At 40.7% G+C, this 144179-nt stretch overlaps 2 protein-coding genes across 15 annotated transcripts; both read right to left on the reverse strand.

The window, feature by feature from the left end:
- Positions 1–37009: 37009 nt before the first annotated feature.
- On the reverse strand, positions 37010–71056 carry kif23 (kinesin family member 23). 9 transcript variants are annotated; one of them, XM_051920372.1, is made up of 24 exons: positions 70284–71054; positions 59209–59278; positions 59000–59128; positions 58616–58721; positions 56967–57103; positions 56776–56882; positions 56526–56696; positions 56077–56118; positions 55587–55699; positions 53822–53943; positions 53064–53166; positions 52478–52557; positions 51791–51910; positions 51489–51648; positions 50132–50293; positions 49397–49563; positions 49041–49214; positions 48655–48846; positions 41033–41305; positions 38960–39193; positions 38388–38476; positions 38218–38296; positions 37931–38001; positions 37010–37806 (listed from the first exon to the last, which is right to left on the reverse strand). In XM_051920372.1, the coding sequence occupies exons 1-24, from the start codon at positions 70295–70297 to the stop codon at positions 37791–37793; spliced, it is 2931 nt and encodes a 976-aa protein (XP_051776332.1). In that variant the 5' UTR covers positions 70298–71054; the 3' UTR covers positions 37010–37790. The 9 variants fall into 9 exon arrangements, with proteins under 9 accessions (XP_051776332.1, XP_051776331.1, XP_051776339.1 ...); XM_051920371.1 differs by having other exon boundaries at positions 38218–38299; positions 70284–71049; XM_051920379.1 differs by lacking the exon at positions 56077–56118 and having other exon boundaries at positions 70284–71050.
- A 21040-nt stretch (positions 71057–92096) lies between these two features.
- LOC114667205 (membrane progestin receptor gamma-B-like) lies at positions 92097–108179 on the reverse strand. Of its 6 annotated transcripts, XM_051920369.1 has the most exons (10): positions 107340–107530; positions 103788–104008; positions 101913–102377; positions 101218–101345; positions 98466–98671; positions 97494–97537; positions 94924–94968; positions 94004–94100; positions 93588–93732; positions 92097–93369 (listed from the first exon to the last, which is right to left on the reverse strand). In XM_051920369.1, exons 4-10 carry the CDS (start codon positions 101255–101257, stop codon positions 93128–93130), a joined length of 819 nt encoding a protein of 272 aa, XP_051776329.1. In that variant the 5' UTR covers positions 101258–101345; positions 101913–102377; positions 103788–104008; positions 107340–107530; the 3' UTR covers positions 92097–93127. The 6 variants fall into 6 exon arrangements, with proteins under 6 accessions (XP_051776329.1, XP_028678236.1, XP_028678234.1 ...); XM_028822403.2 differs by lacking the exons at positions 101913–102377; positions 107340–107530 and adding an exon at positions 108156–108179 and having other exon boundaries at positions 97411–97537; XM_028822401.2 differs by lacking the exon at positions 101913–102377 and having other exon boundaries at positions 97411–97537; positions 107340–107532.
- Between the last annotated feature and the right edge of the window lie 36000 nt (positions 108180–144179).

Genomic DNA, 144179 nt, shown 5'->3' on the forward strand with positions numbered 1-144179 from the left:
TTACTACAGAATACAGAAGTCTGTGTAGTGGTAGGGTAACTGAATATTTACCTTAACTGTTAGTGAATGTAAGATAGTTAATTATAAAATGTAAGTGCTTTCTTTTTAATTACTTTTTTTTATAGGGTAAAAAGCATTGAGATGGGAGAGACACAGAGACATGGGCGCGTTTCTTGTTTTACACAATAAACATTGCAGGTTGCTGGTCCTACCCAATCGATAAGTACTTTGTTCTTCTAGCCACAATACCAGCAATGATTTTACTATATACTGTTTTCAAGAGTTTGAGTGGTAAAGTCAATTTTAATTTAAAAATTAAGATTTATTTTTTTATTAAGAACTAGCTGTGCTATCCATCTAAGACAGGCTGAAATCTAAGCAGTCAACTTGGACCCCAGCATTAAGGTTTACAGTGCACTATGTAATGAATATGTCTCTGTTCTATACCATTTGGTATGGGATTTGTAAAAGCAGGGTTGATGTTTGTGAATTGGCATCTGTTGGAATGACAAACACAATGCGTTTTATTTTTTTAATACTAAAAATGTTTATGATGAGCCATCTTTTGGAATGGCAGAGACATAGCAACCAGATGGACACACAGGCACGTGTCCTTTTATTAAGCTGGATTCTTTTTGAGAACTAAAGACATCTAGTTGCTAGTTCAGATGTTTGAGAAGATATCACGACAGTGAGCTGTAGCTTTCAAGGCTGTCAGTAAACACAGCAATCAAACAGTATTAGGAACAGAGGCCTAAGACAACACATAGAAAAGACAAACAATGGCAGAAAAGAACCTCCTGTACAGTCAAATGACGCTCAGTATTCAGAAGCCTAAGAACACAACCTCACACCACTACGCTGGCATCTCCAGATTGCCCAAGTCTGGGCATTCTTCCCTGGCCTCTTTCATTCACAAGGTGTTTCGACCACAGCAATGGAGTTCACTGGATCTTTGATGTCTGTCGCAACATTCTTTATAAGCTCTGTAGACAGGAGGGCATGAAACCCAAAGACAGCTGCTGCAATTCTAATGCCGGAGATGCCACTCTGACATCAACAGTCGTGTGATGGTCCCAGTCACTCATGTCATGCTGCTGGCCCACTCCAATGTTTGGATGAGCAACAACTAAGCTTCTTGACCACATCTGTATACACAGCAACAAGAATGGCTATTTGCATGAATGAACAGGAGGATCTAAGTAACTGGCCACAGACTTTGTGACATTATTATTTGACTATTTGTGGTTTTGATCATTTTCATTCTGCTTTGCATTTGACAAATGTAGCCGCCCTCTGGGCAAAGGTGCTCAATGAAAATGAACACATTAGTTTGGATTGACTTTTTCATCATGCACTGTAACCTTTTCGGCACTGTAATTTATAGTTACGAATGGCAGTTAACAAATACTTGAATTACATGGGAATCTTGGTGGCAAGGCTCACATCTTTGTTTTGCTTCCAGGACAGGGTGCCTTTACTGTGGAGTTTATGTGCCCTTCTCGTGTGGCTCTTTCCTGCACACTAGTTTCCTCTCTAAAGTCAATTGAGCTGCAATGATGCCATTTTTACACTAGGGGGCATGCTATTCTCACCCACTGTGGTGGATTAGGTGTATCTGTTAGGTACAGAATTAGTGTGATAATAGTGTCTGAACTTTGTGTCTTCGTTCATACTCATTTTCTGCATGAGTGACAATTTGGCAGTGTTTAGTCACTGGGATAATCTCTCAATAAAAGAGTCGCTGTCTATGTGGAGTTGGAATGTTCTCCTTGTGTTGGTCTGGATTTCCACCAAATCTTCCAGAGTACAAAGAGCTGTAGTAATTTTGACTGGTGATGCAGACTACCCAGTCTGAGTGCACTGCCTGTGTCACTTGTTGTAGTCTAGATCCAGTGTTGCACGATATTTTATCTGGCTGTTTCATCAAGAGGACCCCCATGGTGTTCTACCTGTGCTCATTTCACTAAGAAGGGCTCCATCGTTTTCAGTTTCTCTCAGTTTGTTCCCAGTGAACTTACAAAAGTAGAACTGCATCCTGAGGCAATAAAGGCTGAGAAGCACTGATCTAGATGGCACCAGTCTCTGCAGGGTTTATAGAGTCATTATTACCACATGTTTAGAGTACAGCAAAATAATTACTTTCATATGCTAATCAACATTTAATATGTCACCATGATTAGCAAGTATAACAACTTTACCTCAGTATGGAGGGTATTATAGTCTACTTTCCTATCCATCCATCTATGGGTGTCCAATGGAAATGAATATCTTACTGAAAGTCTATGGCCTCATCCATTTATAAAAATGTTTGCCGTGTGATAGCCTAGTCTGTATCCAGCTGTCTCTATTAATGCCCTAGGAAATGTAACATGACCCATCTATCCATCCATCAGCATGTCTAATAGCAATATTTCTCTCTTCAATGTTCTCATGTAAATGAACAGTGACATTTAATGATAACATGCTTTACTATATAATTATAAACAACCGCTTTATGGTGTAATAAAGTTGTGCTTTAGGTACAAAACTAGTGTGTTGCTACTCTTTGGCCTAAACTACATGCTGCATGAGTGATTGGCAGGTTTTACCCACCTTTACAATTGCTGTTGAGAGGAACCTCCCACCACAAATTAAAGCAACTAAGACCATAACTGTATATTCTCCTGGTGTCGCACTGGGTTTTCAGTGAACACTCCGATCTAATCCCGTCTGTTCATTTTCTAAACCTGCATCTCTGGAGCAGATCATCTAATACTTGGTGGGATGGTTGAAGCATATCCCAGCAAGCATCAGGCACAAGGCAGGAACAATCCTTGGAAAGCGTGCCAGCCCACTGCAGGGTGAATACAATCACACACAAATATCTGGGGCCAAATTAGTACTGCCAATAAGCTGCATGTCTTTGGACTGTAGGAGGGAACTAGAGCACCAGGAGGAAATCCACATGGAGAACTTACAAACTCCATGCAGAGACTCCTGGGTCTTGAAACCAATTCTCCTTGTTGTACCAACATCCCAATGCAATCTAATTCCACAGTACAAAAAATTCAGAGCTTTGATTAATGATGCAAACTACCCAAGTTTGCCATGTTGTTGTTTATCCATTAGATGGTGGTAATGTTTGTATTCACACCCTGTTTGGGGTCTTTCTTAGGTTTGAGATCAATGCCCTGCTAGTCTCTACACATCACATCTTTGTTCCTCACCACTTGCTGCTTGAGTCACAGACTGGCAGATCCATTGTTCATAACCATAAAGAGAAGAGAGAATAGGATCAATTTGGAAGTGGAGTTTGTTTTTTCAAAATACTCTGATTTCCTTCCACATTTCAAAGTAGATTGCCCTGATGTGACCAAGGATCAGTGTTGTGGGTGTGTAGATGGATAAATGGCTAAAATTAAGCAGGGCAGAAGCTGCTAACCTCTAAATGTAGCCTTCAAAGTCAAACCAGCTAAACATTAAAATGCACAAAACTGGCAAACTCCCTTCAAAGCAGCTGTTAACTGGAGAAATGCAATTCGGACCAGAGAGTGAGGAGTCTCTACATCAAGTCACCAATCAAACAGACGTACCTTGAATCCACTTCAACTCAGCCGATGACCCATTGTTGAGCTCATCTGCCTGACCCATTCCAGACAGTACCCTCTGTTTCTTGTGGTTCATGGTGCCTTGTTGAGTAAAAAATTAAACAAAATTCAGAACCATTTCCACCTGGAAAAGGAGATTAGAGAGTAAATACATACATACATACAGTTAGGTCCATAAATATTTGGAGAGAGACAACTTTTTTCTAATTTTGGTTCTGTACATTACCACAATGAATTTTAAATGAAACAACTCAGATGCAGTTGAAGTGCAGACTTTCAGTTTTAATTCAGTTACTTTTGAGCCCCTGAAATGATGGGATTGTGTTAAAAAATGCTTTAGTTGCCTCACATTTTTATGCAATCGTTTTGTTCACCCCACTGAATTAAAGCTGAAAGTCTGCACTTCAACTGCATCTGAGTTGTTTCATTTAAAATTCATTGTGGTAATGTACAGAACCAAAATTAGAAAAAAGTTGTCTCGGTTCAAATATGTACATACACACATACACATACACACACACATATATTCATTCTGAGGATGGATGAGATCCCCAGATTCTACAGATAACCTTGCACTTTTTTTATTCTTAACAGTGCTGATGTTTATGTTGATCTAGTGGGGGATACAGGTGGGCTCCAGACAGAAGGAGGCATATAGACAGTATACACGAGTTGGACGTCCACACCCTGAGGCCCTTTCAAATGTCACCACATACCTTCCCTGTAACTTCCACCAGAGGCTCCAGAAAGGCTGCCTTCAAATCCATTCCACGTCTTGGTCTCAGAGACAAGGAGATACTAATGCTTGTCAGCTTTCCAACATCCAGACTTCCAGCATCTCATTATACCATCCCAGAACCCTGCCTAATGCCCACACGCACCCTCCATGGCTTCTCATTCAACATTTTTTGAGAAACATAGTTTCTTGAGATAAAGCCTGAGGATTTTCTGTTCCATCAGCCACATTTCTACACATTCAGTCTCAGTGTGGAGTGACAGGTTTATGTCGTGGTGCTCCCTCTCTGTAAGTGCTTTGTCTCCAGGCACCATTGGCTCACAAGGTGTCTGTCTTGGTGATCCTGGACTAATTAACAGGCCATACGGTGAAGCTGCGGGCCACAGATGGTGTTCCTGATCAGATGCCAGGCTTCAGGCCTCATAGATGTGGCAGTATCAGAATAAACTATGAGTGGCACAGCCACATGGGCATTATGCATGGGCTCTTGTTCTAGTGCATGTAGATGCCCATTCTACATGGCCACATGTCCAGCCATGCTGAGGCAAACAATTAATGTGAAGCCTGCTGAAATCTTTGACTTGGAGGCCCCGATCTTACCACTACAACACACTTGGAGCCGGTATCATGAACAAAGGCTGCACTGTTCTTCATTGAAAGATTTGCCTTGCTTTTTTGCTTATCTTTTTTTGCTGTAGTTCCAATGGCTTGTGCTAACGCAAGCTGGGATAAACACTGCATGAGACCAGCTGGCAGAGCGTGCCAGCCTGCTGACAGCCAGAAGTACCTGACTGTTTGGAAAGGCCAGACCTCCGTTGTATTCACTGAGGTGTTTCTACAAACAGAGCTAATACTAGATAAACAAACGGATTGTGAGCTGAGTAGACACAAGTCTACAGAAAGAGGCGTAAAGAATGCTGCCGCCTCCGCATAACCTTTCGTGTACCTATTGATCCTGAGCTCTGGACAAACTGCATGGGATTAGCCGCTGCCCTGCAAGGTGAAATGTAAATGCTGTGGCTAAGCTTCTACTGTGACTCAGTTGAATAATAAAGTCTATTAAAATCTGATAGGATTGGACTGTGCAGGGATGCACTTCATAACTCTACCACCAGTGAAGAAGCAAAGCTGTAGGCCTCTCAAGTCTGACTGGGTCAGGCATCAAGTGAATAAATTGGAGATGGTATAAGTCTGATAAGAAGTCAAAGGGAGACGCAGTAATCCACATTGTCCTATCCTTATCAGCCTCTAATAAGAAAGATATGTAGGTTCAGGCCCTGACAGGACAAGACATTATCTGGATAAAGCTAAAGTCTTCATAGACCAGACTGAATTAAGCTCTAAGATATAAATCTGGAGAAATGCCATGAGGGTACACTTTCCTGTCCAGATTCATGTAAAGTGAAGTAAACTGAATAAGACAAATATTGGACAGGTTCAGTCCACCTGAAAGGACAAGTCTGCATGTGTTAAGGCTACAGTCTTCATAGACCTGACAGGATCAGGCTCCAAGATGGTACAAATCTAGAGAAATGCCATAGGCATAGGCACAAGGCTACAATGCCCTGTCCAGACCCATCTCAAGTGAACCTTAGAAGGATTTAGATGAGAACGTGCCATTTGACAAAACATAGCTTGCCATTCCTATTCACTTAATTTCTTCCAAAATAACATCAAGTCGAGTTTCAAATATCCCTAAAGTCCTACCGTCTACCACACTACTTGGTAACTTATTCCATGTGTCTATGGCTATCTGTATAAAGATAAACTTTCTATAATTTGTGTGAAATTTAAAAGTTTCAAACTGTATCCCCATGTTTTTGATGAACTCATGTGAAAGTAACAGCCTGGCTCCATTGCACTAATTCCTTTCATGCTTTTAAACACTCAGCCATGTCACCTCTTAATCTTTTTATCTTAAACTGAAAAGACTCAGCTCCTGTAATATTTAATTAAAGCTCGCACCTCTTAGCCCGGGCGGCACAGTGGCGCAGTGGTAGTGCTGCTGCCTCACAGTTAGGAGACCCGGGTTCGCTTCCCGGGTCCTCCCTGCGTGGAGTTTGCATGTTCTCCCCGTGTCTGTGTGGGTTTCCTCCCACAGTCCAAAGACAAGCAGGTGCATTGACAATTCTAAATTGTCCTTTGGTGTGTCTGTGCGCCCTGCGGTGGGCTGGCACTCTGCCCGGGGTTTGTTTCCTGCCTTGTGCTGGTATTGGCTTCAGCAGAACCCCGTGACCCTGTAGTTAGGATATAGTGGGTTGGATAATGGATGGATGGATGGACCTCTTAGTCCTGAAATTAGCATAGTTGCTCTTCTCTGGACTTTCTTTAGTTCTGCTATTACTAGTCTGAACACCAAACCTGGACTCCAGATGAGGCCTCACCAGTGTGTTATAAAGCTTGAGCATAATCTCCATAGACTTGTACTCTCCACATCAAGGTGCTATATAACCTGACATTCTGTTAGCCTTCTTAATGGCTTCTGAACACTGTCTGGCAGTTGGTAGTGTCGACACTTCTACGACTCCTAAATCTTCTCAGAAGGTGTACTTTCAATTTTCAGACCACCCATTGTGTATTCAAATCTATTACTTTTACTTACTATGTGTAATATTTTACATTTATCTAAATTAAATTTCAACTGCCACAAATCTGCTCAAGCCTGTATGTCCTCTAAGTCTCTCTATAACAATTAATCAAGTAGTTTGGTATCATCTGCAAACTTAACCAGCTTATTAATTATATTCCGATCCAGATCATTTATGTACTGTATATTAAAAATAGCAGCGGTCCGTGAGGGACACCACTCTTAAAATCACCCAGTTCTCATAAGGTTCCTCGCACCATAACCCTTTGCCTCCTTTGTTTTAGCCAATTCTGTACCCGTTTAAAAACATCACCCTGAACTCCCACTTCTTTTAGTTTGATTCTCAACCTCTCATGTGGCTTAGGACAGGTCAGGTCAAGTTGGGGAGCATGCACTGGTACAGCATGATGCTGCACCCACCAACAGCTCGGGATCCTGGTTGGCAACCCCCCTGGCAGACATGTGGCCCAGTCCCATCTATCTGCCGCAGCCAGGTGTTATGTGTCCCCTTGGCCTGTTCCAGCAACAAGGGTCCTCAAGAATGAGGATCCTGTGAGACAGATCACCCTTGAGGAATCGCACCACATGGCCGTAGTGCCGTAACTGACACTCCCTCACAATGCAGGTAATGTGCCTCATTTGGGACTCCATGAGCAAAGACTCATTCAACACAAAGTCAAACCAGTGGTACCCAAGGATTCTCTAAAGAGACACAGAATTGAAGGAGTCCAGTCTTTGTCTCAGCTCACTTGATAGCATCCATTTCTTGTACCTGTACAGTAAGACAGGAAACACCAGTGCTCTAAAGACGTAGACCTTTGTTCTTTTGCACAGATATTAGGAGAGCCTCACACCCATTTCCAGTGACCTCATGACACCCTATGCTCTCCCAATCCATCTACTGACTTCACAGGAAGAGTCACCAGAGACATGAATGGCGCTGCCGATGAAAGTAAACCTCTCGGCAAGGTCGACACTCTCTCCGCAGACAGACACACTGCTGATGGCTGTGCCCAAGAGGTCATTAAAGGCCTTGATCTTGGTTTTTATCCAGGACACTTGCAAGCTCGGACACTCAGACTCCTCGCTCAGTCTCTCAAGCGCCCGGATCAGAGCTTCCATTGACTCCGTGAAGATCATAGCATCATCAGCAAAGTCAAGATCAATGAATTTTTCCTCACGAACAGATGCTCCACAGCCGCGGGACACCAAGACCCTGCCCAACACCCAGAGTTTAATGTTCAACGCTTACTTTCTGAAAGTCAAGATAAATAATATGGTATGCTCCACTCTGACCATATCCTTTTGTTGCTTCCCCATAGAATTCCATGACCTCCCTTTTCTGAACCCAAGCTGACAATTCAGTAAAATTCCTTTTCTTATCATGTGTTGTTCAATCTTTCTCATAATAATTCCTTTACATTAATTTACCTGTGATGCATGTTAAGCTTACTGGCCATTAGGGGTAAGCTGCAGGTCTGATGGATCCACCTAGATCATAAACCAAGAAGTTAAAAGAGCAGTCTGCTGAGCCCAAATAATAAACTCTGGGATGTCCATAGATCACAGAACCAGACACCCCCCCTCACCAGCTGTACTCAATGTGAAACTAAAATAGTAAAACTTCAGGCCAGTGAGATCTATCAGAATCAGTCAGCAGCAAATTAAAAGTTTAGCTCTTACCAAGCAAATTTTGAGTGGCTTCTTTCTCTCAGCCTGTAATCCCAGAATGGATGTCAGCTCAGCAGATCCCTGCGCCTGTGATTGTGTGTCGGCAGAGATATACACGGAGCCTCTTCTAAAGCTCCTTTTCTCAGATAATAACCGGAAACAATTAATAGTCTTGGCAGATTTGTCATTTTAAATCTGCTGTAAGTACAAAAGCTCTTGCTCTTCTTGCTCCCTGTGCACAGGGTGGATTTCAGAGAAATGCTTCAGTCTTTGTGTTCTGCTGTAGCGCAGCTGCAAGGTCTGTCAATTGGGCGCTTATCTGCTAGCAGCCTGTGTGTCCTCAGCCACTGGCGAAACTGACAAGGGGCTTCAAACAAAAAACAAGATGAAATAAACACTGATCTTCAACCTCCACCCCAGGCTGGAGAGATTTGAGAAGGACCCTTTAATTGAGCACTTTGGTACAACACCTGACCGCTGAGGCCTCAGCACCAATCCCCCCTTGAGTGCTTTAAACAATGGTGAGGAGAAACAAAAGCAGGATTCAGAGGAGCCTGAAAAGGGCAAATGTGTCAAAGGCAGCCAGAAGCCAAACACTCGGACCACCTGAGGTCAACATGAAGTAGTGTCTGTAATGCCACACTATTTGTACTTCTAGAACTACAGACATATGGTGCCTTTCTTAGCCAACTAGATCCATAGAAACGTTCCCAGATTTTTATAAACCCTGAGTGGCAAAGAGGTCCACACTTAGTGTCTCGTGTCATGGCTGATTTCAAAGCTTTTACATTGCCAGAATCAGACAGATTAAGTAGAAGAAGAGGTGGCACCACTATTTTCAACAAGTGCTCAGTGGGCACTTCATCAAGAGATCAGCTGAACCCTCTCCAGTGGGTGCCCTAAGTGTGTCTTCTTCAAGAACTAGACTGAAAGTCTAGCATTTCAACATGAATCCTTTAGTAAAGTGTTAAAGGCAGGCATGTTGAAGACATAGAGGGCACCCTTGTTGTCTCATGATACTTGGAATATTCCATGGCTGTGGTGTCTTATCTGAGTGGAGACTGAAGGAGTGTTGGTGTAGGTGTGCATGCTTGTGTGCATATACCCCATGATGGCCTGTCATCTCTGCTTTGTGCCCATTGCTACTACAATATCCCTGTGAGATTCTATTGAAAAAACTGGGTCTACATCAGAAACAAGTGTCTATGGTTTGATTTGTGATGTGTAGACATGCTCTGCACCATGAAATTGTCCCCTAGTGTAGCTGTAGCACACCATAAGCATGGACTACTGGTTTTTCATCTTGATTGAAATCAACACACGTAATTTGTCAAAGACATCATGGCAGGGCAGCAGCTTTGATCAATGCAAGGCTGTTGACTTGCCACCAACATAATCGCCAATGTCCTCAAAGTCTTCAAGTGTGGTCACCATACAAACGATGACACCTTGGTGTCAATTATGAAGTAGACAAGAGTCATGGTAGCGTGTGTACGGGGCTCTAGTTTGGCAATTGGCCAATCTTAAGTAGGATGTTGTAGACAACATATTGGTGGCCTGAGGTATTGAGGAAAATGACCAGGAGAAGAACAAGTTAAAGGGCAAGGCATAAACATGGTCAGAGTGCAGGCTAGAGTCAAAACTGGATAGAAAACCAGAATGGGCAAACAAAAGCCAGAGGAAGATTCAAAAACCAAAAGACAACTAGCACTAGCCTGCATAAGTACTCTCCAAACTCATTTTAAGGTGTTTCTTCAATCTACCAAAGGATATCTGAGATGTTGTTACTACCATTTTATAGCAGAAGTACAATGATGTCACACACCTTGCCGATGTCAGTCATGGGACAGAAATGGGCCCTAGTAGTTAAAACAATATAGTGGTATCCAGAAACAATAATAACACAATATGTTCTCCAAAACATGATTGTACCAATTTTTCAAAATGCAAAAATTAAAATAAATCAGAGTAAGTTCATAAATAATAAAAACTTAGTACCAGTTTCCATCTCAAGAGCTCCACAGGTATCTGAGCAATGACTTCTATCAAAGCTTGGAAACTGGAGAGCTACAGTGTCTTTAAAGCAGTCAAGAAGACTGGCTGGAAGTTCCAGGTTGAGTGCTCCTGTCTGGGAATGTTGACATTACTGGTGGCTGAGAGGAGGTGATTCCATCAGAGAACTGCCAGGGGTCAGGCAGAAAGAATTAGACAATATAAAGGAGCTCTAAGTTTTAAAATGACCCCCAAAAGGACATCACTACATTATTAAAGGGATATCTCTGGAGCCATGCTTGGCAAGTGTCATCCTTTGGAGGATCAGCGGAGACTGGAAATGTTAGGGTAACTGCTGTACAGAGAAAAAAAATAAAATGTGAAAGAGGCACTGTATTAATAGAGAATAAATATGATCAAAAAGAGACATGAAGGTGTAGAAACGGAAGATGCCAGAGAAGATGGTAGGGAGCTATGAAAATAGAAAAAAGCATGCTGGAGAACAGAGGTAAAGAAACAGTAAGTGAGGATAAAAGGGGAGGGGCTGAAGCTGTAGGAGGAGCTTCTCAGCTTCCATTTCCAAATCAGTCTATACGTAGTCCGGGCCTTCTCAGTACCTCCTGTGGAAGGAGACCGGAGTTAAGTATAAAGGCTCCAGGAAAGTACTAATAAGTCTCTGCCCAACAAGAAGGACATAGTGGCCCATAGGGAATGAAACCCAGCTGAGGTGTTCAAACTTGATCAATTAGAATTCTCCAGTGTTTCATGTATTTGAGGACATCTAATAACAATTGAGTGGTAGTGCATTCAAAAAGCACTTCTTCACTCAAATGGTTGTGAGATTGCAAATCAAACTACCTGAATCATGCAGTTAAAGTGGATAGCCTGATATGTTTTAGAAAACATCTGGATGACATAGTGGGACAACAAAGCTCTTACCTAAGCAGACAAGCTTGATGGCCCAAATGGCCTCCCTCGATGTCATTATAAGGTGGTCAGAAACACACACTTGCTGCTCGCAGGAATGAACCTTTCAAGCAGCCCCTCATTAGCAGCACGTTTCATTTGTCTCCCCTCCCCTGCCATTACTGTAAGGAACGTTAGCGCACAAAAACAGAAGATAAAGCAAAGCAATAATTTCTCTCAACATTCAGACTCCTTAATTAACATTGTGAATCCAAGCAGAAAGGCAGGATCCCGCAGATGAGTTTAATTGCATTGATGGGAGCGGCGCAGGTTAACAGCTCCCAATAAAAATCGATGTTGCTTTGCTCCCTTTTTTTCTCAGCATAATCAACTTTTACTTTTATCAGCCCGTATTTAATTATATAATGGACTTCTATTAGTTTTCCTCCCCCAGGTTAATTAAGCCCAACCGAATTACATTTCCCAGCATCTTTCTGGCTTATTCAAAGGAAAAAAGCAAAAAGGGTGATCATTTTAGCGAGAAAAGAGTTTTTAATTAGTTATGAATACTAATGAGGACATTGGAGTGTAAATGTGTACACTCAGGTAGTGGCCAAAAATGGGGAAGGACACTGCCTTCGTGAAAGTATTACTGTTGAGCAGATGAAGCAGTTAAAATCCCAGCATGCACAGGGTCCTGTATAAAAGTGCTGGTCAGGCCCGGCTGCCTACATCTCACTGACGAAACCTCAGTGACATTGTAAAGAGGAAAGAATCTGCAGATGCCTCACGAGGAATGGCATTAAAAGTGAGGCCCAAATGGAAATCAAAAAGAAGGACATTGTTATCAGAGGTCAATAAGGCACTCACAAATGCAAGACACCATAGCGGAGATGAAGAAGAGTATTAAATGCAAAGAGAACATGTGAGTGGTATGTGGGGCGCACACAGGGCCGGATTTTCCTATAGGCTAACTAGGCTTCAGCCTAGGGCCTCAAGATCAAGAGGGGCCTACATTCAAATTGTTAGCAAAATTAAAATTACACTATTCTAAAAACAGTGAACACTAACACAGTGAACTGAAAATAAGGAGAAATTCTACGCATATGACTAATAAACAAACATAAAAATGTATTGGTTAAGATCAACGCGTATTACGTATTTTATTATCTCTCATGTAATTTACAAACTTAAAAATGGAAGGTGAAAGGGCCTCATAAGTGGAATAGCCTAGGGCCTCTTTTCATATAAATCCGGCCCTGGGCGCACATCACTGGTATGGTTTGGGGGTACTCATTCTTTTGTAATATCAGGCTTGTGTTAATCATTACTGGGTGATCACCATCTCTACTACATGAACACCAGCTTTCTGTACTGAATCAAATGACAGTGAAGCTGTTTGTTTGCCATGGTCTACTCACTCACCAGATATGGCCCCAAGTGAGAATATAGGGGAGATCCTTGAATGAATGCTTACTCCACTTAACTTTCTGAGAAGGGATAAAATAAACCTCTCAGCAGAATTCTAGATGTAGGAAGATTTTTGTGCATCATTTGCTCTAGAATTGCATTGCTTTAGCAGTGTATGTACAATGGACCTTAGGAGCAGGAGGGTCATAACCCCAGTGAGAAGACCGCCTCAGCTGGGAGCCCGCTGTGATGGAGAGACTTCTGAGCTGATACACAACTCTAGTGGGTCAGACACTGTCATCGAAAAAGATGGTGCAACACTCCAAAAGGTGAAAACGTTGGTTTGTGCACTCAAATGAAATCTGAAGTAGTAGACCAGGTATCATTGGAGATAAATGTACACATGCTAATGACTGCTAATAGAAAGCCAGACATTGGACTTATCAAAAAAGCAGTAAATGGACACTAAATTGTGGTGACTGTGGGAGAATTTAAGAGAGTTTGAAGGTGTGAAAACCTTAGCTGTATGTGAGCAGCTGTTTGGCATAACATTATTAGACACAGTTCGCGTGAATTATGTGAGTGAGACGAGGAAGATGGATTTTTATAGGGAAGGATTTGGAAGGCCCAATGGAACAGCATTACACCAGGACTGGTAGATTCTGCAACAGGCCATCTCAGCATCTCCATGGATTAGCATGTGAGGCCTGAACACAAATATATTGTATTCCATTCAAGTCTAACTAAATGCAATTGTGCATGGACTGGTGTCCGTTTTATATAGCCTTAAGTCATGGACTTCTATTAGATATTTATTCAGCAATGGGCCTTGCTTCTCACAAATATTTGATGTCAGGGTTCCAAGACAGAAAAAATGAATCTAGGTAACACTCTTGAAGTGCAGACCACCAGAACAGTGATGGCCATGTTGCCCCTGGTGCTTGTGAGGGTTCATTTGACTGCATGGCGACATGTTGAAGAGATCCTGTTAGTCATCATAAGATCTTTTACGGAAGGCCTTATCTGTGCCACATTCCAAAAAAGTGATGCCAGTTTTCATGGCCTCTGCACATTTCTCTTGTGGCCACATCCTCAGACCAGTATATCACTGGCACAGTAGTAGTGCTGCTGCTGCTTTGCAGTAAGGAGATTATGGGTTTGCTTCCCGGGTCCTCCCTGTGTGGAGAGTGCTTTGAGTAGTGAGAAAAGTGCTATATAAATGTAAAGAATTATTATTATTATTAGATCCCACACGGCCCACTGGTTACCTTTAGAGAGCACTTGCACAATGCTGATTGGGATGCGCCACAAAATACAATTCTGCATGTGTGTTGCCCTTTGCCATTAAAGATAGCCTTAAGCATTGCTATTCCTCCTTTTGCTCATTATTAAATACTTACAGATGTACTGTTATAATGAAAAAAATGCACTCCTTTGGTTTTGCGAAAATTTTCTTATTTACAGTATATTAAATGTTTCTCACGTCTTGTTTTTACCTCTCTGCTACATTCATCATATCCCTGGGATGATCCTAACTGAGAACAGGAAATTACATCCTAACATGGGGGCACTTAAAGCTCAAACAGAGACAAATCACATGGTCGCCTGATAGCCGATGGACACATTACACCCACCTAGCAGTCTCCTTTCATGCCAACAGCAGGGGATACAACCCTCTGTTGGGCTAACAACCCCCATGTGCTAGCCAGGAGCAGTAAATGCAGGGAAAGCTTTGGTGCCAATTGAAGAGGCAATGATGAAAGGTTCAGTGAAGAGGAGCTGTGAGAAGGAAAGGTTTGGGTGGTAATACGGGGGCCCCCCAGAATGCTGCTGCCCCCGATGGATAAAGACTTTGAGTATTAGGACGCAAGGTACTGCTAACGAGACCAAGGTTTACAACCCAGGTCCTACCTGGGTGGACTTTGTATGTTCTCCCCACATTTGCATGGGTTTCCTCCCATTGTCCAAAGACATGCAGGTTGGCGATACTAGATTGGTCCTAATATGTGTTTGATGTGTGTGTGTATATTCATCCTGCAATGGATAGAGAATTGTCCCTGCCTTGCACCCTATACTAGCTGGAATAGGCTCCAGAACCAATGATCCTGGCCTGGATTAAGCAGATTAGAAAGTGGCATGGCAAGGTTATTGTGATGGCACCTTCTGAAGTCCTTTGTGCAGTAGAGTGAGGATTTTTTTTTTTTACTTTTTTCTGCTATCTGCTGCCTTTCATTTCATTTAGATTATTTTATGTCTTTTACGACTCTACTGTAATGCCACCATTCTGTCTTTCTCTCCAGTGGGACAGAAGGTTCAGTTGCAGTTACCAAAGCTGTGGAAGGACCACAAGCAAAGGTATGCTACAACAAGTCTGGCACCCGGTGTTCCTGTTATTGCAAAGCCAAGCAGAACTGAAAAGACAGAGAGTTAAAGAAAAAAAGACTCAATGGAAATGCACCCTATGGAATTGTAGTGACATACACCATGGTACCATCTTCCTCAACAGAGAGTGAACAGGAGGTGTGAAATGCAGCTTGGGACAAAGCTTGGTCTTCTGCCACTTTACCATGAGCTCCAAAAAAGCTTTTCTTTATTTAAAATCACAAAAACTGAATTTTGCCGGAATTAAGGTCCTTATGAAACTGTGCTGGTGCTGGACAAATCCAGTTAAAAAAATGGTTGGATGAATTTAATATGAAAAGATGCATACTGCTGACTTGGGTTGGCACTGTCAATGACAGAAAGGACATGTCACAGGCAAGAAAAACACAGTCGTTTAGGTGATCATCGGTTTACTTATCATACGTTTACTTATCTCAAAGCACAGGTATCCTGGTCACAAAGGGGCAAGGGAATTAGTACAACAAAAGCTGAAAAGCGACCTGGGTTATTTGAGCAGACAGATGTCAGACACAGCAGCTCAGTTTGCCCTCAACTAAACTGCTACCCTCAAGCAAACACTGGGGTTGCACCATATCTTTAAAGGTGCAAATATATCTTCAAAGCTGTTTTAAATTTGTGTCATATGTATCATTAAATTAGCCAGATATTAAAGGAAATCTCTTACCGCCAAATGTCTAATATCACAGCAAAACTGGAACTTTCTGAGTTACCTGGGGATGCATAGGTGAAAAAGTGAAAGTGTAAAAATGAATTACAAATTCTACATTAAACGCAAACTTGTTGCACTTATACAAAACTGCTGTTAGTATTAAAAGGTTTCTCTATATACTGTATTATAGGTTTTGGCCTTTAGATCCAAAGAACAACAAAATCCAATAAATATCTGACCACAATATGGAGAACCTGGGATGGCTTGGGGCCATGACAATAAAAAATAAAAGGTAAAGTACCACTTCCAGTTAACGGAAATAGCCCAAAAGCTGACAGAAATCTGTGTTTTGTACCTAATAGTTGTATGCAAAATTTGGTTGACCTAAGTGAAAGTGTACTCAAGTTATCGTGTTTACACACACACACAGACAGACACACTCAGGGAGGTCTAAAACATCGGGATTCATCAAAATCTCGACATCAAATCTTTGCACGATTACAATACTTTCACTATACTTCGTACACAAGAAAGTAAAGAGGGAAATACTTGATTAAAGAATAAGTTGAACATAATGGGTAGGAATTGAACCTGGATTTCGCAGGTGATAGGCAAGCATGCTAAATATCACATCACCACCAAAACACAAATACTGTTGTTTCATTGCCTAACCCGGCACTCCCTAAAGTAGCAAAGCTAAATGTTATACAGTATTTCAAAAACCTGACTTTTTGGTGAGGAGTAGCAATGTGCCTAATTTCAAGTCTGTGGTTTGAACAACAAAGCTGTGAATAAACAGCAAACAAACAGAGATTTGATTTATAGATATGTAGTAGAGATATCTTTGTGTGCAGCAGTTTTAAACATCAACCCCCAGCTAAAGACAGAAAACCACACCAAAACACCAACTGGCCACGCCTCAAAGGCAGAAAAACACACCCTCCTATCCAAAAGACACACCCACAAATGTACATAGTATGCAAACATGCACAAAAACAGAATAAAGGACACACCCAAATAACTGAAAACCATGCCTGAAGATCACTAAGCCACACCCAAAAAAAGTAAAATCATGTCCATACAGCATTAAAGGCACAGCCATTTGATTTAAAAACTTGAAAGAAGAGCTCCCACCTAATACTTTACAAGGCATCTGTGTGTTCAGCTTAAACTATATCAGCAACCCCATCCATTTCAACATAAAGTTATACCACAGACTCAAAGCAGACAGTCCCATGCAGACATGAAACTACATTCATTGTCATCATGTGCCATACAGTGACCCACCATTCACACAAGGCCATGCTGGTCATACTGAAAGGCACTGTGCTCAGTCAATACCAATTCAATGGGTCAGCTATTCATGTATGACACACTAGTGTCTAACTGCCATGATCGTTACATCAATGAAATCCAAATAACGGATTAACCCACCATGGTTGCTAGATCCAGCCATGAAATCCACCACTTTTAACATCAGTCAGGTCCCATTGTGACATTCACTGCTCCCAAATGTCACATTTCACACAGGGATTTATTATCACTCCTCCATGAGATCAGCTACACAGCAATGTGTGTTACATCCTGGGCTCCAATACACATAAAGACCATGCTGCAGGCTGACATCCATTCTAAATCAGTTTTGGCTTAAAGTGATATTGATTCCACACCTGAATTCAACATCATGCTAGGCCTGCCCTGATGGGACTCCAAACTGGGATCTGCTGTACATAGACATACTGGGCAGCTTTATTGCAAGCAGCAGCTGCCCACATCCTTCTAGGAGATCCCCAGTTGCTCCTACTGGATGGAGTTTCTGTGGGAAAGAAAACACTAGGGAGCTTCAGCATTTCACCAGGAATTTATCTGATGTGGCTGAAGGCAGAGTGCCAAATACATTTAGTATGGATTTATAGACAAAGACGCAGCCGGCTTTTATATAATGAATATTTAATCATGCGTGGACCCGGCAAAGCAATTTCAGCAAAGTAATTGAAAGCAGACTTTGTTCATAACAAAGAGGAGCTGAACTGCTGACCCTCAGAGGTCTGAACACCTCGCGCTTCATTAAATATTTACTCGTCTGATGTGACGTTTTGTGAATGAAGTTAACCTTCTTCAGCGCTACATTTTGAGAAGGAAGGAAAGAAGGAAATGCAAGTAAGGAGTTCCATGACAAAAGCCTACTGCTGCCACCAGAGCCAACGGGACACCCAGCTCAAGACTGGATGAGGGGTAACAGGATCAATGAAGAAATGATGGTTATCACTTCTAGTGTTAGGAGATGTGTCCCACACATAATGGGGGGGTCCCCACTTAGAAATACAAAATGGGGCTCATTGTCAAGATAAGCCATCCTTGAGCTAAGATTGATGTTTAGAGTCTCAGGGGTCTCCTGTCCAGATGAAACAACTGACCACAAATGGGAGAGCCCTCCTTGAAGCAGGAGAGGCTACTGAAGCTATAAATAAAATGAGAGGATTTAGGAACCGTTCAAATACAATCTGTACCTTTTACAGCACCTGCTCTTTGTGGTACAATATGTTGCAGTTTTAGTTATTTATTTTTGAACGGACAGGCATACATATATGTAGGTACTGTAATAATATGTTACCCCCTAAAATTTCTACACACCCAAAATGATGACAAAGTTAAGTAAGGGATATTAGCACCGAAATGGAGCACACTGAAGAAAGGACATCTCAAAGTGCCAAAGTAGACAACCACCTGCTGACCCTTGGAACCTGGCTGTTAGCCGGAGTGGCTTTCCCACTTTGTAGCCACACCAAAGACTTCTTTTACTCCTCACATCAATCTCTTGTCACAATAATAGTCAAAAAACATTGAAAAAACGTTTGGGACAGCCACCCGTATATTGTGCCCTGGCTGCAAATGGGTAATTCGTTTTTTAGTTGTTTACAGGTCTGAGTTCAAAACAGAACTGAGGCAGGTTGTTAAAGGAGGTGGTGGTGACTTTATTTGCCGAGACAGGAGTTGACGTAATCGGGCCCGGAACCGGAAGTGACGCCATCGGGGTCAGAACTGGAAGCAACATCATCACAAACGCCTGAACCAGAAGTGATCTCATTATGAGCGCCGGAAGTATTATTATTAATATTATTATTCAGGACCTTTGGCTGCCTCCCATTTGCACGTATGTGACACTCTCTTGATGATGGCCTCTTTCCTCCTGCCAGCTGAGCCTCTGACATAACTCTTCTCCCCATTCCCAACTAGACAGAGGTTGGGTATAAATTCCATCATAGGGTAAATTTTAAGTGAAGCGCCATTTCCAGCTGGCTGGAGAAGATTTCTACCCTCTGGCTAGTCATTAATGGTCTGACTCTGTTATGAAGGGCCTGCAATATGGCATTCTGGGAAACGTGCAGGCTTCTTCCTAGGATGCCTCATTGTCTCTGTTTTACTCGGCTGCCTTCAGAGGTTTTACTTAAAGGGCACAACACCTAATGACAATTTATAATGCCCTCTAGTGGCCTCTGTATATCATTCTACAACTCCTTGCAAACCCTGCACACTGCTTCTAGTGACAGTATCCACTGGCCCCTGGGAAATCCTGAGTGCCAATCTTAATGATAATGTCTACCTCCATGAGTGACCCCTGTGCCTTCCTAACGACGGTGTCTATAGCCACCCACTGATCTCAATGTCTAATCCGTAATGATAGTGTCTACTGCCCCCTACTGACCCACGAGTACTGTTCCTAATGATGCTTTCTACAATGGCGTTTTTGACATAAACATTTTAGTGGGGCCAAGTGGACCTGGGAGACAGAGAAAGTGGCTCTAAAAGAAAGTCGTGTGTGTGTGTGTGTGTGTGTGCATTGCACATTTCACTGAGTGTAAGCTTAGAGCACTGTGTGTGAGAGAGTAGAGGAGGTGATCACTTGAGGAGTAAAACTTATGAGGGCTACTCCTCCGCTTAAATCCATTGACCTGGTTATGTGGCTGCTAGTGAGACTTGTGAAGAATTCTGGCTGGAATTGATGTAGATGGGGTGCCCTCTGACCGCAAGTGAGTGGTTAGACGAGGAGCTGTGAATGTGCATGCAGGGGACGTGCCCGGAAATAGATCATCTGAGCCATACAGAATGAGTTATGAAAGACACAAGTGGCAGCCAAGAAATGAGACAGTCTCTAATAAACCTCATGTACTGTAAGTCAGTGAGGGACAGACACTGCGTTTCCCAATCTATTAGGCTGCCTAGCACCAGAGATGATAAAATGTCAGCTCAAAAAGGCCATCAAAAATCACACAAAATGTAGATCTATTATCTTATCATCATCCAGTACAATCACCAAAGAACAGGACTAAAAGATATGCTAACATCAACATCAAATACTCAACACAGAAAACAGAAATGAGAATGAAAATTCAGAAATTTCTTATTTATGTTCAATGGGCAAAGTGATAAATCATATTATTGATAAGTACAGTATTTTATGTGTTTTATGATAATGATGATGAGTACACCAAGAAAAAGACGTAAAGTTTAGGCACCCTTTAAATTGCATCACAACAAAAGTCAATCAATGGGTCACTTAAAGTGCTATATCCTTCAAGCCCCAAAGTGAAACTGAAATGCTAAGGGTGTACACACCCACCCACACACACACACACACACCCCCCACACACACACACACTCACAAGAAAAGGTGTTCTAGGAACACACAGGGTCCCAGGGCCTAATCCACCAACCCAGAAACAGGCTGGTGGCACCAGGCATAAATAAAATTTCACTAAGTCCAAAACAAAATATTTTTTCTAGACAAAATTACATTAAGCACATTAAGGAAAACTGGAAAAATGTGAATATGATGACTTAGAGGTGTTTGTTATAAAAAGTTTAATAATACTTTCAATTATGTCAAGAAACACTGAAGGGGGCCCTTCATACCTACAGCAATACACCTTTACAATGCCATGAATACTCCTTTAATCTTTAGCCAAATCAGAGGCTTCCTTTCTTTTTAGTAATTCTGCTGTGTGTTGGGGGGTTGTTGTTTGTTGTAATATTTTTATTGTGCTACTGTAACAAGCTGAATATTCCACTTGAGACAAATAAAGTGCTATCTATTTGTGATGAATTACCGAGTTCACTATTTTTTAAATTTTTGCACAAGAATTCCATCTGCTGGGAGATGGGGGCACTGCCCCACTTGCCCTGAATGCAGTTATGCCACTGGAGCTCCAGTCCTAAAGATGGCATCTTCTGCCTCTTAATGATCCCTAAACAGCACTGCAACATACAAGCTTGTGTGTACCAATCTTAACAATAATGTCTACCACCACTAACTACCCCAGCGAGCACCCTAATGACAGCATCTACAAACACTAATTGATTCCTGTACCCAACTCTTAATAACAGCGTCTACTGACCCCAGTGGTCCTTGTGCTCCAATCCTAATGATATGGTATCTACCTTTGGTTTGTAACCCCTGTCTGCTGCTATTTCAATGTCTGCCATCATCAACTGATCCCTGTGCTCCAGTCCTCGTGACTATGTTTACTGCACCTTAGTGATCCTTAAGCAGCATTTGTAATGACAACTTCTACCGCTCTCCCTGTGTACTATTCCTAATAATGGCAACTACCGCCCACTAGTAACCCTTGTCCTCCTCTAAATGACAGGATCTATTACCACATGGTGGCCCGCGTGCTCTGCTCCTAATGACAGTGTCTACTGTCCCTTAGAGACCTGTCTGGCCCATTCCTAATTATGGTGTCTCCACCGACCCCCTCAACATGATGTCTGCCCGTGCTATATAGTGACCCCTGTGCCCCACTCCAAATGACAACTTTTCCTAACTCCCGGTGATCCACGTTCATCTACACTGGGGTGCAGAGATTGTCCAAGTGCTTCTTCCTTTCAGGAGGTCTCACTCCACTGTGCCATTTTGGCAACCCCTCACAGTACAGAATTATACAGTGAAGCAGCAGTAGGATTTGAAGCTGCCAGAGAGCAAGTTCTTGGACATTGGAATGCAACTTGTTATGCCCACTTTTACAGACATTTTAAGAGATGCCATCTGGCCAGGTCTTAGGGGCACTGTTAGAATCATTTTGCCTGGTTATCTTCTCATGGCACCTCACCCAAATGACTGTGCTGAGGGCCCAGGGCCTCTCTCACCCGCTTAGGAGCTGTACATCTCTGTGACACTGACCATGTAGGCTTTGCTTCAGGCTTCAGCCAGATTTTTCTTCTTTTTTGCCCAGTTTGTTCCGTTATCTTTCCTGTCTGCATCCCTTTAGCTTTTGACTGACTGGCACGCTTTACTTTCCACTTCATTTTCTACTTAATTGAGACAAACGAAAGTTACTGATCCGCAGCGAGGCACAAGCAAACAAGCAGCCGAGACCTGAAATGTAATCAAAGGGGTGCCGATAAGCACAGCGAAGTGAGCCTGTTTAATTAAGGGAGCCATATTCATTACTCGGCCCTCGCTGCTCCTCTTCAGGGACCTCTGTGTAGAAAAGAAACGGAAAGCAAAGCAAAGCGCTGAGTGGCAGTGGGCACTAAACCTAAATGGCCCCACCATCACCTTCTGAATCTTTTACACAAGCAGTTTTAAACCTTTTTGACAAGACTGAGAAAACTTTTACAAACCAGGATGTTGAAAAAGAAAATGTATTTGTTTACATTCTATCATAATTTTTCCAGCTAATAATAATTCTTTACATTTATATAATGCTTTTCTCACTACTCAAAGCACTCTCCACATAGGGCGGATCCGGGAAGCGAACCCACAATCTCCTTACTGCAAAGCAGCAGCAATACCACCGCGCCACCTGTGAGGATAGTGTATGAAGTGGAATTACATAGATGATGACACTCTTTTTAAGTCTGATTTCTTAATAGCACAGAGATTCTACCATCCAGATCTACTGTCCTTCACAATGGACCAGATGAAGAATTTCCATAGTTAACATGAAGCTGCCAGATCTGGTGGTGTTAAACTCTAAGGCACTGAAGGAGTGTGCTGGACAACTATGCATAGTTTTTTCAGCATTTCTTCAATCTGAATCGCATCCTACAAATGGTTCCAGCTGTATAAAAAACATCTGGTGTGGTAGTAGTCTCCAAGATGGTGCATCAGAAAGTCTGAGCTACCGACCAGAGGCACTGACCTCATACATTTTGAATACCTTGGAAAGGCTAAGTTTGGTTTACTTGCAACCTCTGGTCAGAACAGCACTGGACCAGGACCGCATAGGGGTGTACAGTGCTGTCGTCTATCCGGCGAAGAGAGCCTACTCCCATCTGGAGAAACAGGGTAGCGGGATGAGGGTATTGCTTTTTGACTTCTCTAGTGCATTTAACACCATGCCGTCTAAACAGTTGGGGGAGAAGCTCCGGTCGATGAGGGCTGATTTTACCCCGGTGTTCCTGGGTAATGGGCTATTTAAATGGTAGACCACAGTTTGAGAGGCTTAAGAACTGTATATCAGACATGGTCAGGAGTAGCTCAGAGATTTCAAAGGGAACTGTACTGATCTCTTCCTGTTTACCTTGTACACCTCAGACTTTAAATACAATACTGAAACATATAATCTGCAGAAAGTGATAGCGCAGCCACAGTTAGGTAGGAGAATGAATACAGGGCACTAGTGAAGGACTTTGTTGAATGGTACAATCTCTACATAAGTAAGACAAGGGAGATAATCATAGACTTGAGGAGGGTCTGTACCCAATTCTCATTGATGGTGAAGATGTGAAGGTGGTGAGGACATACAAATACCTGAATGATACTCTTGAGTATATTACTAGCACATAGGCCACCTGTATACGAGAAGAGTCTCAATCATCTCTATTTCCAGAGGAGGTTGCGGTTATTTGGTGTATGCAGGCCACTACCAGTCTGTAGTGGCCAGTCTATTGTTCTATGCGATAGTGTGCTGGTGAAATTGCATCATTGCATTTGATAGCAAGAGACTAAACAAACAAATTAAAAAGGCCGATACAATCTCGGCAGTCAGGCTGAACTCAATGGAGGAAGTGGTAGAACAGAAGTCAGGCAGGGTTCTGCTGACTGTCCTGATTCTCATGATCGTCCCTTGCATGAGGTCTTGGCTAAACAGATAAGTATCAGTAACAGACTGAGACAGTGAGGCTGTTTCTACCCTCAGCCATCAGACTCTATAATGAGTTACCCCAGAGCCAAGGTGGTCCTGTTTCCTGTGCGCTAGCATAGACATCCTTTACTGTGAAATTGTAACTGAAAAGAACACATGCAATTCTAATCACTGTACACTTAGTAAATATCTACACTTTATTAATTTACTTACACATAATTCTTGAATATGTGTTTTTGTGCCTTGTTAGCATACTTAACATGATGATAATTCATGCTGCATGTAAATTTGCTCCTTTTTGTCTCCTGCTGGAAACGTACCGTTTCCTTGAGGATTACCACATTTTCTATCTACTAACATTAGATTGGAAAGCAGAGGAAGTGCCTTTTATACAGTTGGTGAGACCTTAAGCTAAATAAAGCCTGGGGCCCCCATGTTAAAAAAGTCTTACAACAGCAAGGGTTTCAGTAGGGTTCGTCCCCCTTGGAGTTATCAGCATGATTAAAGAGTAGGGGTAGCGCATCCACCTTGCATCTTTGCTGTGTTGAATGGAATCCCAGAGTGGGTGGCCTGGGGTGGTGGATGCTCCCCTTAGAGAGACGATTGCAATTGAAGAGTTTTCCCCTTTGGAGTGTTCAATGCAAACAAAAAGTGTGCTCAACCAAACCTACTAGTCACTTGTCAAATTTCCTGTTCCCGTTTTCTGTTACAGGCTGGTGGCCACCAGGGCTGGATTAAGACGAAATTGGGCCTGATGCTGCAGCGCAAAAAAGCCTATTTTTTTTCTCGGTGTTGGTGCATGTGCATTCAACACTCACCATGCATGCGCACTCAGACCGACCAAGGAGCCTTAATTGCTTGTGACGCAACCCGCCAGCCTTTATTGAACATGAATAATAATAACGACGTAGTATCGTAACAACCCGAGATTAACATCAAACTATGTAACATCAACATTCAATAGCAATTGTCTGAAAAGTGCACTTAATGCAGAAAACCTAACAATGAAATACACAAAATTTCGCAATTCTCTTACGAAACAGAGTAAGAAAAAATGAATTTGCAGAGACATTGGGTCAAAGTGACTCAGTTCAGGCTCTTGAGGGTAAAAATTTGTCCACGATTTAAATTTCATAAAAGACCAGAATCCTGTCGAGGATTTTAAAAATTCTAAGCATCCACGCCGGGCCCACAGGCCGGCTTTTAGTTTTACCTTTACAGATAACCATTTAAATAGCCATATCGATTTTTACTGTACAACTAACTTTCAAGGTGAAAAATCTACTACGTGGCACTTACCGAACAATAATAAAGTGGCAAGAATCCACAAGATATTGCAAAAAACGCAGCTAAATTACTAAGTAAGCTGTTTAACGTAAAATTGATAGCATTAACTTCAAATCTTCGGTTAACAATAAACACAACGTTATTGTTAGGTCACAGCGTAAAGAACAATAGTAACTGTATAATAAGTAACGCTGTGTCTAGGCGTCCGAAAAGTCGGACTCCAAATTTCATGCTAAGAATTATTTTGAGGTTAATACAGCAAAGGAAAACTGTTCAGCTTCCGGAAAATTCTCGTCTGTTTTCATCTGGGCCTATTTCAGGAATGGGCTTAATGCTGCAGCATCAATAGCACCCACCTTAATCCGGCCATGGTGGCCACAGTGCCCTATACAGCCCCTTTAGTTTGCTTACATCTTTGGCAGGACCAGAACCCACACTGTTGAGGTTTTGGTAGTTTGGCTGCTTCCCTCCTAGAGTTTCAAAATCAGAATTTTCTAACATTAAGTCAGAGATCAGGGGTGAGTGTTCCCTCTTGAAGTTTCAAACATCCAGACAGAGCATGATGTAATTTCTGGCTTGAAATGTTGCAGTATCTAAAACGTTTTCACATTGGCCAAAACACATGACATGGGAATTCACTGATTTTCACAGTCAGCCAAAAATGTTTGAGGGACTGGTGATCGGCAAGCACTTACCTACACAGTGGGTCATCATGGTCACACACTGGAGAACATACTTCTGCCACGTGAACCTGGATCAGTCTGGTCATTTTGGGACACAGGAGAGGGAAGTCCACCCCATTCTGGTTGGCTCCAGGAGGCCTGTAATGTTTGCATTGGTTTTTCACTTTTGACAGCCATCGACTCCTCCAGCTTGACTCTATTCAAGTGTGTGGGGGCAGAAGCCTCCTCCTACAGGATCAGGTCATCCATCAGATGGTACACTCACATGTATAGACCCATAATGAAGAGTGATTAGACATTATTGGACTTGCAACACTGGCTGCCATGACTTCTTACATTTTATGGCAGATTATACAGCACCTGCCCGGTGGCTGATACCAGAAGCTCTGCCAATTTTACGGGATCTTTTAAAGTGAATCCAAACTCAGAGAGGACTTTGACACAAAGCCAGTCGGGCAGCAGCTTGCCAGAAGAAAACCACGAGTAGATGAGACAAATGTTATCACCCAAAGTGAAGAAATCTCACCCAAAAAAATCAGCAAACCCCCCCCCAACCAGAGAAGATTTAAGGTCCAAAGATAGAGGGGCAAACTTGGGAGATACATGGCTCACTGCAGAATACACAGAATACAAATGGCGGCCTTTGTTTGAAGTTGCCGGCCTCTTGTGTTTGTGCAATCTAATCAGCGTTCATTAATTGCTAATGTGAACACAAGCGCTCATCAACTGAAGTGTTCTTCACAACAGTGCGACGCTTAACAGGAGAGGCCTTTAATTATTCAATTATTTGCATTCTCTGGGGTCTTTGGGAAGTCCCAATATAAAGTGGCAGTGCCCACCTGTGCAGCCCTTGCTAACCAAGTGGGCGGCCTCTGCGGTGACGTCACGGCCCCAACTTTAGACCTGCAGGTCAGGGCTGTGGCCTGCCCGGATTTTGCCTCTCCCATAGAGGGGGTGGAGTGGGCGTCCCAAGTGAACATTATTTTCCTTGCCATTACCAGCTTTCTGTTGACTCTGCAAACAGTTCCCTCTCTGCCTGTTTACTCAGCTAATGTTGACACTTTGTCTCCGGCGTATAAAGACAACTTGATAAAATTAATTACTGATTAAACTGAAAGTCGTTTTCACAGCGGCTCGGTGCCCATCCCGTTAGCTGAATATGTTTGTTTAGTCAGAGATGAATGGGGGAGAAAAGAAAAAAACAAGGACAGACTGAGATTTTCTTTTAGGACTGAAAAATGGATAGCAGTCGCCATCCCCAACAGCTCACAGGGCAACGGAAGCAGCAGGAAGCGGCGGCAGCGGGCACGAAGAACAAAAATGTTAGCTCACGTCAATCACGGCAATAAATCCTGCCCATATTAATGGCAGCATGTCCACTCGGAATGATGACTTGATGGAGGCCGTCTGCTCGGTACTCAGGAGTCACTCATTTAAGACACGCCGGGCCGAGACTCGGCTTTGAGCTCCGCTCCGCTTCGCGCGCTTTACTGTCTGAAGGGCTCTGCTGACACCTGCTGGCGGTAAAACGAAAAGCAGCTGCGGCTGCGGCTGCAGGGATTATTGGGACTCAGCCGTTCGGTATAACGGGGTCATTACAGTACAGAGAAGGGCCGCTGTGTGTCCCCATTTTTTATTTCTTTAAATATCCTCTGCTTTCATTAATTGGTAGTTTTAGGACGTTTACACACCCTGCCCATATCCTGCTTTGATATCTGACAACTTTTGAGAGAATGGTGTTAGCTCATCACCACTCCCCTGCTGGATTTCTTTCAGGTTGCCGATCGAGCAAATAGGCTAGGGGACGATATGGTCTATAAAGGTCTACACAACATCCTGCAACAGCTTGAAAATCCAAGAAACTATGCAAGAATTCTGTTTGTGGACCTCAGCTCAGTGTTAAAACACGATCATCGCTGAACACCTCCGCTCTAAACTCACCCAGCTTTCTGTTCCTGCCTCCACCTATCAGTGGATTACTAATTTCCTGACAAATAGGAAACATCTGGTGAAGCTCACCCCTAGCTCCCAGACGATCAGCACTGGTGCCCTCCAGCGATGATTGCACCTCTAAGGACCCCACTTTCAAACTCCTCAAGTATGCAGATGATACAACCATTATTGGACTCATCAGGAATGGTGCATACAGAAAGGAGGCTGTGGTGTTGGTCAGAACAATCTGGAGCTAAAGACATTCAAAACGATGACAGTGGACCTCTGGAGGGGCCTTGCAATATTATCTTCCCTCTACATATCTAACAGTAATGTGTTAGTTGTGGAGTCCTTGTCATTTCTGGGATGTATAACCACACAGGACTTGAAAGGGAAGACCAGCGGATGTACTTCCTAGGAGAGCTGAGGGAGTTCAGTCTACCATAGGTAGATGTACTGTATCTGTTTACATACTGTGTTTTGTATTTAGCTCAGGTTTAAAACTGTATGTGCATCATACTGTATATTTGGTAGAGCCCTCAGGAAAAAAAAAAATCGAGCGAACTTGGCCAATAAATGTTAGATTCTGATGTCAAAAGTCTTCTTCTCTAACTCATATCACCATTCCTCTGTTATTTGCATTCTAACAGCAGATATTAACAATACATTAATGGACAATGTGGGCACATTACCTAGATATGATACTGCCCCTGTGAGCTTGAAAAATACCAGCAAAAGAGAAAGTGGCATATTAAGTCTTATCTTATATATAAACGTCTACCCGTGGAAGTGTATGTGTATGTGTCTGTCCAGCCTGGAAGTGAGAGGTGGAGTCTGGGTACAAGTGCCGCCTCCAAGGAAACAGAAAACTTGCTTAGTTGTTAATAACACAAGCGGGGCGAGCACATCAGAAAAACGAAACCTCAGAAGAAAGACAAAGTTGCTTACCTGCTAACATCGGCGAAATGGTATCCCTTTAACTTTTCCTCCCGCTGCTAATGCACAAGCGATGCGAGCAAGTCGGCAAAATGAATCCTCCTAGGAGAGAGATGCCCAGAGTAGTTCCTTTCAATTACCTGACATCTCTACATTTCAATTTTATTTTCTGACGATTTCAAGAGTTTCTTGGACCTTTGGATTTTTACAGAACAGGCTTACACAGCTAGTGTTGTATAATATTCTTCCTTTTCCGTAACATGTTTACATTCTGAATTTGATAAGAACAGAATCAATCACTGAGATATTTACTGCAGTTTAAGTCACCTTCACTATTTGCTTTTTGGGGGAAAATTCCATCCATTTTCCAAACCTGGGGTAGCACAGAGGTTGGCACTGCTGTCTTGTAGATTCAGGGATCTATTCTGAGCTGAAATTTCAGAAATGGGTTATCAAAGGTATGCAGGTTAGGTTAATTGGTTATTCCAAACTTGTCCATCCATCCCAGGGCTCACACTCGTACTTCAGCCCTCATGTCACTGAAGTGGTCGAAGAATGTTACACAATGTCAATACCAGACCTGAATGATCCAGTTTGTAGGAGTCACACTTCCTCCTAGTCTCATTAGGGTAGCAGGCTATCACAAATCTAGATAATGTAATGCAGTACTGAAAACACATCTGGAGTCCAGTGTGCAGTACTGGCCGCCACACTACAAGAAAAGTATAGCAGTAATTGAAGCAGAGAAGAGCAAACAGCCGCATCTCAAGACTTGAGGACATGTCCTATTGTGACAGACTTGGAGAATGAAGCATGTTTAGTCTCGAGCAGAGGGGACTGTGGGGGTCTTAATCCAGGTATTCAGAAATTTAGAAAGGAATTCTTTCATCTTAACATTGATCACAATATTCTTATAAATCACCTTTGTCAATGGCTGGACCTTTCTGGCAGTGTCTTAAATTGGTTTGATTCTTACTTGACAGGCAGAAAATCCTTTGTTAGTTGTGGTAATTATACCTCAAAGACACACAATATTCTCTGTGGTATTCCACAAGGCTCTATCCCGAGTCCGCTGCTCTTTTTGATTACCATGCTTCCATTAGGTCAGATTATCTCAAGGCATAACGTGTGCTACCACAGCTATGCTGATGACACGCAACTGTATTTATCAACAGCGCCTGATGACCCCGACAATCTTAATTCACTGACACAATGTCTTACTTCTGTTTCTGAGTGGATGAGTAATAATTTTCTCAAACTAAATAAGGAGAAATCAGAAGTCTTAGTGATTGGCAAGAATGAATATGAAGAGGGTATTAGAAATAAACTTGATCCATTAGGATTAAAAGTTAAGATGGAGGTAAAGAATTTAGGGGTAATTATTGACTGACCTAAATTTTAAATCGCGAGTTAATCAGGGCAGCATTTCTTCACTTAAGACATATAGGAAAAGTTAGACCTCTTATAACTTTGCAAGAAGCTGAAAAATCAGTTCACGCTTTTGTTTTCAGTCTGCTAGATTACTGCAAAACACTCCTCTCAGGACTACCAAAAAAAGACATCAATCGATTGCAACGAGTGCAGAATGCAGCTGCCAGAATCTTAACTAAGAAAAGAAAATCCAAGCACATCACCCCAGTCTTGATGTCACTACACTGGTTACCCCTGTCATTTAGAAATGACTTTAAAATACTGCTTATGGTTTACAAAGCCTTAAATAATTTGCTCCATCCTATATCTCAGAATGCCTTTCACCTTACACTCCAAATCGTGACCTTAGATCTTCAAATGAGTGTCTGCTTAGAATTCCAAGAGATAAACTTAAAAGAAGTGGTGAGGTGGCCTTCTGCTGTTATGCACCTAAGATCTGGAATAGCTTACCAATAGAAATTCACCAGGCTAACATGGTGGAGCTCTTTACAAAACTGCTAAAAACACATTACTTTAATATGGCCTTCTCATAGCTTCATTTTAGTGTATCCCGGATATTCTGTATATGCATTTATCTTTTTTTTTTTTTTCATGGCTCCACAATCCATACTAACCCCTACTTTCTCTGCTGTTCTTTTTCTGGTTTTCTGTGGTGGTCTGATCAAAGCACCATACTGTCCCAACATTGATGAAGGCCAGAGGTCCACATGACTGTCATCCAATTCTTCCACATGAAGCCTGAAAACTATGAGGACTGACTGAGATCATTGATGTTATGTAGAAGGCGCAGTGTGTGCTCGGTGGTCTCATGGCCATGGAAACCCTGCAGATTGTTTTTTTTTTCCTCCAGCACTCTGGAGTTTTGTTTTTTTTGGGTTTTTTTTTTCTCTCCTCCTGGCCATCGGACCTTACTTTATTCTTTGTTAATTAGTATTGCTTCATTTTTGTATGTTTTCTTTCTTCATCTTGTAAAGTACATTGAGCTATTCATTTGTATGAAAACATGCTACAGCAATAAATGTTGATGCTGTTGACAGGGAATCACCTACTCGAGTCCCCCATTGGAAACTAAGCAGAAGTACATTTAGGGCTGAAGCAAGGAAGCACTGTTACTCAAAAAGTTGTGGGAATCTGGAACAAAGCAGCGAGACATGCAGTTGATATAGAAACCTTGACAACTGCTAAAGAGGATCTGGAAGAGATATGGGGACTGCTTATCAATTAGTTAAACAATCTTGGTGAAATCCTCTCATTTCTCAGAATTCTTATTTTGTAAAACAATTGGTTCTCAGATTAGGACTTGTGAAAGTCATCAATTAAACGAACAACCACCTTTTGAATATGAGAGGAAGGAGAAGGCATAAAGCTGCTGCCTGAGGCACAGAGATATCCAAAAATGTCAATTTAAGATTTAAAATCATCCTGGGCCATTGACACAAGCCCCACTCCATGGATGACCCACTCTTTAATGACCCATCGTCTTAGAGCTCACTTGACAAAACTGGTAAGGTGCAATTTGTGTGAGTCACATGCACGTTACGTGTACCCCACTTACCAAGTGGCAGCCATTAGGACCCCATCGTTTGAACAAAGGGAACTTAAACCATACCCACCAACTATGAGCAAGAAGTGTTCTATAATGTCATATTCTCCATACCTTTTTCTTACCAGAGTAGAAGGTCAAACAGATACTGAAGGAATCTCAGTAGCAAATGGAGCCTGTTCTGTTGGGAATGGCAGCACATCAAAGGGAAGACTAGGCCAAAAAAACAGAGAAACCAATATAGCCTGATCATCTTTGGGATGTGACATGAAACACCATGCAACCATGCATTGAATATGAGGAGCCGTCTGCTGCTGTGGAAGTGGTTGCCCTCACAGATTGAAACCCTACCTGGTCAAAGTGACTTCTTAGTTAACTCTACTGGCTAAAGGGATTATTTAGTAATCCAAGGATCCCCAAGATCAAGTCCCACTGCTGCAGTCTTAAAGACTCCACAATGAGTGAACAGGCATCAGACCAAAATCTAGGATGGTGGATATGGAGCAAAGCAAAGTCAAACTAGAAAGTTTAAATCTATACCAATTAAAAAGTGCAATGCAGTGGTTAGCAAACATCTATGACTTAAATGAGACCCTCAATCCCAGTTCAGCAGGACACACCGACTTCATGGGGAATGTGAAATTAAACCTCAAGTGAAGGCCTGGAGACATTAAAATTATTCCTGATTTCCATATTTGCTTTACTTCAGTATACTATGCACTTACAGTCCAGTAAGATCTTCTGTTAAAAATGTGCCCACTGAGTTGGACAGAACAATATGTCAATGACTCCGATGGAATTTACAGTGACAGTGTGGCATAATGACTAAAGCCGACAGCTGAAATCATGCCTTTTCTTCACTGTGTAACCCTGAGCAAATCAATTAATATGAATATAATAAAGAGTTCATATCTGTATTTGGCTTTTGATTCTTTTATACTAAATTCCTACTTTAATTGCCCTAAAGATTTTACCATTCAAATTAACAACAATCAAATTTGCATCTACAATATAGGGTTACTATATTTATAGCTATTAATGCAAGAGATGCTAGAATATTTAGAAAAAAAAAGATCAGAACAAATCCACTGCACCAACTTTAAATGTAACAAAAGGGGAGTGTACACAGTAATGGACTCCTGACTCCATACAACTGTAACACTCCAGGAGTGTGCCAGAGTGGAGGTTAGAAGAGCCTTCTGTCACATCAGCACTTAACCATGACAACAAGGAGCAGATTCCTTAGCAGAAGCATCAATGAACAGATAGAAGGTGGTGCAATCAAGATCTGGTGACCCATTACACTTGAGAATTAGCCATAGACTTAAACCTAGAAGAAAATCACAATAGCCAGACAAGGCGCTCAGAGCGAGGGTCCAAACCAGCAGCATTGCGATAAAGGCAAAAACAGATCAATGGCAGTGGGGAGAGAACCTGTCCAATACTGAAGAAAATTACTTTGATGGACAGGCACACTTTAGATGCAGCAGGAAAACTTGCAGAAAAGCCACATGGACACTGGGAGGATAAGCTCCTGTCTCCTGGGCTGGGATGTGGCAGCACCACCATTCTTGATATATACATGCAAGCCTGCCCTGTCCCTGCACTAAACTCTATAGCAAGAAACAATTTGTACACAACCATCTAATATACAGTCATGGCCGAAATTATCGGCACCCCTGGAATTTTCCCAGAAAATTGTTGCAATTACAAATGTTTTGGTATACATGTTTATTTCCTTTATGTGCACTGGAACAACACAAAAAAAAAACAGAAAAAAAAAAGCCAAATCTGACACCATTTCACACAAAACTCAAAAACTGGGCTGGACAAAATTATTGGCACCCTCAACTTAATATTTGGTTGCACGCCCTTTGGAAAAAATAACTGAAATCAAGCGCTTCCTATAACCATCAACAAGCTTGTTACACCTCTCAACTGGAATTTCCGACCACTTTTCTTTTGCAAACTGCTCAATGTCTCTCAGATTTGAAGGGCGCCTTCTCCCAACAGCAATTTTGAGATCTCTCCATAAGTGTTCAATCAGATTTAGATCCGGACTCATTGCTGGCCACTTCAGAACTCTCCAGCGCGTTGTCTTCAACCATTTCTGAGTGCTTTTAGAGGTATGTTTGGGGTCATTGCCCTGCTGGAACACCCATGACCTCTGACGCAGACCGAGCTTTCTGACACTGGGCCCTACATTGCGTCCCAATATCTTTTGGTAGTCTTCAGATTTCATGATGCCTTGCACACAGTCAAGGCATCCAGTGCCAGAGGCAGCAAAACATCCCCAAAACATCTTAGAACCTCCACCATGTTTGACTGTAGGTACGGTGTTCTTTTCTTTGTAGGCCTCATTCCGTTTTCTGTAAACAGTAGAATGATGAGCTTTATTAAAAAGCTCTACCATGGTCTCATCTGTCCACAAGACGTTCGCCCAGAAGGATTTTGGCTTCCTCAAGTACATTTTGGCAAACTCCAATCTGGCTTTTTAATGTTTCTGTGTCAGCAGTGGGGTCCTCCTGGCTCTCCTGCCATAGCGTTTCATTTCGTTCAGATGTCGACGGGTAGTTCAAGCTGACACTGTTGCACCCTGAGTCTGCAGAACAGCTTGAATATGTTTTGAAGTTGATTGGGGCTGTTTATCCACCATTCGGACTATCCTTCGTTGCAGTTGCAGAAAAGTTTCTTAGCTGGTCTTTAACCTTACCAGCAATGCCAATGTACAGCACAGAGACAGTAAGGATACTGACAATTTTATGAACGTCAAATTCAAAAATTAGTCTCTTTATGTAAATCATTGTTACAATATACCATTTTCAAAACTTAGGACTATCAACCATGTCAGAAGAAATGTTCAAATCTTTATTTTTAGATCTATATATTCAAATATTTATACACAATGGATGATCAGTTAAACATACTAGCAAAAAAAGAACAGTTTGGCCAGATGAGGAAAGAGGGGATGGTGGTGAGTCATTTCAACAACTCTATATAGGAGTTTTCATATTTGGCATGATGTTGTAATTTATGAACCAATCCCTTGTCATTGAGTAAATTGGCTGGGCATACCAACAATGACTTAAAATGCCAGACCAAACAAATCAGCAAAAGCACACCAAGAGACATTTTAGACAACTGGAGCACAGGCATAACTTGCTGAAATTAGCTCCTCGAGATTACACCAGACACACGTGACTGGGTTTGCTTGGAAATTTAATGTTAAGTACCAAAGTAAAATAAGCACATTTTCAGTTAAAATAAAAAATAGATGTGCCTTTTCTAAAATGTATAAATACATGTGAAGCCTACACTACCAACTACGTGACAGAGAATTGTTCAGAAACTATTATCAATGTTTACAGGACTGATTAAAGAGACAATCACAAAAGTTCAAAAAGGACAAGCAAGTGAACCAAATTCAATAAGCACATGATGCACTCCTTCATAGGTTTGAAGGGTCTGCAGAAATTAATTATTAGCAGTGATGAAGAGCGTAGTTAGAATTACAGGTCTGAAATGAAGTCATCATTTGGCACTACAGTGCAGTGAACAACAATGACACAACCCAACCACACTGAAAGAAATAAAACTAAACAGTTTCAAAGAACAAAAACTTTCTTGTCTTATAAACCCTCATGTGTGTCAGAGTGATGTAACAGCAGCAGCAAACACAAAAAGGAGATAATGACATACCGTCAGGAAACATTCATCCAGATTTTTCTTGATACAGTACATGTAAAGAGCATCAAGAAAATCCAATAACGTCTTTAATATCTATCCAGTAGTACTCAAGGTATAAAATGATTCTTGCAGTAATCTTCACTTTTGTCAAATGCAAAAATCTTAAATATCCAGTACAAGACTCAAGGCATGGTTGCTAAAAAAAAATCTTTTGACAAACTTTTTTTTGAAGTTAATATTTTTATGACAGTCACCATGGAGTAAACATTTTAAGACTAGGGGGCTTCAGCCCCTTGCTTGCCAACCTCCGTGGCCTGCGCTATGTGCCAGCCACTTTGCATCTCTGCTGCTCGCGTATGTGGATTTCACTTTCACCAAACAACAAAATTTTAATTCTCGCGGATTCGCCTCTTCATTAGGAAGAAACACTACTTTTCCCCCAACGGTAACACGAATTAGACAATCTACAAGTCTACAACTTAGTTTAAATCTGAACAATATATTCAATCTCTTTTCGCTGTTACATTATCTCATAGAGTAATAATTTCCATTTGTTTGTGGTAATGCGATCTTTACCATCATTTTTTGAGACTTTCGAATTTTAGTGCTTTCATCATTTCTAACCTACTACGCATGTGTATTGTGTCAACACTTTTGAATTCTTTACGACATTCTACTTTGTCATCTACTCTTTGTCTTTTATTTCCAGCCCCGGGCGTGGTTAAATCCCTTGGCACAAAGTCTTGTCTCACGGGATGAGAAAGTGTCTTTCTGAAAAAGTCACGTCTCGTCCCAGGCTAAAAAGTCTCGTCCCTGGATCTTTTAATATAACAGAGATATGGAGCATGCTTTTTTATTATTTGACAGACTGATTTAATACAGTTAAGAAAACTTGTCCTTCCCATAAAAAAAAAAAATTAAAAATTGGACAAGCTCCAGAGATGTTCAGTGTATATTTTTTCCCCTGAAGCACATAAACCACATGACATTTTTACACAGTCACCACTTCTATGATCACAATTTAGCATACATTTGTAAAAGGATAAATTTAAGCCTCTTTCTAAAATAAGCAAGACATGATCAATCCAAATAAACTTGCTAGTAAGAGAAAAATGTCTCCAACCGTGTGCAAAAAAATAATTTGGAAAGTATAAAAAGAACAAAAGGTAATAATTAAACTTGTGAAAAAATGAAATGCTCCACAACAGGGATGGACACCCACACCCGACACCCCAATGCAAGAGAGCTGGCAAACTTGAATAAAAATGAAGACACATCAACAACTAATAATGCCACTAGTGTTTTTTGTTAAAATATTATACCAGTAACAAATTACAAGGAGACATTTCTTACACCAAGTCAAAACATTTACTTTCTTTAACCTTAATTAAGTGCATTTACTTAAAAAAAAAAAAAAAAAAAAAAAAAAAAAAAGATACAACAGAACTCATTAAATAATCACAAGTGAAACAGCTGCATTTTTGCAGACAGATTTGTATGAATATTAACAACTTGTTTTATTTAAAGGTATCCAGCAAACTACTCAGCAATCCAACCATGTCTACACTTCAGTGTGTACTTTGCTCAAGCCTCATTGCTATAGACAGGGAAGCAGAAGGGAAGAGGGTACAAGGACACGTGTTTAGGAACACAAACTAAAGTGCTTTTAACAAGCTTCGTGAATAGCAGCATTCAAAACAAGAAAAACAAAAACAGTTAACTGGGTCCCATGTTGCAAAGAGTAATAATCTTAAGTCCAGCCTGTTGCAGGCAAGCTCTTCCACAAATCACTCGTCAGAGGGCTGAATACTTGCTGGCTGACCAGTCTTCTCAAACAAGCATAAATATAAAGATGGGTCCTTTATGGTATGTCATTTATAACGATAAAAAAAAACAAAAAAAACAAACAGCTGGACCCACTCAGGATTTGGATTAATATAAAATGCTCAGATTGCTACTCGCAAAACAAAGTCAAGGGTTTGAACTTGAATATTAAAACTGGGCTCCCTTTTTCTTGTAAACCTAAAAGGAGTATAAATGCAAAACATAAAATCAAATGCTTCAATTAAAAACTGAATATACATCTTTACTTTCTTACAGTGATAAATATAATTAGATATGGGGAAAACAACAATACAAGTGACACAAATAGCTTAGTAAATTCACTTTACAGTCCCACGTAGTGCTTCACTACATTGAGCTCCTTTATGATACTTGGGCTATACTGGAAGATGAAGAAAGGAACAGGACACAAGTTCTAGGGTTTTCGACGCCTGTAGAGACAAGCAGACAATCATTAAAAGAGTACCCAAAGAAGAAGAAAATAAAGAAATCACTTAAAAAGCAAGAGAGGAAGGTCTGAGATCACAATAAAATAACTAACAAAAGACAACATACTTGGGAAGCCCATGATGCTGGTATCCAGGTCCAAGATTCGAACCAGCCCTCATCTCAACAGCAACGGAACACTGAAACAAGATGGATGGGATACCATCTCAACCAGGACACTGCACAGCAACATGCAGGAGCAGAGATGTAATGCAAGGTGGCAGCATACCTTCCCCCTCTCCCCCACACTCTAGGTACCAGGTTCTATATATGTAGTCTAAAAGAGATTTCTCATCATAGAACACAGATTAAGAAATCATAGGCGAAACTAAAAACAACATTAAAGATTAACTCACTCTTGTTTCTACATCAGTCCATTCATTCTCTGTGGTTTCCTCCTGCTGTACTGGAATATTACCAGATGACCGCCTTTTCCTGCTATTAAAATAACAGGACCAAATAAGCTAACTCTGTTTCACTCTTTAAAGTTCTGTAGCAACACTCCCTATGTAGCTTTTGTACGAACCTTGAGCCAGTTGGGGACTCCTGCTTGAGTGTCTCTATGTCAGTAAACTGAACCGCCTGGCCACCACCTCTTGTCCGGAATACTTCACCCTAGAAAGGCAAAAAGAGTTATGTTTTTGAAATACATGCAAATTCAAACCTTTAACAACATTTAAGACTCAATGTCAAAGCTTCTGTTGTTGCACAGCTGTATTTAAAGCAACAGACTCAAACTTTAATTGGAATCACTTAAGAAGAGCTGCAGATTTACAATGAAAACATGAGGGAAAGAACTTAGACATTCATGACATGATCACTGGATACAAAAGCTGAACCACAAAACAGCAGCAGAACACAGAGTTTGCGAAATGATTTAAAATAACAGAAAACTACAAAAAGAAAAGCTTTATTCACCGAATGCACTAAGTTACAACAGCTTTTAATTAGCAGTAAGAGAAAACACATATCAAGACCTTAAAAAATGAACAAATATTTATATAAAGAACTACAAATTGCAAAGATTATATTAAAAAGAGACGTTGTGCTTTCTTTCTGAAAAAGCAGTACAGAAGGAAACAATGATCAATGTTTTACCTTAATGAGCTTCGTCTCAATCTCGCCATCAGACGCAAGCTCCTGGTGTGTCAGCACATATTTGTCACATTTAGACAAGGCTTTTTCACTGGGAGTAGATATCTGGATTGCATTGGGAATGTGCGGTTGCAAGACTGTATCTAGCTCCAAATTACTGGCTGGCTTATGATCTACCCATCTCTCCCCACCCGCGGAGCGTGAACGTCTGTGACGAGGCCGAACCGGAGGTGCACTCTATGTGAATCAAAACAGCAAAGCATTTTAATCAGGAGAAGAAAATACAAATCAACAGGAAAAAAAAAAAAAAACATTTCTGAAGACTTAATATGCGAGAATTAGTTGGGATGGTGAGGGCATGACAAAAGTATGTACTATTGCAGGACAGAGAAGCATTGCAACAGTTAAGATTAGAGAATAAAGAGGGTATCAATTGTCATTTAAAAGCAAGAAAGTTAAAAGCACTTTAGTAAAAGCTGAAAAAGTATAAACACAATTTCCAGGGTTAAAAGCTTCCACAAGGAGTTCCATACATCAGAGGGTGATGGCTGGTACCTTCTACCATAAGCTGGTACACATGGCACAAAAGGTACAATTGTATTTTTAACTTGCCAATACTTTGTCATATGTTCTTTAACTCTGAATCGACTTTAGCTGTATGTTGAAGAGACTGGAATGACCAATGTCACACATTATCATCTACTGCCAAGCCTGATGTCTACAGATTGTTTCATAAGACAGCTAGGAATAAACTAATAATATGAAAATTAATCAAATACTAAAATAGTATCGTTCAACAATCACTTCTAATAGAATGATTGCATTTTTACGAATGCAAAGAGATTAAGGTTTTTTTTCTGAAGAAGGCAGGGATTTGAAGGGGTATAATTATGGTGTAGGTTTACTGTGCAGCCTGTCTTGTAATGAGTGGCTAAAGTTGTAAAATCGCTTTAAGTAAAAAAGATTTTTGTTTACCAAAGGCAACATTTAAAGTACACTCCAATGTGATATTATTGTCCCAAAAACGGAATTACAGTTTAATTTGTATTTTTAATTTTAGGTTTAGTCTCAAACATTCTCTGATGAACAATAATTTCTGCTCAAATAATATTTATAAAATAATTAATTAGATGAGTAAATTACACCTTGACAGAAATTACTTGAGAAACAAAATGGATACTAGTTTATAACTTTAGAAATATTATATGTAATTTAGAAATCTATACTTCTCAGAAAAGCAGTATGTTTACAAACTTAAGTTCAGAACGCATTTTATTTACAAGAGGGGAATATTTGCAGCTCCAATTTGCATAATTGGGGGAAAATAAAATTCCAAATCCTTTCCAATTTGCAACTTAGTCCACTCTTGCAATAGTAGAATGATGTTTCGCCCTCTGGTGGTTGGAAATCGCCTTACTACTGTTAATGAAGCCACTATACAGCATAGAAAATATTGGCATCATCCAACTCAGGAGTGAGCAACGTTGGTCCTGAAGGGCAGCAGTGGCTGCGGGTTTTTGTTCCAACAATATATATCTTCATGAGAAATCAATTATTGCTGGTGAAGCATTTATTGATGAAACAACATTTTAGTTGCCTTGCTTGTTCAGATTCTCCTTGCCTAGTTGCTTATTTTAGTCTTAAACAGCTATACTCACCATTTTTAACTACTCCTTACTACCAACAACATGCAAACACAGTTCTCCATCTGACTCATTTCCACTTACACTTGTGTATTCATCGTGAACTACCTTGTTTAATAAAATATTTGGAAGGAAACTGAAGTGATGACAGTGAAGGACTGAGAATTACTCATCCATTTTAGGCTTCAGATCATTTGGATGATATCCTTAGGAAATAAAAAAAAATTAGGATATATAAATGACCTAACATTGCAGAGGTAAAACACTAACAAGCCATAACATTAAATATGATCTGATATTGGTAAAGATTGGATTTCCAATTAAACAACTGGATGGGAACAAAAACCCGCAGTCACTGCAGCCCTCCAGGACCAGCATTGTTCACTCCAATCTAACTCATCTAAAAGACAACAGTTATACAAGAAACACTAACCCTGTGCAAGATCTCATCTTCCACATGTACATTACTAGGTGGAAGAATGCAAGTGCCTCTCTCTCCAGTCTGGTACAGACCTCGCCTTCTGCCTTGACTCCCATATGAGCCAGGGCCAAGAGGCCTACTTGTAGGTGTTGTGCCAGCCTGCCAGTTGGACTGAGGGACTCTCTGTTCCCATTCAGAAACACATGATGCCACAGAAAGGCCGCTTGATTGCTGGCTGGGTGTGGAAGGTTTGGAGAAAGAGGGGGGAACCTCACAATTGTAGAGCTGAGGAATAGATCCGAGCATGATGATGTACAAAGTCATTAGTACATGAAAAAAAAAAAAAAAAAAAACCACAAACACCATGTTAGGTTTAAGGGGTACAGTTCCTATATAGTGACTAGTAATCAGATTGTGCTCGTTAGTACATGAAGAATACCAACATACACTTACCACTTTACAGACGAGTTTTATGATTAAATACAAAAATGTACTAATTCCTCCCAAGCTATAAGCCATCTAAAAATATGTAGCTTACTTGTATTTAATGTCCTGGAAACATTCTATAAACTGTTAAAAATGTTATGATTTTAAGGTACAATTTAGCTGCATTCCAAATGGCAACTCTACATATTTTATTTAACCCTCATTAAAAGAAAATCAAAAAGGACCAAGACTGTTCCATTTCAAGCAAATATTCACACAAGAATACAACTGCCCATTATTATGTTCTCTTCACATTTCAATCAAAAATAAGCATATATTTTTTTCTTTTTAATAATTTATTTTTTTATAATCATAGCTCATGGTCTTTTGACAGAGACACTTAAGTAAAGATGTATTCATTAATTTTATATACGAAGTATAACAAAAGCACTAGTCTCTCCATGACATTTCCAATTGAGGCCTACAGGGCAAAATACCAAATCTGATTTGAGTGAGATTATTACAATATTTTTTTCAAAGATATAGGCAATTTTTGAGACTACATGATTACAGGGAGCTTGCTTAAAAGCAACTTTCTTAAAAATTCTTTTTTCTTTTTATTTTAAATCAATACCTTCCATATATTTACCTTTAATATCAAATCTGTTCAGTATAAGCATTTTTCACTTCCCCAGTTTAGAAAGTTACATAAATGAAAATATATAGCCTTCCTTCATATATGTTGAAGCATTTCAATGCTTAATTAAAAACAAGTTTAGTTCAGCACAGAATAAAGGATTTGCCCAATTATGAAGGGAAAAAAAAAAAAAACACATTTGGAATGCCATTTGCAAAGGAAATTTGATCTTTAAAATAAATGTGTCTCTGTCTCATGTAGCTTTGTAGAGTAGAATAGGATTTGTTGCATAATACATTGAGCATTGTAGTGAAAGACACCATAAATACATTTGATGATTTTTCATGACACGGTATGTCATTTAGCATTAGAAAAAATTAATGTTAATACAATATATGATCTGATTAGAAATCCAAAACTAAAAAAAATAAGCAAATCTTTTCCCAATATATTAGGAGATATTCCCAAAATGTTACTCTTAGTGAGGCAGGTGATTGAGGATATTGATCACAATTTAGGTCTTGTCCGATACATTTTGAATAATCTTAGATAAGACAAATTGTAGATCACACACACAAACTTTAGAAAAGTGTATCTTGAGGTCTGATCATTTGCATTACCCCAAGATTCTAAATAAAAGATCATGTTCCCAGATCTGAATTAGATTAAACTGAGCACTAGCCAACATGTGTAGCTATCCTATATCTTCATTCCCACTAGATGAAGATATGACATTGTATAGCTTTAATAATTTATATTGATGGAAAATAAAAAAAGCCTGCCCAACGTTACTGAAAATGTCTAACCTTTTATTAGAAGTGCAATTGCTTAAAGGGGAGAACCTTTATTTAATACACAACTTTTATATCAAACAAATTGTCAATACGGAGATCTGTAAAATGTCCAATACAAAGTACTTTGAATGAATAAAATACACAATCAAGTGCATGGTGGCTGAAATAATTTATTCAGTTGTGCACAGGAACAACTGACAATAGCATAGTAATTATATATACCAGATTACTGGTAAATGGGTGGCAGATTTGTAAGTGTAGGTGCACAGCGGTATAGTAAAGACTAGAACACGATTAAGTTCCCATAATTAAACTCCACGTTTAAAAAAATATGAATTCTCCCAGCTAACGAGAGATAAAGATTATCTGTTAACACATTACTTTATATTTTCCATCAGATTGCAAAAACAGAATTTGAATAGATCATTAAGGTTTATTCGGGTAATGTAATCCACCCTAATATAAGGATAAGTGTCTTTGAGTCAGCCCACTCGCTATGTCTCGGTCATTCCAAAAGATTGAGCATTACAAACATTAAGTAATAAATTGTATTGCATTTATCATTCCAATAGATGACACATCACAGACATTAACAGTGCTTTTACAATTTGCACACTAAATGGAATATAACATACATACAGTGGGTACGGAAAGTATTCAGACCCCCTTCAATTTTTCACTCTTTGTCATATTGCAGCCATTTTCTAAAATCATTTAAATTAATTTTTTCCCTCATTAATGTACACACAGCACCCCATATTGACAGACAAAAAAAAGAATTTTTGAAATTGTTGCAGATTTATTAAAAAAGAAAAACTGAAATATCACATGGTCCTAAGTGTTCAGACCCTTTGCTCAGTATTTAGTAGAAGCACCCTTTTGAGCTAATACAGCCCTGAGTCTTCTTGGGAAAGATGCAACAAGTTTTTCACACCTGGATCTGGGGATCCTCTGCCATTCCTCCTTGCAGATCCTCTCCAGTTCTGTCAGGTTGGATGGTAAACGTTGGTGGACAGCCATTTTTAGGTCTCTCCAGAGATGCTCAATTGGGTTTAAGTCAGGGCTCTGGCTGGGCCATTCAAGAACAGTCAGAGTTGTTCTGAAGCCACTCCTTGGAAGATAATTTGGGCGGAGTGGTGGCTCTGAGGCTAAGGATCTGCGCTGGTATCCCGAAGGTTGCCGGTTCAAATCCCCGTCACTGCCAAAAGAGATCCTGCTCTGCTGGGCCCTTGAGCAAGGCCCTTAACCTGTAATTGCTCCAGGGGCGCTGTACAATGGCTGACCCTGCGCTCTGACCCCAAGGGGTATGCGAAAACTACCAAATTCCTAATACAAGAAATTGTATAAGGCGAAACAAAGAACACAAAAAAAAAAAAAAAACCTTCGGCTCAGTCTCAGGTCCTTAGCACTCTGGTTGTCTCCACACATACCGCTTAGAATTAAGGCCAAAAAGTTCTATCTTGGTCTCATCAGACCAGAGAATCTTATTTCTCACCATCTCAGAGTCCTTCAGGTGTCTTTTAGCAAACTCCGTGCGGGCTGTCATGTGTCTTGCACTGAGGTATGTGTTTAGACAACCAGGCACTGCTCATCACTTGTCCAATACAGTCCCCACAGTGAAGCATGGCGGTGGAAGCATCATGCTGTGGGGGGGTTTTTCAGCTGCAGGGACAGGACGACTGGTTGCAATCGAGGGAAAGATGAATGCGGCCAAGTACAGGGATATCCTGGACAAAAACCTTCTCCAGAGTGCTAAGGACCTCAGACTGGGCCGAAGGTTTACCTTCCAACAAGACAATGACCCTAAGCACACAGCTAAAATAACGAAGGAGTGGCTTCACAACAACTCTGACTGTTCTTGAATGGCCCAGCCAGAGCCCTGACTTAAACCCAATTGAGCATCTCTGGAGAGACCTAAAAATGGCTGTCCACCAATGTTTACCATCCAACCTGACAGAACTGGAGAGGATCTGCAAGGAGGAATGGCAGAGGATCCCCAGATCCAGGTGTGAAAAACTTGTTGCATCTTTCCCAAGAAGACTCATGGCTGTATTGGCTCAAAAGGGTGCTTCTACTAAATACTGAGCAAAGGGTCTGAATACTTAGGACCATGTGATATTTCAGTTTTTCTTTTTTAATAAATCTGCAACAATTTCAAAAATTCTTTTTTTTGTCTGTCAATATGGGGTGCTGTGTGTACATTAATGAGGGAAAAAATTAATTTAAATGACTTTAGCAAATGCTGCGGTGGGTTGGCACCCTGCCCGGGATTGGTTACCTGCCTTGTGCCCTGTGTTGGCTGGGATTGGCTCCAGCAGACCCCCGTGACCCTGTGTTCGGATTCAGCGGGTTGGAAAATGGATGGACTTTAGCAAATGGCTGCAATATGACAAAGAGTGAAAAATTGAAAGGGGTCTGAATACTTTCCATACCCACTGTATGTATGTATTATATATATATATATATATATATATATATATATATATATATATATATATATATATACACATACACACATACATACATATATATATACACATACATACATACACATACAGTGTATCCGGAAAGTATTCACAGTGCAGGACCTTTTCCACATTTTATGTTACAGCCTTATTCCAAAATGGATTAAATTCATTTTTTTTCCTCAGAATTGTACACACAACACACCCCATAATAACGTGAAAAAAGTTTACTTGAGATTTTTGCAAATTTATTAAAAATAAAAAAACTGAGAAATCACATGTACATAAGTATTCACAGCTTTTGCTCAATATTTTGTCAATGCACCTTTGGCAGCAATTACAGCCTCAAGTCTTTTTGAATATGATGCCACAAGCTTGGCACACCTATCCTTGGCCAGTTTTGCCCACTCCTCTTTGCAGCACCTCTCAAGCTCCATCAGGTTGGATGGGAAGCGTCGGTGTACAGCCATTTTAAGATCTCTCCAGAGATGTTCAATCGGATTCAAGTCTGGGCTCTGGCTGGGCCACTCAAGGACATTCACAGAGTTGTCCTGAAGCCACTCCTTTGATATCTTGGCTGTGTGCTTAGGGTCGTTGTCCTGCTGAAAGATGAACTGTCGCCCCAGTCTGAGGTCAAGAGCGCTCTGGGGCAGGTTTTCATCCAGGATATGTCTGTACATTGCTGCAGTCATCTTTCCCTTTATCCCGACTAGTCTCCCAGTCTCTGCCGCTGAAAAACATCCCCACAGCATGATGCTGCCACCACCATGCTTCACTGTAGGGATGGTATTGGCCTGGTGATGAGTGGTGCCTGGTTTCCTCCAAACGTGACACCTGGCATTAACACCAAAGAGTTCAATCTTTGTCTTATCAGACCAGAGAATTTTCTTTCTCATGGTCTGAGAGTCCCTCAGGTGCCTTTTGGCAAACTCCAGGCAAGCTTACATGTGCCTTTTACTAAGGAGTGGCTTCCTCTCTGGCCACTCTACCATATAGGCCTGATTGTTGCAGAGATGGTTGTCCTTCTGGAAGGTTCTCCTCTCTCCACAGAGGACCTCTGACAGAGTGACCATTGGGTTCTTGGTCACCTCCCTGACTAAGGTCCTTCTCCACCGATCGCTCAGTTTAGATGGACGGCCAGCTCTAAGAAGAGTCCTGGTGGTTTTGAACTTCTTCCACTTATGGATGATGGAGGCCACTGTGCTCATTGGACCTTCAAAGCAGCAGAAATCTTTCTGTAACCTTCCCCAGATTTATGCCTCAAGACAATCCTGTCTCAAAGGTCTACAGACAATTCCTTTGACTTCATGCTTGGTTTGTGCTCTGACATGAACTGTCAACTGTGGGATCTTATATAGATAGGTGTGTGCCTTTCCAAATCATGTCCAATCAACTGAATTTACCACAGGTGGAGTCCAATGAAGCTGCAGAAACATCTCAAGGATGATCAGGGGAAACAGGATGCACCTGAGCTCAATTTTGAGCTTCATGGCAAAGGCTGTGAATACTTATGTACGTGTGCTTTCTCAATTTTATTTTGAATAAATTTGCAAAAACCTCAAGTAAACTTTTTTCATGTTGTCATTATGGGGTGTTGTGTGTAGAATTCTGAGGGAAAAAAAAATGAATTTAATCCATTTTGGAATTAGGTTGTAACATAAAATGTGGAAAAAGTGATGCGCTGTGAATACTTTCCGCATGCATGCATACATGCATGCATGCATACATAGATAGATCTATCTACCTATCTAAGTAAGCAAACTATTTTTTTCCTTCATTATGACATCTTTGATACAAGCACTTATTTTAGAGATATTACTATTGGGAGGTAAATAGCTAGAGACCAAAATATCTGAATATTTGAATTTCAAACACACGAGTGCTTTCAATTAGCTCTACTGTGTCAGTCGTGCGCTGTTCTCGTTGATGATATGCAATCTTCACCCACATTAGTTGCTAATGTAAAAGGAGATAAAAGGCATCCCAGCCTCAGAGAGGACAGTGCCAAAAATGCACTGAAACCAATTATCAAGTCATTTTTGTTATAAACACACTACTGAAACTGAAGACTTTCTTTGAAAAACTGGGGATTTTGCCACTTCAGTATAGATTAATTCAAGTTTTAAGAGTTTTGTTTTGCTTTTGAACTTGTGCCCTATTAGCTTCATCTGAAACATATCAGAGAAAATTTGGTAAAAGTACTGAAAACAGCTTCACACAACAAGTGCAGGTGCCAAGTCACAACACTTTCTAGACTGTACAAAAATACCTGATTTTCAAATATAAAACTTATTCTTTAATCTAAAAATACATTGGTAATTTAAGTTGAAAAAGTGTACCTTTACCATACAAGTCTTATTTGTCTGACTCCTGTAATGATGAAAGAACTAGATATGGCCCTGACAAGTTATTGCTGGTATTATAAGCCACTAACATAAGAAGAGTTTCTAATCTTTTCCCACTATATTTGGTATAGTAATTTTCTAGAATTATTCTAACAAATTGTAGAATATTTCTAACATTCTCAAAAAAATGTTCAGTCTTTGAGGTGTACCAACATACTACATATTGATTTGCCATCAGGAAAGTGGTTGTAGTCTTCCAGAACACAGGAGGAATCATTTTTAAACTAGGCTGTTTGGTTAATAAACAACTAATCCTACATTTTGATTACACAATTGAACACCACTTTACTACTAGGACCAGAAATAGCTGAAATCAGGCTAAATAAGATGTCCACATTATCCCTCCCTCCAGGAGAAGATGAGAGAACCATGTTGTTTTGCAGCCTGATTGGTGGCTGCTGTGCATCTAAAAACTGTGGCTATCCAGCAACTCCTGACAAATCCATCTCTGATGGATAATCACTGATTGGTGTCAGTCTGTGAAATAATGCAGATGACAAATCTGCACTTTATAACTCATTGTGCTCTTTCTACCCATTTAAAGTTGTTTGGATTTGTTTTGATTTATGCAATCCTCATTTTTTCCTTCTAAAAACAAACATAACATCCAGAGTCATTGAAAATGTGTTACTTTGTGTAAATACACAACACCTCCTCTGATATTCTTGCTTGCAAAGTAACGGAGGCTGGATACAGGCAATAAATCACATTACTAATACTGAGAAACAGAATGCATTTTTCCCCCTATATTTAACTAATTGCTTTAAGTTGCCATTTGTGACACAACTAAAGTTGTCTTCTTGTAGTTATTTTCCTAATGAATAAGCAAATATTGTTGTTATTAACTTATACTTGTAATATCTCCAGGTAGGCTGTCTAAATTAGAACTGCAAATGCAAATACATACCGAAGCAGGTGATGGGGTCACAGGGCGAAGCAGGACCTTGTCTTTATCCCTTGATGGCCTCTCAGGTTTTTCAGGCTGGTCAGGTCTCTCATTTTTGTTTTCAGTTACAATGGCTTTCAGCTGCTTCAGCTTTTCATCCTTGACCCATAATTTGTTCTGCATTTCCAGCTGTTTGGCTGCCACACGCCTTTCCTATAAAACATGTTTATTTTTAGTTATTTCTGCCAGGTTAATTGAAAACAAGCAATACTTAAATCACTGTACAATGTGCTTATTGGTTTTAGTTACACAGCAACAAATATCTTATTTTCAGCTGGCAAATAATCATAGTAGCAACCCTCCCTTTATTCATTCAGTATTGTTGAAAGGATTAAAAAGCAACTCACACATTCTTTCTCCCACTTTATTTTTGTTTCAGATGCCACTCCTTGCAGTCGTGCTTCTAACCGACGGTTATCAGATAGCTGCCTGTGCAGTTTCTGATCCTTTGTGTCAAGCTCTTGTTGCAGTGCTCGCTTGTCTTCCTCATAAATATTAGCAGTTTTCTGTAGGATATCAATCTGAAGTATTGAAATAAAAAAAAAATAAAAAAATACATTTCTGGCTTTCCAAAAAAAAAAAAAAATTAAGGAGGTTCACATGTTAGGATACAAGTGAATGCTATGATTTAAATCTATAAAAGATAATGCATCTTTCAGAAACCAAAAGTTAGCACATAAAGCATCTAAGAATGTGTGTTCACCTTGTACTCCAATGTTTTTGTTTTCTTTTCAAGCCGATCCAACTCAGATTTATGTTGTAATATAATTCTGTCCTTGTCACTGAGTTTTGCACGCTGCTCCTGGATAATATTGTCTTTTCCAGAGACAGTTCCTTCAAAGTTCTGGATCATAGACTTTGTCTTAACAACTACATTCAAAAATACACAAAAAATTGACATTTAATATTAAATTGCTAAAAGAGGTGTATAGATTACTCTACTGTAGTCTTTGTTTAGCTTTAAACTTCAAGTATGAACTAAACTTTGTTGGACATGTCCATTAGTAGCTTGTTTAATAGCATAACATTAGAACTAAACCAATAAGGACACAAGTCTCCTTAAAAACTGGTCTGAGATGCTCTGCAATGGCTGTTTATTAAGACAGCACTAGTATAACTGCTCTTTTATCTATAAGAATTGGACAACCACTTTTTAACTGGGAAACAAACAACAGTTGTGGTGTTGAAGCAGAATCCCTGACAACTTGAAAGTATTGGGGCAACTTGGCTATTAGTTAACCAGATAAGTTTGAGGGACTGATTGACTGCCTCTGGTTTATCAGACTTAAAGTGTTGGATTCTGCTTTTCATGTTAACACATAAAACATTTATATTATATATATATATATATATATATATATATATATATATATATATATATATATATATATATATATATATATATAAAAAACTCTCTACAAGTACCACCATTTTTCACCTTGATTATGAAACGCCTCAATCAACATTTCTCTCGCACGTTGCCGCTTTTCTAGGCACTCTATCAGAGCAGGCAGCGTTTGTTCATCACTTGGGTCAACAAGCTCACATGAAGGAAGAGGTGGAAAACTCTGCAGCAGAATATCTATCATCGAACCATCATCTTAAAAAACAGAAGATTTGTTTATTATTTATTTATTATATAACAGTACATTGAACCCTGAGTAAAACTCTGCAATCTAGATGTCACAGAATATTCTGAATATTTTTCAAGGATTGTTAACCGTGTAGTTTTATATTCCCACATATATACTCCCAAGTTTTTTTTTCCCCACCCACATTTCCTACTTCAGTCTCAGAATATGCTTCATAGAAGATATTCATTAGCAAGCCACAAACAGAGTGGTCATCACTAAACCAGACTGTTAATCTCATTTTTGAACACAAAACACAGATGTAAAAATGAAGGCTGGTTAACATAGGAAACGGGTCAGGATTATAGATATCATCTGTGCTCTGAAGTATTACTAATTTTTCAAGTAAAATGGCTTGCATTATAAAGTAGGTACAGTATATTTCAGATTTCGATTTCAGTGTTATCTGCCTTACATCCATAAGAGGGCACTTTATCATAAAAACGTCCTCTAACATATGTATAGCTCTGAACAAAATGCCCACTGTCAACCCCATGTCAGACCTAAAGTGCACACCTTCACACTATACAAAACAAAAATATTGTTGCTTAGAGTAACTCAACCAGTACAGGTCAGAAGAGTTTATATATTATATAATATATATATATATATTATATTATATATATATATATATATATATATATATATATATATATATATATATATTATATAATATATATTATATATATATATATATATTATATAATATATATATATATATATATATATATATATATATATATATATATATATATATATATATATATATATACACACACACACACACACAAGAACATTATAAGATGGATCATTGGTAAAAAGAAAACAACTATACTTGGTCAGCTGCCAGTGCTGTGTGTTTCACTTCCATGAGACAAAGAAAACGTCAGCTGTGGCATTAATGGTAAATATGACCATGCATTTCTTTGACATCTATACAGTGTAGGGGATATCTCTCAAACGAATGACCATAAATACATTGTGGTAAACATTCTCTGCAAGTTTTGAAATAGCATTGATTGAATCCAATACCATAAGAAGGAAATAAAACTGCTAGAAGAAGAAAACAATGCATCGTCAACAAAATCTCTACCCATGATTAACACACACAGCTATTTCTCTACCCATGAAACATCACTAAAGTAATCAGACTGCTATTTTTACCTCCATTAATGGGACCTCCCCTTTCGTCCAGTTTCCGAGTAAGCTCATCCTTAAATGCTTGGTTTCTGTGCCTACGCCCAGGGGTAAGACCACATATTGGCCTGTCTACTGGTCTAGCCACTTCCACTTCTTGAGTCATCTCTGCAAATCTCATGACCAACTTGAAGGGGGGGGGGGGGGTTTATTTGGAGAGGAAAAAAAAAAACTTTCATAAATTTGTTAAAGCAGGATATTAATTCATAGCAAAACATCCACACTTAATACCCTGTAAATTATATAATGTACCATATAAAACAACATACCAGAGTTTCCTCATAGTCATCAGCTTTGGGGTTGACACAAACAATCATTCGTACTTTTCCTTCTCCATCAAAATAGTTCTTAAATAGATGAGTTACTTTAGAATCCCTATATGGAACCATCTGAAATTGATAAATTGTATATAATATTATATACACATATACACAGCCTCTCAGGAAGTTGAAAATTATTTTTTTTGTAAAATTATATTGCATATTTGGCTGAATTTTAAAAAACTCTAAGGTCCATTAGCACATTGGTTATGGCTCTTTGAAAACAGCCAAATCGGTCTCATTAAGAATTTCTTGACAGACGTCTTATTATACATTAACAAACATCATTTCTTTATGGTTACTTTTCTACTTTTAGAGAAAATGAAACTCCTGGCAAATACAAGGCTACCTATCTTAATCCATGCTAAAACACTTTTACCCATGCCTAATGTCCTTCTGTAGCAATGGGGCGAAGGGGATAACTGCTCTTAATCTCTGTCCGTCAATACTGGCAGAAGCTGTCCCTCTGATGCTGTCAGCATGGCTCAATTAGCTCTGGAGGCTTTTAAACAGTACTTCATTTCCAAAGTCAACCTAAAGTTGTCCTTGCACCTGGTTCCTTTTGGCAGGTCTAGCATCTCTTTAGAGCACAAATCTAAATTCATAACCACAGCTATTTAGTGCATCTGTTTATACCTTATTTGTTCCATACATCTGATTCTCTCTTAGGACTTCAATGCACGTCCTGAGTGTCATCAAGGACTGGTTTATGTTGCCTGTATAAGGGAGCAAGAAAGACTGAACATGGTGCCATACATTAAACATGCAATTAAATAAACAATTTTGGCAGTGAAACAGTTTGTAGTAATAACGCCACAGAATATTGTACTGTATTTAGAAACTGCTAGGTGTGATCCACATCCCAAACCTGCACTAACATGAATATCTGGATATTTCTGAATTTATATTTACAAACTGAAGAATAACAGAGCTGTCATGGTATACAGACAGTTTAAAGGAGCTGCATTTAAACAGGTGCATATTCTATAGTAAAGAGGGGAATATTCATTTTTCACTATTAAAATTGCCTTCATCCATAACATGCACGTAACTACTTTCCAAAACTCTGTAGTAAATAGTATTTAGGCCCCCGGTTGTAATTCTACACAATGGCTGACCCTGTGCTCCACTGGTCATGTGAAAAATCAATTTCCCCTTGGGAATTAACAGAGTGTACTAAATACCAAATAAATCTACAACACTGTAAAAAAAGAACTCATACCAGCCTCTCTGAGCCGATTTCCTTCAGCCTTTGTTCGGTGGGTTCTTTCACTACCAGCCAAGTCAACGAGACAAAGTTGACTAACACAGATCTGTTCTTTTTCCTGAAAATGATAATTAGCAAAATGCTAGTTTGTCTAAGATTAGGGAAAAGAATTTGTTTTAACATGCTTCACATTGAAACTAACAATACTTGTTAAAAAAACAAAATTGGACTTTTGCAAACGGAAGAAAAAAATATATAAATGCAGTATGTGAGGGATTGGTCTGAATTTTGACAAGATACGAGTTAACATTGGAGTCTTTAATAAAAAAAAATTTCAGTACAAACTCACTATTTTCTAATCTAGACTAACAATACTGAGTAAAAATTAATGGTAGGAATAAAAGGAACAACTTGCTAACAACATATACTGTACTCTATTTTCCCTACCAGTGTAGTAATAATGTTAATTGTCATAGTAGTAATTTGAGATTTAGAAAGTAAAAACCTGCGGCATTATTAAATATCAAAAAATAAATGGCTTCAGCTTTGGACATAGGTAAATACATCATCCATTTAATAGTTTAGCAACCTGGAACTGAATGTTTTGTTCACAGGATAGACCATAAAAAAAAGCCAAGTACCCAAGGCAAAACAAATACATTTTTAAACCATATTGTAAACGAATGAAGGAAAACATTCATTGCAGTTAATCAAAAAAAGTAATTGTAAGAACAGTTGAACAGGAATAGTAAATGGGCATAGAATCAGCCAACCTGTAGCACATTATCTCCATCAGCATCTAGTGGGGCTTGTGCAAGTTTGATGATAAACACACTATGGGAGCGGCTGGACTCCCTGTTTAGCTGTGTGTTGGCAATTCTTCTTTTCTTCTGACCTGTAAATGAAATTTGCCATACTGAAAATAACTCACTAGTAGAAAAGTGCAAGAGAATTAAATAAATTTAACATGACAAAAAAGAATAAAGGCAAACAGATTAGCATGTCTTTCTATTAGTACTGCTAAAATCAGCAATTCTTTTCAAAAGTAAACTGGAACTTGCAGTCAATTTCACATACTTGATTACTTGGCACAATCACAATCTCCTAATATCCTTTAAGACACAACCTTACAATATCTGCTTACCAACTTCCATATACAAAACTAAAACAAGCTATCCATTTCAACTCTCCTCTCCACCCCCCAACCCACCCACCAAGTATCCTACAATGTCAGCTAATGAAATCTCATTACTTAGGTTCAAATTGATTATAAGCATGACCTTGATGTATTGATACACTCATTGACATTCATTTCTGTTTAAGCGTTTTACTTGTTTTGTGTGTTAATGGAAATGTTATATTTTGTATTTTAATGATAACAGTTGTAACATATTAGGAAGCAATGAAACTACTTTGGTGAACGAATTATGCACCTAAAGCCACTATATAATATTTTGTTATATTGGTTAAATATATAATAAATATTTGTTAAAAATGTGCATTTATAATGTATCATTAAATAAAATGGGCAAAGTAGTACATAACTGAACAATTTGAGAGTCTGAATTAGGAAACTAATTAACTAGGTCAACTTTCTTCTTCGTTACTACAGATTTAACAATGTTGAAAATCTAATGCAAATTTCAGTAAATTATTCCTGATTTTAAGCCCAAGACTTTAATATGTGCATATTACTGCACATTATTGCATATTATTCTTGTAACTTTGTTTGTTCTCTACAAACACCCAAGCAATATGACAATTAGACAATGACAATTATGACAATGGCAATTAGACAAGTCAATTTATACTTCCATTACTGATGGGGGTTGTTGGCTGTATTGTGAATGTTGCTTGCTTCTTTGTATTTAATTATTTCTTCACTTATTTCAGGAAAAGCACATACAACATGACAATATGCCTTGAAATAAAAACGACTGTATTTATGTGTCAAAGTTTAGAGGGTGGTCTCTATTGAGTACCTTTTCTTGATTGTGGAATCATTAGTACAGTGCATGCAAGTCTTCAGTCATCAAGTGCTACATTTACAGGCAAACGCTTTAGATGCAGACTCTTGAGGATGATGAATTTGTGGCTTCTTGAATTACAGTAGCTGGATCATGCATGAATTCCGGACAACTGTTTTTGCACTCGTATCCATCATGAACATGCAGACTCATAACTTTGAGTGTGTGCTTTGCTAGTCTTGCAAATCCTGTGGCTCAAAGGTAAGGACTGTGCAGGTCCCATGTACTGACAATTCACTAATCAAAAAACAGTACTAATTACAACCAACTCTCTCAGCTTTTACTGATGTGAAAGTGACGAATTTCACTTTAACGAGAATTTCAGGAGGCATGCAGTGTCAGTAAAAAATACATAAATAAGCAACAAGAAAATATTTCATGACAAATTATACATGCCCACAAATCATCATGTATCTAACTTAATTCAAAGTATTTCTATATATTTAACATATTTACAATTATAACACTGGTTGTGTTTACAAAATTCAAAAAAGACTGAATAGTGACTAACCTTTCCAGAAAACTTCAAAGGCCTCTTCAGTTGATTTAACTTCTACTTCAGTACACCCTGCTACATACATGTTGTGGTTTTGATCCTCCCGGAGAATTTTAGACTGAGGAGGTCTATAAAACATACATGAAATTACAAGTGCTCTTAAAAGACTAAAAGGAATTCATGCACTGAAATCTAAACGCATTTAAAAGAATTATGTAATTGTACTATGCAAAGTGAACCAACAAAGGTTACTGCATTTTATTTTCTACAAAGGCAAGAACTGCAGTGAACTTGCACAAAAAGCAAATGCAAATTGGCAACCAAATATTAACAGCAAAAAAGCTATTAGTAAGAGCAGAAACATTGAAAGTCAAGAACTAAGCAGATACTGCAAGCAGCTTACAGTTTACTGTTTGCTGAAACTACACATATAAATTAAAAGACAGCCACACAAGACAAGACCGAACACTGCTAGCAAACTACAGCACACAGTCACAACACGTACATGAACTCGGTGCTTCGCATTGGTGTACCACAGCCATTCCACCTAATAAAGGAAGAGGCCACAGGTTATAGAAAGATTTTCCATCTCTGAATTACCAATTCTAGATAGAACTATGTAGTTTAATAGCCTTAGCTCTTTGGGCTGTAAAATGCAAAATAAATGAGCCAACAGGAATTTTTTTGCGAATACAACCAATCTGACACATAAAAAGGCAATATGTCTACCTGTTTCACTTGGCAGTAATTTCAACTTTTAATAAGAACAGACTTTCACTGAATAAAGACCCCACAACATGAATGCAACAGTGACAAGCAATCTACACCATGTACAGAAGAGCTGTAGGTTCACTATACATTAATCAAAATAAAAAATAATTATGTTATGCGAGATTTTTCCAATGAAACATTACTGAGACGCTACATGTTAGTCTGAAACTAATAAGCACTTACTTTGGCTTTATCGGCTCAAAAGGAGTCTCCTCCAAGAGGTCATAAATGTAGTTGTTATAAATTTCTATGTAGGAGACAAAAATAGTAAATACGCTATCTTCATCAATGCCTTCAACTTTGCAGGTATCTTCAATATTGATCATATCAGCAACATCAGGGTCCAGCCTCTGCCTGTAATAGTAGATTGTACCATGTTGATAAACATAAAAAGTTAACATTCTGAAATTAGACATAAAGAATGAAGACATACTTAGGAGTTTTTATCAACGCCGATTGGTTTTCTCTTTTCTGCCTCTCCAGCAAAGCATCAACCTGGGTCTGAATCTCCATGCCATTTTTGTCATCCGTTTTAAAAACCTGGAATAAAAATGATCTACAATGTAATCACGTAAATGGAAAAAAAAAATGATAAAATAGAATGTTAAAAAATAAATTACTTACAAAACGCTTGGCCTGATAAGGCCCAATACTATTGAAAATCATATTCAAACAACGAGGAAGGAGACCACCTTGACCTGGCGAGCCAGTCATTGTGTATGTTTTTCCACTTCCAGTTACCCCGTAGGTGAAAAGCAAACCTAGAACAAGCAATGTACAAAAATATTTTAGTGGAAAAACAAAAATATTACCAATGACCTAAATGCATCATCAGCCAACTTGGAAGAAAATATGCAATCCATAAATTTGATAATCATAATAAAGTTGCCTAGTTCATTAAACTTGGTGACCATTTGAGCAAATATTTTATTTGAGAAATTTAAAAAGAAAACACACTATGGCAACAAAAATGTGCAGCCAGAAATTCAAAAATTTAAGTTTTGCCATTAATTGAATGTGGGCAGTTCACAGTATTGATCCACCAGCATAGCCTCCAATTCACTATGACCTTGTAATACAATAAATATATGTTTTTGATTGTTTTGGAATCAAGTACTGCCACATGTTACTCTGTTGAAATTTTATTCGTCACAAGTATCAATTACAGCTGAATACAAAATTTCTCTCACATAAGTCTAAAAAATTTTTTCAGGACACATAACCCAATCAAATACAAAGCAATCTCATAAGTCAAGAAAACCACAAAAGAAATAAAAGCTGTATTTCTGAAATAAAGCTGTAGGATGTTTAAAGATAAAACTTTATAACCCTGTACTGGAACACCTGCAAGGTACAAACTGGAAAACAATTTCTTCACACATTTGGTGATGGAAGCTTTTTTTCTTTTAAACCTTTTAGAATGCCCTCCTTTAAAATATATTTACATAAAAATAAAGTAGCGTGAATTTGCCAAATTCTACTTTTTATTAAGAATGATGGATTTGTGGACTTTCAGATTACAGCTACAATGTGAGGAGTATCATGACTATTTAAAACCAAAAAAACAAAGCCAATATAAAAACAATTTTGAATAAACTTGTTTTTAACATTTAACCAAACGTTTAAAGCATATGAACATTTCATATATGACCATTTACCCAATGTACATGTGAATGAGGAACAAGCTTATGTAACATTATTATTGTTCAAATCAAGATGATATTAGTTATGAAGTATGTATTGAGAAAATTTGGAAAATCCAGCTATTAAGTGGATGGATAGCAAAAATTTTTCTGTATCTTCAGAAAAGTATTTTTAAACCATCTACAAATTTGCTGAGGAATCAAGAATCTGAAAAACTAATTTCAGTGGGGTGTAATACAAGACCTCCTTTATATTCCGAAGCAGCTTTCTGAGTGCCGAGCATTAATACGCAACACCAAAACTAAGTTCTAAAATATAATAAGGAGACTGATCTAAAATATAATAAAGGAGACTGACATATATATTGTGAAACACTGTAGCCAGCATCATCTGAATGCAAGTACAGATGCCACATTGAGCTCTCCTGAGTCAGTTATTGAGTTTCATATGTTGTGACTGATTGGGGGGAAAAAAATAAAAAAAATAAAAAAAAAAAAAAAAAATCACATATATATATTATACACACACATTATGTACTTGAATATTCATGCACAAAAAAATACTATTTGCTGGAATTAGACTTTTTTATATCCTGATAAGCAACCAAAACATTAGAAAAGCTTACCTACCATTTTTACAATGCAGCAAGTCATCAACCAAAGGTTTTGCCACATCCTCAAACAGCTCTAATTGTGTAGTATTAATACCAAACACTTTCTTAAAAGAATACTGGGTCTGATGATTAAAAAAAAAAAAAAAAAAAAAAAAGATATAAAGCAATCCAATTTTAATAAAACTTTTTTCTTTTTCCCCGTCAAATCGCTACTTTGGTCTGCTTATACCAAATATCAATTGAATAACTTTCATGCTGAACTGAATAACTTTCAAACATCTTTCAGCTTAAGTCAGTAGCTAAAACAACTGAAAAGCAGCAGATCAGAGTCACATACGTAAATTTCTGAAAATGCCCCATTAATAAACCATAATTTGCGAATCAGATAAAACATTAATACCTCTTTGAATTCCCCATTTCTGTTCACTTTTATTCCATCTGGAGGATGCAGCTGAATGGTTGTCTCACTGATGACTTCAATGCAGCACTCCTGATCATCTTGGCTTAGAGGCCGCACTCGACAGTATACCTGAGTTGGCAACATTTTAGTCATATATACTGAATTGAATGCAAAAGAAACTACTTTATCATCTTTCTATTTTTACTTACCCCAACAGGATCCTTCAAAATGTTATTTGATGGTTTCTTTGGAACAAGCCGCCTTACAGGTTTCATCTTACTGAAAAAGAGTAAAGGAAAGAGGGAATGAAAATATATATATTAAAAAATACTTTTTAAAAACCACACTTAAGTTAAAAAGTGTACTAAAAAGTCAAAAATAAGTCTCTCATACATCACGCGTAAAATAAAAGCGTGGGCGCTTTTGCTAAGATTTTAAGAAATGTTGATTGATGAAAAAGCGCCCACGCTTTTATTTTACGCGTGATGTATGAGAGACTTATTTTTGACTCTTTAGTACACTTAATATGTGTGGTTTTCAATCAATATTTTAACACTTCCTTTAATATTTCTATCCGTTACTAGCGCCATCTATTGGTGAAATCTTTGTTCTTTATATGAAAATTTCATTTAATTACATGGATTAATTGATCAATTAGTGAAACTGATTATTGATTCACATATTGTCATCGGAAGTGAATAAGTGTGCAAAATTTCAAGTCATTTGGACAATAGAAAGGGGTTAAATATCGATTGCAAAATTTGAAACAGACAAACAGGTGAAGTTAAAAGAAGCGTGGTAAAAAATAACAAAAAGCACTACTATTGGTTAATCAGAAATCCAGCAGTAGAATCTCGCTCATATAAACAACTAAAGAACAAACTCTTTTCTATTCTGAACTAATATTTGCTAAATCTATTGGTCACTTTTCAAAATTTCTAGATCACTTTTAAAATCGCTTCTGTAACCCCAATGTTAAAAAAGTCTGGTCTTGATGCGGACAATCTTAACAATTTCTGGCTTTCCCACTTACCCTTTCTGTCAAAAGCTCTTGAGCGTGTTGTAGCTTCCCAACTCACTAATTACTTAACCTCTAATAACTTGATGGAACCCTTTCAGTCTGGTTTCAGTGTTCAGCACAGCTGTGAAACTGCTCTTCTACGGGTAACCAATGATTTGCATATGGCAGCAGACTCTGGACAAACCAGCATATTAATTCTATTAGACCACAGTGCAGCATTTGACACTGTCAGACATGACATTCTACTGTCCAGAATGGAGAACATGCTAGGTATCTCTGGCACTGCCCTCCAGTGGTTCAAGTCCTATCTGACTGATAGGCAAGAGTTTGTTAGTTGTGGCAACAGCAGACCCAGCTCAGCACTAGTCACACAAGGAGTTCCTCAGGGCTCTGTCCTCTACTTTTCTGTATTTACTAGTCATTTAGCCCGTTACAATAACGGGCACTAGAACAGTAGTGCATAAACATTAGTAGGAACAGTCTATATTAAATGGCAAGGGACTTTGACCTCATTCTTTTTGTTGGTCGTATTTTTCTTTCTTTCAGCCTCTCTTTTGTTGATGTTTACTTGCTGAGCTGACCGTTCTTCGTGGGCTGCCGCTGTGTATTGTGTGTCTTTAATTTTCTGTGACAGTAATACTGTCTTGTACGGCTCTATTCAGTAAGGGCGCGCACAAAAAGGCGAGCTTCAAAAGGGCGACCTCAATTGAGCGAGGCGAATAAAGGCGTTCGTACATAATTTAGTTCAAATGGCTGTGGAATATGTGAAGAGCAACAAAGGTGCAGATCTTTATTTACGTGCGCCTTTATTCACTGCACCCAATTGAGGTCGCCCTTTTGAGGCTCGCCTTTTTGTGCGCTCCCTTATTGAAGGATGCCTGTGCGCACCCTTACTGAAGGATACCGTCTTGTACGTCCGCTGGCTTGTACGTCTGTAATATACCTTTAATTTTCTCTGGCGGTAATACAGGCGTGCGCGACGGTAATATGCCTTTAATCTCCTCTGACAGTAATACTGGCTTGTATGTGGCTATAATATGCGTCACTGTATTGTGTACCTTTAATTTCCTCTCGCAGTAATACTGGTTTGTATTTCCATAAAACGCCTCTAACTTTCTCTGACAGTAATATCGCGCATCGCACCGTGCCCCACGCATGCGCACTTCACCAGAAGACATCCACACACGGACACCTGGACGCACACAGGGATTTTTATATATATATATATATATATATATATATATATATATATATATATATATATATATGCTTCCCCTTGGCCATATACGTAGCTATGGACTGGGTTATCATTTTTATGCAGATGATATTCAACTTTATTTCAATATTAAAAGTGGAACTTCAGAGCTTTCTCAGCTCACAACCTGCCTCAGTGAAATTAATACCTGGATGGAGCAGAACTCTTTAAAATTAAATTGCAACAAAACTGACCTCCTGCAAATTGGGACTAAAGTGCAACTTAATGAAATGAGCTCTTTCTCAGTCCATCTTGACGGTGATCTCAGACGACTTGCCTCTACTGCAAAGAATCTTGGTGTCATTTTTGATTCCTCCATTTCTTATTCCACCCACATAAACCACATTAAGAAACTTTCTTACTTTCACCTGCGTAACATATCACGTGTTTGCTCCTTTCTCTCCTTTTCTAATGTTGAGAAACTTGTCCATGCTTTTATCACATCCCGCATCGATTATTGTAACTCGCTGCTGGCAGGTGCCCCTTCTAATCTTCTATCACAGCTCTGGTTGATTCACAACTCGGTTGCAAGAGTCCTTACACGGACCAGCAGCAGCGAGTACATCACACCCATCCTGCTCTGCCTTCACTGGCTCCCTGTGTCTTACAGAATCAAATATAAAATCCTACTAATAACCTACGAAGCCTTAAATGACCTTGCACCAAACTACATCAGTGACCTTCTCCATTACTATGTGCCTGTCCTCCCACTAAGGTCCTCTGATTCTGGCAATCTTGTTGCGCCCCACACTAACCTACATTCCATGGGTGACAGGGCCTTCAGCTGTATAGCGCCCAGACTCTGGAATGACCTACCGAAATTAATCAGGTCAGCCGACTCCATGAAATCTTTTAAAAAACAACTCAAAACTCATCTGTTCAGGAAGGCTTTTAGCTCTACTTGACTTTACTACCCTTCTCTCAGGTGACCTCTATGTCAAGATGCTCATGTAACCTGTGTGTGTGTGTGTGTGTGTGCTAGACCATCAATTATGTTGTCTGTTAGGCTTTTTTCTCTGAATTTACTGTCTTAATCTTCTTTATGTATCTGGTTTGTACAATGCTATATATTGTATACCCTGCCGTTCTATCTTAAACTCTGAAGTGCCTTGAGCATGGGAAAGGCACTATATAAATAAAATGTATTATTAAATCTATTTTCTCCATTAAAATATGAGCTATCGTGGTAGTATTTGGGGGTAATGGTGCTCAAATTTGGACAACCCATTGAATTGACACTAAGAACCTAAAATGCACATCATTACAATGTAAATGAAACCTGAGTGCCCCGAGAAAACCCATATGAATACAGAGAATGCACAAAAACCACACAGGCAATAACCAATGTGACATCACAGGCATACATTTATGCAAGCTCTAACTGGAAAATATTTCCTAAAATAACCTATGAATTACAGGAGTATTGTGAGCAAATGAATGGGTTATCTTGTGAGCAAATGAATGGGTTATCTTATAAATGTAACCAAATCAACGCAAGTGAAAAGAGCTCCTAATCATATGCTGCAATGAATGTCTCCAGAGCAAGCACATATAGTCAGAACGGATGCATCTTTCACAGGACAACATAGCTTGTATGATGATTTTATTGAAAAAGTAACCATCAGGTTAAAATGCTCTGTAATTTGAAATTGTTATTAATATGCCTATTCTGTCAACAAACTTTCCAAAGGGTTATCACCTACCCACAAGGCAAGCAACCAAAAAAAAAGTTGTTCATCTGCACAACCCTTATGTTGATTTAAAATAGGGAATTCAAGTACCCATGTGGAAGTTCAGGAAAATATCATGGATCATTCTGCACAAAGCCCTCAAGAATTTCCCTTCATGTTTGTATGGAATTGTTTAATGTCATACTGGCCATATGCCACATCCTATAATTACCAGTCATCTTAAAAGAAGGAACAATATCAAAGGAAATAAATTTTGTAAATGTTTACACAAGAATAAAAACACTTCACAAGTTAAAAAATCTAAAATGATGGTAGGTTGTGAAACATAAGTGGTTTGCCCACAACTTTATGGGACTTAGGCACTTCCCTGGAAAAGGGGTGGGAAAAACTGGAACAATCCCCTATCCACTACTTTTATTTCTGTATTTTGCATTTCTCATAATAAAACACCACTTAAAGTGCGTCAAAAACTCCAACATATTAAGAATACAGCATGTATAATTTCTAGTGCAATGCATACCTGATACAATTTAAAGTATCTGCTAATATATCTCAATTTTTAATAACACATTTGACACAATCCCGCAGAAAGTCCTTTGGACTGAAAGTTTGTGTATAATGAAATGCCAGAAAATAAGATGAATTATGCTTCTGGATCATTCCCGGTCTCTCATATCTTTCAGACATGGAGCGTTGTCATGCAGAAAACAATCATTTACAAAGGTGAATACTGTGGTCATGAAAAGTTGCACTTCATTAGTGATAATGTCAGGTATTAAGTGGCATTCAACTATTTTTCTGCCCCTCTCAAAAAACATTTGTGAATTAATGCACTATTGGCTTTCCTGTGATTTCCTGGTGTTATAATCAATGTGAACGAAAGAGAACCAGAATTAGACCAAGGAATGCTTCTCCAGTCCTTGAGACTTTTTCCACTGCCAGGAAGGAAACTTGGTTTGAAAAAGTAGCAAGGAAAGACACACAATATATTATTTTTGCTTCTTCCAGTATCTCTGTCGTACAAACCTGCTAATCCTCTGCCTGTATTGCACTGGTTATTATGTAAAAAGTCATTATAAACCTCAATTTGCACTCTTCAAAAACATTTACATTTAAGATGGTGGCCCATTTCTCATACATCAGAGACCTGGGGTATCATGTATAAACAGTGTGTACACACAAAAATGTGGCGTATGCCTGTTCCAACACTTGCTTCAAGATGTATAAAAACTAAAATTGGCGTAAAGCTACACACATTTTCATGGCAGCCTCACACCATGCGTACACAACTCTTCTGCTGGGTTTTGCAAATGGGCGGCACCCAGCTCCAAGGAAGTGCTACTGCTTCTGTGCGGTTTCTCATTCTTTATAATATAATAGGATCCATGATGCAGGCTTTATGAAAAACACTGAAATTTGCATATTGTTTACAAATTCAAGGCACTTGATTGCAATCATTCTGTAAAAATATAATGGAGCATTGAATGGCCAAACTATTCTAAATATCATAGCTGCTTCAGCGTTTTTACTCTCAGTATACCACAAAGTATTTTAACCCATTGTATCTGTTGTATCATAGCTGCACAGCAGCTGATTGGAAAGCTCTACAGCAGGCTGTGACAAGAGCACAGATGATTATCAGGATATAGCTTTCATCCTTGGAGGATATTTATAGCACACATTGCCTCAGGAAAGCCACCAGCATCTACATGAATTCCACTCACCCATGCCACAGTTGCTTTAAACTTCTCCTATCCAGCAAATACTTCAGAGCCTTTCTTGCACAGACCGAGGTTCAGAAACGGTTTCATTCCTTGAGCTATAAAACGAACTAAATCAGTCCATCAAGTGCTTCCGTAGAACGGTTTGTACTTAGAATTACAATTACCTTACTGCAAAGTTGCACTACAGTTGTAACAACAACCTGAGCCACTTTATGAACCATTTGACTTATCTGCACTATATGTACACATATATTGCACTTATGCTTTCTTTTTGTATATTTTCATTATTATTATTTAATTTTATAGGAAAATTAGTTTATGGAGGAGTTGCATATTGAATCTTATTGTACCATACAATGACAATAAATGAACTGATATGAATTCAATAGAAGAGAGCGCGTATTTACAGATGATGACAACAGCCTTCTATGTCGATTTAGATTTCTATCTTGTTGGGGCTGTGCACTGTTGGAATACCAGGATGAATACTTGATACCATTTTTATGATGAAATGCATTAAAGTACAGTATGTATATTAAATTTCACAGATAAATTGTTAACTTCGAAATAATGTATGCTGTTAATAATTAAACGTGGGGGGCACAGTGCCTTGCAGTAAGGGGGTCACATTCTGGGTATCCGCTGCATGGAGTGTGTGTTTTCCTGGTGGGATTCCTCCATGTGCTTCGGTTTCCTAACCAAAGGCATAGAGGTTAGGGAATTTGGTGATGCGAAACTGATGCTGCTAGTGTATGTGTGTGCTCATATTCACCCAGCATGAGCTAGCACCCCATCCAGGGATTCTTCCTTGATGCTTGCTGGGACTGGCGTGAACCTGGATGGAATAATTAAGCATGTATAATGAAGATTTTTCAACATTCCTTAAAAGTTGTGAAGTATCTGCATTCTAAGCTTACAGCTGGTTTTACATTTATTACAGATGCTTATTGTGTGGTGATTGCTTATGTGGAGAAAGAATACAGGAGGACAAGAATTGGGGGTTGGTATGTTTGACAGAGACAGTACTGGAGCAATAAATTATTCCATTCAGGGTCACACTCATCCTAGCAAGCATCTTGTGGGAGGCAGGAACAATCCCTGGGCGGGGCACCAGTTCATCACTACTGCTGCGTCACCATGCCCGCCACATGTTTACTACATACTTTAATGCATTTCATCATGAAAATGATATTAAGCATACATCTTAGTATTCTAAAATATGCTCCAAGATTTGTAATATCATAAATGCAATGTATTTTGTGTAGAGATCACTGCCTGTGCACTCCTGTCAGTGTAAGAAAAAACCTGTTTAAGAAACACGGAGTGATTAACGACTAGGTCGTGGAACACTTAGAATACAAAGTATTTAACGTGCGACTTCTGTTACAATGGTGTTTGAGAAACTGGTAAATTAAACTAATTTTAAGATAAGGTGTATGATGCTCTACTTTAATGACAAAAACTACAAGATTAAAGTAGAAATTGAGATCAAAGTCGACATTTTTTTCTTCACTGTGTCACTATTTTTTTCCCTTCTCTGTGGCTCTAATGTGCTTCTGTATGACACTCAGACACTCAACTTTTCATGTAGGCTTTGACATCTGACCACTTCTTTTTTTAATTTCAGGCACAGTGCAACTTTCTAAACTTGCACTTTTGAGTACCATACCATCGATTTCATTTTCTGCTCATATCATTGCCCAAGTCACCAAGCTGTATTTTTTTCCCTTGTCTTCACTTCACTGAGCAGGACATCCACTTTGCATTTGGTGAAATTCTTTGTTACATGTGCTTTTACCAGTCTTAACAAAATATTGAACGAAAGGGGGATATGCATCTTGATTTGCATATTCAAATATGCAAAATTCAGGGAGAAGTCAGGGTGGGGCTGTAGGCACATGCATTAAAATTCACGATGATTGGAATAAAGGGGAAGTGTGTAGAATTTTGCTTACGCACAGTTTTATGCATTTGAAATTTTTTTTGTGCATACGCACATTTCTGTTTTTGTCCATACGCCATGTTTTAGTGTGAATCCTATGCACAGCATTATACATGAGGCCCCTAGAGTTTCAGCGACAGACTGCTGTCACTGTCCTGCTCCACTGACAGACTGAGAAGATCATTCCTCCCCCAAACTATGCGACTCTTCAATTCCACCAGAGGGGGTAAACGATGAACATTATTCAAGTTATTGTCTGTTTTTTACCTGCATTTTTTTTTTTTATTACTCTTTAATTTAATATTTTTTGCTGCTGGAGTATGTGAATTTCCCCCTGGGATTAATAAAATATCTATCTATCTAGAGAGTGAGTGTGTGAGTGTGTGTGTGTGAGAGAGAAAGAACCGACAGTCACAGCTGCCAGTCATTCCAGCTAGTCAAGCTTCCAATGACAGGGCACAATCAGGAGACTTAAAATTTTAACCATGCCCACACACCTATTAAATTTCATACATAACATGATTAACTGGCACGTGTTTCAGACAGCATTAGCAAAACATATAATGCTACCATTTATTAGGTAACTAACAAAATATTCACGGTGGTCACTAAATATATACTAGTTAACACTACAGATAGATGGTGAGATCACAGTTAAGGCCATGTTCAGTTTATATCACACTGGGACTCAAAAATACACAAAGACACATTTACTTAACTGGGTTCTCTAAATTGGATACATTTGAGAGGGAGAAGTGCAGTACAGTGCTGGTATAGGCAAGTACGTTTTACAGATAAATTAACTGAGAGAATTATTAGCAAGAATATTGAGCATCACATGTCAAGAAAGGTTGTTTCAGTGAGCAGTCAGCATGGGTTCACCCAGAGAAGATTATGCTTGATTAATTTGCTGGAGTTTTATATAAGTAACAAAAATATTTGATCAGAGAGGTACATAATATTATTTACCTCAATTTTACTTTGGATAAGTAAGGCACCGCAACAGTGGATAGTAAGAAAAATATTACAACTAAAAAAGTGGGCATTCAGAACCCAGAGTACAAGTATGTACAACATGCACCTAAACATTGGGAACAACAGGTTATGGTTAGAAGAACCTTTTTGAGTATTAATCAAAAAAAAAAAAAAACCAAAAAAACCATTTATATATATATATATATATATATATATATATATACACATATATATATACATACACACACATGCATACATACACACACATATACACACACTCTGTATATTTATTAAAACAGGCCAGTCACGTTTTTTGAGAACATAAAATTAGGATGAAGGTCAGATAATGAGGAAACACTGGAATCATTACAGTACAGGTGAACCTGCACAACATATTAGCTAGGGCAGATTTATAACAAGTGAAAGTAAATATAAGGTATTGCATGATGGAGGTAAAAATGTTAGATCTTAATGGCCAATGAAAGGTTTGAAATGTGAAATACACAACAGTAGGATTTAAAAGTCACATTAGACCAATCATTATCTACATTAGAGTGCACAGAATCAATAAACAAGGTTAGGTTATATAGCTCAATGTGAAGCGTACAAGACAATGGAAATTATGTTTAAGCTATTTAATGCACTAATAAGGTCTCACCCGGAGTACTGTGTACTATTTTGGTCAACAAAGTACAGAAAAGACATAGCAGTACTAGAAAAAGTCCAGAGGGGAAAGACTAGGCCAATTCCACGGATGATAGGCATGAACTGTTGGAGAGACTGGAGGAGCTGTGCCTTTTTTTAATTTAAGCAAACAGAAATTAAGACGCAACATGACCAAAGTGTTTAACATTATGAAGGAAATCAGTACAGTATATCCCAGGTGTTTACTAATAAATTACCAAGAACAGTGGTAGAAAGAAGGACTTTAGAGATCTTTAAATCTTGACTTTATGCTATTTTGGATAACCTAGGTGAAAGAGACTGATGAAGTTGTTGGGCTGAAAGGTCTGTTCTCGTTAAATTTGTCTGAATATTGAAAAGTGCATGCTAGACAGCAGAGTTAGCTGCATGTGTTTGAATGAGATCTACTTAACCTTTGACCCTTCTCTAATACATTTACAACAAACCAGATACAAAGTATTTTCAGAACTGTGGAATTGTACATGTGTTTTAGAGGAGATGATTAAAATTTCATACATCTCCGCTACAACCACACAATACAAACAAATGACTCTCAGTTCTTAATTTACAGGACTTGTATAGTGTTAAAGTATCAAAAATAAATCACCTTCAAACTAGCAGGTAATATAATTACTTTATACACTGCTTGTTAACAAAGAAGATATGTAAAATATCTTTAATTGAAAAATTACTTTCCTCAAATGTCATTTTAAAACACATGATTTAACATTCAAAAATACAGTAAAGGATGGCATACCAATTAGTGTTTTGCCTCCCAAGTCCAGAGTTAATATAACAGCCTTTTTTGCAGTTTTCTGTATATATTCTCCATTTTTTATTACTACTCGGTCCCACATTTCCAACACAAGGACGTAAAGTTGTCTGAGGTCTATAAAATGGCATGTGCGAGTGTGCAGGGATGAAACAGTGACCAGTGCCCTCCCAAAAACCTCTTGTATAAAAACAGGACTGGAAAATGAATTAAGACACACGCCTTTCTCATAGAGGGAGACGCATCTTTTGTTAATTTCTAGACAAACAAAAACGTTTGACTTGAGCAATACACATCGTAACTCTACTTAAGTGCAATTAGAATTAAAAAAAGAGGTTGTCATTTGAATGGCCAGTGCAGCTATTCGTTTCTCGGATGCGGGCTTGGGGCAAAGAAACAGACCTTGAGTATGTATTTCAATTTAAAAAAAAATCCACCTAAGAGTATGTGGCGGTCGAGTTTAGAAAATTCCCGAACAGAGCGATCTTCAATGATGATTCATTTGGTCATGTATAGCAACATCTCTATGTGTTTTTATACAACATTCTCTAGAAATAAAAGCGTCCACATTAAAGTGTTTTTTTTTTTTATCACGATATAATAATCACCATTAAAGGAACTAACGCGTTTCACATTTGTGATTAGATTGGCTTTTAAACGAAATTCCTGGATTATAAGTAGAAATACGTCACATGCTTACGATAAACGTCCAACTTTAACAATGATGGAATTATATTTGTATTGAAAAATCTTTAACTTGAATACAATATTGCCTCATGAATGCCACTATAATATATATATATATATATATATATATATATATATATATATATATAAAAGGATATAAAATACGATAACATAGCGACATGAAAGGCATTGTATGATCTCGGCTGATACAGTAGTCCTGAAAACCTACCCAGAATTTTAAAACAGGAACAAAAGTCACATTTATAAGACTGGGGAAAAAAAGGCACTTTAGCGATTGAGTTCAAACTCTGTCATCCAAAAATACACAGCCATTTACAAACGCTATGAAAAAAAGTACGCTTAGAAAAACACAACGAAAGAAGACTCGTTTATTACCAGTCGTCATAATTTTGCAACCATGGCCTGCTAATATAGATTCCCACAGCGCTTCGGCACTCTGTACATCGCACCACCAGCTAACTGAAAAATAGTTAATTGCCACTAGAAACACATAACCTTTCCAGTGTACTTACACAGCCTTGCTCATTGTGAAACGTTCCTCTTCAACCTGTCTGAATACTGAAATAACAAACCGCTTCTCTTTCTTCTCCAAATTCGAAATCTCCCTCGTCGATGAGCGTCACAAGAGCAAATTTTCAAATCGCACCAATCGGAGTGTGCGGCATATCCCCGTGACAGGAAGCATCGCCAGTGATGCATATCCTGTTTGGCAGACGTAAACAAAAGAAGTCAGGAGGAGGAGTGCGAAGTAATTAATGCCAGTTAAGAGGTACACTAAACCCCCAACACAAGTATGTAAATTCTCAAAAGTTTAGAGTTTTTTTTTTCTGTATCAGCTGAGTGACTGAGTGGGTCTTTGGTGATAATGCGAGCACTCGATCCATGTAGACTCGTTCCTTTAAACAGCGACCTGACCATGTGTTTCACCTACGAAAAAAGCTCATAATTTCATCTGTTATTAGTATCTTGGTCGAAACATAGTCAGTTTGGCAGAATTAATGTACGACTAATAAAAAAAAAAATCCATTCTTCGGGAGCGTCTACAATTAACGTCATTTAAAACATTCTGAACATTTTGTTCTTAACATAAAATAGGAAAAATGAGTGCTCCTGTTAAGAAAGCATTTCGCATTAATATGACTTGAAAGATATGGTGCTTTCCATCATATTGCAAAATAGAACAGTGCGCAACAATAATATTATTGCACCAAAAGACACTCGTTTAAACCTCCCTCCTCCGCAGCAAAGGCAGGCAAGTTCTCCCAAATATTCTGATTGTCGAGACGACCGAATTGGAAATGCAAATTTGTTGCCTTTTTCATGTTGTTTTTATTAAACATTATAATACCAACATGGCAAACACAAACGACACGAAAATGTAGAGGTTTCTGAGCAACTGTGAATAAATGAATGAAAACAGCCAGTATCACTCTAGTTAATATGCATTTCTGTCTGTGAGTTCCGGACCTAGAGACAGGAAGTACAGGTTACCTTGGTTACCATATAAACAACCCTAAAAAACTGAAACGTAGAATTGCGTACTGTTTGACATAGATCGGGTATTTTTACAGGAACGATCAATGTCAAGGACCAGCCTTTCAATGTAAAATTAAATACTCGTCCTGCTAGATCTCTTCAATCCCTTCGACATGGACAACCATCAGATCCTCCTTGACATCCTCTATAACATTGTTTATGCCCTCCCTCTTGAGCAGATACTCTTGTGTGTCCTAGCATGGAGAGATATCAGCGGTGCACCATCTAAGCACGGTGGTGTCCTAAGAATGATTTACTGACTCTTTCCTTTCTGTACACCTCCTCACTATGCCCTGTTATCCTGTCCCCCCGGGTTTTTCTTACCAGTGCTGTGCTGATATTATGTGCCTGTAACTGTCGTTCCCTGCAGAGGGCCACATGGTATCAACTAAGATTTCTGCATGTCTCATCGATACTGTAGCCTGGATAAAGGAACACCATCTCCAGCTTATGGTGATCTTGACCATCTGTCATTCAGGGACCAGTTTACTACAGTCTCTTAGTCTTGCAGATTCATCCTGTGCAACATCAGACTGTATCTAAAAGAGTATACAGTGCAATGCCTGATCTAGGCTTTGGTCTTGTCACATCCGGACTACTTCAACTCTCAGCTGTCAGAACTACCAGCATGTGTAATTAAGCCACATCAGATCATTCAAAATGCAGTGGCACATCTGGTATTCAACCAGCAGAGGTAGACAAAAATCACTCCCCTTTCAAGTCACATCATTGATAGATAGATAGATAGATAGATAGATAGATAGATAGATAGATAGATAGATAGATAGATAGATACATTGGCCTCCTGTAGCAGCACATATTAGGTTAAAATCCTTGATTCTTGCTTACAGAGTACTCGATGGGTCAGCACACACACACACACATATATATATAGAGAGAGAGAGAGACTTGTGAGGTTAAATGATATTTCTAGACCACTCAAGTCTGCTGATGTATGGCATCTGGTAATGCCACCTCTATGTGGTATCAAATTTCTGTCCAGAGTCTTTTCCTGTGTAATTGGTAACTGGTAGAACAACCTGCCCACCTTCATTTGAAATTGACTACCTCAATGTGTTTAAGAAGCATATGAAGATTCTCTTCTTAGGCAAATGTCTGTCTGCCTGATATTATTATTTTGTAACCTAAGAATTGTACCTAGCTTGTATTTTGTTCTGAGCTCTTCGCTTGTAACGCCTGTTTTACAGTCAGCCAGTCCTATGTCTACTTGATTATGTTGACCTCTTTTGTAAGTTGCTTTGGATAAAAGCATTTGCTAAGCAAACAACTGTAAATGTTAAATTTCATGGTTGTATTCAAGCTCAAACCTGTACAGTGCCACCATCCCCTCTTGTACACCTTATGTACAAAATGAGCAAACCAAATGAACATCTTCTTTAACAGGTTTGACCACCCTAACCCACTCTCACCTCGGAGTACTGCACTCTGTACACATCCTTCTGCTGATACCAACATAGGAGAGACATCCCCACCCACAATTACAGCAGCGCAAGTGAGCAGAGAGCTGAGGAAACTTCGTGCCAGCAAAGCAGCAGGTCCAGATGGAGTATCGCCACGACTGCTGAAGGTCTGTGCATCAGAGCTGGGGGGTCCTCTACAGCGCATCTTCAACCTGAGCCTGGAACAGGGGAAAGTCCCGAGGCTTTGGAAAACATCTTGCATCACCCCAGTCCCAAAGGTATCACGTCCTGGTGAGCTGAATGACTTCCGAGAAAGTCCCGAGGCTTTGGAAAACATCTTGCATCACCCCAGTCCCAAAGGTATCACGTCCTGGTGAGCTGAATGACTTCCGAGCCTGTCGCTTTAGAGCCTGTCGCTCTAACATCACATGCGATGAAGACCATGGAGCGGCTGCTGCTTCACCACCTGAGGCCACAGGTCCAACATGCCCTCGACCCTCTGCAGTTCGCATACCAGGAGAAGGTGGGAGCGGAAGATGCCATCATCTATATGCTACATCGATCCCTCTCCCACTTGGACAGAGGCAATGGCGCTGTAAGAATTATGTTTCTAGACTTCTCTAGCGCCTTCAACACCATCCAACCTCTGCTCCTTAGGGACAAGATGACAGAGATGGGAGTAGATTCATACCTGGTGGCATGGATCGTGGACTATCTTACAAACAGACCTCAGTATGTGCGTCTCGGGAATTGCAGATCTGACATTGTGGTCAGCAACACAGGAGCGCCGCAGGGGACTGTACTTTCTCCGGTCCTGTTCAGCCTATATACATCAGACTTCCAATACAACTCGGAGTCCTGCCACGTGCAAAAGTTTGCTGACGACACTGCTATCGTGGGCTGCATCAGGAGTGGGCAGGAGGAGGAGTATAGAAACCTCATCAAGGACTTTGTTAAATGGTGCGACTTAAACCACCTACAACTGAACACCAGCAAAACCAAGGAACTGGTGGTGGATTTTAGGAGACCCAGGCCCCTCATGGACCCCGTGATCATCAGAGGTGACTGTGTGCAGAGGGTGCAGACCTATAAATACCTGGGAGTGCAGCTGGACGATAAATTGGACTGGACTGCCAATACTGATTCTCTGTGCAAGAAAGGACAGAGCCGCCTGTACTTCCTTAGAAGGCTGGCATCCTTCAACATCTGCAGTAAGATGCTGCAGATGTTCTATCAGATGGTTGTGGCGAGTGCCCTCTTCTACGCAGTGATGTGCTGGGGAGGCAGCATTAAGAAGAAGGATGCCTCACGCCTGGACAAACTGGTGAGGAAGGCAGGCTATATTGTTGGCATAGAGCTGGACGGTTTGACATCCGTAGCAGAGCAACGGGCACTCAGCAGGCTCCTATCAATTATGGAGAATCCACTACATCCATTAAACAGTGTCATCTCCAGACAGAGGAGCAGTTTCAGCGACAGACTGCTGTTACTGTCCTGCTCCACTGACAGACTGAGAAGATCATTCCTCCCCCAAACTATGCGACTCTTCAATTCCACCAGAGGGGGTAAACGTTGAACATTATTCAAGTTATTGTCTGTTTTTTACCTGCATTTTTTTATTACTCTTTAATTTAATATTTTTTGCTGCTGGAGTATGTGAATTTCCCCCTGGGATTAATAAAGTATCTATCTATCTATCTATCTATCTATCTATCTATCTATCTATCTATCTATCTATCTATGGTGGATGAGTGCTTATCAAATCATAAGTTCTATCAAGTCTAGTGAGGCTTGATCCAGGTTACCTTCTGTCATATGGGCTTTAGATTTTCCTAGCTCTCTATCTCATGCTTTGATTAGTCCCTTCATGGTCTTCATGTCTAAAGGATTATATTCAAAGCTGGCTTAATCTAAAGAATAAGCCTTGATGCATTAAAATGTTTTTATCTTACATTCTGTGAGTGAAGACAGACACAATGAACGTTACTTGAATCCTCCAATTATCTTTTTTGTTTGATTTTGCTTTTCCCCCTATGTATTCTATGTTTATGTGTACATTATGCATATATGCAATGGATTCAGAAAATATTCAGGTCTCCACAATTACTGCACACTTTATTGTGTTGTAGATTTAATTTTAAATGGATGAATTTGCCATGTTTACCTATCGATCTACATTCAATAATTCATAATGACAAAGAGAAAACATGTTGGATTTTTGCTGAAGCGTAATAAAAAATACCTAAATATTATAATAAACACACTCGAGAATTACTAAAAAGAAAGAAAACTTTTGACTTGGCTAAAGCTCAAAAAGAACAGTCACAGTGAGGTATTATAAAAGCATATTACCATTGTCAGTGTTAGTCTGTCAGAGAGACCATGTTTAGCATTGTTCATAATGGCGCCCAGTTTTGTCATTATTCTCTCCTTCACTGTTTCCTTTTCGGAGTCCAGAGTGTGTGCCTTAATGGAACCTACATTTTTAATTAGGTTTTTGATTTGGTGTGACTCTCTTGAAGTGATGTTACCAGCCCAGCACTCTGTGTGGAAAATTGCACTGGCCGTCACAGACTTGTAGAAGATGTGAACCACGTCACTACCCATATTAAACTAGTGCTGTTTCCTAAATAAAAAAGAATTAGCTCTGTCCTTTCTTATATAGTTCCTCTCTGTTACAAGACCAGTCCAGGCTGTCATTAATATATGAACCCCCCCCCCTCCAAATACTTGTAGTCGTGCACCCCACCACATCAACTCCCTGAGTAGAGCCTCTTTGGTATGGCAAGGGTCAATAACCAGTTCATGCATCTTTTAATGCATAATTTATCTGAAATGTAAATGTTAATATTTTGTAGATTCCAGTTGCTTCAGATATTTCCTTTAATAAGTGGCTTCTTTATTCCTTGCTTGTTTAGCTGATTTTTTTACATTATTTTTTAAATATCTAGGTAGCTTTAAAATATTTGTTCTGGCCGCATAAGTTACCAGTGCAGATTGGTATAAATTGGAAGTGTGCAAATTAATCCCTAAAGGACTGCAGTGAATGCACATTTTTATTGCATCCAAACTTGTAATTGGACAATAATGTCAAACTGCAATTGACAGCTTCACTTAAGCTCCTTGTTAAGCCCCACGTTACAATTATACATCAGTGCCAGTTCAGATTTTTCAAGATTTCACACATTTGCACCAATTAATGTTTTTGACATTTTAGCTCATAATGGCATGTCCAGTTCCATCAGTCTGAGGCTTAATTCTTATGTTAGTATTAAAAGTTTATGTTTCAGATTACAAGAATGACATTTATTTCTGTAGGACATTTTCATGCAAGGGCGGCACGGTGGCGCAGTGGGTAGCGCTGCTGCCTCGCAGTTGGGAGACCTGGGGACCTGGGTTTGCTTCCCGGGTCCTCCCTGCGTGGAGTTTGCATGTTCTCCCAGTGTCTGCGTGGGTTTCCTCCGGGCACTCCGGTTTCCTCCTACAGTCCAAAGACATGCAGGTTAGGTGGATTGGCGATTCTAAATTGGCCCTAGTGTGTGCTTGGTGTGTGGGTGTGTTTGTGTGTGTCCTGCGGTGGGTTGGCACCCTGCCCAGGATTGGTTCCTGCCTTGTGCCCTGTGTTGGCTGGGATTGGCTCCAGCAGACCCCCGTGACCCTGTGTTCGGATTCAGCGGGTTGGAAAATGGATGGATGGATTTTCATGCAAAGAATGTAGCTCAAAGTGTTTGACAAAATGTCAAAGGGATAGTTACAAGACAAGAAAAAAAATAGGTAAGAACAATCATGAATAAGTGAGCCATAAATAAATTCATACAAGTTTACATAACACAGATATATAATTAGTTGAAAAGTAGCATCTTTAGATAAAATATTATATTGCAAGTCTCTAAAGATGAGTCCGATGATAAGGTCAGATGGCCAGAAGGACAGAAAAACACAAAATAAAACTCAAGCTGGAAAAAAAAGCAAAATCTGCATGGGCTCCAATGCCAAAGACCACCCAGACCCCAGTGGGCATTCTACCTAACATAGATGTCCTTAAGTCTTTCCTCATTGTTTCATGGCTTGGTCCCAGAAGATTTGATGCAGTGTGTCTCCTGGACAGCTGGGGCACTCGCCTTCATTCAAGCATCACAGGTGGCTGCACTGCGCCTCGATCAGGTGGTCAGAAGAACCAGAAAAGCAAGCAGAGAAAAGTAGAGCTTAGTAAAGATTGCAGATCTTTGAACAATATGTTAATTCTGTGCATGTGTAGTCTATTAAGAGTACAACTGAAATGAAGCTACAAAAAAGCCAAATTTATCAAATTGATTTTTAGCAGTCTTTTAAAATTTTCTACTGTATTAACTTGGCATATATCTGTTGGTAAAATATTACACATTTTTGGTGCATAACTGCAAATGGCTGCCTCAACACTTCTTTTATGCTTAGTTCTTAGAATAGTACACAGATAATTATTAAAAGAAGTAAGGTTACAACTTGAAGTGTAGCGAGTCGGACATTCCATGATATAGGAAGGAGCAAGATAGATGTAAGAATGCTGAAATACCTTTCACTCTGTCTTTTTTTAGAAACTGGTTTCTTACACAAGCCTAAAAAACAAATTAACAATATACAAGTAATTTTATGATGCAATAGATAACCAATGTACCTATTGTGGCCGATGGCCGGGACGCCTCTTCCTTGTGTGGACCCGGGGAGCAAGCCTGGTCAGGATTGCACCTTCCCCGGAATGCTAGATGGCAGCCCCCCTGGGTTGCAGCGGTGCCTAGGACTCCCACAGGGCTTCATGGGAGTTGGAGTTTGGTGCAGCCCTGTTGGGATCCGTGGGCGCCACCAGGGGGTGCTGTAGCTGCTGCTCAGCCCTACAGAGCAGCTCTTCCACCACACCCGGAAGTGCTGCCGAAAATAGGTCGTCAAGCACCTGGAGCACTTCCGGGTGCGTTATAAAAGGTGCTAGCAGCCACTAGTCTGGGAGCCAGAGTCGGGAGGAGGAAGATGAAGCTTGCCGGAGGGAGAGTGGAGGAGCAAGAAAGAGAAAAGAAGGAAGACTTATTGTATTGTATTGTACTGTGCTTGTGCTGGACTATGTTGAGCTTGTGGGAATGGAGAAGGTGTTGCTCACAAGGTATAAAAGAAAACAAAAGCCATGTGTGCTTTGAACTTGTGTCCTGCGTCTGTCTGTGTCAGAGCTGGCTTTTACACTATATTAATTATTATATTTTAGATCCTGTTCAGTCTATTCAGGATAAGGTATCAGTGTTTTATCCTGCTTACAACATGGCAAAGACAAACACAAATAATTGTGTTCCCTGCATAGTGGCATTATAATTCCCAATTATTTCTTTTTATCAGAAGTGCACAGCTCTTTAGAAATCTTTCATACAGAAGAAAGTGATCAGTCTCAGATCCAAGAGACAGTGTTTGTTTTTCATAGTAGTGCAAGTAATTCCTGATTCAACATGGGTGAGTGCAAACCCTCAACTCTTCATTCACCAGAATGCTTTGAGCTCTTTTGGTCTAAAAGACATTAATGCTCTGTTAACCCAAGAGGTTCTCTAAACTACTCACATGCGGTGATGTCAGAATTAACATGCTAGAATATGTACACATGGTGAACCATTCAGATACATTTAGGAAATTAGTTAACTGATTTGAAAGTTGGAGCATTTTCCATGTTTTAGTTACCACATTTTTATTTATTATTTTTTTTTGTATACAATAAGTCAAATAAAAAAAAAAAACTGATAATACAGTGCAAAACATACAATGGTAGACTACATCAAAAACTGTACATGCTCTTTAACAGCACTATCCAATGTTATGTAGTTAAAAACATAGCTCAGATATGCCCGTAGTGGCTCAATCGCTTTTCCAGACAGCAGAGTCCAACTCCAGTGATGAAAAAATAGCGTTGCCAGACGTCCCTTATATACGGGACATGTCCCATATTTGATCATTTTGTCCTCTGTCCCGTACTGACCTTTCAGGGACACCCAAATGTCCCGTATTTAGTTCATTTTCAAATTTCGTAACAAAAATATGTTTTTACTACCTTCTTACGGTACTTAGTTGTAACTTTATAAGTAATTATACTTTCTTTTCTCAGATTCTCTTGATGAAAATAACCCAAATGTAACGAGGAAACTAGTGTTTGCTTCCTGTTTGCAACTTGTTCAGTTGCTATGGTTGGCTGAGGACAGCAACACTCTTACCGTTTTACTCTCCAGCCACGCTGCTGTGCAGTTCTGTATCAGCATTGCAACATACAGTGACTGTCAACAAAGTGTGTTGTTACTACTTGCCACAGCCCACTTTTTTTCTAACTTAAAAACTAATCCATCCATCCATCCCAAGATGCCAAAACATGAGTGTAAATTTGATGATGAATATTTCAGCAAATGGATATTTATCAAACAAGGCAGAAGCTGTTTTGAAGCAAGCTGTGGTGTATGTAATTGCACTTTCATTAAATAATTTTCAAATGATTTTACTTTTGTTTTCCTCGTAACCCATTAAAATCCTTGCTTTATGTTTTTAACTTATGTCTTTACTTTTATATAATATATTGGTCTAGGTGTGTAGGGGGCATGTATAAATTATTTTATTAAAAATAAAAAAACTGAGAAATCACCTGTACATAAGTATTCACAGCCTTTGCTCAATACTTTGTCGATGCACCTTTGGCAGCAATTACAACCTCAAGTCTTGTTGAATATGATGCCACAAGCTTGGCACACCTATCCTTGGCCAGTTTCGCCCATTCCTCTTTGCAGCACCTCTCAAGCTCCATCAGGTTGGATGGGAAGCGTCGGTGCACAGCCATTTTAAGATCTCTCCAGAGATGTTCAATCGGATTCAAGTCTGGGCTCTGGCTGGGCCACTCAAGGACATTCACAGAGTTGTCCTGAAGCCACTCCTTTGATATCTTGGCTGTGTGCTTAGGTTTGTTGTCCTGCTGAAAGATGAACCATCGCCCCAGTCTGAGGTCAAGAGCGCTCTGGAGCAGGTTTTCATCCAGGATGTCTCTGTACATTGCTGCAGTCATCTTTCCCTTTATCCTGACTAGTCTCCCAGTCCCTGCCGCTGAAAAACATCCCCACAGCATGATGCTGCCACCACCATGCTTCACTGTAGGGATGGTATTGGCCTGGTGATGAGCGGTGCCTGGTTTCCTCCAAACGTGACACCTGGCATTCACACCAAAGAGTTCAATCTTTGTCTCATCAGACCAGAGAATTTTCTTTCTCATGGTCTGAGAGTCCTTCAGGTGCCTTTTGGCAAACTCTAGGTGGGCTGCTATGTGCCTTTTACTAAGGAGTGGCTTCCGTCTGGCCACTCTACCATACAGGCCTGATTGGTGGATTGCTGCAGAGATGGTTGTCCTTCTGGAAGGTTCTCCTCTCTCCACAGAGGACCTCTGGAGCTCTGACAGAGTGACCATCGGGTTCTTGGTCACCTCCCTGACTAAGGCCCTTCTACCCCGATCGCTCAGTTTAGATGGCTGGCCAGCTCTAGGAAGAGTCCTGGTGGTTTCGAACTTCTTCCACTTACGGATGATGGAGGCCACTGTGCTCATTGGGACCTTCAAAGCAGCAGAAATTTTTCTGTAACCTTCCCCAGATTTGTGCCTCAAGATAATCTTGTCTCAGAGGTCTACAGACAATTCCTTTGACTTCATGCTTGGTTTGTGCTCTGACATGAACTGTCAACTGTGGGACCTTATATAGACAGGTGTGTGCCTTTCCAAATCATGTCCAATCAACTGAATTTACCACAGGTGGAGTCCAATTAAGCTGCAGAAACATCTCAAGGATGATCAGGGGAAACAGGATGCACCTGAGCTCAATTTTGAGCTTCATGGCAAAGGCTGTGAATACTTATGTACATGTGCTTTCTCAGTTTTTTTATTTTTAATAAATTTGCAAAAACCTCAAGTAAACTTTTTTCACGTTGTCATTATGGGGTGTTGTGTGTAGAATTCTGAGGAAAAAAATGAATTTAATCCATTTTGGAATAAGGCTGTAACATAACAAAATGTGGAAAAAGTGATGCTCTCTGAATACTTTCCGGATGCACTGTATAGTAATATAGAGAGAGATTTCAAGAGTGTCCCATATTTCTAATTTTCTAATCTGGCAACCCTATGAAAAAATGACATTGGGTGATGTGCTATAGTTAGCTGTGGAGGGGCTGGGATTAGCTATAATTAAAATGTATGAATCCTAACGTTTTTGAAAGGAATATCAAAGGAGAGTTAAAATATCTGTTTAAGTCTCAAGATAAAATAGTTGGCTGTTTCTGAACATGACACAGAGCAGTTGTGAAACTTTGCCGAAAAATTGTGTGTTAAGAGACATACTGGATCATAATGATCTGCAGATAATGCAGCCATCAGGTGGGTTTTAGAGTAACATAAATACCAAGTACATATTTGCTCACTCTGTGCTTACAGAGAGTTAGGCTTACATAATTCCTTTCCTCCTACATTCATTTCTAGATAAGCGACTTTTTGCCTATTTTTTACAGTTAATTTACCTCAAGCAGCAGAAGTGAGTTGGTATAACAGTGGCTTGCACAGGCGCCTCCCACAGTATTTGATTAACTTGTACTGGGGATCCGTTTTGCCATCAGGAGCGACTATTGGACGAATAAATGAGGAAAATATAAAAGTTGAAGTAATCACTCTAAACTAATTTCTAATTGCACAGAATGATTATCTGTTTTAAGATAGGCAAGTTTGCATATTTGCCACTGCTCTTCATTGGGAGATTTTGAAATTTCTACAGCATGTTGTATTGAAAAGAATAATTTAGCAAAACCAGTCCATGCATACAGACAAACAGGCAGGGACAATCGCAGTAAGCGTTCCCTTAATTGTATCTTAGTGACAATAAACAATGGGGACAGAAGACACCCTGCTTAAAGGGTACAGCTACTTCAGCTTCAGTCCACTATCATGCTTGTTGGTAAATAATTGATTAAATAACTAGAGAACCAGGAAAAGCAGAATGAAAATCATAATGATGATGAAAATCCTAAATCCCACCCACTCCTCCAAAAAAAAAACAGTAAACTACCCCCATGTTACATCAATAAAAATAAATAACCTAGTTTTGTAATTTCTACATTGAACCCAAAACATAGAAATTGGGAAATAACAGCTTGCTTGATTAGACTAGGAGTGAGATTAAAAACAGAAAATGGTTGTAGCAAAAACCTGCAGCCACATTGGGTCCCCAGGAAAATTAGCAAGTGGAATGTAGTCGAATTATTTCCTGTATGACTGTCTCTTCTGCATTTGCACCTCCTGAGGGCAGTAAAGTCACAGACAAGTAAAACAAGAAAGAAAATTTTTTCCTGACCTGAACTGTATTGCTATTGGAATCTGAGTCCTCTGGAGCCAAAGTTATCACTGGTATAATCCTGTTATCTATTAAAGAAAACCTAAAATGTAAGGAAACTCTTGTTTTACACTTCTTATCTATCCGTGTATTTTATGAGCTACACTTTTTCACTGTGTGTTCAAGTGGAGTCCATGTCTGTCCCAGGAGCAGTAGCAGCACAGTGTACAAGGCAGGAGTGAACGCTGGATGGGATACTAGTTATTGTCAGAGTGCACACATTCTTACACAAGCTGAGAGGAATCAGTTAAAGTAACAGCCAAGTATCTGGACACTAGGAGGAGACCCATACAGCCACCAAGAGAGCATGTAAACTCCAGGCAGTAATCAGACCAGTGTTTAAGGACTCCTTTTAATCTGTCACTTCTGCTTCTCGCTGTCTTCCTCCTTTTGTTCACTCTTTTCCTCTGCTTTCTTCTTGGTCTTTCTTATCCACTTACCTGCCTCATCTCTCATGCTGCACATCTGTTTCTTTGAGCTCTTTCTTTTTCTTGCCCATTTTCTTTGATATATCTTTTCTGCCACATTTTGTCATCCTCAGTCTGCCTTTAAATCAGCCTTCATTCAATTACAAAAGTCCTCATGACTTGTCCAAAGGCTCTGAAGCATGAAGTCATGTCTGTAGTTTAGTGTCCTTCAAGCAGCTCCTTATTATTTTTATATTTTTTTCTTTTTTCAGTTACATGCATGAAAGCCACAGCATAAAGCAACAAATCGGGACAGGAGTTTTAACATTTTTGTTTGTGTGCTGGACACACAACATTGTGTTTAAATAAACTAGGGGGCTTTGCTCCCAGCTTGCTTCTCTCGTCAACCCCTGGGCCTGTGCTACAAGCTAGCCTGTTTGCGATTCTGCTGCTTGTGTATGGGGATGCGGATATACAATTTAAGCAGATTTTTACTTTCATGGAAATTGTTACATATGCATAATAGAACTAACTATTTTACATTACAGCGAGTAATTAACCATATTAAAAAATAGTAAAACGTAATAATTTGAAAGTAAATTATGTTTCATATTGTGTTAGAGTTATTCGTTGAGTGATATGATTTTGTTCTGTTTGGCTTTGAAATTAACACGCATATACTTTTTAAACTTACACGTTTACTGTAAAACTTGAGTAAAAACAATTTTTTTAATTAAATTTTTGTCAATATCGCATTGAATTTTGATTCTGTGTTTGGACTTTCATCGTGACACTGCAATATATAACTGCCCGTGATTGAATTTTGTTTCTTTCTCTCTATTAAATAAAATAACTTTACGAATGTTTGGCTCTGAGATTTGTTAATTGTCTTGGCAAAAGCTATTCTAACGGGAAATTGTTAGTGTTTTAATACGAATGGCATATCAAGATCTCCTTTGTTGTCTAATGTTATCCACGGAAGATGTAATACATTACCTTTCTTAGATACATCCTTCTTTCTACAGTAATTCATGTGGTGGAAGACCAGCCGGTGTTAACGGTTGTATATATTCTTGCTGTTTTCATCTTCTACACGATTACCACCAATTGTTTCAGCATAGTCTAATGATACGCATTTAACCAATTTGCCATGTAACCGATTGACATTTTTGGCGTTAATTCGTTTGACTTCATTGTTTCTTGGTGCTAGGATTGCCCGTGTACTCATTTTTTCTGTTGATAACCCTTCGGGAAGAAATTCTTCAATAAGATTTGGACATAATATGTCTTTTTTAATTGTGAACTTAAAGTGAGGAAAACGTTAAAATTTGTAAGAGCTGAGAGAGCAGGAACTGTGTCTGTCAAAAGCATTCACACGAATGAGAGGTGAGAGGGCAGTGGCCGTGGTTTTCGATGGTTGAGAGGAGGGCATTACTTGAAAACATCTCATGGCCAAAGTCTCAACTTGCGGGACTTGAAATCATCTTCCAAAAAGTCTTGTCTCGTCGCAGGATTTCTTTCTATTATAATATGCAGAGCAGGTTAGAGATAATGGAAGTACGAAAATTTGAAAGTCTCAAAAAAAGGATAGTAAAGATCGAATTAGCACAAACAAACAGAAATTATTGCTCAGTGAAATAACAGAACAGCGAAAAGAGTTTGAATATATTGTTCAGATTTAAACTTTAAGTCGGAGACTTGTAGATCGTCTAATTCATCTTGTCATCAGACAAAAAAAAAAGTAGTGTTTCTTCCCAATGAAGAGTCATCTCCACGAGAATTAAAAGATTTGTTGTTTGGTGAAAGTGAAATCCCACAAGAGAAAATTTCAAGCCCCACAAGAGAAGAGCTTATGCAAAGAGATTTGAAAAAGTCCTGCACACATAACCACGCACACAGTTCAATCATTTCTCATTTGTGTGAATGCCATTGTCAGACACATTTCTTGTAGAGAGAGAGAAACAATATTCACTCACGGGCAGTTATATGTTGCGTTGTCAGTTGTCACAATGTAATTCCAAACACAGAATTAAAATTCAATGCGATATTGATGAAAAGGTAAAAGCGAAAAGAGGTCGAATATATGGACACAGGTGATATGACAGAAGTATGTAGATATTGTTTGGCTTTAAACTTTAAGTCGAAGACTTGTAGATCGTCTAATTCGTGTTACCATCAGGGAAAAGTTGTGTTTGTTCCCAATGAAGAGGCCTATCCACGAGAATTAAAAGTTGTGTTGTTTGTGAAAGTGAAATCCACATACGTGAGTTGGCGAGAGAAGCAAACAGGGGGCAAAGCCCCCTAGATTTTTGTATAATAGACAATAATTTATATGCTACCATCAGGTCATCCAAAAACAAGTTTTAAAAAGATGCTATTCTTTTTAAAATACATGCACATTAAATGCCTGAATTGTACTTTTGTTAAATCCATTGAAACTGTGAGCACTTTGAAAGGTAATGCTGAAAATGAAATTTCATTTGATCAGATTAACTGTGAGTTAATGTTGGGCTTGAGCCTAAGAGCCATTTAATCTTGAAGTACAACTTGGAGTGGCCAGTTCAGTTCCTTAGCTGCCTTCTTCTGGTCTTTTCAGTTGTGAACTGGTGCAAAGGCTTTGTGTTCATCAAGTTGAAACTCCAGGCTTAAACTGTCCAAGTAACAGTGTTTAGTTCCAAAGAGTGTAGGTTTATGAGAGGATAAGGTGTGGTGGAAAGGCTTTATTTTTATTTCACAATTTACAGAAGTTGTTCACCTATAATTATGAAGTAACTGGACAAAGTACCATAACAAGAAGATGATGGAATGTGTATGGGCTTTGCATGGCTCTTTGCACTATTGACACTTTATTTCAGCTTTCCGTACGATTCCAGAAGCAGCTTTAGTAATGTAGTCTCTAGACAAACTGTAACAGGAATCAAAATCCTTTTTTCTTTTAGATGCAAACAATAAAAACATTCTTAGGATAACTGACTTTACCTTTAATACACTATTCATTTCCTTTTCCTAATTTGACTATTATTTTTAGGATATGTGGAACTCTGATGCAGCACAATTTACAGTGGTTAGTGTTCCTGCCTGTGAGTTTTGACCCAGTGACTGTGAAGAATTTGCATGGTCTTCCCCTGTCTGTATGAGCTTTTTTCTTCTTTTTGTTTGAGTGGTGCCCAATACCTAGTAATTCCAAATTAGCCCAGAGTGAGTTGGTGTGTTGTGTGTGTTTGACTTTATTGTATCCAGTGCTCCAGGGACATGCCAACTCAGTGTTTCAGGTGGCACAGCTTAGGTTGGCTTGAAAGTGATGGATGGAGAGAAAGATGAGGAGGCAGTAGGGTGTGTAATGGCTAATGATTATGTTGCTAAAGCACACTTGTTTCCAATACTGGACTTGGTTACTGTCTGTGTGAAGTCTGCAGCAGTTTTCTCCCACATATCAAAAATTGTGAAGTTAATTGTTGACTCAGAAGTGGCCCTGTATGAGTGACCATAGCAGTGTATTGTATGTACAGTAAATGTGCCCTGGGTTGGCCTATTCATGTTTAGTCACCACCTTGCGTCTTAAGTATCCAGAAAAGGCTCCAGCCCCTGCGTTTGAATTTGACAAAGCGTTTGCAAGAAATTGATAGGTAAAATGGTGATGACTACATGTAAATTGTAGTTTTGGTAGAAAGCCTTTTGATAAAGGAGATTAATATCCTACTAACTGGATTGTAACATTCCAGTAATTCCCTGGACAGATTTGTCTCTGCATGATTTTCTTCTCTGTTAACACAGTTACTGAGTAGTTTTAACGTAAACTTTGAAAGGCCCTTGTCGTGTTAATTCAACCCTTTGTTAAGTATTGTTAAGTATACAAGAGCATGCATTGGAATTTTACAGAAGAGAGGAGGTGATTTATTCTTTCTATCTGTTAGCCACTAATGCTAGTGTCTCATTCAGCCGCTTCTCAAAAGACGTAAGGTTTTTTCTTCACCTGCATGACTGGAAAGTTAGTTTCAGAATCGCATAAATCCCTGAGTGGAAAGTGCTTCCACTTGAAAAGTAGCCAGTATTTTATATTAGATTGGCTTAGCAGCCTTTATCGTTCTAAATTATCTCTGTTTATCATTTTAGAAACCTTTTAGAGAGAAGTGATAAGCCTTTTTGGTTTTCCACAGTAGCGTGAGTGCAGTCAGCCCTCCGTATCCATGGGGGATTGGTTCTAGGACCATCCGTGGATGCTCAATTTTCTTATTGAATATAACATATGTACATCCTCACATATACTTTAAATCACCTCTAAATTACTTGGAATACTTAATACAAGATAAATGCTATGTCAATAGTTGTTATGCTGTTTAGGGAATAATGTCTTCAGCAAGTGGCATGACATTTTTCAAAATATCTAACATTTTTATTTTCTCATTGAGACATGGCACTTAGCCTCTGAGGGATTCCTTTGACTACTTGATTGCTTTTTAGGAGTCATTTGTTCGCAGTAACAAAGGGTGCACACAATGTGATGCCAAGGTCCTCATGGAGTCTTACAGGCGGGATTGCCAAAAGAACGACATTTGTTTTAAAGAAACATGGCAGTGCATGCCACTGTACGTGTGTTATGTTCCTGTCAATAATAACAGTTTCGTCAGTTGAAACTTTAGTATTTAATGTACAGTAAACCCTCGTTTATCATGATTAATTTGTTCCAGACTCTACTGCGATAAATGAATTTCCACAAAGTAGGATTCTTTATGTATAAATCGAATATTTTCGCAGTTAGAGCATAGAAAACCTGTTTACTGCCTTCTAAATATGTTTTTTAACATTATTAGAGCCCTCTAGACATGAATTAACACCCTTTAGTCAAAAGTTTAAACTGTGCTCCATGACAAGACAGAGATGACAGTTCCGTCTCACAATTAAAAGAATGCGAACATATCTTCCTCTTCAAAGGAGTGCTCGTCAGGAGCAGAGAATTTCAGAGAGAGAGAAAAGCAAACAATCAAAAATCAATAGGGCTGTTTGGGCTTTTAAGTATGCGAAGCACCGCCAGACAAAGCAGCTGCAAGGAAGGGAGCAATGTGAAGGTAGTCTTTCAGCATTTTTCAGAAGAGCATCCGTATCCTCTAGGCCAGTGTGCAAACAGCCCCTCTGCTCACACCCTCTCCGTCAGGAGCAGAGAATGTCAGAGAGAGTGACCGAGACAGAGAAAAGCAAACAATCAAAAATCAATACGTGCTGTTCGGGCTTTCAAGTATGTGAAGCACTGCGTGGGAAGCATATCGTATATCATTGAAGAGGTTTATTTAATACGTAATACATGCTCTGGTTGGGTAGCTTCTCAGCCATCTGCCAATAGCATCCCTTGTATGAAATCAACTGGGCACACCAACTGAGGAAGCATGTACCATAAATTAAAAGACCCATTGTCCGCAGAAATCCGCAAACCAGCAAAAAATCCGTGATATATACTTAGATATGCTTACATTTAAAATCTGCGATGGAGTGAAGCCGTGAAAGTCGAAGCGCGACATAGCGAGGGATCACTGTATAGTGTACTGATTATCTACAGGCAGTCTGAGTGTGTCCAAGCTGCTTTTAGCCAGCACAGCCTTTTGCACACGCATGTGTATAGATAACCTTACCTAAGGTTTAAAGTCAGCAATTTGTCCCGGTATCCTTGAATGGCTTTGGGAGTCCGATTTCAGCTTAACTTTTTGGTTAGTGATTGTTTAGTCTTCTTTGAGTGTCTTTATTTTCCGGGAATATGTGTACGGCTTTTGTGTTTTGTTTTGAGAGCTGTAGTGCTGCAGGAAGTGTAAAGATGGAAACCGTTTCATGCCTTGGTGATTGGTAGCACTCTGAAGCAAAGGTGAGACAGGTGAGTGAAGAAAAGGTTTCCTTTTATAAAGGAGGGCAATTGGATCAATCATTCTACAGAACAGAGCAAGGGTGCTTGCTTTGTGTGACCACATCTGTTTAGATAAAATTGTAATATTCTCCAACTGTCTTTTTATCTTTTTGGTTTTATTAGAGGTTTCAATCATGTTTGCACACTAAGGATCTAATTTCAACTCTCAAATCACATCTTCTGTGTTTGTTTTTGTTTGCCTACCACACAAACATGGCTGAACACATTTTCACAAAAATTTGCATGTCCATTTTAAGATAATGTAATGGGGGGGTTCTAACAAGGAGCAACCCAAAAACTGTGCATTATTCCAAATCAGCTGAATCATTCTTAGTAAACTTTTGCATGTATAGTAAGGCTGAACCAACCAACCCAACCCAGCCACAGGGGATGCACAAACCAGTATGTTTCTTCATGCCGGTCCCAAGCCCAGATAAATGGGGAGGGTTATGTCAGGAAGGGCATCCAATGTAAGATTTTGCCAAATCAATATGCATACAACAATACAAATTTCCATACTGCATCGGTCAAGCCCTTAAGAATAAGGGGGATGTGCAGGACTGTAATAACTACAAGGGGATAAAATTGATGAGCCACAGCATGAAGTTATGGGAAAGAGTAGTGGAAGCTAGGTTAAGAAGTGAGGTGATGATTAGTGAGCAGCAGTATGGTTTCATGCCAAGAAAGAGCACCACAAATGCATTGTTTGCTCTGAGAATGTTGATGGAGAAGTATAGAGAAGGCCAGGAGTTGCATTGTGTCTTTGTGGACCTGGAGGAAGCATATAACAGGGTACCTTGAGAGGAGTTGTGGTATTGTATGAAGAAGTCGAGAGTGGCAGAGAAATACGTAAGAGTTGTACAGGATATGTACGAGAGAAGTATGACCGTGGTAAGGTCTGCGGTAGGAGTGACGGATGCATTCAGCGTGGAGGTGGAATTACATCAGGGATCGGCTCTGAGCCCTTTCTTATTTTGCAATGGTGATAGACAGGTTGACAGACGAGATTAGACAGGAGTCCCCATGGACTATGATGTTTGCTGATGACATTGTGATCTGTAGCAATAGTAGGGAGCAGGTTGAGGAGATCCTGGAGAGGTGGAGATATGCTCTAGAGAGGAGAGGAATTAAGGTCAGTAGGAACAGGACAGAATACACGTGTGAATGAGAGGGAGGTCAGTGGAATGGTGAGGATGCAGGGAGTAGAGTTGGCGAAGGTGGATGAGTTTAAATACTTGGGATCAACAGTACAGAGTAATGGGGATTGTGGAAGAGAGGTGAAAAAGAGTGTGCAGGCAGGGTGGAATGGGTGGAGAAGAATGACAGGAGTAATTTGTGACAGACGGGTATCAGCAAGAGTGAAAGGGAAGGTCTACAGGATGGTAGTGAGACCGGCTATGTTATGTGGGTTGGAGACGGTGGCACGGACCAGAAAGCAGAAGGCAGAGCTGGAGGTGGCAGAGTTAAAGATGCTAAGATTTGCACTGGGTGTGACGAGGATGGACAGGATTAGAAATGAGGACATTAGAGGGTCAGCTCAAGTTGGATGGTTGGGAGACAAAGTCAGAGAGGCTAGATTGCGTTGGTTTGGACATGTGCAGAGGAGAGATGCTAAGTATATTGGCAGAAGGAGGCTAAGAATAGAGCTGCCAGGCAAGAGGAAAAGAGGAAGGCCTAAGAGAAGGTTTATGGATGTGGTGAGAGAGGACATGCAGGTGATGGGTGTAACAGAACAAGATACAGAGGACAGAAAGATATGGAAGAAGATGATCCGCTGTGGCGACCCCTAACGGGAGCAGCCGAAAGAAGAAGAAGAAGTAAGGCTGAACCAACTTAAAATCCAAGCTCTATGGGGTTTCAAAAATTTCATCAGGGAGATTGGTTGTAATGGGAAAAAATGCATCAATCCAGTTAAAGCTTGTGAAATTTTGTACGCATATCACTGTTAATACAACTTAAAATCTAGACTTTAAGGTCTTTCAAATATTCACTTGTGAAGAAGAGTTGTATTTTGGGGAGCTGCACAAAACCGCGTTATCATAACAAAACACTTCAGCCGATAGCGATGAATGATCTTACATCAAAATGTTTCTTAATATGCAATTGTATGTGGAGTGTTCTTAGGTCAGCAGAAGTAACAATGTATTTATAAATACTAGGGGGCTTCGCTCGTGTTGTGATGAGGGGGGCTGAACGCACCCCAAGGAGACGCGGTCGCTCCTCTGAAACCCCTCTTAAACGGTAATACTATAGGAAAAACATAACAGTTGTTGTTTTTTTTTAACCTCATCTTTGCTCGATCAGCTGCTGGCTTGCTGCTGCTGCTGCTGCTCCTGCTACTGCCATGCCGTGTGATCTGCATTTCTGTCATATCACCGATGTCCATATCTACGATCTCTTTTTGCTTTTTCCTTTTCATTAATATCGCATTGAATTTTGATTCCATGTTTGGAATTACATCGTGACAACTGACAACGCAACGTATAACTGCCCGTGAGTGAGTAAGGTTTCTTTCTCTGTACAAGAAATGTGTCTGACAATAGCATTCACACAAATGAGAAATGATTTCTCTTGCGGGATTTCACTTTCACCAAACAACAAATCTTTTAATTTTCGCAGATGCGCCCCTTCATTGGGAAGAAACACAACTTTTTCTTCCCTGATGGCAACACAAATTAGATGATCTACAAGACTCTGACTTAAAGTTTAAATCCGAGCAATATATTTGATCTCTTTTCGCTGTTCCGTTATTTCACCGAGTAACAATTTCCATTTGTTTGCGTTAATGTGATCTTTACTATCCTTTTTTTGAGACTTTTGAATTTTCATACTTCCATTATCTCTAACCTGCTCTGCATGTGTACCGCTCCAACCTTTTTGAAATCTTTACAATGTTCTGCTTTGTCATCTACTCTTTGTCTTTTATTTCCGGCCCCGGGTGTAGTTAAATCTCTTGGTACAAAGTCTTGGCATAAGTGACTCGTCTCACAGGACGTGAAAGTGTCTCTCTGAGAAAATCGTGTCTCGTCTCCTTCCAACCTTCCAATATTTTTTTTTATAATAGAGAAATACTCAACAACAACAACAACAACAAAAAAAAACTATTGTCTTTAATGAAGCCATAGTGTGATTCCAAATATCCCAACATTAAGAGGAACTTCTGTTCATCCTACCATTATAACTCTGTTGTTATATTTAAAGAACTTGTAATTTGAAAACATCATATAAGGATATAAGGATAGGAGAAATCTGTTACACCAGAACAAATCATTTTTTGAAGAAAGAGAACAAGAAACAACTTGAGATGACACTATGATGATGATGATGATAATAACAAGTATGCTAATAATTCCAAGAGTGGTTCCATGATAGCAGAGAAATTGATAGTTACAGTAGAGACGATATAGAGAATGGAAGGGACATATTTGAGCCCCCAATGGCAAAAGGGTCAACATTTGAAAAACACATAAATACCATATCCTATTATACAAATATACCCTGGCAATGCCAGGTACTTTGGATAGCTCTTCCTGTATCTGTATGGTTTTTCTTCTCTCACCTGTAAAACACTTGGCTTTCTGTTAATTTGCAGCTTGTAAGTGTCCCTTTGTGAGTGTGTATGTGACTGTGTACTATAATGGACTGGCATCCTGTCTTGACTTGGTTCTCTTTTTGTACCCAGTGCACCTGGCTGTGACTTTTCACTGGATGAGTATGTTAGAAAATGAATGAATAGATAAATATTGACCCTAAAAAAAAGTGCAGTGCATTTTCAGGAATTCCTTTTACTGAAAAGCTTTATATAACTTTGTGCTTCATTACAAAATACTGGACTTGTTCATTAAAATGCAGTACAAAAAAACACTGTGATAAAAGAAAAAAAATAGTTTTTACTCTTTACAGTAAGGCACAAAAAATAAGGCAGCAACATTTGTGCCCCAATTGTGAGTGGTCCCCCAGTTCCTCATGTGTCGGTAAGAAGTGCTAGATATTGTTCTGTGTCTCACATGATAATAGGCAGCATGTGCCATTGGTGACCTATTGTGGTATAAGACCAGAACCAAAAGTGGTCCCAGAAGTTTCCTCGTAACAAGCAGACAGCAAGCAAATTCTCTTACTGATGTATCTCAAACATTGGAAATTTTGACCTAATTGCTTATCATTTACTTAACACGGTCATGTGTTCTGTCTCATTGGGATAAGATTAGTTAGAAAATACAGTTGACATAAGTTTGATATTAACCAATTACCAAGACCAATGATATCCTCCATTTTAGTGTTTTATGAATCTTGTACTGTATATGATATCTACAAATTCTCCTTGCTTATACAAGCTTCTAGTTTTTCTTCCTGTTCTGTACTCAAGCATAATGAAGTTTTGCTTTCTGTTATCGTTATTAAAACTGGATCCAGAGAACTATATGGAGTTCTTAAATGTTTTGGAAATAGTGCATGAGATGTAGCCACCACTCTTACCCACTTTTCACTAGAGTGTAGGAAGCCCATGTAATTTTTGCATGTATACAGCAGCTTCAACCTTTTGTCTTCATTAAGTCTGGAGTGCTCCTGAACTAAACACTGGCTTTGTAGCCCTTGGGACCTTCAAATGACCGGAATTACCCAGGGCTACAAAATCTGTTCTTATAGCAGCAAGGAGCTTAACTGTCCACTCCTTCATAAATTTCCTTCAAGCAGCTATGTTGTCTTGTCATTTGTGGAGGAGAATGGACTCCAAAAATGGGGCAAAGAAAAAATCAGAATCAGGAGAAGGCTCAACGTAATGCACACCAGTGCTGCACCAATAGTCCAGGCAAAGGTCACCGGAGGAGCATTGCTCATCAGCCAAGTGTGTCTGAGGTTCATGTCCATGATGACAGCCTCCATCTGGAAATGTGTTCCGATGACTGCACACATGTGAAAGAGCTGGTGGCTGTGGCCTGAAAAATTAATACAATAAATAATCAGTTAAGAAGCTAGGAGTTGAGTCTTATGCCACAAGTGACAGCTCAGCTGGCAGTTATGGTGCAAGTTTAACATTTGAGCTTTTGAGAAGATCTTCTTTCTGATTGTATTGCTTTTAGAGAGCTTTTTTAACTCCCAAATAAAGCCATTGGCCTACCAGAACAGATACTGGGATTTGCAAAAAGACACCTACCCACATAATCAAAGCAGCCAGGGGCCAGTCTTTCTGGCAAGTGCATGACAAATAGGAAGGCGGTGAGAAAGGCCAGCATAATGTGCCGATAATGCAGGGCATTTGTCTCATTGTCAGTGCAGCCTTCTCCGGAACACAGGAAGATCTGAAAGGCAGCAAAGATGGTGAGTAGGTGGCAGGTACAACAAATATTGTCTTAGCAGGAGAAGAAGGAAGGTGTTTTATGAGTCACCACTCCCTCATGGAATTACATGCTTCTCTGACTTTGGCTCTTTTGCTTGGATGTTGATTTTGATTTGTATCTTACAAAGTTAAGCATCAGTACTAGTTACTCTGAATGGCCAACATTTGACCACAGCAGGTGAAGTTGTAGATAGATAAAGCTCATAACGTGGCTACAATGACAAGTCACTTACCCGATAGAAGATGGGAATGTTGTCAAACAGGTATGGGAAGGCAAAGGCAAGGACACGGAGGACCTTGCTGAACCTAGGGTGCTCTATTTCAGGTATTCTGCAGAAGACAGTGAAATTATAAACGTAATTGACACAGAGTACCATATCTGGTGGAACAACAGTACATCCAAAAGATTATTTATCTTCAAGGCAACATTCTGACCTACACCATGCAGAATCCACAAAAGATTGGCTCACCACTAAATTGCAATTTACTTTTTGCAGAAATCATTGTAATCATGTAGATAATGAAATATGGTATAATCTCAAAACACTACACAAAATGTTCACAGCCCTTCTTTTTAATACAATGGATTTCAGCTACCTGGATGATTTCAGTGCCTGAGGTTGAATTCCTCAAACATACCAAGTCCATTATAGCTCAGGCCATGGTTTGATTGAGGCTTAGTCATGCAGATTATTAAATGAAGATCAATTTCCACTTGAAATTATTGAATGAAACATCAAAAAATCTGGAGTAGTTTTGATTACGTTTCCTGATTTGTGTTTTGAATTTGACAGCCCATTTTCCCAGAAGGAGTACAAAACACCAGATGAACTCTGGATAGGGCTGTCTGCCACTTTTGGAGGTGCATGGACAGCACATAATTTAAATACCTAGAAAAATCTTTTGCATGTCAATGTTAAGCCTGCTAGGCCAGGGTGAAGAAGCAATGTCTTCCTATTAGTCAACTTTGGTGGCCAAAATCTGAGACAGCAGCCCTACCCACCATTACTAGTCTCTTCCCAGAGGTCTCTCCTGTGATGCAGCTGTGCTGTAAGACTGCAGGTCAGAAAACCTCAATGGAAAATTCTCTTGCTTTCTTGAAGGAATATGGTAGACAGAAACTTTGAGAGGCACATGATTAGTGTGGTTTTACCTTTTGTTGATCTCGGGGTTATATTGCAGAAAGGGCAGACCCAGCCTTGGAGGGGGAAACATGAGGTTAGAGGGCACAGAGAAGCGTGAAATAAGCCATGCACACAAAGCATCTTCCATTTGCCCGTCCTTATTTACTCACGCACACACACACAAGCATACCGTGGTGTTCCTCATCTGACTCGCAGACACACAATAACAGTTGCTCACACACATGCAGCTTCCTCCATTGCCCAACTTGCTCATACACACACACAGTTGTACCCCATGCCCTATCCATTGACACACACACAAACACACATTTGAACCTACGAAACTGGACAAACGAGAGGAGGCCATTCAATGCATCAGGCTCAGATGTTTATCTTATCACTAGATAGCCCCAATATCTCATCCAGATTCATCTTAAAGCTTCAACTCCATGTCTCCATAGTTCACTCCAGGCTTTAGTCCTCTGATGTCTTTAAGTAGGTGATTCACCATTAAGTTGAAAGAATTCCACTGAACCTGCATCATCAGCTTTATCAATGCCTTTGAGAGACACAGCTGTGCCCCACTATCTACTCAGTCACACACACACACACACACACACACACACACTCAGTGTATACCAGGAGTAAGGAGTTGTGGACTACCTTCCTGGCTTTAGGGATTTGTTTCGACCATCTCTTTTTGCTCGTAAGATCTTTGTTTAATTAGACAGCTAGCCAACCCCCTCAGTTTGCGGACAGATATTCACAAATTGTGCATTTCAGATTTCTAAGAAATCTGCAAAAAGAGTAAAAGCTTTAAACAAAAATGAAAATGAAAGTTTTATATCACTTATTCCTTTGAAATTAAAAAAAGAATGCTAGTTGAAAATGATAGTGACACATTAAGTAGCTGCTGCTCTGCAGAATGCAAGATGTCAGCCGTTTCTGTATTGCCTGCTTACAAAATAATAAAGGAGCAAATCAAACCTGGTGCAGAAAAGGCAAAAAGAAGTGGAAAACTGACAAAAGATAATTAGCAGTAATTAATGACAACAATAAGTATCTGCCCTGCTCTATTGTGTATTTAAGTTTCAGTGTACTCTTGTGTGTATCCTGTAGCGCCCACCTTTCTGTCCCACTTGGTTTCATATAGAACCCCTCACTTACTGAGGCATATCCAGTTCCCCCTTTGGAATCCCACTGCCTATCCCAGGGAACACTAAAGTAGTATGCATTCTATACCAGGGGTCGCCAAGTCTGGTCCTGGAGGACCACCGTGGCTGCAGGTTTTCATTCTAACCCTTTTCTTAATGAGTGGCCTGTTTTTGCTGCTAATTAACTTCTTTTGAACTAATTTTATCTGACTTGCTCTTGAAGACTCAGACCCAATAATTGTTTCGTTTTCCTTAATTAGCAGCCAAACAGTAACGAGAGATAAAATCAGCCAAAATAGGACCAGCAAACTGTGTCCATCATACAGTATCTGAAAATAAAAAAAAAATGAAGGTCTCAGGAATGCTGATCTGCTCAGATCCCCAAAACATTTTCACAGTGCTCTTAGAAAAGAGAAAATCCACAATTTTGGAAATGTCTGCTAATGCACCACGAGAGCAGCAACAAGCCACGAAATTAAAGAACGAGTTTAATTAACGACAAGAAGCAGCGCCTCATTAAGCAACTGTTTGGAGTGAAATTGGTTGGAGTTTGAGGCCCTGACTTAATTGGCCTTCTGTCGGTTCACTTCACATTTTATTTCTGCTTGGGTGCCATTTAAGGAAAGAAATTAAGCAATTCAGAGGAACGATGAAGAAATTCTGAGGAACAGATCTTAAAAAAGCAATTCATTTAAAATGAATTCACAAGAAGTTAATTAGCAGCACAAACAGGGCACTTATTAAAAAAAAAGGGTTAGAATAAAAACCTGCAGCCACGGTGGTCCTCCAGGACTGGACTTGGCAACCCCTGTTCTATACAAAGAGTGCCCTCATGGTGTTAAATGCCCAACAGTTCTTTAGAATTTGTTTTCAGCAGTTTTGCCTCAAATTGTGCAACTTATCACAGGAAACATGCAACACCTTGTTTGCCACACAGCATTAGCTGAGTTAATGCTGGTTGTTGGTCCTAATAAATGTTTTTGAGGAAATGGGCACATTGCTGTCATGGTTGTGTTCAACTACAGGTGAAGCATTGTGAGGCCCAAAGTGGTGAGCGTCACTGATAACGGCACATCTGCTTCCTGACTTATTACTGCCATCCAAGTGTGTATAGAATAATAACCGCTCCAAAAGTCACTGGCCTTTTGGAATGACCACTTGTCTAGCTCTGCCAGACACGTTGCTTTCACACCAACAGATCCCACTTGCACGTATCAATAAAGTACAAGACATTTATGTCAACTGTAATATTTGGGCATCGGCACAGGCTTTGCCAAGATGCTGAACGTGTGATAGATTTCAGCATTTCTGGAGAAATCCCCTTTTGTGCCAAACAAAACAAAGCCCACATGAGATGCCTACCTGGAATAACAGGAGAGCCCGGTGCACACAACAGTGTTACACACGGCAATTGGCACATAGCAACTGTGGAACATGCTGCTTACCAGCTTGTCTGGCACACTGTAGGTGGAGTAGGCAATGGCAGAACCTGGTGAGAGGAAATAACAAATCAGTCTCATATAGGCGAGGAGTCTGTCAGCACTATAAGGAGACATAGAAAAAGTAGGGTTGCTAGTCTCATTACGGGTCCCTCACACTCACTTAGTTTATCCCCTTCAAATCTGACTTCTGTCCTGTTTTTGAGAGTCAAATTCTACAGAGATGCTTTAAACCACCATGACCCGGTGCTACTGTAGAGGATCTGGGCATAGATAGTCTGTTACCTGTACAAGACTTTACAAACAGTCTGTAAAGCTACTTTGAGATACATGGTGCATATGTACTGCCTACAACAGGCACAGGAGTTCTGTGCAAGAGTTGGGCACAGGGGTATATCACTTTTATTCCTCATAATTGCCATGTTACCTGAAGAAGATGGGTAATAAATTATTGCCTTCCGCATACCCTCAGCATTCCTTGTACACCTTTCCTCTGTATCCTTGTGTGCGTAACTTCTCTTGCCTGGCGCCCCTTTTCTCAAGCACGTTCTCATAAACCTGCTTCCCAGACTCCTTCGAAGCACCTTGCTCACCTCTTGTTTATTTTTTGACTACCACCAATGGTAGATGAACCCCGATTACCCATTGTGAAAACATCATTTCTATTCTTGCAAGTACTTAAAGGCGACTCTAAGCGTGCCTCCTATGCCTTTACTTCTCGAGTGTCTCAGCCTCTCTTGCCCTGCACTTCCTCTTTCAGTCACGTCACTAAAGCAAAACTGATTAGTCAGGCTGCTCGAAGGGACTGGATACACACACAGACAGTAGCATTTTACTATATAGTAGATTATTCTAAAGCTAGGCAGAAGGAGTATGACAGTGGTATGACCTGGAATATGACCTGTCCTTCTGACACTGACAGTTCTTCATATATGATAGTTGGCCACATTCCCATCCCCAGTAATTGGCTACACTCACCAAGGCTGTAGAGACTGAGAGCACCGTAGTCGAAGAAGAAGCATATGTGCCTGGCTCGAGGAGACATGCTGCTGAAGGTGTGTGCACAGCTGGATGTGAAGGGGTAGATGCAGCAAGAGAGAAGGTAGACGATAAGTGGCCAGAGGTAGGGCTCGGTGAACACATCCAGTATGTAGACAAGGGCAATGAGCTTCCACAGGAAGTACCTGAGATATAGGCAGCATATCATCTCGATTAGTGCAGGCCCAGAGAAAAGCCAGACAAAGGGAGCTACTTACAGGGGTTCAAATGGATTGGTGTTAAAGGAGTTACTTTAGTGGCCTGCGGAGGAGTTCCACAGAGTAGTCTAGGCAGACAGTGTGACATCCTTTGTCATCCTTGTGAATACACTACCAGTCAAAAGTCTAGATGCACTCAGAAATTGATACCTTGATTTTATTATTATACCATTAAATTGATTTAAAAATACAGCCAAGACATTACAAGTGTTTTTAATGGCTGTTAGTGCTTGAAGTGACTGGTTTTAAATGTAATATTCACATTAGCTCCATTTTTCAGCCATAATTCCTTCAGTGTCCGAATGGTCAAGTCCCTTTGCTTACCCATAGTTTGTCCTGTTTAAGTGCTAGTTGGTTATTAGAGAAACCTTTGCAACTGCATTAGCACCACTGAAACCTGCTATTCTGTTCACTTAGGTTGCAAGGTACTGGCATTCCTAAAGTTCACTAATGAGGTTGAAAATGACAGCACAACTAATCTAGTCCAGGCTCTGGTCTTGTCATGGCTGGTCTGTAACTCTCTGCTGTCAGGAGCACCAGTGTGTGTCACCAAGCTGCTGCAGATGATTCAAAATAGAGCTGCACATCTGCTGTTCAACACGCGTCCCTCCTCATCTTCAAAACCCTACACTGGCTTCCTGTACTGGCATGTATTAAGTTCAAATCCTTGATGCTTGTCTACAGAGTAGCCTGAGCCTATATATAATGGAGAGACTTGTCAGATTCTGTTCTCCATCTTGACCACTTAGATCTGCTGTTGAATGACATCCGCTGATGCTGCCTCTACATGGTATCAAATCCTAGTCCAGACTCTCTTCATGTGTAACTCCTTGCTGGCCTTTTTTTGAACCCAGAACTGAACTTTAGGAATGCTAGTACCTTACAGCTCAAATCAACAGAATAATATGTTCCAGCAGTGCTAATGCAATTACAAAGGTTTCTCTAATAACCAATTAGTATTTAATATGACTAAGAATAACCTAAGGGAGCTGACCATTGGGTCACTGAAGGAATGGCTTTGCATTCATAGGTGAATAAATTAAAAATCAGCAATTTCAAGCAGTAGTTCCTGTTAGAAACACTAATAATGTCTTGATTGTATCAAAAACATGAACATTTCTGCCTGCGTCCTGACTTTTGTCTGGTACTGTTTGTCTACCTCACAGCCCCCATTTCTAGCCTTAACCCCAGCTGTCGTGACTTCTAAGTCACTTCCTTAAATATAAGACAAGACAGCTAGTTAGACTTGAAACACCTAGCTGCCCGAGGCGAGACATTGATACACCTGCTTATGACAATGTGACCTGCCAAGCTGCACACACACACACACACACACACGCAAACACACACATGACTAAGACTAGAATGTCTGAATGATTCCATACACTTGGAGAGAATATTAAACAAGCATAGTAAAATCAGTCATGCATAAAACCAGTATTTCCTCATTTACTTGACCTGCTGCACCACATTCCTTGCTTCTTGGATAATGATTAAAGGCACAAATGGCAACATGTACCAGCAAGGCAGCTTCCACGTGAACTCAACTCCATCAGCATGACCTCTCAATTTGTGTATTGAATTTAGCTCAGGTGGCTTTGAGGGCACCATTTCAACAAGAAGGTTGGTTCTGGCAATTGACAAAGTCACAGGAACATATCACAAGCCAGTTCCTGGTGGGACTAGTGGGGGGATCAACTTGTAGGTGAACAAGTAATGTCACATGACTCCTGAATACACTGAGAATTAATAGACCAGATGACAAGTGAGTTAAGGTGGCTTCAGGTCACAGCAACTGAGAAAGATGATTGTATTTGAATAAGTACACAATGTCCTTTGTGTCAGTGGCTTAAATGTGGTGCTGTGGAAATCAGTACTGTATGTCTTCAGGCTCAACAATCCAATGGGAACCAGGGTTTGAACTAAGGATTAAAATGACATGATTTAGGAGGGGCAGTGGTTCAGCTGGCCACCTTTTTTGTATAAAAACCTACACACTCGGAGTGAATATCTGAGAGGGGTAGCAAGGTGACATATCTCATGGGGTCCCTAACAGTTAATGGTGGACCATAGGGGTGACCAGACATTTCTCTAGTGCACATTTGGAGTTGTTGCGGTATAGTTTAGGTTGGGCAGTAGTTCATCTGGCAGGCGATACACTAAGAAGCACAGCGAGCTGCTCCATTGACACAATGAGAGTTGGTATTTCAGCTGGAAAGTGAACTCGCACATTTGAGCTGTGAGACAATTGGAACAGCCCTAATTGGGACATACTGTATGGTGACTTGAGCCAGAGATCATTTTCATTTCAAGCTGTTTGAGAAGCATCACTGGTGGCAGCACAGGTCAATGAGATCACCACAATATGCTACAACTTCAACCTGATGACCATGGAGGAGGTTCAAGCACCAAGACCTACATTTTGTGCAAAACTGCATAACAGATAAAAGGCCTGTACCTTCTGAGATTCTTACCAAGTTGGTAGGAAGTGCGTCCAGATGTTGAGGGTCTCATTGGTCAACTGGAAAACACTGAGGATGCAGCTGAAGGCGGAGCTTTGGGGATGGCGGTAGCCGTCTAAAATGCTGTCTTCATGAAACACCTACATGATCAAAATGCAGGGACAAGTAAGGACAGGCAGACAAAATTGCTCATATGATTTTACACAAGTTGATGGTGTTATGAAAGAGCTTTTGGAGAATTAGTGTCCAGCTCCTGCTGATGCACTTTATTATCCACCATGTGCCAGGAATATACAATACATTATGGAAGTCCTCACACCGTTGAACTTTTTTTCACATCCTGCTGTCTAAATGGTATAGCTGAACATACAATGAAGGAAGGTGAATTTACATTCCCAGAGTCTGTTGTCCTCCAAAACTGATAAGACAGCATAGCTGTTTGGTGGGCATTTTTGAAGTACTGGAAAGCATGAGGCTCGCGACTTTCTCAGATGCTAATGCCATGAATGCAAATTTAAGGGCAGTTAAACTGACTGACACAAGAACCGATTTTGTAGCCCTGGGTAACTCCCATCATCTGAAGGTCCCAAGTGCTACAAAACCAGTGTTCAGTCCAGGGGTACACCGACCTCAATGGAGATAAAAGGCTAAAAGTTACTGTATAGGGGCAGAGTGTAAGTTGTGGACATTCACCATGTGCTACTTACTCAATTTTAACTCCTAAGTCTCCCTTGTTGTGCAGTGAACATGGATTCTGACTGACCACAGCTGATGTGCTTCATTATCTACCCCATGCCAGGGGGACACAGTGCATGCCACATATTACCAATCCCCATTGGTTTTTTGAAGTTTTGTGAAGATGACTAACTTTGGCCCCTCGTATCTCATTAGGGAGTGAACCTCTGCGGTCGGTTGATGTGGCATGTACAACTTCAAGGGCTTCTGGTCATATTTTGCTGAAGACACCTATTGATTTACTCTTTTATCACGAACATGTAATTTCCTGCACACAAAAAAGTCCAAAAATGACAGAAAAATGCTGGTTTTTCAGGTATAGAGGGGAAAAAAATAGAGTAAAAAAGAAAAATCTTGACGTCTTGCATAACTAGACATCAGGATGAGTCGAACGGTATATCATTTGTTGGAATTTTCTCCTACCGGTTAATGAAGAGCTGCCAGAAAAAAAAAAAAACTTCACAAGTAATTGCTTTGAGCACAAAATATATTTACGGCCTTTGTCATAGTAGACTATCATTCAGTCACTTGTCACTAATTCCACTAATGGGGCCAATAAAAAGAAGCTTGTTGTGCCAGAATGCAGTTCTGAATGAAGTACATCCATCAGTAATAAAACTCGCTTATCCAGTTCAGGGTCATGGGGGCTGGAAACTATCTCAACAGCATTGGGTGCAATGCGGAAGTCAGGGAACCAGTCCACTGCTAGTCATTCACACAGAACCAATTTAGAGGCAGCACCTAAAAATGGATATTGTTGGAGGAAAACCAGTAAACAAGCACAGGGAGAACATGCAAAGTCTATGCAGGCTGGAATTCAAGGATCGAATTGTGGAGCCTTGAGGCTGCAGGGCTCTTATTCATTGTATGTATGTTGCATACATGACCTTGCTGTTGTACTTCTGACACTGCCTTGTCCCGATCTCCTCGACAGGCCTCACGTCAGAGTCTGGTTTGTTCTCATTCTTTGTTCATCTTTTCATCTACTGAGCCCTCCTGGTCATAAATTGTGGGGTCATGCGGGCTATCCCAGCAGCTTCTGAACAAGCTGTCACTTCAGGGCAGCCATTCAAAGAATCAGCTTTACAGTCGGCTCTGCACAAAGTCATTTGCTTTTAAAATCTTTTAATGATGGCTAAAAGAAACCTGCTTACCTCAGGTATTTAGACAAAACCGGGTATTTTCCTCCAAGCCTGGAGGGTTTTGCGCGCATATTTAGCAATGACAAAAGAGATTTTGTATGCCTTTTTTTTGGGCATTTCCTGCTTTATATTGTCCGAGACTGACTTTGGAGCAGTTTGCCTGAATGTGAATGACGGTGGTGGAAAAACAACTTTCAAGAATAACAAAAGCCTGATGATCTTAGATACACCGACAGGGCGCTGGTCCATCGCCAGACAGTGTGACTCCAGAGAACTGTTACAGATGAGTCTTCAACTCAGTTTTGACTCAATAGGTGTCAGGAATTTTGGTTATTTTCAATACTTTTAGCTCATATTTAAAGTGTATGTTAAGGACAGTATGGAAGCCAGCTCCAGTTTTAATGCACTTACATACATAAAACATACAGTAGGATAAAGGCTTTCACAAAGTCCAGGATGAAAGGTGCTACATACAGAGCTAGTGTTTATTCACATGCCCACCCATGTAATATTGCATTTATGCCACCAGAGAGAGCATTACTATTGGGCTCCAGAGGTGACACTAATAAATAAAATGTGCAGCCTTTATTTCATATAGCACCTTTCAATAGTCAAACAGAGCAAAGGAAACAAACAGAACAAATAAACTCATTAAAAAAAATAATTAACAATGAACATTTCTATATTCTGTCTGGTTCGACTCACTTTGGGCACCTGGTGGGCACGGAGGAGCCTGGGCAGCTTTACCGAGAGCATTGCTGGATGTGGGCGTCACCCTTGGGCACCTGGCAGTGTAGGTTATCTGTCCAGACATGCGGTCAGCTTGGCAGCGTTTCGTTTTGTAGAATTCAAGGGTGTCTCTTGGGATGCTGAACCGCAGCAGCTGGGGTTTTATCTTCCTTCCTGAAATGTGCTCAAGTGTTATTCTATAAGAAAAAAAGAAAAACACCACTTTAAAAGACACTGGTCAAAGTGGTCTTAAAGTAAGAGGCTAAGGAATCACCCAACACATCCCCACTTTCCATAGCCTCACAGAGTCCTCAGCTTAGTCTGCCCTGGCCAGCCTATTAGCTTGTTGTCCTGTCCATGTACATCCCTCATCAACCTACTAGCCCGGTCCATTTTATTCCTGTACTCCTTTTGTCCACCTTACAATCACCCCCTGCTCGTGTACGTCAATGTCCCTGCAAACCTCCCAGCCATCTGTGACCAACATGCTACTCCTGCACCATCTCTGATCGGCTTTGCCTGCTCTTTCTTCCCTCACTAAGCCCACCAGTCCACTGCATATACTGACCTTCATCTCCAGTCAAGTCCCATCTAATGCCATGCACCAGCAGGCAGTCCGCCAATCCCGTGCCATCTCTCTTAAAATCGCTCACAAGCACATTTGTTGCTGACCTTTGAGCTGTAGGAGGTTCCTTAGTCTGCCAATGGCTGTGAAATCTGAGTTACACAACACCGTGCAGAAGAGCAATGCACAACCAGATAAGCTCCCCTTTGCCATGTCCCATACTCGCTGGAAGCAATGTGCCCAACAAGAAGGTCTCTAAATGACCACTGACTACTAAACAATGTAAACAAGACAGGTGGCAGTGCCCAAGAGCACTTGCAGTGAGGAGGGCAGCCCAGTCGGATGGCAGTAGCATACAGGAATCCCAATGCATCATACCAGCTTTCAAAAGAATTACTTCCAAGGGTGCCTCAGAAAGCAGAAGTGGTATCAGTACCAGCAGAGTCCCATTGAGTGAAATATATGGGCAGATGGGAGGGTTTGTGTACAATTCATTGCACTCAAGGGATGGGCATTCAGTAGCAGACAGGAAGTGGAGCTGGGCTGGTCATGTCTCCAACAATGGGTCGGCAGGTGATAAGCTCCCACCCCAAACTAAAACTGGCACAGGACTACAGCAGAGCTGCACTAAGAGGTTAGCAGATAGCAGGCACCAGCCGATCCCTCATTATAGGCACCACTTAGATGCACCTTCATGTTATTCAAATCTCATGTTTTGCATTTTGAGATGCTAACACAGTAACACATGCTATTGTGCAACCTCAGACCTTCAGAGCCCAATAAGTCGCTAACAACTGGGACTTGAGACTAGAAAGACCCCCAAAACAAGCACAATGCCTTTTCTGTGGGAATCCTGACATCAAGCAGCACGTGAACACATTTGTGGTCCACTGACAGTGGCAGGTACACCCAACTAAAATTCATAATATGTAACGATCAAAGCCTGCAGACTACTACATGAGATGACCAAATTCTGTATTAAATGATGGCATAAACTGAACAATCCCCCCCCCCCCCCAAAAAAAAAAAAACTCCTGTAAGGGGACAAGGAGATCAACATGATTGGATTAACCAGCAGGGAATCCACAACTCTCTACAAGACTGCATGGTATCTCTTCAACAGCCCACCTTCAACAGTAGTTCTTATGCGTCACCCACTGTAGGATTGCCATCATGTGTTCAGGACAGTGGAGGCAGATGGGCTTCGAAAGGCTTAAGCCCCTGAGCATGGTTATGTATTTGAGCGAGTTCAAAACCCCAAGGGGGTCACTCTTTATATGCATGTAAGATTGCACACAGAGGGGTCTAAGACCCTGATGTCTTCAAATCGTAGGTAAGCCGACAACTCTTTCAGGAACCCACAAAACATAGGAGGTGCATTCATTGGTGAGCGGCTAAGACTGTTCTGCTTTCCAAAAATAGTCTGGTGCCCAAGGTGATAACAAGGATTGTCACTTAGTCACTACATTATTTGACAAACTTGTCCATCAAGTTTGTCACAGCCCATGCAGCTAGAATAAATAACAAGAATTTGACGGGCTTTAGTAGAATAAATAACTCCTTAACATGGCTGAAATTAAATTAAATCCATTTATAAAATGACCACCATCAATACCAGTTACATAAAAGGTGAATAGTCATAATTAAGTTTTATGGAGTTATGGGAGTTATATCACCATTCACTGTTTCATTCTGATGTCAAATAAGCAACCATGTTAACAATAAAGCCTTCCGAATCAACAGCCATGCAGTCACTGTGGGACCTCCAGGCCCAATGGCCCGGGTGCAATTGTGCTGCACGCACTGCCTGTAGTTACACCACTGCTCCAGACTGCAAGAACCCAATACGTTTGGAGCCTATGTCTCCGAGGGTCTCAAAGTCCTACTGAGGGGGGTATTGCAGTGTCATATTTTAACCACCAGAGTGTCGCTAGGAGTAAGAGTGTTTAAAGCAATGGCCTCACAGCTCCATGGACTTGGGTTCAAGTTCCAGCCCAGTCTCACTGCTGATGTGTTGCATCATCCAGGTTACCTGTTTGCTTAGGCCAGACCAGGGCTGGTTCAGTGCTGCTGGGACAGGCTTACTCTTAAAAATAAAAGGTAACAGAGTGGTTCTTCAGGGCAATGCCATAGGAGAACGATTTTTGGTTCTCAAAAGAATCATCCACATGAAGATTCCAGAGAGAACCTTAGTTTATTTGGGCCGTAACAGCCTCCATAAATAACCATGAACAAATAATAGGTTTGTGAAACACCATTTTTTTCCCAATTTGAAAAGCACTCTTGCTGCAAACAGTCACACCATCTAAGTCTTGGTTTTCTTGATCTCTTAGTATCCTGCTAAGTAACCTACTATACATTAAAGATTTGTTGTTTCTATATTAGGAAACTTTAAATCCGAAAGAACCAACTTTGTATGCAAAGAACCTTTCCCATCATGAAATAATTATTTGTCAAGCAATCGAAAAAGTGAACCACAAAACCCAAAGAAAAGCCATTAATGAACAAGTGCTGGATGGAAGATTAATGTCTGCAGTGATGGGACTCTGCATGCACCTCCTCTGTTTTCAGGATTCTCTATAAAGTTCAAGAGCACATCACGTCTGATATTTAAACCCTGTTACCCCGGTCATGACCCCGTCGTTTGTGCCAATGGTTTCCATGTATGTTAGATGCCAAATGAATGCACACACTCTTCCTGACTTTGCAGCGTGGCAAGCTGAATCAATACACTCCCTGACTTTCAAAACAGTATTAGTGTTCAGCCCACAGGGAACGGATTGATGAAAACGGATTGTTTTGCGGCGAGACAAATAATAAAAGCGGTCAAAAATTAAGTACATTTGAAAGCAGAATACTACATGTCCGTTCCCTCATCTCAAACCGAGCGTCAGAAGTAGCGCCCTCAGACCCCAGCAAGAAGCGATTCGATCCCAAATTAAGGACTCGATTTCTGCAGTCACCTTTAGTATCAGAGACAAGCCGGTCCTGGCACCTCGGCAGGAGAGCTGCTGGACAGTCCTCTTCTCCAACGTGCAGACGCCACCTGTCCCCGGCTGCATGACTACCGACGGCACGCTTCTCAAACTTAAGCGACTCTTGGTGGGCGTGGTCTGCCATCGCGCGGTTGGCATGGCGATGACTTCTGGGCAAAGTCAACAACGCCCCCTGTACCTTGCGAGAGGAGAGAGCTCCTTTAACAGAGGCGACTTTGGTTTTCTACGAAGAATCTTGCGCGCTGGTTAACAGATTAACAAAAAGAGAGACGCTCCGTCACTCAAACTCAACACCAAAATAACGACAAACTCGCCCGTCAGCCACTCCCCTGCCCATCCCAAGACTGCACAAACCAGAAAGGCAGCGCACTGCCCACCTGCGACAGCGGGCGCCGGAGTGAGGCGGTCCGGGCTTACCTGTGCTGGTACGGCCGCTCCCAAACATGCATGGCGGATAGGGGACATCAATAAGTACGTTAAAATACGCCCTAGAAGTCCTGAGAATTACTTCGTACCATACGATTAAACCGATCCGTATGCGCGGCAACATGAACCAACACTGCCGTGTCCGCGCCCCGTAGTTGCACAGGTGAAAGTTCCTGGTCATTTCAGTTCTAGCTCTTAATAATTGACACGTCCTGATTTTATAAAACCTGAATAACGTATCGGGCACTCGATTTAAACGCCTTCGGCTTCGCTCTGCTCACGTCAAGCACATCTGCATGAAGTCAAACGGTGAGAACTGCTAAGAATGTCGGCTTTCAGCGGGTCGGGGCGATTTACCGTTCGTATCTGCCACGTACAGTGCGCGCTGTCTGCAGCCTTTCGTCGTGGAAGTCCGTGAACCTGACGAAGCCATCGCACCAGTCCAAAGCTCCGTTCACTTCAGGTATTACTGCAGGGGCACAGGGGGATCGGCGCAAATCGGCACTTGTTATTGTCCAGCAACGAAAACCGAAAAGTTCAGTTCCTGTGGGAATAAGAGGTCAATTAACGAAAGAAAGAAAAGTTCACGTAAGGTTATGCTGCTGCTTAACAATCATATTAGAGGGATAAATATGCATTATATTAGAATGAGAAATGTGTCTACAGTATATTCAGACAAGCACATTACCCCGTTAGGTTTTAATAGGTAAGGAAATAGCGTCTGTAAAGTCAAGGAATTCAAAATCCAGTCGTTTTATTCACGAAAGGAAGAAGATACCCGTTACGTTCAAGCTACACATTATCATGAAACAGTCTATATGGAATTGAACACAGCAGGGGTAACACTGAAATTGTACAGATAATTGACAAATATGCACAGGACTGTAATCAGTTTTATACAGCAGCACTCTTTCAGCGTCACAAAAATAAACATTGCTTTCCAGACTGATAGCAGTTTTTCAATGTTTTGAAAAAAAATGCAATAAGTCACTAAGAACAAATAAATAATAAGAATCAAAATATAAATACACGTACTTGTGCATGTTAATCGCATTAACTGGAATTTCACATTGCTGACAAGAAAGAAAGAAAGATTTTTTTTTGTCAAACATCCACCAAAATGTGATTAATTTCTTGCGTACATCTAATAATGCAGATGCACACTTGACGATTACATTCCCATATGCAGTTTTATTGAGTTCAGGTGCTGCCGCATTAGCAACCAACTCGTCGCGACTGGATGGATGGACGAACACATGTTGGCAATTAAAAAATATATATATTTTCCGAGGGACTCAAAAAGGAAACAGCGTTTATGCACAGACACAATACGCACTTTTTAATTGATGGATATAACGCCTAATTCCGTGCGGCATGGTGGCGCAGTGGTAGGCAGTAAGGTCCACCAGGATCCTCGTGTCGGGTCTTCCCCGTGTTGAGTTTGCATGTTCTCCCTGTGTGTACGTGAATTTCCATCGGGGGTCTCCGGTTTCCTCCCACTGCCCAAATACATACAGTTTAGGTGACTTAGCCCAAGTGTGTGTTAGTGTGTGTGTTCGCCCTGCGATGGACTGGCACCCAAGCCAGGGGTTGTTCGTGCCTTGCGCCCAATGCTAATATCCAAACCAGCCGCTAACCCCCTCAAAAAAGCGACCCTGGTCTGCCATTTCCATCCTAATGTTAAACGCGGTCTCGGTGCCTTATGATGATGACCAGTGCTGGACACAATTAGGTTGGGTGACAGAATAAGGAACAAGCTACTCATTAGTATCACTTTATTACAACTCCGTGAAACACGAGAGTGATCGGAGCCCAATTTACTTCCCTGTCCGAATGTATCTGAAACAAACAGAAGGACGGGGGCGAGAGAGTGTTTCTTGCAGGTCAAACCAGTGGTGCGGACTTTCTCGGTGTCTCCCCCGTACTGTTACTTGGGGGTGGTGGCGAGGTGTTTGTGTATTGTTTGTTTGTTGTATTTATGTATCTAGATTGCAAATACCATACATTGCATCAATGTTCATATTGATTACTACACGTCAATATTGCAACTACTTCTTTGTCTTGTCTTTGCACAATATCTTGTCTTGTTTGTGTTTTAATTTTAAATTTTAATTCTATCCATCCATCCATTTTCCAACCCGCTGAATCCGAACACAGGGTCACGGGGGTTTGCAGGAGCCAATCCCAGCCAACACAGGGCACAAGGCAGGAACCAATCCCGGGCAGGGTGCCAACTCACTGCAGGACACACACAAACACACCAGGACCAATTTAGAAACGCCAATCCACCTAACCTGCATGTCTTTGGACTGTGGGAGGATTTTAATTTATTATTGCACTTCACGTTGTTACACTGTGGACCCTGAGCTTCGCAATTTCGTCTATCTGCATACTTGTATATGGTTGAGATGACAATAAAGTTCGCTTTGACTTTGTGGAGCAGACGACAGAGCACTGCACTCCAGATGGATGACTTACAGCGTCCAGTAAGTAACAAACTGAGCCGTAACAAAACTCAGCTTGATAAAGATTGTTGTTCGATGTATTTATATGAACTCCATGTCTCTTGCCTATCAAATGTGTAAAATCATTCTACACGTATACGTAATCGCCTTTCGAAGATAAACGGATGAATTTAAAATGGCCTCGTAGGCCTTGACAGCCGGATTCAGTTTGGACCAGGTGTGGTCGGCGTGAACTTTTAGGCTTCTCTGTCAGGAGCTCACATTCCATTCCATGCACAAAGGTCCGCTTATCGTGACTCCAGGCTTTAAACCCACGGGTGTTGCGATCGTGACGGACTTTGTGTGAGGGCAGACGCTGCGATGGACTGGCATTCCGCTTAGGGTTAGTTATGTTCTACACTCAAAACATGAACTATTGGGGATAGCTAACTTTTAACTTAAAATGCTCATGTTTGTTGTTACGGTTTACTTAACTTTTTCTAGTTACATTGTTAAATGTCACACTATACACAATTGATTTATGTTGAAACAAAGCAATCCGATTATTTTCCTTCCACAGAAGCATAATCCGTCTCAGAGACTGTTGTCATTAATCACTTTTTTATGTTAATATTTCTCAAAATTAATGTTTTTCTAATCCGCATTCTCCTGTTCCCATTACACAGTTAAATTAAGTTGATCTAACGTAAAATAATGTTTTCTTAAACGACAATCCTGTATTTGCATAAAGAACCGCCCCTTTGTTTGACGACACATTCTGAAGATCCTCACTTGTTTACTTGAAAAGAATGTTCAAGATTCTTAATATTATTATTCTTAATATTAAGATTACATGAAAAATGCAATCAACCATATTTTATGCAGTAAAAAGTGAACTCGCTTAACCTACCTTTTGTGTTCTGTTCATTTATTACATCGCACAACTGTTCAAAATTATTCATATTTAGTGAGGTAAAGTTAAGTTGGGCTGATTTAAGAAAAATGTGTTCTCAACTAAAAAATAAACAACGTTTAATAAACATTTGTAATGTACGTTCAACAAGAGGCATTGAGTAACTTTAATTGTACAGAAAGACATTAATTTCAATTGCCTAAAATGTGTTATGTTTTCTCAACACAGACTAAATGCATCAACTTAAAAAGAATATTTCACTTTAAAACTACTCAATCTAACTTTGTGGAAATTCTGTCCATGACTGAATTAATTTTATTTAACAAATCGTTGTTTTGAGTGAATTTGCAGTCAGCATAGACTCTGACCAGACAAATGCAATTATGAACATGGTGATATTTCATAAAATAGCGAATTGTAATTCCCTTCATAATAAACGTGCTTTCTGGGTGACTGTAACTTCAGATAACCATATAATAACCCGGGTTCGCTTCCCGGCTCCACCCTGCGTGGAGTTTGCATGTTCTCCCCGTGTCTGCGTGGGTTTCCTCCAGGCACTCCGGTTTCCTCCCACAGTCCAAAGACATGCAGGTTAGGTGGATTGGCGATTCTAAATTGGCCCTAGTGTATGCTTGGTGTGTGGGTGTGTTTGTGTGTGTCCTGCGGTGGGTTGGCACCCTGCCCGGGATTGTTTCCTGCCTTGTGCCCTGTGTTGGCTGGGATTGGCTCCAGCAGACCCCCGTGACCCTGTGTTCGGATTCAGCGGGTTAGAAAATGGATGGATGGATGGATATAATAACCAATAATACACAGCTGCGTTGAGTTCTCACGATCGAGCGCGCTTTTATGGGCAGAATAATGAATCCATCCATCCACTTGATACTCGCGTTTTTAAATGTAAAGGTCGCACTAAATGGGGATACCACCAGTCGTGAGAGGGGTAGTCGCACTGAAAATCTCCGATTCGGATGTTTTTTGTGGTTTTTTTTTTTTTTTTTTTTTTGCTTATGAATGGGCAACCGGGTCCGGCACTAAGGACAAAGCGTCATCTTGCTTTTATCAGTAAGACACTGTCAAATCCGTCATTTTAAACTGTCGTTTTTTTCTTGATTTCTAACTAGATAAAATATACGTGAACAGACGTGCATTTTGAACTAAATTGTGACCTTATTACTTCTGCGTGCCCGTGCAGTTAATCCGCCGTCTGGAGTGCATGTCCTGAAGATACTGTATCTCTGCGCCTTCTGATTAAGCGCAGGCGCACTAAGTAAGGTGTGATTGTTAACGGCTCTCATCGTGTCCGCGCATCTTTACACGCCTTTTCTGTCTTGACTTAACGCATGCGCTTTATCACAGGTGGTCAGTTTTTACGTTCGCTGTTAACTGAGATTGGCACCGGAGTTTCAAACAAAGTTCATTAAGTAGACTCAAGGATGGACAGAAGAATGAATGGATACCTCAACAGCAAAATTATATGCCACATACACTGCATTTTCATTCTCGGTTAACGCATTTGATTGGTTTGTGACTTTCTAGCAAAATTAAAGCCCATCTTGACCCCCGCGACTCCAGTGTAAAGTTCATTAATAAATGCTTAATTCTGACAAGAGTCAAAATTACTTTAGTTCGTGTTACCAACAGTAAGATGTTAATCAGAGAACAATAAGTTCATTTTTGTAAGTTTTCACACACTGTTCTACAGTGACACGTACTAGAATCTGGTATGACTTTGATTCACTTTAAGTCAAATGTGAATCTTGACACATTTAAAAGTAGGAGGGCGGCACAGTAGATAGCGCTGCCGCCTCACTCATCCGGTGACCTGGACTGAATCCCACCCTTGTCTGTGTATGGAGTCAGTAAATTCGCCCCCTGTTTAAGACATATTTCTCTCGATACTCCGATCAGTTTTATTGGCATCGATCTGCTGATTTGATTTCTTGGTGATTCCAAATTGGCACTTTGCGAGCATGGGTGGTCCAAGGGAGTTGGTTATGTGATGGAATGCCATCCAATCCTGTCGGGATAGGCTCTGAATCGGAGTAAGCTAATTTTAGAATGTCACGTTAAAGGGACGTGAGCTACTCCTTCACGTAACTTTCTTTTAACTCATGTTATCATTATACAAATTTGCCTACCTCCACACCTCTGCGATTGATTGTTTTCAACAAAATTCCTACGAACCCGCCAAGTCATTACAGGATAGCGGTTGGACTGACAAGCCCCTCCCGCACAGACCCTCCCAGGGAGCGGCGGTAAGGAGCCTACGCCTGCGCAGATGTGAAAACTGAGCTCAGACTCGGTCCAGCCTCCTGCCACGCCCACCACATCTGAAGCGTTAGAGGCAGCGGGCCGTAACGAAACTTCCGAGTGCCCTGCTGCGTGTGGACTGTCAGTGCTGCTCTCGTGGACCTGCTCGTTAAACCTCTCTCGCCCGGATGTGACGTCACCAGGAAACAGTTACTCCGTAGTTCCACAAAAAATGGTAGATTTTTAATCTACAATGTAAAGTAAAGGTCCTGGGAGAAAACGGCGGAGCATCACTGCTGTCTCACAGCTCGAGGAGACTCGCCCACCGGGACTCCTAGCCCACATCGTGACTGCCTGCGTGTGTTTCGCTTTTTCACCGGGTACTCAATTGACATCCCGCAGCCAGTGCGTGTAAAGTGAATCGATGACCCTATTGCCGTTGTGATCGGGATCAGTAAGCTGATTGTAATTATACAAAGGGGAACACGATAAAAAAGTTACGATGTGCGCCAGTTAGTTCCGCTCTGTTGATTATCCTTGAACTGAAATTCCTTATCGCGAGCTTCATTTTTATGTTTAATAGTAATAAGATCTCTAATATTATTGCCTGATCTTAATTGTTTTTATTTTCTTGTAATTTTCTCTTTGTCATCTTCTGAAGCACTTTGAGCTTCATTGTTGTATAAAAACGTGCTATATAAATAAATGTTGTTGTTGTTTGGATACATAGAGGCTACTGGCGAAACCACGTCGTAATGTTGGGTACAGCCTATGTCACATTAGACAACTTTTGACAGAATTTTCAGTCATAGCCCTCATTCACATAATCTTATGCAAGCAGAGGAAGTTGAGGGCGCGCTCCATGAAGCTCATCGTCCAGTGTGACGTGCCCTGCGATCGAGACCAGCAAATGGCTACGATCCTTCAAGCAGGTTTGATTTTCATGGAATGGTGGGTTGTGTATGCTGGCTGGCAATCGAGAAGTGCTCATCTGGGGCCTCATGTATAAACGGTTCGTACGCACAGAAATGTTGCGTACGAACCTTCCCACGCTCAAATCGCGATGTATAAAACCTAAACTTGGCGTAAAGCCACGCACATTTCCACGGTAACTCATACCTTGGCGTACGCAATTTCTCCGCTCGGTTTTGCAGACTGGCGGCACCCAGCGTCAAAGCAGTGCTACTGTTCCTGTGTGATCACCCTTTCTTTCTTAGATCCACATCCACGAAGGCGGCTTTATCAAATACACTGAAATTAGCCGCATATCGTTCATAAATTTAATGCATCTGATTGTAATTAACCTGTAACAATATAATGGGCCAGGGAATAGCCATAGTATTCCAAATACCATAACTGCTTTAGCGTTGTTACTTTCACTGCATCTTGTTCTTCTTTTTGCTGTTCCCGTTAAGGGTTGCCACTGCGGATCATCTTTTTCCATATTACAGTACTCTCACTCGCGTTTCAGAAACAGTTTCATCCCAATAACTATAAACGCACTCAATCAGTCCATCAAGTGCTCCTTGTAGAACTGTTTGTACTTATAAGTACAATCACCTCACTGTAAACTTGCACTACAGTTATAATATTGCACAACCTGCGCTACTTTATAAAGCGCGTATGATGACAGTATCATTTTTAAGATGAAATGCAGCAAAATATGTTGCTTATAGTATACAGATAAAACTTTAACTTCATTTAAATAATCTGTATTGTTAATAATTAAACATGTGAGGACACGGTGCCGCAGCGTATAGCTAGTTCAAGGATAGCTCCTGCCTTGCGCTGTATTCTTGCTGGTGCTGACGCGACACTGGAAGGATGGACGAATAGAATAATTAAACATGTACTACGAAGATATTTCAATGTTCCTTAAAAGTTTTGAAGAATCGGCGTTCTAAGCTTACAAATGGCTTAACGTCTATTACAGAGCTGATTGTGTGGCGATTGGAGAAAAAAAAGTATGGACAGGAATTGGAGGTTAGTACGTTTGAAAGAGACAGTACTTCTGTAATAAATTATTTCATCGAAGGTCGCTCATGGCACCGCAAGCCTCTTGCGTGAGATATGAACAATCACTGCGCCACCGTGTTCCCATGTTTAATAACATGCTTTCATTCCTATCATCATGAAAAAGATATCACGTATACATCTCAGTATTTTAATTATTCAGAGAGCTGTAATATCATGAATGTAATGGATTATGTGTCCTGTCGGAGAAAGAGAAAGAACGGAAGCATGTAGTGATTCACACACACAGAGCACATAGAAGATCAAATACAGAAAAAAGACTTTAACATGCTACTTGAGAAACTAGTAAAATAAACGATTTTAAGATGAAGTTTATGATGTTATGATGGCAAAATAAACTACGTGATTAAAGTGGAAATTTCGAGATTAAAGTTGACATTTCGTGCTTTTTTCCCCACTGTGTGCCTATGTTTTTTGTCTGTACCCTAATAAGCTTTCATATGACACTCAGACGGTGGGCTACGACTCGCTTTTCACAGCGACTTTGATATGTGATTTCTTTTTTATTTCGGGCACTGTGCGACTTTGTGAATTTGATCTTTCGAGTTTTTACGACACTCTGTCACTTGATCAACTTTCTTTTGTTGATTATACCACTGTTTAAACCAACAAATAGTATGTTTTTCCTTTGCCTCCACTTGGTATTCGCTGAAATTCTTATATTTTCCCCTGTGCTTTTCTCATTGTCTTTTCACAGAAGGCTATTTATATTGATTTGCATATTCAAAGAGGCGTAATTCTGGGAGGAGTTGGGGCGAGACAGAAGGCGCATGCACGTGCGTTACTTTTCACGCGGATCGGGATTTATGTAGATAGATAGATAGATAGATACTTTATTAATCCCGATGGGAAATTCACATTCTTCAGCAGCAGCATACTGATACAATATTCTCCATAATTGATAGGAGCCTGCTGAGCGCCCTTCGCTCTGCCACAGATGTTAAACTGTCCAGCTCCATGCCAACAATAGAGCCTGCCTTCCTCACCAGTTTGTCCAGGCGTGAGGCGTCTTTCCTCTTAATGCTGCCTCCCCAGCACACCACTGCGTAGAAGAGGGCGCTCGCCACAACTGTTTGATAGAACATCTGCAGCATCTTATTGCAGATGTTGAAGGAAGCCAGCCTTCTAAGGAAGTATAACCGGCTTTGTCCTTTGTAGTGGAAGAACGTGAAAGTATGCGTGCGCACAGATTCCAGCATCTGGATTTTTCTGTGCGTACGCACAATCCCGCTTTTGTGCTTACGCCATGTTATAGTGTGAGTTCTACGCACGGCGTTATACATGAGGCCCCTGGAATTTCACTGCATACAGTAGAGGATAGCCGAGAAAAATGACACCTTTTATTGGCTAACTAAAAAGATTTCAATATGCAAGCTTTCGAGGCAACTCAGGCCCCTTTCTTCAGGCAAGATGTATAGTAGAATGTGAGGAATAAGGAACACGCACGTTTTGAACCTCGCAAACAGGAGGGCTGAAACTGCGGCTCAGCTCGTTGCGGCTGTTGACAGTTTGCTCCGTTAGGCAGCACGCTATTGGCTGTCAGAAAAAGGGGCGCGATCAGCCATACCGGAAGGTGGATGTGCCCAGCGAATTCTGTCGTGTAATCTAACATGGTGCGGTGATGTGATCGGTGAAATCTGACACATCCCACCACAGCGGACTCCAACTCCGGTCATGTAGGGCTACAAGTGGCTGTAGGTTTTAATTCTAAATCTTTATTTGACTTGCTATTTAAGACTCGGACACCTTAAATGTTTATTTTTTCCCCTTAATTAGCAGCCAAACAATACTGAGATGCAAATGACCAGCAGCCTATATTCATCATACGATATCGGAAAATAAATAAAAGTGAAGGTCTAGGCAATCTTGATCTGCTCGGATCCATAAAACATTTCGACAGTGTTCTTAAAAGAAAGAAAATCAACAGTTTTGGGAATGTCTGCAGTGGCAGAAGGAGAGCACCAACGAGGCATGGAATTAAATCATGGGTTTAATTAACAAGAAGAATTGGCTTCTAATTAAGAAACTGGTCGGAGTGAAGTTGGTTAGAGTTGGTGGCTGCAACTTAACTGGTCACCTGTTGGCTCGCCTCACATCTTCATTTCTGTCTGAGTTCAGAGGACTGAATCTTAAATATCAAGTCAATTAAAAAGAAGAAAAAGAGGCTAATTAGACCCCTGGTTTATAGACAAGCACACATTTACTCAGCTGACAGCTGGGGCAGAGCCAGGATGGGACTGGCCGAGCCACTGATGATTTAGGTCACAGGTGTCGAACTCCAGGCCTGGAGGGCCGCAGTGGCTGCAGGTTTTCATTCTAACCCTTCTCCTAATCAGTGATCAGTTTTCACTGCTAATTAACTCCTTTCCCCTTCATTTTAATAGCCCTGTTTTTAAAGATTCAGTCCTCTCTATTGATTCTTTTCTTCATTAAATGGCAGCCAAACAGAAATGTGACGTGAAACGAGCCAACAGATGACCAGCTAAACTGGGGTTTCAAACTCCAACCAATTTCACTTCAACCCGTTTCTTAATGAGAAGCCAGTTCTTGCTGTTAATTAAACCCGTTACTTAATCCCACGGCTTGCTGCTGCTCTCATTCTGCTACAGCAGACATTTCCCAAACTGTTGATTTTCTGTTTCTGATTATTGACCTGAGAGATCAACCTTACTGAGACCCTCACCTTTCTTTATGTTCAGATAATGTGATTAGCTGGTCACCCGTTTGCTCGTTTTGTGTCTCATTATTGTTTGCCTGCTAATTAAGGAAACAGAAGGAACTAAGGCTGGGGTCCTCAATCACGGTCCTGGAGGGCCGCAGTGGCTACGGGTTTTCATTGTCCTAATTAGAACTCAGTCCTTGCTGATAATGAAAGTTGGTGTTTAACTTTATGCCTTGTTATAGCTTTTATTCATCAAAGACAAATTTTAGTTACTTTGTAGATCAGAGGTCCTCAATTACAGTCCTGGAGGTCTGCTATGGCTGCAGGTTTTCACTTTAACCAATTTCTTAATTAGAACCCATTGCCAGCAGTAAGTCGAACCCGTTTCCAGTGAGAGTTGGACTCCGCCAGGGCTGCCCTTTGTCACCGATTCTGTTCATAACTTTTATGGACAGAATTTCTAGGCACAGCCAAGGCGTTGAGGGGGTCCGGTTTGGTGGGCTCAGGATTGGGTCACTGCTTTTTGTAGATGATGTTGTCCTGTTTGCTTCATCAGGTCGTGATCTTCAGCTCTCTCTGGATCAGTTCGCAGCTGAGTGTGAAGCAGCTGGGATGAGAATCAGCACCTCCAAATCCGAGACCATGGTCCTCAGCTGGAAAAGGGAGGAGTGCCCTTTCAGGGTTGGGAGCGAGATCCTGCCCCAAGTGGAGGAGTTCAAGTATCTCAGGGTCTTGTTCACGAGTGAGGGAAGAATGGAGCGTGAGATCGACAGGTGGATCGGTGCGGCATCCGCAGTGATGAGGGCTCTGCATCGGTCTGTCGTGGTGAAAAAGGAGCTGAGCCGTAAGGCAAAGCTCTCAATTTACCAGTCGATCTATGTTCCTACCCTCACCTATGGTCATGAGCTATGGGTAGTGACCGAAAGAACGAGATCGCAAATACAAGCGGCTGAAATGAGTTTCCTCCGCAGGGTGTCTGGGCTTTCCCTTAAAGATAGGGTGAGAAGCTCAATCATCCAGGAGGGGCTCAGAGTAGAGCCACTGCTCCTCCGCATCGAGAGGAGTCAGATGAGGTGGCTCGGGCATCTGATCAGGATGCTTCCTGGACGCCTCCCTGGTGAGGGGTTCCGGGCACGTCTAACCGGGAGGAGGCCCCGGGGAAGACCCAGGACACGCTGGAGGGACGTCTCTCGGCTGGCCTGGGAACACCTCAGAATTCTCCCGGAAGAGCTAGAAGAAGTGGCCGGGGAGAGGGAAGTCTGGGCATCTCTGGTCAAGCTGCTGCCCCCGCGACCCGACCTCGGAGAAGTGGAAGAGGATGGATGGATGGATGGAACCCTTTTATTTACAGCTAAAGCAACATGTTTATTTGGCTTAATTTTAGTTCTCTTGCCAGTTGCGATTCAGAACCCTCAAAACCCTCAATTGCCTATTTTAGATTTTAGCAGCTGCATTTAAGTTTTAGTTGTTGCCTAATTTCTTAATTAGACATTAGTTAATAATGAGATGCAGATAACCAATAAACAAGCAGCTCTCCAGCTAACGTGCTTACCATGAAGTATCCGAGATAGAAAATGTTTAGAAATGAATGAGAGGGGAATTGGAAGACCATTAAGCTGAAATCAATTCTGGTCCACAAAACACATGGATAATGTTCTCACAGAAGGAAACTCTACAGTGCAATTAACATTGTTCTTAGATGAATGCAAGCATTACCAAGCTAAATAGTTCATCCATCCATCCATCCATCCATTTTCCAACCCGCTGAATCCGAACACAGGGTCACGGGGGTCTGCTGGAGCCAATCCCAGCCAACACAGGGCACAAGGCAGGAACCAGTCCCGGGCAGGGTGCCAACCCACCGCAGGACACACACAAACACACCCAGCACACACCAAGCACACACTAGGGCCAATTTAGAATCGCCAATCCACTTTCAATACCAAGTTTTATTATCAGCATCAACTACTTTCTAATTAGGAAACTAGTTGGAATAAAAACCTGCAGCCACTGCGGCCCTCCAGGATTGTGATCGAGGACCCCTGAACTAAGGGGTCTGAGTCGAGTTAATTAAAACTAAGGCAAAAGAAGCTAATTAGCAGCAAAAACAGGTCACTGATTAAGAAGGTGGTTAGAATGAAAACCTGCAGCCAATGCGGCCCTCCAGGACTGGAGTTTGACACCCCTGATTTAGGTGGGCTTATCAAAGGGGGGGATGAATGCTTATGGGATCGATTATATTTTATTTTATGTTTGTAATTAATTTAGACCACTTTGCAGAGATGAGTTTTTACTTTGTCATTAAAAAGTCTTTTTCTGTTGATCGGTGTCAAAAAAGCTAAATTAGATCTGCTGTATAAGAATAAAATGTCAGGGTGAATGCTGTTTACAGGCACTGCAGTTGAGAGCAGCCATTCCCCTACCCGAGTAGCAAAAGGCATGTCTGCATTCCTCCTCCACAAATAAAGACAAGCCGAATCATCTCTCAGAGATTCACAGATAGATTGTACACTCCTTATTATTAGACTGCCTGCCATCTTTCATGTTTCAGCTGTGGCTGCTGCCAGCTGCCTCCATTTAGATGCAAAACACTGCAGACCCCCTGCTCCCCCTACACCATTCAGAGTCCATCATAGCCATTTGCCTAAAACGCTTTTCAGAACTTCTGCAGGAAGCACCGACTGGCGGTGACGTCAAGTTTCATTTCTCACTCGGCAGCAGCTGCCCTTACATTAAATATCTTCCCACGTATATCTCCAAGGTCCCATTAGAGCCTTCTCCAGCCTGGAGAGAATGTGCACGTCAGCCGTGAAGGCTCCGCTGAAACACAAGTAAGATGGAGTGCTCAGATCTAGGTGCTTTCATTCTTTTTACTCGTGAATATTTATTTCTAGAGCGGTGCAGTAATTGCAGCAAGGAGACCAGGTTCAAGTCCTGGGTCCTCCCTGTGTCCACATGGGCTTCCTCCCGCAGTCCACAGACAAGCAGGTTAGGTGGATTGCCGATGCTGAATTGGCCCTAGTGGGTGTGTGTGTGTGTTCACCCAGCGATGGACTGGCACCCTGTCCAGGGCTTTGTTCCTGCCTTGTGCCAAATGCTTATAGGGATGGGCTCCAGCTCCCCGTGACTCGGCTTACGATTTAGCAGCTTTTAGATTATGCTTTGGCACAACTAACCTACTGTATAAAAATTCTTAAACAAATGAAAAGCCAGGGGGTGGGGGAGAAATAAAAGAAGAGATTCCCAGTAAAGAGAGCAGTGCGGCTCATTTTCTTCTGAGGGGGGCTGTTATTCTGCCCCCTAGTGGCATTCTGGTCCCGTCAGCTTTTTTTCCCCCTAAACTGGACTCAGTTGCTGGTGAGCTGACAAATCTCTCCTGGGGCCTCATGTATAAATGGTGCGTACGCACAGAAATATTGCGTACGAACCTTTCCACGCTCAAATCGCGATGTATAAAACCTAAACTTGGCGTAAAGCCACGCATATTTCCACGGTAACTCATACCTTGACGTACGCAATTTCTCCGCTCGGTTTTGCAGACTGGCGGCACCCAGCGTCAAAGCAGTGCTACTGTTCCTGTGTGGTCACCCTTTCTTTCTTAGATCCACATTCCTGACGCGGCTTTATAAATACACTGCAACTAACGGCATATTGTTTATTAGTGTAATGCATCTGATTGAAATTAACCTGCAGCAATATAATGGTCCAGGGAATAGCCATAGTATTCCAGATACCATAACAGCTTTAGCGTTGTAACTCTCACTGCATCTTCTTCTTCTTTCAGCTGCTCCCGTTAGGTGTTGCCACAGCAGATCATCTTTTTCCATATTACTCTCACTGCACCACTCGGAGTATTTACATCACTGTATCTGAGTGGGGAATCACAGCAGCAGCTGATCAGAAAGAGAATTATCGGTATACAGCATGAAGCAGACGCTGACTCAGCCACGGCAAAACGCTTTAGAGACTTTCCTGTACGGACTTCACGGTTTAGAAAAAGTTTCATCCCAAGAACTATAAACGCACTCAATCAGTCCATCAAGTGCTCCTTGTAGAACTGTTTGAACTTATAAGTACAATCACCTCACTGTAAACTTGCACTACAGTTATAATATTGCACAACCTGCGCCACTTTATAAAGCGCGTATTTACATATGATGATATCATTTTTAAGATGAAATGCAGTAAAATATGTTGATTATATTATACAGCTAAAACTTTAACTTCATTTAAATAATCTGTATTGTTAATAATTAAACATGTGAGGACACGGTGCCGCAGCGCTAGCTAGTTCAGGGATTGTTCCTGCATTGCGTTGTATTCTTGCGCTGACGCGACACTGGAAAGATAGACGGATAGAATAATTAAACACGTACTACGAAGATATTTCAATGTTCCTTAAAAGTTTTGAAGAATCGGCCTTCTAAGCTTACAGATGGCTTCACGTCTATTACAGAGCTGATTTTGTGGCGATTGGAGAAAGAAAAGTTAGGACAGGAATTGGAGGTTAGTACGTTTGAAAGAGACAGTACTTCTGTAATAAATTATTTAATCGAAGGTCGCACAAGGCGCAGCAAGCCTCTTGCGTGAGACATGAACAATCACTGCGCCACCGTGTTCCCATGTTTAATAACATGCTTTCATTCCTATCATCGTGAAAAAGATATCACGTATACATCTCAGTATTTTAATTATTCAGAGAGCTGTAATATCTCGAATGTAATGGATTCTGTGTCCTGTCGGAGAAAGAGAAAGAACAGAAGCACGTAGTGATTCACACACACAGAGCACATAGAAGATCAAATACAGAACAAAGCATTTTAACGTGCTACTTGAGAAACTAGTAAAATAAACGATTTTAAGATGAAGTTTATGATGTTCTACTTTAATGGCAAAATAAACTACGTGATTAAAGTGGAAATTTCGAGATTAAAGTTGACATTTCGTGCTTTTTTCCTACTGTGTGCCTATTTTTTTTGTCTGTACCCTAATAAGCTTTCATATGACACTCAGACGGTGGGCTACGACTTGCCTTTTCACGGCGACTTTGATATGTGATTTCTTTTTTATTTCGGGCACTGTGCGACTTTGTGAACTTGGATCTTTCGAGTTTCTCCAACACTCTGTCACTCGATCAACTTTCTTTTGTTGATTATACCACTGTTTAAACCAACAAATAGTACGTTTTTCCTTTGCCTCCACTTGGTATTCGCTGAAATTCTTATATTTTCCCCTGTGCTTTTCCCATTGTCTTTTCACAGAAGGCTATTTATATGGATTTGCATATTCAAAGAGGCGTAATTCTGGGAGGAGTTGGGGCGGGACAGAAGGCACGTGCGTTACTTTTCACGCTGATCGGGATTTATGTAGTGGAAGAACGTGAAAGTTTGCGTGCGCACAGATTCCTGCATCTGGATTTTTCTGTGCGTACGCACATTCCCGCTTTTGTGCTTATGCCATGTTATAGTGCGAGTTCTACGCACGGCATTATACATGAGGCCCCTGCTCTCGAGGGTCTGACCGTGCCCACTAGGTGTAACAACTTGGAATGCTAATGTAAGACAAGGGCATGTTATGCCACCCCACAGCACTGCAAAGAAAATAAAACTTTAACAGGAGTGGGCAAAGGTGAACAGGAAGAAGTGATTGGTTCATCTTGAGACAACTGCTGCTTCTGATTTCACAAAAAGGGGAGGAAGCAGAATTTTGCTTCATGTTAAACAGTGGGCTCTGATGCTTACCTCAACAAGATGGGCCACACTTCAGGGGCTTTTCACGCTGATGTCTTTAAGGGACTCCATGTAGCTTTTGCTTATGAAATCAGAACCTGTTTGGTAGAGGTGACAGTTTCTTTTTGTTTTCTGCCATGTTCCAAGTCACAAGAGCAGGTTGCGGCAGGCACCATCTCGTGCTGAGAATAGCAGGTCGCTTAAACCTAACTGGTTCAACAGGAAACACCTCTGAACATCTTCTGGTTAGGATGTTGGCCCACCATGAGTCATCAACAGCATTGGCCTTGTCTAGGACTGTCAAAAAGAAAAAGACAAAGGTGCTGGACCCTCTCCAGAATCATGCAGAGGTGCTCAAATGGGTTGTGATCTTGCAACCATAACATTGAATTTATTGGCCGGGACATAATTATGAGATCTTCCAGAATATAAATGCTTTGCCACACTTGGATAAGTTGGTGGTAAGTTTTGGACCAAGGTTTGTGACATGTCCAGCAACTTTCAATCACAGACTTTGTTTCCATAATCTTAGTGGTCATGTAGTCTAACATAGCCAGAGACTCAGTCTGACCAGTCTGTGACCTGCCCCTGATAGGAGTGGGCTCAGTGTGCACACGAGCTGACAAGCAATGAGCCCTCGACCAGAGGGCAGCTACCAGGAATAAGGAACGTGTTGTTGTGGACCTCGCAAGCAGAAGGGAAGCCCGTCTGACTGTTGTCTCGTGTTTTACATACCATGATGGACAGGAAAACAGACAAAAGAAGAAAAAAAAAAAGCGGCTGAACACACCGTACCTCTAAAACATTCATACAGCACGGGGCTGTCAGACAAAACGTTATCAGTTATCCAAAGAAGGGGCAATGCGCATGCGCTGCTTTGGAAATGTGAGTCTGTGCTGGAAGGTCTTGTAGTCTGTCATGTCGTCTGAATCCTAGTTAAGTAATATGACATCCTCAGGAGAGGAGATCAGCAAGGCAGTCGTCAAGTTTGACATCCCCCTGACTTGATGACATAACGCCTGCTTGTCAAGATTCCCAGTCCTTAGTCGCTGCTCTCATTCTTAGTCGGTACCACTCTCTACATTTAATAGCTTAGCCTGTGCGTTCGAAATGAACCACGTTTTATGTACGTGATTTTCAATATTTGCATAAAGATCTGCCCCTTTTGTTGCATTGTGGTCCGAGAGATCCTTACACCTTTGTAAGATTTTAGTGACTTGATTTTTTCCCCGAGAGACTGTGGCGGAGACTGATTTATGAAGGCCATTTACAGCCCAAGGTGGGTTTGACGGACGTCGCCCCTTGTTATCATAGCGGGTAGTCGGTATTATTAGACTTGGATGACACGTGTTCCCTCTCGGTGTCAGGAGCGTGCCCCCGTTTGCGTATATACCGCAGAATTTATGGAGCGCGCGCCCAGCGGGTATCAGCTTAGTTTGACTACCGGGAGCGCGCGCGACTTCAGAAACCCAAACCGCGCCCCTTAATGTCGAGACCGCGGATATTTTCTTACTTGTGTGACCCATGGGGGTCGCGCGTCCTTTGGCTTCTTAGCCTGCCCAACTTCGCCAAAACGTCTTTTTCGTTGCCTCCTATACTACAGAGTTACTACAATGTTAAGATTACCCAGAAAATGGCACCACATATACAGGTGCTGGTCATAAAATTAGAATATCATGACAAAGTTGATTTATTTCAGTAATTCCATGCAAAAAGTGAAACTTGTATATTAGATTCATTCATTACACACAGACTGATGTATTTCAAATGTTTATTTCTTTTAATGTTGATGATTATAACTGACAACTAATGAAAGTCCCAAATTCAGTATCTCGGAAAATTAGAATATTGTGAAACGGTTCAATATTGAAGACACCTGGTGCCACACTCTAATCAGCTAATTAACTCAAAACACAAACTGCAAAAACCTTTAAATGGTCTCTCAGTCTAGTTCTGTAGGCTACACAATCATGGGGAAGACTGCTGACTTGACGGTTGTGCAAAAGACGACCATTGACACCTTGCACAAGGAGGGCAAGACACAAAAGGTCATTGCTAAAGAGACTGGCTGTTCACAGAGCTCTGTGTCCAAGCACATTAATAGAGAGGTGAAGGGAAGGACAAGATGTGGTAGAAAAAAGTGTACAAGCAATAGGGATAACCGCACCCTGGAGAGGATTGTGAAACAAAAATGTGGGGGAGATTCACAAAGAGTGGACTGCAGCTGGAGTCAGTGCTTCAAGAACCACCACACACAGACGTATGCAAGACATGGGTTTCAGCTGTCGCATTCCCTGTGTCAAGCCACTCTTGAACAAGAGACAGCGTCAGAAGCGTCTCGCCTTTGGACTGCTGCTGATTGGTCCAAAGTTATGTTCTCTGATGAAAGTAAACTTTGCATTTCCTTTGGAAGTCAAGGTCCCAGAGTCTGGAGGAAGAGAAGAGAGGCACAGAATCCACGTTGCGTGAGGTCCAGTGTAAAGTTTCCACAGTCAGTGATGGTTTGGGGTGCCATGTTATCTGCTGGTGTTGGTTCATTGTGTTTTCTGAGGTCCAAGGTCAACGCAGCCGTCTACCAGGAACTTTTAGAGCACTTCATGCTTCCTGCTGCTGACGAACTTTATGGAGATGCAGATTTCATTTTCCAACAGGACCTGGCACCTGCACACAGTGCCAATGCTACCAGTACCTGGTTTAAGGACCATGGTATCCCTGTTCTTGATTGGCCAGCAAACTCGCCTTACCTTAACCCCATAGAAAATCTATGGGATATTGTGAAGAGGAAGATGCAATACGCCAGACCCAACAATTCAGAAGAGCTGACGGCCACTATCAGAGCAACATGGGCTCTCATAACACCTGAGCAGTGCCACAGACTGAGCGACTCCATGCCACGCCACATTGCTGCAGTAATCCAGGCCAAAGGAGCCCCAACTAAATATTTAGTGCTGTACATGCTCATACTTTTCATGTTCATACCTTTCAGTTGGCCAACATTTCTAAAAATCCTTTTTTTGCATTGGTCTTAATTGATATTCTAATTTTCCGAGATACTGAATTTGGGACTTTCATTAGTTGTCAGTTATAATCATCAAAATTAAAAGAAATAAACATTTGAAATACATCAGTCTGTGTGTAATGAATGAATCTAATATACAAGTTTCACTTTTTGAATGGAATTACTGAAATAAATCAACTCTGTCATGATATTCTAATTTTATGACCAGCACCTGTAAGTAAACAGAGTGGCCTCCCGTCTGTTTAACTGTTTGTATTGATATAGAATAAATAAGCACTTGAATATTACTGTTTGAATGGAGACTTGTGGAATGATTGCTGTAAGTTCAGTCGATACCTTTTTTTGAGTGTGTTATCGTTTATATAAATCTTTCTCTTAAACATGCGTGTTTAAAGCGTTTCAATTGTATTAATGCGAGGAGAAAAACGTATTTTAGATAGATACAGTGCCTCATCTATCTATCTATCATAGATAGATAGATAGATAGATAGATGAGGCACTATATCATAGATAGACAGATAGATAGATAGATAGATAGAACAGAAGAACACTAAGATAGATAGATAGATAGATACTTTATTAATCCCAAGGGGAAATTCACATACTCCAGCAGCAGGATACTGATACAAAAAACAATATTAAATTAAAGAGTGATAAAGATAAAGGTAAAACAGACAATAACTTTGTATAATGTTAACGTTTAAACCCCACAAACCAACACCCCCGCATAGTGTCGGGGAGGAACGATCTCCTCCGTCTGTCACTGAAGCTGCTCCTCTGTCCCGTGATGATCCTGTTCAGTGGATGCCTGCTGATGCCTGCTCAGTGCCCGTCGCTCTGCCACAAATAATAATAATAATTCATTACATTTATATAGCGCTTTTCTCAGTACTCAAAGCGCTATCCACACAGGGAGGAACCAGGAAGCGAACCCACAATCTTCCACAGTCTCCTTACTGCAATGTCAAACTGTCCAGCTTAAGCTTTTAAGAGTACACGATGCGCTTTAATGGATATTAAGCATTCGAGTGAAACGTAAATCTTACAAAATGAACGTCAACTGTTCTTTAAATACATAAAAGTGAATAATATTAACATACTTGGACCTTTGAAACTTAACAAATTACATTTAAGTGCAAGCTGTCTTTCTGAGGTGTTACGCTTTATACGACTACTTGCTGCGCCACCACGTCTCATCCGCACCGCAGACCTCGACGCTGGCGTTTGCAGTGCGCATGTCTCTGTCGTACAACATGTGGTACAGCACTCGTAAATGCAGGGCTAATGTATGTGATGCGCCATCTGTTGAATAGCAAAAACATAGCAACCGGACTGACACAATCAAGACACTTCTCATTTTATGAAGTCGGATATTTCTACTGTATAACTTTTGTATTCATATCAGGGCAGGGGCAGTAGTTCAAGTCCTGGGTCCTCCATGTTCTCCCTGTGTGTGCGTGGGTTTCCTCCCACAGCCCAAAGCCATGCATGAATTGGCGAACCTATTGGCCTTGGTGTGTGTGTGTTTATTTGTCTGCCCGACGATGGCCTTGCACCCTATGCTAGCTGGGAGAGGCTCCAGCAGACCCCCGCGACCCTGTTCAGGACTAAGTCGGCTAGAAAATAGCTGACTGACTGACTAGTATCGAAATCAGGGGTCTCTAACTCCAGTCCTGGAGCCTCGTTTACAAAACTGCATGAAAATATCCGGACACTAAAAAAACAAGAAATGCGAACCACAAAAAAATCTGATTTTACAAAACATGAAATTTACCATTTATAAATCCCAATCCGCATTTTCAAACTCCTTTCAAGGAAGGTACAAGCGAAAGCAACGTGACAGTTCGACGCTGCTGTCCACTAGATGGCACTGTAGGCCTTTCAAAGGCGTCGCGGAATCGCACAACGCGACCCCGAGGTCTTCTCTGGGAGGTCGAAATGAGGTGCTGGAAGGTCTGCACGTTTTCATCCGAGCCATTTTCTTAATTTGTCCCCCATGGAAAAGAATTTACCTTCATTTTAAGTGTCTTGCTTTTTACAATTCAGAACGTTTTGAGTTTGTTTTTTTTTTTTCAAGAAAAAAAGTGAAGGTCTGAGAAATATTGATGTGTTATTCCTCAAAATCCTTTGATGGTGCGCCCTGTAAAAAGAAAACCAACTGGTGTGCTACAATGAAAACACTAAGAAGAAACTGAATTAACTGCAAGACATGGCGTTTCAATGATTAACGTGACAATTGTGGCCCTCCTGGAATAGCATCTGGGACCTCTGAGTTATTTGGAGGGTCTCATTATTGCTTGTTAAAAAAAAACAAACAGAAACAACAAGTCAAAAGGCAACAGTCTGTTCCTTTAGTGGATGAGGCCAAAATACAAACCGGCAGCCATGGTGGCCCTCTGTGATCCGAGTTTGACCCTCTCAGTTTTAAGACTGTAGCACCAAGTCACTGATGTTTAGGGTAGGCTGCACAACACTTTTGCTAAAGAAACTGGAAATCATCTCAACTGATGACAGACATCCATTACATGTAGAACTAAACTTCAGTAAATCAGGAAGGATAGTTGCTTTGAAAACCCACACAAATCGCTCCAGAAACTCCTTTCTTCCTAGTGCCATACGACTTTTCAATAAGAATTATCGGAGATAATGTTTAAGGTTTTTATATATATCCTGTAACCTTTTTTGTTGGTATAAATATGTTTTATCTAACTGCCTTACCTTAACCTTTCTTATTTCTATTTGTCTGTTTTATTTCATTCTGTCTGTTACCTGTTATTAGATGCAACTGAGAAGGCAAATTTCATGTTTTCCTGTGTAAACATGACTAAATAAAGAAACCTAACCTAACCTAAACCTAACTTTTTATTCTGAATCTCTTCAGCTCTTATGTGTTTCTGTTTCTTTTACCCTTTGGTTATTGTGTGTCTGATATGTTGGGTTTTTATTGTACAGCACTTTGGTCAGCCTTGATGTTGTTTTGAAATTGCTAAATAAATAAATAAATTCCTCAAGCCTGATGATCATTCCCATAGTGTCGTCTCTGTCGGCCACCATAAATAGGTGGTGTGTCACCAGTTGCTGTTGTCTGTAATGGCAGTGGGTGCTCAACTCCAACAATCGCACTCAACTCACCAAAGGGATTCCCCTCTTTGCTGAGTCGTGAAAACACTAAGATGTGGGTCACGACACCAAAGAGGTTGAGAAACTCTGACCTAGAGACTCCAAACAGCCTTTATTAGGGGCTTAGCCACTGATGTGCCAGGTTAGGGGCTCCCTTGGACTTTTTGTGTTGTCAGCAGCCATTACTGTATCACAGACTGCTAAACAGGAGAAACACTAAAAGACCTGGGGCTGCAGGAATACACACATTGAACAAGTAGGCGCTCGCAGAGATCTGGTGAGATCTGGAGCTGAAGCTTCTCCTAACAACGCCACTGGCTGTGCCCATTTCACAGGTTTCACCAGCTCACAATGCGCATAGTTGGGAGTTCTTTAAACTCCTGATGGGTTTACCTGCTCCACAGCTGCCCAGACACGACTTGTCTCATTCCATCACTGTTCTCCCACACTCTTCTAGTCCATGATGTTCAGGTACCTTCACTTTCTCCCTCAGCCTCTGAATCCCCGGGTCCCAGGGTCAGCAGTGTGGTGAGTCGATAACTGCAGTGAACATTAGCATCAAAGACCCCTGAGAGTAAAGAATGTGCTTTCAGTTCAGGTAGATGCAGATCCATTCACCCTCACCATGATGACAAAATCCAAGAAGAAGAAGAAGAGCACATCAAGGTGGTGCTGCAAGACACGCAGAACTAATCTGGACTCCTTCCTTCATTGTTTGAAATCCATTCCAGAATGTTCTTCTCTTGTCAGACTTCAACATGGACTCCTTTGAACTAAATAAAGCAGCCATCGTCCCAAAGAGAGTAGCAGACACGAGAATCCAAATATTGAAAGGATATTTCGGGCCCTTTCACTTTTTCACGTTGTGTTGTGTCACAGCTTTGTGCTGAATTCATTTTTTTCTCTCGTCAAGCAGCAATCGACACCCCAAGATTGACAAAGAGAACACTGCAGGATAATAGACATTTTTGCAAAGATATTCAAAATAAAAAACGGACATACCCCATGACACCAAGTATTCAGATTCTTTGCTGTGAGACTTGAACTGTGGCCCATTGTGAATCGATCATCGTCGAGATATTTAGAGTCCACCTGTGGTCCTTTCAGTTGACTGGACGTGATTAGGAAAGACACACGCCTGTGTGCAGAGGGTCCCACAGCTGAGCCAGGAGGTCGAAGGACATGCCTGCAGAGCTTAGAGACAAGTGTAGGAGAAGAACGGGCATCCCGGATGGATTGGAGGATGTGTCATTATCTAGTACGACAAGAAAACTGGCCAGCGGGCCGAGGGAAGAAATTTGTACCCGGCAAGTGTGATTTCATGGACAGACTAAGAAAAGCAGAGGACTGGGGGTCGCTCTGTTTCGTATGTACTGGGTGGCAGTGGTCCTCGTATGGTAACCCAGTTGGGGCACCCATAGGGGTGCTTGGGATTTGGTGTCTGGAAGTGCAGCCCTGTCAGGGTCCCTTGAGGAGAAGGGAGGACCTCCCTACTTTTTCTAGGTCCCAGAAGTGCTTCCTAAAGGATACAGCGTAGCACCGGAAGCCTTCCTGAGTCCGACTTAAAAAGGAGTCCACTGCTTCACATCGGGGCATCGGAGTCGGGAGGCAGCGGGCAACACTGAGTGGATGATGTAGGGAGGAAGAATTGTTTGTAATTGTGGCTGATCTCTGGAGAGAGGATTGTGAGGAAGTGTCTTGTGAGAATAAAGACTCTTTTTATTTTATTCCAGTAACATGTGGTTATTTACTGTGTCTTGGGTTTGGGGCTCAGTGTCGCCCACTTGTGACCACACAGGATTGTGTCAAGTTACAGAGCTGGGGAAGACTACAAAATACTTAACTGCAGCATTGAAGGTTCCCAAGCACACAGTAGACTCCATCATTCCTAAATAGCAGAAGGTTGGGAATCACTCTGACTATTCCTAGAAATAGCCATCTGGCTTTAGATTAAGAGAGAGGTGACCAAGAACCTGATGGTCACTCTGGCTCATCTCCATAGAACCTGTGTTGAGATGGAAGAATCTTCCAGAAGGTCATCCATCACTACAAGACTCCACCCATGTGGGTTTTATGGCAGAATGGCTGAGTAGAAGCCTCTCCTCCAAAAAAGCCCACTTAGAGTTAGGCACCTAGAGGACTCCCTGACTGAAGGAAAAGAAGATTCTCTGGTCTGAAGGAACCAAGATTGAAGAGACGGGCAGTGAGGTGCTGTAGCTAAGACACTGGACTTCAAATCCTGAGGCTGCGGGTTCAGCTCCTGCTACTGACACCGTGGGACCACAAGCAGGTCACCATCTCTGTCTGTGCTCCAGTTGGGAAAAACAGATGAAATTAAACCGACTGCATCTCAAAGGCTTGGATAAAAGCGTCAGCCAAGTGAGTAAGTAAATAATAATAACTCAACGGAGGAAAGCAAGCAGAGCTCATCACATTTCAGTGGTGAAACGTGGCCGTGACAGCATCATGCTGTGTGGTTGTTCTTGAGCAGCAGCAACTGCTGGGACACTGGACAGTTTTGAGGGAAAGTAGAGTGGTCCTTCATGAAAACCTGCATCTGAGCGCTTTGGACCTCCTACACCGGGCTGATGGTTCACCTTCCAACAGGACAATGACCCTCAGCACAAAGCAAACACAACAGAGGAGCAGCTTAGAAAGAAGTTGGGGAAAGTCCAAGCCAGGATTTGAACCCAGTCGGAGAGCCCTGAGGACAGCTCTCCACTGATGGTCTCCTTCCGACCTGACAGAGTCTGAGAGGATCTGCAGAGGAGAATGGCAGAAGACCCCTTAAATCCAGGTGTGCAAAGTTTTGCACGTCACTCCCAAGAAGAAGGTAATCGCTGCTATTCACATAGTGTGTTGCACCAAACAGGTGGCTCAGAGGAACCCCTCCTCACCTTATCCTAATGGAACTATAACTGTACGAAGCAACCCTCACAGGAAAATCACTGAGGTCATTGGGTGGGCCGCCGTCTCTCAATTGGTGTTTCGATAGCCAAACTAAGTACTAAGTAGAGTAGTAGAGCCCGAACTCTGATCCTGAGGGGGTCGCAGCGGCTGCAGGTTTTCATCCTAACGATTTCCTTAATTAGTGACCAGTTTTTGCCAACTAATTTACTTCATTGAATTTATTTGCTATTGAACACTCAGACCCTTTAAATCATGGGTCCTGGGTGGGCTGCAGTGGCTTCAGCTTTTGTTCCAGAGAAGTCACTTATTGCCGATGACACATTTCCTGCTCAAGTGACATTTTTCTGCTTCATTTTAGTTGCCTTGGTTGTTGAGATTTTGAATCCTTAGTCGCTTCTTTTAGTCTCAGACAGCCGCATTCACGGTTTGTAATTGCTGCTCGTTAGCAATAAGAATCAAATAACAAAGGAGGTATCCATCTACAGTTAGGTCCATAAATATTTGGACAGAGACAACTTTTTTCTAATTTTGGTTCTGTACCTTACCACAATGAATTTTAAATGAAACAACTCCGATGCAGTTGAAGTGCAGACTTTCAGCTTTAATTCAGTGGGGTGAACAAAACGATTGCATAAAAATGTGAGGCAACTAAAGCATTTTTATAACACAATCCCTTCATTTCAGGGGCTCAAAAGTAATTGGACAAATTAAATAACTGGAAATAAAATGTTCATTTCTAATACTTGGTTGAAAACCCTTTGCTGGCAATGACAGCCTGAAGTCTTGAACTCCTGGACATCACCAGATGTTGGGTTTCCTCCTTTTTAATGCTCTGCCAGGCCTTTACTGCAGCGGCTTTCAGTTGCTGTTTGTTTGTGGGTCTTTCTGTCTGAAGTTTGGTCTTCAACAAGTGAAATGCCTGTTCAGTTGGGTTAAGATCAGGTGACTGACTTGGCCATTCAAGAATTTTCCACTTCTTTGCTTTAATAAACTCCTGGGTTGCTTTGGCCGTATGTTTGGGTCATTGTCCATCTGTATCATGAAACGCCGCCCAATCAATTTGACTGCATTTAGCTGGATTTGAGCAGACAGTACGTCTCTGAACACCTCAGAATTCATTCGGCTGCTTCTGTCCTGTGTCACATCATCAATAAACACGAGTGTCCCAGTGCCACTGGCAGCCATGCACGCCCAAGCCATCACACTGCCTCCACCGTGTTTTACAGATGATGTGGTATGCTTTGGATAATGAGCTGTTCCACGCCTTCTCCATACTTTTTTCTTGCCATCATTCTGGTAGAGGTTGATCTTGGTTTCATCTGTCCAAAGAATGTTTTCCAGAACTGTGCTGGCTTTTTTAGATGTTCTTTAGCAAAGTCCAATCTAGCCTTTCTATTCTTGAGGCTAATGAGTGGCTTGCACCTTGCAGTGCACCCTCTGTATTTACTTTCATGCAGTCTTCTCTTTATGGTAGACTTGGATATCGATACGCCTACCCCCTGGAGAGTGTTGTTCACTTGATTGGCTGTTGTGAAGGGGTTTCTCTTCACCATGGAATTGATTCTGCGATCATCCACCAGTGTTGTCTTCCGTGGACGTCCAGGTCTTTTTGCGTTGCTGAGTTCACCAGTGCTTGCTTTCTTTCTCAGGATGTACCACACTGTAGATTTTGCCACTTGTAATATTGTAGCAATTTCTCGGTTGTTTTCGCAGCTTAAGGATGGCTTCTTTCACCTGCATGGAGAGCTCCTTTGACTGCATGTTGTCTGTTCACAGCAAAATCTTCCTCATGCAAGCATCACACCTCAAATCAACTCCAGGCCTTTTATCTGCTTAATTGATAATGACATAACGACGGACTTGCCCACACCTGCCCAAGAAATAGCCTTTGAGTCAATTGTCCAATTACTTTTGAGCCCCTGAAATGAAGGGATTGTGTTCAAAAAATGCTTTAGTTGCCTCACATTTTTATGCAATCGTTTTGTTCACCCCACTGAATTAAAGATGAAATTCTGCACTTCAACTGCATCTGAGTTGTTTCATTTAAAATTCATTGTGGTAATGTACAGAACCAAAATTAGACAAAAGTTGTCTCTGTCCAAATATTTATGGACCTAACTGTATGTGTGTGTAAAGAATGCTGACGAGATATGAAACATAACCAGTAGTCAGTGTGCATGCTGCCAAATGAATAGTGAATAAACTACTCTTTGGGGTTCATATATTTGTAACTCTGACTCTGAAGGAGTCCATGCCTCAGCAGCCATGAACCTCACCGCACATAACTGCAGCAGACAGAGTTCAGTTTAAGGTTAGAGTTAATTAGTTCAACTAATTACAGAGTAAAGAGTCGAAAAGTAGTGTTTCTTCCCACTGTAGAGGCGTATCTGCGAGAATTAAAAGATTTGTTGTTTAGTGAAAGTGAAATCCACATACGTGAGTGGCAGGGACGCAAAGTGGCTGGCTTGTAGCACAGGCCGGAGGGGTTTGGCGAGTGAAGCGAGCAGGGGGCAAAGCCCCCTAGTTAAGAATAAAACTAACAACACATTAGTCACAAACTCACAAAGCAAACCAAACATTCAAGCTTTACCAACTTCTGTGAGAGAATAATTGAGAGGTAACAGCAGTTAAGTGTTTTGGTTTGCAGTGCCCATTGAAATACATGAGAATCTGTCTTAGCCTTTTCTGCAGGTCTCTTCATGACATTTCTAAGTAAATAAAAGACAAGGAGGTACCAGATGGAGGCTGATGTCATACTCAAAATGTACTAAGAGATCAGCAATTGTCCTGTCAACAACAGCACTGGGCAATCATCACATATTTCCATCCATCCATCTATCCATTATCCAACCTGCTATATCCCAACACAGGGTCACAGGGGTCTGCTGGAGCCAATCCCAGCCAACACAGGGCGCAAGGCAGGAAACAAACCCTGGGCAGGGCGCCAGCCCACCGCAGGGCACGCACACACTAGGGACAAAGGCACCTAACCTGTATGTCTTTGGACTGTGGGAGGAAACCCACGCAGATACGGGGAGAACATGCAAACTCCATGCAGGGAGGACCCGGGCAGCGAACCCAGGTCTCCTTACTGCGAGGCAGCAGCGCTACCACTGCGCCACCATGCCGCCCTCGTCACATACTTACCCTTGAAATGTCTGTGTAAGAGCTGAACCTGAGAAATTCGGAGAAGAACAAGCATGTGACAGAACAGACTTTTATTTAGATACATTTCTTGGGTATAAGCCAACAAACCAATCCGAGTAACTGTATGCATTAATCAGCACTGTCATGTGAATTCAGCTGTTTATAAAATGGACATCTGCCCTTATTCTTTTGACCATCTCTGATCAGACTCCTGTGATGAATGCCCCCTCTTCAGCATTTACTGTAAGAGCAACTGAAGACACAATGGACAAGCTTCCTCCTGCCCGGTTCCTGTCTCAAAAAGGTTTTAGTGTAGACAAGGTTTCTTTCTTTCTTTAATTTCTACCACACTTCCAATGCTGGGCGGCAGGGTGGCGCAGTGGGTAGCACTGCTGCCTCACAGTTGGGAGACCTGGGGACCTGGGTTTGCTTCCCGGGTCCTCCCTGCGTGGAGTTTGCATGTTCTCCCCGTGTCCGCGTGGGTTTCCTCCGGGTGCTCCGGTTTCCTCCCACAGTCCAAAGACATGCAGGTTAGGTGGATTGGCGATTCTAAATTGGCCCTAGTGTGTGCTTGGTGTGTGGGTGTGTTTGTGTGTGTCCTGCGGTGGGTTGGCACCCTGCCCGGGATTGGTTCCTGCCTTGTGCCCTGTGTTGGCTGGGATTGGCTCCAGCAGACCCCCGTGACCCTGTGTTTGGATTCAGCGGGTTGGATAATGGATGGATGGATGGACTTCCAATGCTGAGTCCACAGGCATCTCCTGGTGTTTTGCGGTCATAACTGTGATGAATTTCCAAATCTACATAAGGATGGAGAGTTGAACATCCACAGGACACCAAATTGACCAAATCACTAGCACGTAACACCAACTCCTGTGGCCGACGCGTTTCAGAATGTGCTTTCCTTCTTCAGGGCCCTCTGTACAGTTAACATGTAAAGACTAATGTGCTGTAATTAGACATATACAGTATAAACGAAGGACCTGTGTGTGTATGGAGCACTCTGCTCTGTTCACGCTCAACTACAGCCACTAGATGGCGCATGCATGCATATTTCAGCTCTTGTATTATCTCAGTTCTCACTACAAGAGATGTACGTGTGTGTGTGTGTGTGTACAGCTGTCCACTCTGCTCACACTCAGCCACGGCCACAAGAGTTGGTGTGAACTCTATAGAAGATGTAGAAGTGTATACAAGTGTAACTTGCACTTGGTGAGATGGCACATGCATGCACCTCACTTCTTATTCAACCCAAGCAGACAAACTCAGCTGCGCGGTACATGCATGCTGTACATTCACACAATGAGCTACCACACTTTGGCCTGAGGCAGGTAACAGCCTGTCCTGCTCAATTTGGGCCACAGCTGCACTCAACTACACGTCCGTCTGTCTGTCCCGGCCCACTTAGCTGATGTTCACCAATTTAGTCAAACTGCTAGGAAGTCTTTGGGTTGTTTTTTATCCTCAAGACCACACGCAGCTAGTTTATTGATAATATTTAAAATATGTACTCATTTAATTATTTCAATGTACTCCACTGTTGTTTTTTTTTTGTGTTTGATAATATTATAGCGAGATTCGTTAATGAGATTATTGCTGATGTACTGTATTAATGATGTTCCATTTTATAACTGTTAGCTCACTTGTCACTAGACAAGACCCTTCTTTGGGGTGTCACATGCTGTTTTAATGTGCTTCAGCTGGGGACACCATGACATCAATCAATATAAATGCCTTCAGTTGCCTTTAGAAGTTGTAGTTTGACTCGTCACTATCAACTGCCAGACTGTGTTAGAAGCCATTAAGAAGGCAAACAACCTAAACTTCTCTTTTTATTTCAAAACATTTCAATATATATCAATAAATCGTTTTTTAAACAGTTAGATTCAATAATAACCTCATTCATTTGGAACTCAAAACACCCACAAATCCGAAGAGCGACCCTACAAAGACCTCAGGCAGAAGGTGGCATGGCTTTACCTAATTTTCAGTTTTATTACTGGGCAGCAAACATACAAGCCATAAAAACCTGGACACAAATAAATGCACATACACAGGCTTGGTCTGCAATACAGTAATCCCTCCTCCATCGCGGGGGTTGCGTTCCAGAGCCACCCGCGAAGTAGGAAAATCCGCGAAGTAGAAACCATATGTTTATATGGTTATTTTTAGAATGTCATGCTTGGGTCACAGATTTGCGCAGAAACACAGGAGGTTGTAGAGAGACAGGAACGTTATTCAAACACTGCAAACAAACATTTGTCTCTTTTTCAAAAGTTTAAACTGTGCTCCATGACAAGACAGAGATGACAGTTCTGTCTCACAATTAAAAGAATGCAAACATATCTTCCTTTTCAAAGGAGTGCAAAGCAAGCAGTCAAAAAAAAAATCAATAGGGCTTTTAAGTATGCGAAGCACCGCCGGTACAAAGCTGTTGAAGGCGGCAGCTCACACCCCCTCTGTCAGGAGCAGGAAGAGAGAGAGAGAGAGAGAGAGAGAGATAGCGAGAGACAGATAAAAAAAATCAATACGTGCCCTTTGAGCTTTTAAGTATGCGAAGCTCCGTGCAGCCTGTCCTTCAGGAAGCAGCTGCACACAGCCCCCCTGCTCACACCCCCCTACGTCAGCGCAAGAGAGAGAGAGAGAGAGAAAGTTAGCTGGATAGCTTTTCAGCCATCTGCCAATAGCGTCCCTTGTATGAAATCAACTGGGCAAACCAACTGAGGAAGCATGTACCAGAAATTAAAAGACCTATTGTCCGCAGAAACCCGCGAAGCAGCGAAAAATCCGCGATATATATTTAAATATGCTTACATATAAAATCCGCGATGGAGTGAAGCCGCGAAAGGCGAAGCGCGATATAGCGAGGGATCACTGTAGATGTAAAATCCTGTAGTACTTCTTTATATTCCCTGCTCTGCTCTCCAATAAATGAAAGTTATCGCAAATATACTAATAACCCAATTGTGCTTTACTCACTCAGAATCCATCCATCCATCCATCCATTGTCCAACCCGCTGAATCCGAACACAGGGTCACGGGGGTCTGCTGGAGCCAATCCCAGCCAACACAGGGCACAAGGCAGGAAACAATCCTGGGCAGGGTGCCAACCCACCGCAGCTCACTCAGAATATGGAACCAAATTAGGAAGCATTTTAAGATGGAAAACCTTTTATCAGTGGCACCTCTGCAAGGGAACCACCTCTTTCAACCTTCGCAAGTATATCCAGTTTTTAATACCTGGAAAAGTTTTGGGATTAAAATGCTCAGAGATCTTTATATAGACAACATATTTACATCTTTTGAACAATTACGTTCAAAATTTAACCTCCCAGCTACACATTTCTTTTACTATCTTCAAATTAGAAATTTTGTTAAACAGAAATTGCCCGATTTCCCCCACCTTGCACCCTCCACAATGCTGGAAAAAATACTGCTCAATTCCGAGGAAACAAACACTATTTCCGCAATATATAAAATCTTATTAGAGTCCCTACCTTTCAAAGATCCAAGAGGACATTGGGAAGAAGATCTCTTAATCAATACATCAGAAAAGGAGTGGAAGGTAGCAAAGCAGAGAATTCACTCGAGTTCTATATGCGCAAAGCATAGAATTATTCAACTAAAAATTATATATCGAGCTCATCTGTCTCGCTTAAAACTGTCCAAAATGTTTCCAGGCCAGGATCCAACCTGCGAGCGCTGCAACCAAGCTCCTGCCTCACTGGGTCACATGTTCTGGGCCTGCACCAAACTAACATCATTTTGGACAAAAATTTTTAAGTGCCTCTCAGACAGCCTTAGTATCACAATCCCTCCTAACCCACTAACAGCTGTGTTTGGTGTCCTTCCAGATGGACTTGAATTGGAGAAGGACAAACAAACGGTGATTGCATTCACTACACTCTTGGCACGCAGACTTACTTTGTTAAATTGGAAGAATCCTAATTCTCCTCTTATAAGTCAGTGGGAAACTGATGTTTTATATTATTTGAAATTGGAAAAAATCAAATTTCAGTTAGAGGATCTGTACAAAATTTTTTCAAAACTTGGCAGGATTTAATCAATATTATTTTAGAATAAGAGAATTAACTATTATTGCATTTAACTCCCTTCTCCATCTCTTATTTATATAGATATTTACTTCTCCCCTTCTTTTGTCTAATGTTGCCTTATTAAAAAGCTTAAAGCAATTTTCCTTTAGCTAAGCTCTCCTTCTCAGGGGTGGGGTTTGATTTGTCTTCAAATTTGTTGGGTTATAAATTCATCTGTTTGTATGGAATGATTACAATGAAAATTAATAAAATAAAAATATTAAGAAGGCAAACAGAATGTCAGGTTATATATCGGCGCCCTGATGTGTGAAGTACAAGTCACAGGAAGTTCTGCTCAAGCTTTATAATGCACTGGTGAGGCCTCATCTGGAGTACTGTGTGAAGTTTTGGTCTCCAGGCTACAAAAAGGACACAGCAGCACAAGAGAAGGTCCAGAGAAGAGCGACTAGGCTGAGTCCAGGGCTACAGGGGATGAATTATGAGGAAAGATTAAAAGAGCTCTGCGGTGGGCTGGCACCCTGTGTTGGCTGGGATTGGCTCCAGCAGACCCCCATGACCCTGTAGTTAGGATATACATCAGGTTGGATAATGGATGGATGGATTAAATGAGCTGAGCCTTTTTCAGTTTAAGCAAAAGAAGATCAAGATGAGACATGATTTAAGTGTTTAAAATTATGAAAGGAATTAGTCCAGTGGATCGAGAGTGTTATTATAAAATGATTTCATCAAGAACACGGGGGCACAGTTGTAAACTTGCTAAGGGTAAATTTTGCACACACATTAGCACAAAGAACTACAGACACATGGAATACGTGACCAAGTAGCGTGGTGGACAGTAGGACTTCAGGGAATGCCAAACCAAGACTTGATGTTATTTTGTGGCTAGGACTGGCGAGCTTTGTTGGGCCCGTCCTCGTCCAGAATGTCCTAAAGTGAATCACATGATCAGATGGGCTCAGGGTATAAATAGCATGCCAGCCATCTCTCTGATAGGCAGCTCAGCCCTGCAGATGCCATGTGCAGATCTGTGTTGAATTTCTGTCCCGATATTTTTAACATCCCCCAACAGGGGCAGATCTACTAAGGAGACGAATGAAGCTTAAGCTTCAGGACCCCTAATCCCCAAGGGGCCCCAGAGGTGACTTTAGTCCACCTGTCTTAAAAATTTTGGGTATCTATGGTATGAGAAAGGGTTTTAAGATATAATAATACAGTGTAATACAACACTAAATAATACTTGTTAAAATTAAAATTAATTGGTTACTAAAGTATCATGTAAGCTAGCCGTAAATGAAAAGACATTAAAATTAAGGATGTTTCATTTGAATATATTTAATATAAAAAAATAATTGATGACACTATTAACATTCATGACAGAAATTGGAATATCTATCCAAATTATTTATGTTAGCCTAGCCGTTTTTAAAAAAAAAATGAAAGCATACTGTATTTCATTACTTGCATCATTGTAATGGGCAACATTTCTGTAACTTTTAATTTATTTCTTATACACTGTCCTCCATAACGTTTGGCACAAAGACACATTTTTTCCGTCTTCTCCAAAGTTTAAAATTACAAATCAAACAATTCAGACGTGATTAAAATGCACATTGCAGACTTTTATGTAAGGGGATTTACATACATTTCGGTGACAACACTCTTTTTCAGGGCACCATGATGGTTGGGACCCCGCAATGGCAGGTCTATTAAAGCCGTCATATTCAGTTCTTTGTTGCAGGCAATGACTACTTGAAGTCGGCGACTCATAGACATCACCTGCTTACTGAAGATCTTCTTTGGTGATGCTCTGCCAAGCCTCTAATGTGCCTCATTTTGGGGGCTTGTCCCCTTAAGTGTTCTCATATGGATGGCCTGCTCAGTTAGATGTACAGTAAATGTGATGGCTACCCTGTCAAATTTTATAAGGAATTCTCCACGCAGCTAACTCCCCTTTTATTAGCAACATTCACAGAAGCTAGAAACGATAAAATTCTACCTCAAACTTTTCGCCAAGCATTAATCACTGTCTTTCCTACACAAAATAAGGACATATTACAATGTGCATCATACAGACCAATTTCACTTCTGAATAATGATGTTAAGATACTCTCCAAAGTCCTAGCTAGAAGGTTGGCTGCCTTCGGTAATATGACAAGATCAAACTGAATTTACTAAAGGCCGACACTTAGCTTCCAATCTTCGACGCCTGTTTAATGTAATAGATTCACCCGCAAAGTCAAACGCCCCAGAGATGATATTATCGTTGGATGCAGAAAAAGCATTTGATATGATTGAATGGAACTACCTTTTCACTACATTGGAGACATTTGGGTTTGGCCCGAACATTTATGCATGGATCAAACTACTGTATACCAATCCAGAAGCTTCAGTTTGTATTAACAACATTAATTCAGACAACTTTAAACTAGAACGTGGTACCAGACAAGGATGCCCCTTGTCACCACTACTTTTTGCAATCGCCATTGAGCCACTGGCGGTTCACTGTCAAAATGCTTATGAAATAAAGGGGATTATCAGAGAAGGACATAAACAGAAAATTTCTCTATATGCAGATGATATGGTACTGTATATATCAGACCCACAAAATTCTGTGCCTGCAGTCTTAACAGCACTTACAGAATTTCAAAAGATCTCTGGTCTCAGAATTAATTTGAATAAAAGTGTGCTCTTTCCAGTGAATTTTCAAGCGTACAGTATTAGATTGGACACCTTCGCTTATATCATTACAGATCAGTTTAAATACCTAGGGGTAAACATCACAAGTAAACATAAAGCTCTTTATCAACAAAATTTTGCTGTCTGTATGGAAAAAATTAAGCAAGATTTACAGTAAAAGAAAGGAGTTTTATTCTAATCTCTTTTTAGCCCACACTGCCATCTTGGGTTAAATTTTAGCATCCCTTTAACTTCCCATTCCTTTTTCTCCCATGCTATCTTGACGTTACCCATGAAGCCCTGGGCCTTTAAAATCATTCTTGCCACTAATGCATTGTGGTCTCATGATTTCCTTTTAACTGCCATCTTGCGTCTTACTTCATCTCATTTACAGCAAAATTGCTTCTTTGCCGAGCGGCCAGCTTGTCTCTGCCAGGCTGCTTGTTGCTTACTTGACATTACTGCTCATCCTGCTTGAGCAGGCGGTGGGTGTACTCGTCTCCTGCGATTTAAGGGGGCATTTGCAGACTGCCCAGATGAGTGAATCCACGCTAGTCTGAAGTCCATCTGTTCCATTTCAGCTGTTCTTGCACCGGTGTTATTTTTAAGCTTCCTAAGCCTCACACTGGGAGGAGCGGCTCTCGTGTGTTCTAAGGACTAACTGGCGCCAGGACTTCATAAAAGAGTGGGTCTAAATTTGTCACAAGGGGATCTAATGTTATTTTTATTACTGTTAAACACACATTCATTAAAACATTTTAGAAGTCACACTAACGTAAACTCCATTTTCTTTTTATTTTGTTTTGCTCCATTATAATTGTGACCAGTATAGTATCATACACCAGTCAGCCACAACACTAAACACACTGACAGGTGATGTGAGAACATTGATGATCTCGTGACAATGGCACCTGTCAAGGGGTGGGATATTGTAGGCAGCAAGTGAACTGTCAGCTCTTGAAGGTGAAGTTTTGAAAGAAGGAAAAATGGACAAGCAGAAGGAAAAGATCTAAGTTGTGATGGTTGCACAACTAGGACAGAGCATCTCCAAACTGTCAGGTCTTGTGGGGTGTTCCCAGGATGCAGTGGTTAGTACCAAAAAAAAAAAAAAAAAAACGTGGTCCAAGAGAGGACAACTGGTGAATCGGTGACAGACTCATTCCTACATGTGGGGAGTGAAGGCTAACTCGGCTGGTCTGATCCCACAGGAGAAAATACTGCAGCACAAATCGCTGAAATACTTCATGGTGGCCATGAGAGAAAGGAGTCAGTACACTCAGTGCATCTCTGCTTGCTGCAGACCCTCATCCACCACCAAATGTGCCTACAATGGGGACATGAGCCCCACAACAAATTATGGACAGTGGGAGAAGGTGGCCTGTTCTGGTGCATTACGTTTTCTTTTAGATCACATGGATGGGTGGG

Source organism: Erpetoichthys calabaricus, chromosome 17 (genome assembly GCF_900747795.2).
Source record: "Erpetoichthys calabaricus chromosome 17, fErpCal1.3, whole genome shotgun sequence".
NCBI lineage: Eukaryota > Metazoa > Chordata > Cladistia > Polypteriformes > Polypteridae > Erpetoichthys > Erpetoichthys calabaricus.

What these genes read in the sequence shown, in the direction of transcription:
- kif23 (XM_051920371.1), bottom strand. An exon ending in GAAATGGGGAATTCAAAGAG is followed by an intron (nt 58,722 to 58,999) that starts GTATTAATGTTT and finishes TTTAATCATCAG; the next exon opens with ACCCAGTATTCTTTTAAGAA. An exon ending in TGACCCCATCACCTGCTTCG is followed by an intron (nt 41,306 to 48,654) that starts GTATGTATTTGC and finishes TCTATTCCTCAG; the next exon opens with CTCTACAATTGTGAGGTTCC.
- LOC114667205 (XM_028822403.2), bottom strand. Translation starts at nt 103,838, where the DNA reads ATGCTCTCGGTAAAGCTGCCCAGGCTCCTCCGTGCCCACCAGGTGCCC. An exon ending in TCTCAGTCTCTACAGCCTTG is followed by an intron (nt 97,538 to 98,465) that starts GTGAGTGTAGCC and finishes TCCTCTCACCAG; the next exon opens with GTTCTGCCATTGCCTACTCC. An exon ending in ACATTCCCATCTTCTATCGG is followed by an intron (nt 93,733 to 94,003) that starts GTAAGTGACTTG and finishes GCTGCCTTTCAG; the next exon opens with ATCTTCCTGTGTTCCGGAGA.